The sequence below is a fragment of the Lissotriton vulgaris genome, unplaced genomic scaffold (genome assembly GCF_964263255.1).
Source record: "Lissotriton vulgaris unplaced genomic scaffold, aLisVul1.2 SCAFFOLD_1537, whole genome shotgun sequence".
NCBI classification, from domain to species: Eukaryota; Metazoa; Chordata; class Amphibia; order Caudata; family Salamandridae; genus Lissotriton; species Lissotriton vulgaris.
Window position 1 is genome coordinate 445986 of NW_028247824.1, and position 144179 is coordinate 590164.

Genomic DNA, 144179 nt, shown 5'->3' on the forward strand with positions numbered 1-144179 from the left:
CCTCTTGACTCGTCCCACTTTTCGTTACCACACTTTGAGTTCCAATTCATGGGTTCCCAGAGTAAAGTTTTTCCAATTCCAGCATTGCTGTAAGTATCACACAGGACAGTAACAAGACTGTTTCAAGTTTGACTCACATCTGCCCTGTGATTTCCCCCCAGTATGCAGAGCACCAGAAGCCCAGAAGAAATCAGCAGGAAGAGCATCAAAAAATGTCCAACCTGCAATTCTCCCATTACGCAGTATGCCAAGAAGATGGAAGATCAACATTTGCTGCACACAGAGATGAGCGAGCCAGGAGAGCCGAGCCAGGGGTCTGGCTTGGCTTTATGAGCCTGTGCACGCCGAGCCCTAGAATTGTTTGGCAAGTAAATCGTGCAAAAACACCATATTACAATATGGTAAAGTGTCTTAAAAATTTAAAGAAGTGTATTTATTTAACACTCAGGAGTTTTTCACCTTAATACATCAGAATATCAATGCATTGAGAAGGATTCATTAAAAGTGCTGGTTTTTAAAAATTAACTTGTAAGCATTCCTGTCCACCCCTTCCCCCACTGCAACATTATTATTAAATTAAGAAGCTAGTCCGTTGTGTGTATAACTTAAAATAGCCCAGATACTCAATATAAAGAGAGCAACTTTGTAATTTATTAAATCAAAAACAAGTGGTTTTTGTGCACTGCACATCCAGAGCTCAATTAATTGAATGTACTCTCATATGTAGTGATAAAGAAAAAAGAAGGCTCAGTGAAATAAAATACTTGCCTAGGATCTCATAATTGGCAAGCCTTGTAACTCGGATTAATCAGTATTTTTTGTTGTTGTTGCAATTTGAGCACTTCATACACTAGATGGGTAACTTTTTCTGCTAACTGTTAATGCTTTATCTTCAATTCTCAGGCATGGGGTTAGAGCATGATGGCCGGCAGAAGCCACATGAAAGCTTGGCTCAAGAGCCCACAAAGACCTCAAGTGAGCCAGAGTCAGCCACCTTGCTCGAGCTTTCAGTGGCTCGCCCACTTCTAGTTGCACACAATTTAAAGAGGTGAGCAGCCAGTACGTTGATCTTTTTGCTTCTGAGCCCATACATATGCCTTAACCACTATGCCCTTGCCTTCTATTGGAGCTGGATCACATGCTGCACATGGACAGAAAGTGGAAGAAAGAAGCCAGATGGAGATTGCTGGCAGAGAGGAGTCAGCTGTATCCTGGACATCTTTCCAGCTCTAGTGAAGTTCTACTACCTCAGCCAGAATTCACTCCATCCTACTGCAAAAAAAAATACTGCATCTTTCCGTTGGGCCCAATGTTGCCCCTGTGATGCTGCATCTGCCTGGATGCAGCCCACATTCAAGGAACTGTTTCTGACTCCTAGGCTATGCCCCAGGGTATCATTATGATCACCATGGCCTTCGCCTCGCTTTCAAATGCTCACTTCTTTTGGAATGGGCAAGATAACAAATTAACTGGGAGAGCCCATGCATTACTTGAGACATGAAACTGGCAAGTAATTCATGCAACAAAATATGCAAAGTCACTTCACAATTCAAAAAAGGCTATTTTGTTAAAATGTAGACATGTTTCACCATAGTATTTCAGATTCTATCACTGCATTGACAAGCATTTACTAAATTGATAGCTTGAATTTAGTGTGACCAGGGAAACTTTTCTCAGGATCAGTTTTCTCTGGTCAGGACGAAATTCAGTCACTTCTTACAAAACACGTTATTGAATGAATTGAGTTCGAACCCACAGGCTTCCTCAGTAGCATCTCTCTGGTGCAGAAAAAGAATAAAATGTTTCCCCCTGTAATCAACTCAAAACTTTTCAACAGCTTTATAGTGTATCGTCACTTCAAGATGGAAACTATTCTCCACCTCAGAGACATTCTGCTTCAGGACGATTGGCTGGTAAGACTGGATCTTCAGGACGCTTACCTGATGATTCTGGACACAGAAAATGCCTTCAGATTCAATGGGGTCCTTCTTTCTTCCGCATTCAAATCTCTTCCTTTCGGCCTCACTTGGTGTTTTACCGTGGTAGCCCTCCTAAGAACTCAGTGGATCGGACTAATCGTGTAGCTCGACGACTTTCTGATCATAGCCCAGGACAAAAATCTTCTTCTCTCTAACTTGCATCTTTTCCAGGACCCACTGCTACACCTAGGATTCCTTATCAATATCCAAAAATCTTCACTCATACCTTCTGAACGTCTATAGTTTCTAGGGATCCTCTTAGATACCTCTCGGTCTGTCCTCCAACTCCCTCAACACACGGTTTTCCTAATAAAAAAGTAGATTTGGCATTCCTTAACCCTTTCTCATTTCTCCCTAAGATCTCTAGCTTGCCACGTTGGTCTTCTGGCTTCTTCAATTCAAGCAATATTTCCTGGCCGCTTCATTATCGTGCCTTTCAAAGACTGAAAATACAACATCTCTGCAAAGACCTAGCCTAGTCAGATCCTATTTAGATCTAGGGTCCAGGGAAGAACTCCTCTGGTGACTGACTCACTTAGATGCTTGGAACAGGAGAACGATTTTCTCTGCCACCCCAGATCTTGTCTGAGAGTCCGATGCAAGTAAGACAGACTGGAAGCAAGATGTGGTTGATTCTTGACTGGAGGTACATGATCTCTTCTGGAGTCTTTCTTCCACATCAATTGTTTGGAGATGTTTGCAGGTTCTTTCGCCATCCAGATCTTTGCAAAAGACAGGGCAAAATGCACTATTCTCTTACGGACGGGCAATCTGTTAGTGGTGAGATATATTAGTCATTTTGGGGGTACAAGAGCCAAACCTCTTGCAGATTTCGGTAAAAGTCTTTAGGCATTCTGTCTTCAACAGAATTTCTCGATCAGAGCGGCATAACTTTAGAGAAATTTGAATGTCGTAGCAGATTGGTATTCCCAGCATATACAGGACTCAAGCACCTGACATCTGCATCCTTCAGTGTTCAGTCATCTTTCTTCCATCGACATGTCAATCAACCTTTTTGCCTCTGGACTCAATGCCCTACTCTCTTCCTTTTTCAGTGGGAGAACAGACCTCCTGGCACTGACCATGGATGTGTTTCTTCAAACGTATCCACAGTCTCTCCTCTATGCATCTCCTGCCACATTGAAGTTCTATAAGTCAGCCTGGTTGAGCTGGTGTAGCTGGTGGAAGGACAGGAATTCAGATCCTTTTTTAGAAGATGTAGCTTTAATGGGTAACTTCTTAGCCTCTTTGGCTCTTCAAGGGAAAGCCTTACGTACAATTGATACCTTCAGATCAGCTATCTCAGCTGCACCTCTCAAAGTGGATGTAAGACCCATTGGAGAACACTCCTTGGTCTGTTGTCTAATAAAGAAAGTAAGATATGTTAACCCTCCTTTTACCAAATATAATACCATGTGGGGTGTTAATTTGGAATTGAAAATGTTTATTTCATGGCAGAAGCATGCAAATCTTTCTCTCTAGCAGCTTTCAGAAAAGTTAACAATGCTTCTATGTTTAATTATTTTGAAACTTGTTTCCAAAGTCAAAGCTCTAGATGTGTCTTCTTTTCATTATTCACCTCTCTGTGTTTCTTTTCAGGTTCATAGGCACACCAAAACCAATGTAATGTCAATCCATTGTCTTTTTTTCCCTTCTCAACCAAAGTTATGTGTGGGAAATAGTTTAAAAGCATATGTTTCATGAACTGTAGATCTGAGATCACCCTCTTCTTCTCAATTGCTTATTTCTTTCCATAAACCCCCTAAACCTTTCTCAGCTCCCACTTTAGCCCGCTGGGTGACATGGATTGTCTCTCTAGCTCAGTGTTCTTCAATCTATGGGGCGCGCCCCCCAGGGGGGCCCGCCACCATCCCAGGGGGGCACGCACTCCACCCGAAAATCTTCCCTTTGTTTCTTGTTTTTCCTCTGTCCAACGCCATGTTCTCACCCATTTCAAATGGGGATTTTTGATTGGCTGCTGCTCCCACTTTCTCCAATCAGCACGCAGGGGAGGGGGGGAGGTGTTGGACTGATGATCGGCCATAACGGAGGTTTTGATCATTATGCGTGCCTTGTAAAAGCCTCCTCGCACACAGCCCTTTATCTGTGCATTGATGCACTGCAGGGAAGCAATTTAGTCTAGAGGTGACCTCGTTAGTATTTATACCACTCAATACATATGGCAATCACACCAAACGCAAACAAATCACCCGCACACACCTGTGTAAGGTTTTCAATATGCTTTTATTCTGGGTGGCGTGGCCTTCATTAGTGGAGCTTCCTGTTGCATTGCCATGATATGTTTCCATTTCTCTTTCTGAACGACGCGTAAGTAAATTACCGAGTGCTCACTCACGGAAGAATAGACTGCTTGGTAGAGACAATTGGGAGGTCATGGAGGATATTTACATGGCAAAACGGATCGGGTAATAGTTCGCCCTCCAAATGTAATTGCCTCAAGACGTAGCTCCGTAAGGCAGGTGGAGGTGGCGGGGGCTGGAACTTATGTCCTGGATACTACAGGGCCACCCTGCAACGTGGTTATCATTCACCCACTCTGGAACCCTTCAGTGCTGTCGGATTTCAGTGCTGGGCTGCACTGTTTCAGTCGTACATCAATTACTATTGCACGCTATGCAAAGGGATGGTGTGAAGCTGGCAATGATGTTGTTTTTTCCTTTCTATTAGCAGTAGCAACCACTGCTGGTGATTATCAGCTGTTGAACACAATTTTCAAAGCAGTTTTACGTGCCCATTTGAGATGAGGTGAAAATGTTTCTTTTGAATAGCTTCCAAGTAGCCTCCATGTCATTCATAACATATCGGCCATTCCTGCCATTTTAGTCAAGACAGTTTTGCATTCTTGGACTCGTAATTTCGATTTTAACATGGCAAGTATGGGATAAAACTAAAAAGTATATCCCGTAACTCCAATGCTTGCTGAAGAATCAGAGCTGGTTGAGAGTTTCATTTTAATAGTAAATTGTCAGTCTCACAGTGTACATGCTAACTAGAGACAGAATAACCATGAGAATTAGTGAAAAGTGGGAATCATCATTCGTGCAGAGTAGCCTTCATATTCAATGTAATATAGCGGTAATATTTAGTGTAGGGTCACTGTAATAATTCTAAAGGAAAATCAGAGCAAACTGGACTTCACCATCAGAGCCCTGTGTCTATTGAAATGAGTGCAGAGTGGGCAGCATGTGCAGTTTTAGGAGTATGGTCACCGTTCTCTGCCTCTCCCAGACTCAAAACAAAAAGTTGTTGTCCTTGATGAAAGTCAAAGCTGTGGGTTTCAACCCTGATTGTACAAGATTTTCTTTCTTCATTAGGCCAGGTACCCAAAAGGGTCTATGGGAAAAATAAAGTACTTTTTGCAGCATATACATCACGAAGGGGCTTGTGAAAATATATGGTGGGAAAGCACACATATCTATGCAACTCATTAATTGCAGGCTGTTCAAGAATCAAACAAACATTTGAAGTGTTTTTTTATTGTTTTATTTGGTAAGATTTTAGGACCACATCTAATTCTCAATGAAACATGTACCAAGTGCTATACCTAGTCATGAAGTATTGAGTCCTGTCGCACTCTTTAGTTCAGTGACTTCTTAAAAGTTTCTCGTTGCTCAACTGGGTTTCGAGTTCTGATATTTATGTTTCCCTCATTTTTCTTGCTTGATTTTGCTTGCGAGTAAGTGTCACTCATAGTTGTAGAAATGTTATTCATAAGACACTAACATTACAAAAATATCACACATAGTAATCTGAAACCGTGGCAGCCATGGAGCTTCTCAGGCGACCCGTTGACTTTAAGAGTCCCACACATGGAAATACCAAAATATTTTGGGGGCAATGGTGTGACGTGTACAATGTTGAATAAGGTGTTAGGGTATGCTTAAGTCAGAGTTCTTCAATCAAGGGGGGGAGTGCCACCATCCCAGGGGAATGTCTTCAGAGGTACCTTTAGGGCAGCAGCCCCAGGGTCTGCCCGCAGAAGCTAAATTACACAATTTCAAACCTGTTTGTAAATATTTGGGGAATGTTTAACTTTCTCTAAAATATTCCTGTACTAGAGTTCAACAATTACATAGGCCTCCCAGGCAAGTGTGTGGAATGTTGCACTTGGGCTGCATTTAGAAGAGCACAGCAGCCAAGTTGGAAAATACGTAGTTTCCTTTAAAATTATACAGGCAGGAAGCAATACCCACAGGGCTAGAAGGGCTTCCAGTTCAAGTCTCATTGGGAGAGTTTTGGCTGAAAATGTCTGCAGAATATTCAGCTTTGAAAGAAACTGCTATCAAAACTCTCTTGCCCTTCAGCTCGTCCTATTTATGTGAGATTGGGTTCTCAGCACTTGCGGTATTAAAGACTAAGTACCGTTCAAGACTGGATGTGGAGCACAACCTGAGGATGGCAGCAGCAAAAATCCACCCACAGATTGACCGTCACTGTGGCGAAAATCAGGCACACCCGTCACATTAATGTTGGCGGTGTTATTATCAATCTGTCATGTGTAAAACAAAGCATCCTAGTAAAAACTATTTTATCTTGGAAACTTTTGTTTTGAGCTGTGTAATATGCCTCTGTCCTTTCACCACACCCACTCACAAACCTACAGTTAACTAAACTCTTATTGCGTTGAACATTATTTGCCGGATATGGCCCGAGATATGCGGGTGGCGGTCAATTATGAGTGTACCAGATTCCAGAAATTTCTGTCAGGTGGAGGGGGCCCAACATTTCAAGAAATTCAGCTGGGGGGCTCAACCTACAAACGTTTGAAGACCTCTGCTCTAGCTGGTATTAATACTGATTCCTTTCCCATTCTGCCAGAGGGTCTATAGCCTTTAAAACGTTTTGGGTGGGTGCAAGTTTGCACAACATTCTCAAATCTACAGATTGGTCAAACGTCAATACATTCAGAAATGTTTTATTGTACACCAATTACCCATGTATCTGATTCTGCTATTGCAATGCTTTGAATAAGCATAATATAAGCCTCCGGTCTTGTACTAAAATTGAGATTTTCCTAGCCTTGGTGTCAGAAAGGGTAGATTTTATTAAAGACACAGAGGTGAATATTATCCTTCCACTGTTTCATTAACCCACTGTGGTCTGTTTTTCTGCAGTTTCAGTACCATCTTAAAATACTGCTGCTTCAACCTAACCCTGTTGGATTCTCCTCTGAGTTTAAACCCTCTTGGCTACTGCACCGTCCTCCTCCTTCCATTTGGAAGATAGTTCCTCACCTCTTTTTGGACTGCCTTTCAGATCTATTGACTGTCTGATTACTTTGTTCGGTGTTGCTGTTTCTTACCTTGCCTCCCCCTGATTAACTCGCTACACGAAAAGAGAATTTGTTGCTCTCAGACAAGATAATTATTGTGTTGCTCGACTTCTCATTGGCTATGGTATTATGATGTTATTGTTTGTAGTTCTTTCACCAGGTCTCCTGGGTAATATAGTTTTTCTCTTGCTTGACTTTTGTTAAACTCCCCTTTGTGTCTTTAATAAAATCTAGCCTTTTTGTCTCCAAGACTAGGAAAACTCATTTAGCATACAAATGGAGCTCCTCATGCTGATGATTGGCCAGACTGTAATGTATTTGGGCACCCCTCTAATATTGCTGCTGCACTGATTAGGTAAATGTGAGGCTATATGCAACCAATGCGACCTGCCTGCCTAAACTGTTGATAACACCACAAGAAAGCAGCCATGAAGGCAAAGTCCAAGCATGGAAACACGCTGGGCAGAGGGATGGAGCATCCTCCTGTCATCTCAAAGATGGCATCTGGAGGAACTACATTGAGAGACTTGACAATCGCTGCTGAACAGAGCAAATCAGTCCCAGCCCACTGCAAGTACTAATTAGGAGTCCGTCTATTAAACTCTGGTCCCGCACGGCAGCTACACACATTACATCAGAGATCACCTGGGACTGTGAAGGACCTGCTCCCTTACGTTGTCCCTCGACCACGCCAGTTCTGTCTTGTCACACTAGAGCGATGTCCAGTCGTTAATCTGTCCTGGTTCTCCAGGTATACAGATCAAAGCCACAGTAGTGTAGTTGTAAACTTTCGGATAGTTTGCAGTTGCCATATGCATAATTTGGATTGCAAAAGATATTTTTGAGTGCAAACACAGTGCAAGCTGTAGTTTTCTGTCGCTAGAGTAGATTTTTACTCAAGCGGCAGCTTTCTCAGGGCGGACTGGTGGTTTCTCATTGAGAGCGGTTGCGAGCATACGCGGCTGCTCGAGATGAGAAACCTGACCTCCCCGTGTTGAGAATCTCGCCAGGAGGTTTAATTTCCATGCTTGCGATCGGCAACTTGGTGTTGCTGGTCGCGAGCGAGGAGAAACTCTCGCCTGGATGTCATTTTGCTTGCTCGCGGTCGTTAACTTGACGTTGGGGACTGCGAGCAAGCAAAAAGTGACCTCTGCACTAGGCTTCGCTACGCGTGTTTGCACTGTGCTGCGTGGAATTCGTGTAGTGCAAAGTAGCAGAAACTTCGCAAACTGCGCAAGCGTAGCGTATTGCTTTGCCCAGGGTTAAATTGAAGTAGGGGTCATTGTAATGTCTAAAAAGCATTGGGGGAGCCGGTTGATTCATGTATGTAGGTACCAGAGGGTGGTAGAGGCTGTCTAATTTGGTTTTTGGTAAGGTTTTGAGGTTCTGTGAAATCCGATTTTGTCTCGTGAGGTTATGGTTCCGTCACGATTTTGGTGATGTAGTACCGTATTTAGTGAGTTCGGCTAATATGGAGTGAATTAGTCACGTTAGCTAGCGAGTTCATTACGTATTCAGAGACTTTGTCTCGAATATGGGTTCCATTTTGTTCGTGCCTCCATTTTGTGTTGCCATCACGTTAGTCCGATGAATGTGGTCGAACGAATGAAGCGACCTGGCCTTCACGTATTGGTACACATTAACTAGGTCCTTTCTTGACTTTAAGGTGAATTGTAAGGACCTGACTCCTTCACTTGAAACTGACCCTGCTAAGCCAATTTCCTTGGTTTGATCGTTGTCTGAGATTGCCAATCAATGTTCAGGACATCGTTAACTTTTAGTTTCCTTACACCTGCCTTATCTTGCTCGTTATCTGGCATTGTTTCCTTTTCTATGCTCCTTTATTACATGCATTGTGCTTTTAATTATGGGTTTGTCCGGCTTGTGGAGATTGAATTTGGGACATTTCCAATAATTAACTTTGAGTTGGGTTACTGTGGACTGAGCTTTTCGTCCTGTGATACTTTGTTTGAGAATGTACCTTATTGGTTAGAATTTTGCACAATGGGTTGTATCTAATGTGAATGTTGTGCATAAAAAGAGATGTCTTGCCTTACAAGATTGAGCAGTCTCCTGAGAATATACCATGCTGTATTTTTAGGATCACTGTTACTAGGTGCAGCTAATAAATTTGGTGTTTGACGCCACCCAGAAGTATTCCGTGTCTCTGTATACCAAGACAGGTGAATCCGAAGTCTTTGGGCGTGCCCCTGGCGCAGCTGGGTTTAAAAAGCCCAGTTCTTCAGTTGGCGCCCAACGTGTGGCGACTTCAGCGGTACCGGTCCAAGCTCGAAGCTTGTGAGGAGCTTCGTAAGGAAATTCTTGAAGAGGGACCCCACTTCATCGACCCCGGCATGTCGAATGTGGACTGAAGGTTTTTGCTGCGAGGCTTCCCCTTTCCGACGGCTACGAAGGACTGCTGCCCTGACTGTCGCCCTGTCTTGGACCCTTTTGTGATGATTTGTAAAGCGAGACATTAGACGGTCTTCTGGTGGCGTGACAGACATTTTGGTTAAGTATAAGTGGGTCGCTCCCACAACTTTGTTTTGTTTCTTGGATCTTTGATTTGGTTTTTGCAAATACCAAAGCCGAGGGGATCGTATATTTGCGAGTATATCATTTTTGATAACCCCTTGAGGTTTGAAGCTAGATTAGTGAGCTATAAGATGCCTGGTCTTAGCAAACTTAGGAAATGGTTTTGTTGTAGTTGTAACAGGGATTCCCGATTGGAGGACTCGTGTCCGATACCTCCGGTTGGAACTCCGACATATGAGCTCTATTCAAAGCATGGCGTAGGTCCCATTACGTTTAATGAAGTATGGGTCCGCTATACGAAGAAAGATGGTGTCTTACGATGGCCCCAACATGGTAGTTTCGAATCAGATGTTTTAGACAATTTAGAAGTTGCGTTATTTAGGAAGAAAGCCCGGCCGGCGATGTTTGACTCTTTCCGCCTCTGGCGTAAGGAAGCCAAACAGCGAGAAATTAAGCAAGCTAAGAGAGAGAGGAAAGGAAAGAATATATCAATAATGCAAGCTGCTAGGCAGTTTAAAGAAGACGAAGAAGATCGTGCGATTGAGGTGTCAGATAGACAACATTGCATGGCCATTGACAAATGTTATCTGGCTTTGCCACCTCTTCTTCCAAATGTGACTAAGGACCCTGAAAAGGATCCTTTGATGTCGCATTTGTTGAGATTACCACCCCCTTATGTGCAGAGTGCTATGGCACCTCTGCAACGCCCAGTTGTTAAACCCCCTGCTGTTGTTCAGCCACCCGTTCCTCCACAGTTGGTTCTTCCTCCTCAGGCGCAGCCCCCTCCAGGGCCGCCAGCTTTGCTAACAGTTCTGCCTCAAACTTCTTTGCCTTGCTCTCCTTTGCCTTCAACTTCCTTTGCTACTGATCCTATGTCTTTGTCGCCTCAAAACACTTTGTCTCCTGTCCTCATGTCGACTTCTTCTCCTTCTGCTCGACAACGAATGACTGAGACTGTTACTAGCCTTTTGTCTCCTCTCTTTGAGTCATTGAATATGACCCCTGTTTCTGTACGGAAACAAACGCGTAGTCAGCTCCCTAGTTCCGAGGAGCGGACAGTGTTAGATCTCCTTGATCATAGATGGGTTTCGAATGTCTCCAAGTATAATCTACAAACAGTTATGGATGTCTTCCTGCAGTGGGAGGCACCAACACAAAGGTATGTTTTTGATGTTATGTGTACTTTCCTCCATGAAGAATTGGAAGATAATGAATTGGGTCCAATTCCATTGGAATTAATTAATGTTCAGTCTGAATTTGCTAAAAGGACGATAGTGGGTCCCGATGTTGAGGAAGCGGTAGAGATGCTTCTTGCATTTAGGTGTAGACTTCCTTCCCAGTCGTTGTTTGAACCTGACCCTTCTGTTAGGAGAAAAGTGAAGCAGTATCCGATGAGAGAGGTTCCCATGTATGGAGAAAGGAAGTTTTGGCGGATGCCGCTAATGGTATTGCTGCAGTACCGGCTCATTTTCAGCGAGTGTGGGTACATGTTTCTTGGAAGAGAGCAGAGGTCCTGGCTCTTAAGCAGACTTTGCCTGACTCCCATAAAAATCCTGCTGGTTATTATAAGGGGTTGACCCAGACAGTTGATGCGTGTATTATGAATTTATCTGACATAGATATGTTCTTGGGTAATGTAGTCCCTCAACCTTTGTGGGCGAAGATCCGTCACGAGGATCATGTGGTAGAGTTGGGAGACACATGGGTTAATATTGTTGCTGCAGATGGTCAGCAGGTAGGAGGGGCCAAACCTGAGCCTTTAGTTGCAAATCTACCCAGTAGGATTATAATTTAATGAAAACCTTGATGCCTCCTATGCGAGTGGATTGGGACAAGTTAGCAGCATGCAAACAAAAGAAAGACGAGAGTGTGTCTGATTTCTTCACCAGGTTTGAGGAAACATTAATTGATCATAGTGGTCAGGACATGAGTACGGAAGGTGGTCAAAGGTTGTTTGTGGACAAGTTTGTTTTTAATTTGCTTCCTGAGCTTTCTAATAAGTTAAAGGACGCTGAGAGTTCATGGGCTGTTTCTTCTTCGGCCCAGATATTGGCTACTGCATAATATTATGAGTACAGAGATAAAGATGACAAAGATAAAATAGAGAAGAAGACTAAAGAATTGAAAATGAAGGTTCTTTTACAGCAGGCGTATTCGCCTCGCTCTAACCAGCGTCAGTTTCAGCAACCTTCCCAATTTCAGCAACCCCCACAGTTTCAGAGATTGTTGCAGAAACCTCAGCGACTCCCGCTAAGTCCTAATCAGTGCGCTTATTGTAGAGAGGAAGGTCACTTCAAGAATAGTTGCCCGATTCTGCTACAGAGTGCAAATGGTATGTCTGGTTTGAGAGGTGGTGGTGTCCAGCAAGTACCTAGGGGTAGGAGACGTGGTGCGTTTCCCCAGAATGGACGTTCCTTTCCCCCTCAGAATTCTATGAATTGTTTTGATCAACAGAATGTTCCGTCTGTTCAGTCTACTCAATATTACACTGATGATTATTGTGTTGAAAGCGAGAGGGCTGATTTTAACGATAGCTAGGACAGCCATGGACAAAGAGAGGGAGTAGTGTCAGTTCCAGTAGACCAGAGTGGACCTTATGATGAAGTAATTATATCAGGTGTGGCAGAACCCTTTCTTTTGGATACTGGTGTGGCAAAGAGTTCTATCATGCACTCTAAACTCCCTGGCGCACCATTGTCTGGCTTGACGAATGTTTCGGTAGGATTTTCTGGTGCCCCAGTTCGTAACCCGGTTCTTGTCCTTTGTCTCTTTCTATTGGGCCTTGTGAATTGGAAGCACCCCTTATTCTAACAACAGGTTGTGGTGAGAATTTGTTGGGTTTGGATTTGATGAAAAGAGTGCATGCAACATTACATTGTTCTCCTTCGGGAGTACATCTTACATTGGGTAAGAAAGTGATTTCTCCAATGTATTTGTCTAAAGATAGGCTTCCACTGGAATTGCGTTCTCTCCCTGATACTCTTTGGGCTACAGGTCCTAATGATGTTGGCCTTTTGCAGATTCCACCCTACGTTGTTACCCTCAAGTCGAATGCTAAGTTACCTCGCATTCCTCAATACCGAATCTCTAGTGATGGCGAAAGAGGTCTTATAGCGATTATCTATGATTTGGTTGAGAAAGGTATGATTGAAGAAACAAGAGGTAATGTGTGTAATAGTCCTGTTTTGCCTGTTCTTAAGCGTACTGACTCTTCTCAGCCACCTGTGTATCGGTTTGTGATCAACCTTCGAGAGGTCAATAAGATTGTTGTCCCGCAGTTTCCTGTTGTCCCGGACATTACTGCTTTACTGACTATGATCCCTGCTTCAGCTGCTTGGTTTTCTGCTATTGATCTGAAGAATGCTTTTTTTAGTATTCCAATTGCTGAAGAAAGTAGGGATATTTTTGGCTTCTCTTTAGGAGGCCGAAGTTTCCGGTTTAAGCGCGCTCCTCAAGGTTATTGTGAAAGTCCCTCCATCTATAGTCAGGCTTTGAAAACTCAACTTGATACTTTTGTCTTGCCTTCTGGTGCGACTCTTATCCAGTAAGTGGATGATTTGTTGGTCGCTGCTGATGATGAAGAGATTTGTAAAGAAGTTACTCTTTCTTTACTACAGCATTTGTCTGACCTTCATCATAAAGTGTCACCTTCGAAGTTGCAGTATTGCCGCCAAGAAGTGACCTACTTAGGTCATCTCTTGTCGAAGGAGGGAAGACGATTGACCCCAGAGCGTATACAAGCGATTGCTCAAATGACTGTACCATCCACACAGAGAGAAGTGCGTGCTTTCCTGGGTATCACCTCATATTGTAGACAGTGGATTCCGAATTTTTCTTTGTTGGCGAAACCTTTGTTGGCACTTACTCTTAAGGATACTCCAAATCCTCTTCTTTGGTCTGACGAATGTCAGAGAAGTTTTTCTGAATTGCGTGATGCGTTGTGTTCTGCTCCGGTGTTGGGTACCCCCGACTACAGTAAGCCTTTTACACTTTACGTACACGAGAGAGAAGGTTGTACGTTGTAAGTGTTGACACAACAGTTTGGAGACAAGCAGCGCCCATGTGCGTATTTTTCAGCTACTTTAGATCCGGTAGCTAAGGCGTTGCCTAGTTGTTTGAGAGCTACAGCGGCAGCGGCTGTTTCTATCCGACAGGCTGCTGGTTTGATATTGAATAATGCATTGATTGTGATGGTCCAAATTCAGTGGATTCCTTATTGAATAAAACGAAGACTCAACATCGCACTAGTGCACGTTTGTCAGGTTATGAGTTGACACTTTTGGCTAGTCATGTGCACATAAAGTGGTGCAACACATTGAATCCAGCTACATTGTTGCCGATTTCTGTAGAGACAGATGTTCAGGAACAGCATGATTGTTTTCTCCGGTCAGAGGAGGAAATGAAGGATAGAGTTGATCTGAAAGATACTCCTCTTTCGAATCCAGATGGTACCTTATGGGTAGATGATTCATGCTTTAAGCTTCCAAATGGCGATACGACTGCAGCGTATGCGGTTACGACTTTGCACACGTTTGTTGAAACTGCATGTATTGCACAGAATTCAGCTCAAGCAGCAGAGTTGATTGCACTGACGAGAGCGTGTGTGTTGTCGAAAGGAAAGAGAGTGAATGTGTATACTGATAGCCAATATGCATTTGGTGTGGCTCATAGTTTTGGACGTTTGTGGAGAGAGAGAGGATTTCTTACTTCTCATGGTACGAAGATTCAGCATGGACAATAAGTGAATTAACTTCTTGAGTCAATTACTTTGCCGACACAAGTTGCGATTGTGAAATGCAGTGCACATAGGAAGGTTACGGATGATGGTGGCCGTGGTAATGCGTTTGCGGATGAAATAGAGAGAGAAACAGCGAAAGATGTGACGAGTCGTATGTATGTTGCAGGCCCTGCTAGATGGGTTACGGAAGGAGGAATGTGTGAAGACACAATAGAAAGTGTGAAATCAATTCAGGCAGAAGCTACTGAGAAAGAATTGAGTGTGTGGAAAGAGACTATGGGAATGTTGGAATCGACTGGCTGTTGGATTGAGTTGTCAGAACACCAGCGATGGTTGTTGCCTGATGTGTATGTGCTTCCAGTGGTTACAATGGCGCATGGATTGGCTCATATCAGTTCAAAAGGGATATGTAAGTTGTTGGCTCCAGTATGGGCAGAATGCTGGAATTCTTAAATGTGCTGAGAATCTGGTGAAAAACTGCATGATTTGCTTGATGCATAATCCTGGCAAGGGAACCCCAACTCCAGCAGGTCATTTTGCTCCTCCAACGTATCCGTTCGAGGTGTTACAGTTGGACTTTATTCATATGGAGAGATGCAACAACCTGAAGTACGTCCTTGTGGTTGTTTGCGCCTTTTCAAGATGGATAGAGGCTTACCCCCTGTAATGGCAGAGTTTTTGGGCTCTATTTAGCAGTGATATAGACCTTAGTCTTGCTCACATCTAGTATAGGTATTCTTAGCCTGTGTTGGCCCTTTTAAGCCCTTTTTTCCAGACCTAGAAGAGGATAGCTGCTTAATATGATAATAGATCCTTTATTCTTGACTCTAACCTGTCTATTGCCTATTGGCTTTGACATATTAGACACATTGGTATGGTTTATGTAGGTATTCTGGCAGAGCTAAGGGGCATTTCATCCCTTTCAGGCCTACAGGCCTAGAGCTAGAGGGACTCCATCTTGATGAAGCTGAGAGGCTTTTCAGGGTAAAGGCAAAGTTTATAGTTAAGGCTGTTGTTCGCCCTAAGCGAACCGGAGAGAACCGGCCAGAGCTGAATCTAATCAGGAATTGTTCCCGGGCTCAGGTCTCTAGACGAAACAAGCAGACTGGTCACTGTGGGAGCGTCTAGCGCAAGGAGCCTGGTGCATGGGATTGGTGGGAGGAAGCTGCTGGCTGGAACTTTCCATGAGGAAACAGCATTCTATATCAGTGAAGTGCAGAGGCGGAGTCGAGTCGAGGAGAGTCGAGTGGAGGTGGCGGTGCCAGTCAGTCGTGTTGAGGTGGAGTGGAGTTGGCAGAGAGAGAGAGGGTTCAAGCTGGAGAGAGAGCTGAGTTGAATAGTGAGCTGGAACTGAAGGAAGCAGTCAGAAGCAGTTACTTATCAGGAGGAGGTGTGAATAGCTGGAGTCTGAAGTAATGCCTTTTAGAAGAGACGGAGGAGAGATCGTGGACTAACCTATGGGAGCAGATGGATTTATTTGGACATTGGTGCAGAGACAGAGTGAATAAGCTAGTGGAATGAACGGTGATCAGAGCGGCAGGAACCATTAAGATTGAAGCTGGAAGGTGGAGACAGTTCGTGGGGGAGAGGAGTCCAGTGCAAAGTGATCAGCGCAGAGGTGTACCCAAGAGTGCAGGAGAGAGAGAGAGTCTGAGATGAGCCAAGGCACAGACGAGAGAGGAACCCAGATGACAGCTAGAACAAGACTACACACTAATAAGGTGAACTCTATCCTTAATCTTGTCCTTATTCCCTAAGCTATTGCATGTCTAATCTTTTCTCTTTCAGCGGTGTGTTCTACCTATAGTCTTTGTCAGTTACAGATCTGTGTATTTTTATATTGTTCTAATAAAATAACCCCCAGTTTGTAGCAAACTGGCATGTGTCTCATACTTTTGTTCAATCTAGGTAAATGCATCTCCTAGGTGTTTACTAGGTACATAAATGGATGAGTAATCCCAATCAGGTAAGTGGTGATCACATAAATAGGGAGTGAGTGGACCTATGATGCCAAGAATAAGAGGTACATTATATTAATTGGCTAACTCCTAATATTGTAGTAGCAGACCCTTAGTGAAGAGACTTCCCAATATATATATATATATATATATATAAAGGTGTTCATAGGAATGTGGTCGTCGTTGATATGCGGCGTTAGTGAGAACGTTGGGTAGGAGACCAGCGTGGATACCCACAAGATTGTGGCTTGCGTAAGTGAGAGCGTCAGGTGGGAGACTGGCGTGTAGGTTTGCAGGATTGCGAACCGTTTGGAAAAGGGAGCATTGGGTTCTGCAGGCCCATGTGTAGACGCACCGGATTGTGTGTCATATCTGCCCTAGGGTAGATCAGTCTGGGTCTGAGTGGCCGCGAGACTAGCTGATGTATGAGTGTGGTGTAGGGTATGGATATCCTTAGTAATCAGTGAGTATTCTTAGTATCCCTATAGATTTAGTGGTGTTTTTAATAATATGGGCTTGTATATTGCGAGTTCCCCATCCTCAGGTAGGTACCCAGGTGCCTGGATAGTTGGTCCTGAGGAGGGATGTGATTACGTTCTGGCTGGGTTGGAGGGGCCCCTAGGGGCTGATCCCATCTAATCAGAAAATACAGCCATAACATCTGGCGTCTACGAACAGTTTACGAAGCCTGTGTGATCTGGCCATGTGCTTGGATAGTTTCCCATGTGTTGTGAGGGAGTGCCCTGAGCGCCGGTTCCATCTGGCGTAATGTTGCAGTTTATGTAGCCTGTGTGACCTATGGGCTTGAACAGTTGCAGCGTGAGGAGATTGCATTACATCATGGCATTTGGCTTATTCAGGGTGGAAGAAATGGTTTTCATCTTGGTGTTTGAACTGTCAGGGTTGAAGGATGGCATTACATGAGGGAGCCAGTTACATCTTTGTAATGGACCAATTGTATAAATGTGTGTAAAAAATGCTTTTAAATTGTCCATTAAATTGCTTGCTGCATCTGCTTATGCTGTGCAATGTGATATGTGTTCATTGTAATATGATTTGTGGAGTTCTTTGAATATAGCTCCTTGTAAATATGGCTTGTGAATAGCGCCATGTTATTGTGGCTTGTGAGGTGCATGTTCTTATGTTGATCTGCTGTGTTCCTTGTGCATTGCGCCTTGGATATATTGTTTGTGAAAAGCTTGTCTTGTAAATATGGCTTGTGAATAGCGCCATGTGGTCATGGCTTGGACAGGGCATGTTATCATTACGTTAGGCAGGAGAGGGCTGGATCTCTCTCGGGTGCTTGGGGATAACGTTTTGAAAATGTGTGTACGTGTTATCTGTAAACGTGAAGAGATGTGCTCATGACTTTCCCATGTATACATGGACATTGGGGAATGATTGTGCTTGAGCTGCCAAAGGGTTAATATCTTGAATTGAGATGGCAGTCTTTATTTTTGACATGCTGTTTTACCTCGCATGGTTATTTGAACTGACTATAAAAGTCAGTGTATTATTTTAAGGATTGATGGTTTGATTTTGACTTTTTTTTTGATTCCTTGGTCTGCCTACGTGCTTTGTCAGCTTCTTGACGGAAAGGTAACATCTTGTGCTTTGCGAAAGGTTCTGTTCATTTCACATTCTTTTTGAAATGCGTCTACGAATTTGTGTGGGTTTGCCTTGGAACTGATGTGGTTATAAATCAACCAGTTGGATTGAGATAAGGGTTTGCACGGAGAGAGCTGTGTTCTTTTAAATGAAATGTTAAAAAGATGGCCTTGTTAGAGTGCACGCTACGGGGCTGTTTTCATTAATTATTTCTTTGAGGGTTTTCCATCTAGAAAGGAATGTGCTGGTTGCAATGATCACAGGTTGAGAATAATCAATCTTGCCCGACAGTGCATGGTAACATGTGCTTTTAATTAGTGAAAGGCAACCGTGTGCTTTTGAAAAAAAAATATGTGTATTCTTATTATTATTTTCCCAAATGTAAACTGAAACTTTTTTATAAATGTGTCAGCAAAACCGGTATATGTAAGTTATTATACTCAGTTAGAAAATAAATAGCTGTTTCATAATATATGAATGTGGCCCTTTTATTAGGTTGGATTAAATAGTTTGCGCTATAAATTACACTGTAATGCATAGTTGCATGATGCCCCTGGTTGAACTAAACACAATGTTGAAATGTGTCTGCATTTTATGTTGTTTTAAAATTATTTCTCTTTCAACAGCTGACAATGGTCCATGTTAATTCGTTTTTTAAATGCAGACTGTATAATCTTGTGTGCAAAACTTAGTTGCCCCTTTCTAAATAAGTGCCCTTATTTTAATTATCTTGCCTTTAGCTGACTTAGTTAGACAAAAGTCTTTTTAGAAACTGGAGCTTTTAAGTAGCAGTACATTGTAACAGAATTGTTTTTTTTAAAATGCTGGCTTTCGTTAGTTAGTGCAATCAGGCCTGGGAACAAGCTTGCAAAAAATGTGTTTGTCGACCTTGGCAGACCAGCTGGTTTGTGAAGACGAGTTTTTTTTTCCTCTGCAGGCTCCGAACACGGCCCTGTCTCGTTATGATTGGCTATAATCCAATTTTGTTCCGCGGACGGCTTGTTTATGTAAGGGTGGGGGAACTCGCTCTTCCTGGCTGTTGACGCAGGCAGCTTCATTGCCTGCTGATAAGGGACTCTTGCACACTCCTGGCCCTTGGCAGTAGGCCTGGGCGGGCTTCTCTGATCAGGGAAACGGAGGCTTGCAGTGCCCTGCTCCTGCTGTGAGATCATCATTTGGCAGTGATTCAAATTACTTCATACTGTAGCCTGGCTCCTGCTCTGAAGGGAGGGGTGTCTCACAGAGGATTAGGGTATGTTAGGCCCTGCTAAATTTACTTAAAAGTTAGATTTTGAATGTTTTTAATTAATTAGGATATTTTCTTTTCAATAATGAAAGGCACCCGGGGTGCTTTTTAAATTAAAATTTTATTTTTCAAGAATAATGATACTTGTTTTCTTGTCCTAGGTTGCTGGGTTGTGGTGTTGGTGTGGGTCGCCCCCCCCCCCCACTTCCTTTTCTTATTTTAGTTTTTTACTTTCATGTTTTTATGTTAGTTTATTATTTTTGGAAGATGGAACCAAACCAGACCAGACCGGAAGGGTGGTGAATGGCCGCATCGGAGGAAGTGTCCGGATACCGAAGATGCAGGGTGGTGGCCTACACTGAGCAACAAAATGGACATTGGACTTTTTTTTTGAAGAACACAATTACACTTTTTTTTAATTTGTGACAGACTCCATCATCATGATTTTCCCAAAAGGATTTTCTTCTATAATCCCTTGGCCTGCATTATTCCCATGTTTTCAATCATTACAAGCAGGCCCCACTTTTAAAAGCAAATACATGTCACCTATTATAGTTTTCCTGTTTTCTTCAAAACAGTTTTTGCCAATGAAGGACTTTTTTTTTTGAATGGTGGTGCACACATGTGTTCCACAGTGTGAAGAAACTAAGTGATATATATATACACCAGCTATCTTGTAGAAATGGGGTTGTTTTTTACTGGTCTTACATTTTCACCTTGATTGATCAAAGGGTGGTTACCTTGGACTTTGGACTGTTCTGGGAGGTGTGTCTTTTAGTATGATTATGTATTGATGTTTGCCCAGACCTTGAGAACAATTTGTCATGTTTCAAATGTCAGTAGGCCTCATTTAGGCCCATTGTTATTTTTATTCCACAAACAAGCCCCTACACCATTAAATTTCATGAGTCATCATTAGCTTAAGTTGACTATAGTAGGTAGGCCTCATTTAGGCCCTTTGTTGTTTTCTCTTTAGAAGTTGAATCACATTTAGTTCTTAAGTTGTCCGAAGTAGGTAGGCCTCATTTAGGCTTAAGTTGTCCGAAGTAGGTAGGCCCCATTTAGGCCCCTTGCTGTTTTCATTCAATATATAAGTCCCTACATCACTAGATTTTACCAGTTATCACTAGAAGTTGAGGCACATTTAGTTTGAGGATGCTTTGGTTAGTTTCTGTTGTTATCAGATCCAATCCCAGATATGTTTCAGCATTCAAGTCAAGGGTGCTTTGATTTGTTTTCAGTTGGTTGTTAGGTTTGTATTCCCTACAATTGAGTTTCAGGTGGAATTTCCTTAAGTTGTCATTCTTTTTAGGGAGTTTTTTAGTTTTTGATTTGTTGATAGATTGTGTTGATGTTTGTCTATATGGATGTTATTGTTTATAAGATGTTCGCAAGATAAGGATCTAAGGGTGGATGGCAGAGTTTTTGGCTCTATTTAGCAGTGATATAGATCTTAGTCTTGCTCACATCTAGGATAGGTATTTTTAGCCTGTGTTGGATAGATTGTGTTGATGTTTGTTTATATGGATGTTGTTGTTTATTGATGTTCGCAAGATAAGGATCTAAGGGTGGAATGTAATGGCAGAGTTTTTGGGCTCTATTTAGCAGTGATATAGACCTTAGTCTTGCTCACATCTAGTATAGGTATTCTTAGCCTGTGTTGGCCCTTTTAAGCCCTTTTTTCCAGACCTAGAAGAGGATAGCTGCTTAATATGATAATAGATCCTTTATTCTTGACTCTAACCTGTCTATTGCCTATTGGCTTTGACATATTAGACACATTGGTATGGTTTATGTAGGTATTCTGGCAGAGCTAAGGGGCATTTCATCCCTTTCAGGCCTACAGGCCTAGAGCTAGAGGGACTCCATCTTGATGAAGCTGAGAGGCTTTTCAGGGTAAAGGCAAAGTTTATAGTTAAGGCTGTTGTTCGCCCTAAGCGAACCGGAGAGAACCGGCCAGAGCTGAATCTAATCAGGAATTGTTCCCGGGCTCAGGTCTCTAGACGAAACAAGCAGACTGGTCACTGTGGGAGCGTCTAGCGCAAGGAGCCTGGTGCATGGGATTGGTGGGAGGAAGCTGCTGGCTGGAACTTTCCATGAGGAAACAGCATTCTATATCAGTGAAGTGCAGAGGCGGAGTCGAGTCGAGGAGAGTCGAGTGGAGGTGGCGGTGCCAGTCAGTCGTGTTGAGGTGGAGTGGAGTTGGCAGAGAGAGAGAGGGTTCAAGCTGGAGAGAGAGCTGAGTTGAATAGTGAGCTGGAACTGAAGGAAGCAGTCAGAAGCAGTTACTTATCAGGAGGAGGTGTGAATAGCTGGAGTCTGAAGTAATGCCTTTTAGAAGAGACGGAGGAGAGATCGTGGACTAACCTATGGGAGCAGATGGAGTTATTTGGACATTGGTGCAGAGACAGAGTGAATAAGCTAGTGGAATGAACGGTGATCAGAGCGGCAGGAACCATTAAGATTGAAGCTGGAAGGTGGAGACAGTTCGTGGGGGAGAGGAGTCCAGTGCAAAGTGATCAGCGCAGAGGTGTACCCAAGAGTGCAGGAGAGAGAGAGAGTCTGAGATGAGCCAAGGCACAGACGAGAGAGGAACCCAGATGACAGCTAGAACAAGACTACACACTAATAAGGTGAACTCTATCCTTAATCTTGTCCTTATTCCCTAAGCTATTGCATGTCTAATCTTTTCTCTTTCAGCGGTGTGTTCTACCTGTAGTCTTTGTCAGTTACAGATCTGTGTATTTTTATATTGTTCTAATAAAATAACCCCCAGTTTGTAGCAAACTGGCATGTGTCTCATACTTTTGTTCAATCTAGGTAAATGCATCTCCTAGGTGTTTACTAGGTACATGAATGGATGAGTAATCCCAATCAGGTAAGTGGTGATCACATAAATAGGGAGTGAGTGAACCTATGATGCCAAGAATAAGAGGTACATTATATTAATTGGCTGACTCCTAATATTGTAGTAGCAGACCCTTAGTGAAGAGACTTCCCAATATATATATATATAAAGGTGTTCATAGGAATGTGGTCGTCGTTGATATGCGGCGTTAGTGAGAACGTTGGGTAGGAGACCAGCGTGGATACCCACAAGATTGTGGCTTGCGTAAGTGAGAGCGTCAGGTGGGAGACTGGCGTGTAGGTTTGCAGGATTGCGAACCGTTTGGAAAAGGGAGCATTGGGTTCTTTAAGACCCAGCGGTGCCAGGGCACAACACCTGAAACCTTCGTGGGTAACCTGCTCCGGCGTACGAATCACAGAGACACGGGACACTTCCTTCGGCGTCAAAGATTCAAGGTTTATTTGCTGCAGGGAACACAGAAGTCACGACAAGTACACCACGTGCAACTTGGGGAGACTGCTTCAAATTGGTTCTGTGGATCGCTCCTTTTATACAGTTTTTACCCATAAGACAACATGGTACACAAAGGTTTACAACCTGGTTCCCACCATCATCCCCCAGAGGGGTCGCTTTGGTCACTTTGAAACACATGAGGTCCGGAACATAAGTGCGGAAACATTTGGTGGTTCCCAACTGTAAAAACCCATCTTCCCACCATTAGCGAATTCCAATCAGCAGTAAAACAGATCGAAATAGGAACAAGGACAGGTGTAGAGGAAGACGGAGACAGTGGGGAGATCGGAAAGGGTGTAAAAGGGGAGGTATCGGGAAACACGAGATACAGGCATCAAAGGGACGTGCCTAATGAGATGCACGGCTGAGACAATAAGTCCATGCGGCAAGATGAGCCTCGAGCGGCGCCATCTGCTTTACAGTAGCATCCCCCTCGTCATAAAGACACTCACAAAGAACATGTGTCTTCCGCAAATATCTTGGGAGTCCCAGGGTCGCGAAGCGGACAACGTCCGTTCGCTGGCTACTTGAGGGCAAGAGACAAAATGGATGCCGTATCTAAGATGGAACCCGTGGGTACAGATGAAAAACCCACATAACAACCGAACGGTTTAAGTTAGCACAGCGAAACTGCGCACACTTACTAAACTCGTCATTTGCGGTTCATAGATACCAGACTCGACCATATTCGTGCGAGTCGAAAACACCACTTACAATTGTCACGGAACCTCAGACGCTCCTTTTGCCCTCATGTAGGCAAGCACTAGTCGGATTCGATATTCATCAAACCATCGAGATGTTGCTGTAGCATAGCTCTGTCCAACCGAGTCCCCTTGGTAACAGGTGGTTGTCTTATACACGTTGTAGCACAGAGGCCACATAAGGCAGGACCACACTGCGCACAAAGGCAACACGTGAACAGGAACACTACAACGACTCCGATGATCATCAGAATCTTCCAACCCCAAGTCGACATCAGGCCCCAAAACCACCCAAGTAGCGTCCAATCCCCTACATCCACGTGTATGGATTCGGAGATCTTATGCAACCTCGAGATGGCTTGATAGACAGTAGGAGCGTTATCCGGAATGAAAATGCAGCAGCTCGAATGGATCACCTTACATACCCCACCTCGATCTGCTAAGATGACATCTAAAACCATACGGTTTTGTAACGTCATAAGTCTATCCGCCTGAAGTTCTGTGGTGATATTACCAAGGGCACTGGCAGTAATATTAGCTGTCGATTCTACCACTCGAGTCAACTGTCTCAGGTTCCTACTATTAACTATAGGACCCCAAAACGGGAGGAAACCCTTGAAAAAGTCTCCTGCCTCTTGACCGGCAGTATCCTCTTCGCTAATTACGCCTCGTACAACTCTAGTCTTATGATAATCGGCATCTACAGTGAACGTCGGAGGCAACAAATTTGCAATGAAGCATGAGCCCATGAAGTCAGCGGGCAACCATGCATATGCACGATCATAGCAGATAAAGTATGTACCCTTGGCAGCCAGAAACACAGGGGACGAGAACATCGGCAGAATGTAATTTTCAGTGCAAGCACTTGCTCCAAGTCGGGCTTGCGATCTTCGGCCACGACCCATGAGACAAAAATTACCAGTGTGGGGTACGACCCATATCGGAGGCGAGCTTTTAAGCTGCTTTTCGCTAGTGAACGCACTATATTCACCTCTACTTAGGACCCTATAGGCCTGTACCTCTTCTTCGGGAATAAGCGAGGGATCATAGATATCACTATCTAAATCCTCTATTGCTATCGACAAAGGTTTTTGATACGAGGTAGGACCAGAGTAGGGGGAACGTGGTTCTCGAATGGGGTGGAAACCCAGTGCGCTTCGAAACATTGTTTGAAATGCTCGAGCTGACCCTTGGGAACTATACGGTAACACCAGATATGGAATTCCCTTATCCGTAGTATGTGGCATCAACCCACACACCCAACAATTAGTAGTGTTAACCACTAACTGATGCTGATGAAGGAGCTGAATAAAGGAATTGTTGCGGAATTCTACACGTCTAGCCTGCTCGTGTTCCGGTAACATATGGAAGGAATGGGGAGAAACAGTAGAGGTAAGTTTAGGGTCAGGAGTAGGAGTAGGTGTAGCAGAAGGCAAGAAGTAGGACGTCGTATAATACACCCCACCCGCCAATAATGCAGAAGCAGTCAAGAACAGTACAAACAGTTGGAATATAAAACATTTGGTACGACTGAGTTGCTGCAGCTTGAATCTGTGAACCTGAGCTCCCTCCAAATCATTCAGCTTCGAGAATGCCATTCCCTATGACCGTCCGCAACGTTTCTTGACGCACTTCGTTCTGTGCAGCAATAGTCAATCCCTAGGAGTTCCCAGGAACCGACGGCCTTTAACCTAGCGTCAAGACCTACTATCCAGAAGGAAGTACGCGCGCGGCCCTACGGCCTTTAATGCACAATATGTATGTATGCAAAAACAAAGTCTCTCAGCTGTAAAAGCAAAAGTATAAGGAATGAAGCTCAATATATGTACAAAATAATTACAGTAATATGAATGTTCAAAACTGATCACGGAAAGCGGGATAATGCAGTTGTCAATACAGAAAAACAGGATCTGTTTATTAGTCTTTAGTGCGAGATCGTAGAAAGTATCGGGTTTTCCCAGGACGTGTCTGCTCGTCAAACAAAGGATCCGTTGAAGAGACAGCGTCCTGCTGATCAGTTGAGTGTTCTGGTCTTGAGTCTTTTGATGCTAATTGTTCAACAGTGTCTTTCTGCTGCGCTGAGGATTCTCCAACAGGCTGTGCGTCGCTAAAAGGTACAAACGCCGGCAATGTTTCTGTTTCAGTTGATGCAATGCCTCTCCTTACCCACGGGTCTGCCGGCAAAGGGATGGGGACTCTTTTGGTGTGGGTGGCATGCACCCAATTCTTACGTCCCTCGAGACGAACGGCAGTCCTCGTGGCCAGGAGCACTTGATAGGGTCCGGTAAACCTCGGGTCCAGGTTATTCTTGCGTGAAAAATTTCTCGTCACCACCCAGTCTCCGGGCTGGAGCTGGTGGCCTGGACCCTCCGTCTGCGTCGGCAATGCGTCGTAAACCTGTTGGTGAATTAACCTCAGTTTAGCAGTCAAGTCATGTAGATAATCGATCAACATTGGGTACTCAAGATCAGAGAACATTCCTGGCCTAGGAACCCCCCACACATTCGCAGGACGGCCGAACACTATTTCATAGGGACTAAGCCCTACTCGGGAGTGTACAGTCGCCCTAGTTGACAGTAATGCTAAAGGTAAAGCGTCAGGCCACGAAAGACCAGTCGTTGCCTGAATCTTCGCTAGCTTTAGTTTAAGGGTGCCGTTGTACCCTTCAACCAATCCAGCTGACTGGGGATGATTGGCGCTGTGGAATTTCTGATTAATTCCAAGGCCCTTACACACACTCTTCATCACACTACCCACAAACTCACTTCCGTTATCTGACCACACGACTCTAGGCATTCCATACCGAGGAAAATATTCCTTCAGTAGGATTTTCGCAGTAGACAAAGCAGTATTGTCTTTGAGAGGATAGGCCTCGATCCATCGGGAGAATGCGCAAACCACAACTAAAACGTATTTCAGGTTATTGCATCGCTCCATATGGATGAAGTCCAATTGAATCACCTCAAAGGGACATGAAGGAGGAGCAAAACTGCCAGGAGGAGTTGGGGTTCCTTTGCCAGGATTGTACATCATACACACCATACAATTCTTCACCAGACGTTCAGCACATTTCGTAATGCCATCATTCTTCCACACCGGAGACAACAATTTACAAATACCTTTCACGCTAATATGTGCTAACCCATGCGCCATTGTCACAACGGCCAGCACATACGCATCCGGTAACATCCATCTTTTCTGATCCGACAAATCAATCCAACAACCATTCGCATCCAACTTTCCCGTACTTTCTTTCCACTTCGTTTTTTCAGTCTCGGTGGCCTCATTCTGAATTTCTTTCACACTTTCGATAGTGTCCTCACACATACTCGATTCTGTAGGCCACCTAACCGAACTCGTCACATACATCCGAGTGCTAAGGTTCCGGGCAGTCTCCTTAGCAATCTCATCCGCAAACGCATTACCACGACCAACATCATCCGTCACCTTACGATGCGCACTACATTTAACAATCGCAACTTGTTTAGGCAACGTCAATGCATCCAAAAGATCATTCACAAGCTGGCCATGCTGAATCTTCGTACCGTGCGACGTCAAGAAACCTCTCTCTCTCCACAATCGTCCAAAACTGTGAGCGACGCCAAATGCGTATTGGCTGTCGGTAAACACATTCACACGTTTCCCTTTCGCTAACACACATGCTCTAGTGAGAGCAATCAATTCTGCAGCTTGGGCAGAATTCTGATTCAACCTCGCAGTCTCAACAACAGTATTCAACGTTACGACAGCATAAGCAGTAGTCACATCACCATTCGGCAACTTAAAACAAGACCCATCCACATACAGTGTACCATCCGGATCTTCCAATGGGGTGTTTTTAAGGTCCACTCGACCTTTTGTTTCCTCTTCAGTCCTCAAATAGCAATCATGTTCTGCTACTTCATCTGACTCTGTGCTAATTGGTAACAAAGTTGCCGGGTTCAGAACGTTACAACGTTTTATTTGAATGTGGCTTGCCAACAGCGTCAACTCGTACCCAGACAACCTCGCACTCGTCAAGTGCTGAGTTTTCGTTCGATTCAAAAGAGTATCGACTGCATGCGGAACCATCACCGTAAGCATATTATCCATGACCAATCCTGCTGATTGTCGGATGGAGACCGCGGCTGCCGCCGTTGCTCGTAAACAACTCGGCAATGCTCTAGCTACCGGGTCCAAGGTCGAGGAAAAATATGCACATGGACGTTGCTTACCACCAAAAGGTTGCGTTAAGACACTCAAAGCACAACCTTCCCTCTCGTGAACATATAACGTAAACGGCTTACTGTAGTCAGGGGTACCTAACACAGGAGCCGAACACAATGAATCACGCAGTTCAGAAAAACTTTTCTGACATTCTTCCGTCCATGGTAAAGGAGTTGAAACATCCTTGCACGTAAGAGCCACCAATGGTTTCGCTAGCAATGAAAAATTAGGAATCCATTGCCTGCAGTACGACGTGATACCTAGAAAGGCACGCACATCTCTTTGGGTTTTTGGCACAGCCATTCGCGCAATTGCTGCAATTCTCTCTGGGGTCAACCTCCTTCCCTCCTTTGACAATAAGTGACCTAGATAGGTTACTTCTTGACAACAATATTGGAGTTTAGAAGGGGACACCTTATGATTCAACTCACAGAGATGTTGCAGCAACGACACTGTAGCAATTTTGCAAATGTCCTGAGTATCAGCAGCCACCAATAAGTCGTCGACGTATTGGATCAAGGCCGCACCGACCGGCAACCTAAACGCATCCAGTTGACCCTTCAAGGCTTGACTGTAAATCGATGGACTTTCACAGTAGCCCTGAGGAGCGCGTTTGAACCGGAAGCTGCGTCCACCAAGAGAGAAACCGAAAAGGTCCCTGCTCTCCTCGGCAATCGGGATGCTGAAAAACGCATTTTTCAAGTCAATCACCGAAAACCATGATGCAGAAGCTGGAATCAGAGTCAGTAGCGCCGTGATGTCAGGCACAACGGGAAATTGAGGAACCACAATTTTATTCACCTCCCGTAAATCGATAACAAAGCGATAAACAGGCGGTTTTGAAGGATCAGTACGTTTAAGAATGGGCAGCACAGGGCTGTTGCACACGTTTCCCCGAGTCTCTTCAATAACATCTTTCTCAATCAGATCATAGATGATCGCTAACAGTGCTCGTTCACCATCAAGGGAGATACGATATTGGGGAATACGTGGCAGTCGCACATTAGATTTCAACTGTACAACATAAGGGGAGATATCAAGCAGGCCCACGTCATTTGGACCCGTCGCCCACAAAGACGCAGGAAGAGAACTCAATTCCTGTGGAAGCTTATCGAGAGACAAATACATAGGAGAGACAACCCTCTCTCCTAACGTAAGCTTTACACCCGCAGGAGAACAATACAAAGTTGCGTACAAACGTTTAAGCAAATCCAGGCCCAAAAGATTTTCACCACAACCAGTAGTCAAAATCAACGGAGCTTCTAGCTCACGTGGCCCAATTTTAAGGGGCAAAGGGCGCGAAACAGGATTGCTAACAGGGGCGCCAGAGAATCCAACGGAAACATTTGTTAAGCCAGACAAAGGTGCGCCAGGGAGTTTCGAATGCATGATAGAACTTTTCGCTGCACCAGTGTCCAACAGAAAAGGCTCAACGACGCCCGATGTAGCAACTGCGACGTAAGGCCCTCTCTGATCAACCGGAACTGATACCACTCCCTCTCCTTGTCTTTGGCTGTCCTAGTAATTACTGTCGTCAGTTCCCTGATCGACGTAATAATCGTCTACATTGTACTGCGCAGATCGTCCTTGCGATGATCCACGTTGATAGAAACAATTATTAGAATTGGATGAGTTATCTGAGCGATCATTCTGAGCACCACGACCTCTACCACGTGATGCCTGCTGCGAACCACCACGACCTCCTCTAGATGAGTTACCATTGTTACGTTCATTCAAAACAGGGCAATTGAATTTAATGTGTCCCTCCTGTCTACAATAAGCACATTGATTGTACCCTAACGAGGATCTTTGGGAGGAGGAGTCATTACGAGTTTGGGATCTGTTCGATTGCGGCTGCGATCTATTCTGTTGTGAATTATTCTGATTCGAACGTGGAGGATACGCTTGCTGAAGCAACACTTTAGTTTTCAGTTCCTTCGTCTTTTTGTCAGCACGGTCGTTCTCTTCTTTCTCTCTGTTCTCATAATATTGTGCCGTAGCCAATATCTGAGCCGAAGTAGAAACGGCCCATGCACTTTCCGAATTCTTTAACTTATTGCTCAAATCGGGCAATAAATTCGAAACAAATTTGTCCACAAACAATCTTTGACCACCCTCGGTGCCCATATCCTGTCCACTATGGTCAATGAATGCTTCCACGAACCTCGTAAAGAAGTCGGAAACACTCTCATCTTTCTTCTGCTTACAAGCTGACAGTTTGTCCCAGTTTACTCTCATAGCTGGCATAAGCGTTTTCATTAATGTTATTATTCGTTGAGGAAGAGCAGTAATCAACTGGTCGGGTTTAGTAGCAGCCACTTGTCCGGCATCTGCCGCTACAATAATAATAATAATAATAAAGGGGCTTATAAAGCGCACTGGTGACGCCATCCCGGCGTGTCCCCGCGCTGTGAAGAGAGTGACGGAGCGGCAGAAAGCAAGGCTTACTGAATGAACAAGTGAGTTTTTAGCAGCTTCCTAAATACAGTTTCAGACTTGGCCTGCCTGATTTCGTAGGGCAGAGTGTTCCATTGGTTGGCTGCCAGCACTCGGAAGGAACGGCCACCCATTCTGGCCTTTTTAATGCGGGGAACTTTTAGAAGGCCCATGCCCATGGAGCGAAGAGCTCTGCTGGGTTGATAGGGGATAGCTAAGTCCTTCAAATATTCAGGAGCTATAGAAGCGGTAATCCTGTAGCAGATTAGGAGTGCCTTAAATAGGATCCTCTTTTTAATAGGAAGCCAGTGAAGGGCAGACAGAGTGGGTTTAGATGGCGTTCTTTTGGGTAGTCTGAGAACTAACCGGGCTGCAGTATTTTGCAGCACCTGGAGCTGGCAGCCCAATCACCGCCTAATTAATTCGGATGATTCTCCTGCCGAATCTTAGCCCATACCGGTTGCGGTACGACATTGCCAAACAACATATCGATATCGGCAAGATTCATTACCGTAGCATCTACGAGCTGCGATAATTCCTTATAATACCCTGTAGGATTTTTGCGTGGATCAGGCAAAGATTGCTTCACCTGTAGCACTTCCGATCGTTTCCATGGGAGATGTATCCACACTCTCTGGAAATGCGCCACTGTCGCAGGGTTAGCATTAGGATCAGCTGGTATCCAAACCGGTGGAACTTCTCGCATGGGAAATTGGCCGGACTCGTCTGGTTGTTTTTCAATATCTTCAACAAACAATGCATGAGGGATTGGAGCGGGACGAAAAGATAGCAATCGCTCAACAGCACGTCGAACGTTGGTATCCACTATCAGCCCATTTGCGAACTGAAGCTGAAGATCAGACAGAGCGGTGAGCACCTCGTCAGGCGCATCGGCCGCTATCTGATCATGAAGGAACTTACACATTTCGTTAAACACGTATCTCTGGGTTGGTATATTGAATTGACAAAATGTTTCGAGGACAACACGGGGTGGACTTCTAAGAGGATTTACCATCCAACCCATCGCCATATTATATAGCGCAACGCGTTCTCTGTTTCCAGGAAGCTGACTACGTCTCTGAGGACCATCGGAACCAGCGGACCCATGAACAGGTCCGAGCGAATGAAAGAAGCTAGCCGCAAGAGGAGAATTACGACTACGAGTAGAGGGAGAAGCATAGGACACAGGACTAACAAGAGAAGGGGTAGAAACAGTAGCAACAACAGGAGTTAACAAAACAGGAGCAGTAGCAGAAGCAGTAGCGGGAGCAGGAGTATGTGGAAGTGGAGGAGCAGTAGGGATAGCAACAGGCAAAGGAGCAGGAACAGTCGGAAGGGCAGGTGCAGGTTGAGGAACAGGCGGAGGAAGAATAGGCGGAAGGATAGGTACGGCAGGGACCACAGGAGCTGCGGTACCCTGTACATACGGAGGTGGTGACTTCATGAGATAAGACATTAAAGGATCCTCAACTGGCTCTTCCTTCTTTTCCGACTCCGTAGGCAAAGCAGGATAACATTTATCTACAGTCATACGCTGTAATCGGTCAAACACTTCCTTATCCTTAACCTCCTTATCACGCTGAAATTGCTCTGCTTTCTTCACTATGGTAGCAACATTATCTCGCTGAGTACGTTTATTCTGTCTGATTTCTTTCTGTCGGGCTTCTTTGCGCCACAACCGAAAGGCATCAAACATGGCCGGCCTTGACTTTCTCTCAAACAATTTAATCTCTAGATTATCTAGGATCGGGGCCTCGAAGCTACCATGAGGTGGCCAGCGAAGGTCGCCGTCCTTCTTTGTGTATTTAATCCAATAATCGTTAAAGGTAATTGGGCCTAGCCCATGCTTACTATAGAGCTCATAAGTGGGAGTTCCAACCGGAGGTATCGGACACGAGTCCTCCAGTCGGGAATCCGTACCACAAGGTCTGAAACAACTAAACAAAGTACTGCGACCAGGCATCTTGCACACTAGCCGAGTTTCACAAACTTCAAGGGTTACGGGATTTACCAAGTCCCAGCAAAGAACAAAACTCTCGGTTTTTGGCGGCTGCAGTCGTCAAACAACACAACAAAGTACGCTAGCAAAGTGTCACCGACAAAAACACTCACACAGCGTTAACAACAAAAACACTCGCTAAAGTGTCAACAACCAAGAACTCTGGGAGCGACCCACAAATACTTAACTCAAAGATCGATGGCGTCACCAGGAAGGCCCGTCAGTCGTCTCGCTATACCAAGGTCTACGCCAGGCGCCAAAACAGGTCTACAGTCAGGGCAGCAGTCCGTCGCAGCCGTCAGGAGGCGGGAATCTTCGCGGGAAAAGTCTTCGGGCCACTTGTTTCGACAACAGGATCGATGAAGCGGAGTGCACCTTCCCTCGGAGATTTCACACGAAGTTCCTCACGATCGTCGGGCTTGGACCGGTACCACTGATCGAGCCCCACGTTGGGCGCCAACTGAAGGACTGGGTTCTTTAAGACCCAGCGGTGCCAGGGCACAACACCTGAAACCTTCGTGGGTAACCTGCTCCGGCGTACGAATCACAGAGACACGGGACACTTCCTTCGGCGTCAAAGATTCAAGGTTTATTTGCTGCAGGGAACACAGAAGTCACGACAAGTACACCACGTGCAACTTGGGGAGACTGCTTCAAATTGGTTCTGTGGATCGCTCCTTTTATACAGTTTTTACCCATAAGACAACATGGTACACAAAGGTTTACAACCCGGTTCCCACCATCATCCCCCAGAGGGGTCGCTTTGGTCACTTTGAAACACATGAGGTCCGGAACATAAGTGCGGAAACATTTGGTGGTTCCCAACTGTAAAAACCCATCTTCCCACCATTAGCGAATTCCAATCAGCAGTAAAACAGATCGAAATAGGAACAAGGACAGGTGTAGAGGAAGACGGAGACAGTGGGGAGATCGGAAAGGGTGTAAAAGGGGAGGTATCGGGAAACACGAGATACAGGCATCAAAGGGACGTGCCTAATGAGATGCACGGCTGAGACAATAAGTCCATGCGGCAAGATGAGCCTCGAGCGGCGCCATCTGCTTTACAGTAGCATCCCCCTCGTCATAAAGACACTCACAAAGAACATGTGTCTTCCGCAAATATCTTGGGAGTCCCAGGGTCGCGAAGCGGACAACGTCCGTTCGCTGGCTACTTGAGGGCAAGAGACAAAATGGATGCCGTATCTAAGATGGAACCCGTGGGTACAGATGAAAAACCCACATAACAACCGAACGGTTTAAGTTAGCACAGCGAAACTGCGCACACTTACTAAACTCGTCATTTGCGGTTCATAGATACCAGACTCGACCATATTCGTGCGAGTCGAAAACACCACTTACAATTGTCACGGAACCTCAATGTGTAGACGCACCGGATTGTGTGTCATATCTGCCCTAGGGTAGATCAGTCTGGGTCTGAGTGGCCGCGAGACTAACTGATGTATGAGTGTGGTGTAGGGTATGGATATCCTTAGTAATCAGTGAGTATTCTTAGTATCCCTATAGATTTAGTGGTGTTTTTAATAATATGAGCTTGTATATTGCGAGTTCCCCATCCTCAGGTAGGTACCCAGGTGCCTGGATAGTTGGTCCTGAGGAGGGATGTGATTACGTTCTGGCTGGGTTGGAGGGGCCCCTAGGGGCTGATCCCATCTAATCAGAAAATCCGGTCATAACACCCCCTTAAGGATAATACTGCTCTATCTACAGCCAAGGTTTTGTTAAAGGAATTTTTCCCTAGGAATGGATTGCCAAGAATGGTATGGAGTGATAACCGAAGTGAATTTGTGGGTCAGATTGTGAAGAAAGTGTGTGCGGGTTTGGGAATCAGGCAGAAATTTCCTGCTGCGAATCACCCCCAGTGAGCTGGTTTGGTCGAATGTTACAATGGCACTCTTAAGCTTAAATTGGCCAAGATACAAGCGAGCTCTGGTCTTACATGGCCGGACGCTTTGCCACTGGCACTTTTGTCCACAAGAACTACAGTACATTCACGTGTGGGATTTAGCCCATACGAGATTGTTTTTGGTCGCCCAGCAAATTTTTGGGGCGTGCCGAGGCCAAATAAATACAGTAATATTGAGTACCCTATGTTGGTTGATTACTTACATGACTTGACTGCTAAATTGCGTGTTCTTCACCAACAGGTACATGATACTTTACCTTCAGATTCTGTGGATGCAGGTCACTCAATTCAACCTGGAGACTGGACCCTAGTGAGGAATTTTCAAAGGACCAAGAATCTTGAGTCGAAGTGGATTAGTCCTTATCAAGTCCTACTGGCAACTTGAACTGCTGTTAAAGTTTTCGGCAAGAAAAACTGGGTGCATGGCACCCACTGTAAAAAGGTTCTTTTACCCCTGCCATACGATCAGTGGGTCAAGGATGGTATTGCCGATTCTGAAAACAAAAGGGTTCTGGAATTCGTCCCTTTTAGTGATGCACATCTGAAATGGACTCAGTCGGAACGTGCGGATGACGAAGTTTTGCAAGAGACTGTGCCACCGCATTTGAGACTTGATACTACGGAACCAGAGACACTTTTCCAGGATCAGACTGTGTATGGTAAAGAACGCTATAATTTACGAACTAAAACAGACAAATAAAAATTGCATTTTTTTGTGAATTGCACTCTTTCAGACAAGAGACTTTTTTTGTCTTTTTCTTTTTCAAACCACCATCCGGGTTCAGCTGCAGGGTCACAGTATAAGTTCTTAATGGGTGACCCGCGTATTGACAGAAGGTCTGCGGTTCTAGGGACTTCTAGGATGCCTGGACTCACACTTAAGTGAAGAAGGAAAATTGCAGTGAGCAGCACGTTAGAGGATGGAGTCTTTTGTAACTGATAGAGTTGTTGAGAGAATAGATTTTAAGATAAGATTTTGCACACTGATCCGTAACAAATGTTTTATTATATTGTGTTCTTTTGTGTTTTTAAGAATCACATTAGCTTGTGTGGGTTGGATTGTTTATGCTACATCACTGATATCTGCACCCACTTCCCAACCTATGCTTTCTTCTACTACTGTTTCTTTGCACCAATTCTATACGTTGCCTGAACATGAACAGACAAGGAGGTCAGAATTTGTCAACAATTCATTTATACAGCTGTTGCATCAGCATCAGTTGGTAGTAAATACCACTAATTGTTGGGTTTGTGGTCTTATGCCTCATACGACAGATAGAGGTATGCCATATCTGGTTTTGCCTTTTTCTTTCAATGGGTCTGTATGGGCTTTTCAGACTATGTTCATCTACGCAAATGAGGTATATCCTTTGCGTTCCGTGAAAGACAATCCGAGCAATAGTGCCTTGATAAAGGGAATAGTGGATATGATCCGAGCTATTGACGCATATAATGCTATCCCTAAGGATGAGGCACAGGCCTATGTTGGTTGGAATGTCACAGGATATAGTACTAGTTTGGCAGAGAAGGAGAGATGAAAAAGGTCTTCTCCGATTTGGATTGTACCCCATCGAGGCCACTTCTGTTTACAAGGTAGTGGTCGAAATCCGAGACATCAGTTAGGTAAGAGTGTGTGTGCTCAAACCTATGTCTATTCATCTCAGACTTCTCCTCCGTTCCTACCAGCTAAAGGCTCATATTTTGTTTGTCACGATAGAGCCTACACATGGTTGCCACCTGATTTTTCAGGAACATGTTATGTGGCGTTTTTGCTTCCCCCTACATACATTGCTACTCCGGATTATCACAGAACAAGATATGTTAGAGGTGTCTTCGATCAGGAAGATACGGCAGCACAAGAAGTAGGAGACTTTTTCAAGGGTTTCCTACCCTTTTGGGGTCCTATGGCCAATAGCAGGAATATAAGACAACTTACGAGAGTGGTTGAGGCCACTATAAATGAAACTGCAGGCGCCCTTAGTAATATTACAGCTGAGCTTCAAGCGGATCGTCTTATGACGTTGCAGAACCGTATTGTGTTAGATGTCATACTTGCAGATCGAGGAGGAGTTTGTAAATTGATCCAATGCAGTTGCTGTGTTTACATACCAGATAATGCCCCTACAGTCTACCAAGCCTCTCTAGATTGCATAAGGTTTTGGAGTCCATCCATGTAGATGAAGGAGACTGGTCATTGACTGGATGGTTTTAGGGACTACTGTCCAAATGGGGATGGAAAATTCTGATGTTCCTTGGTATGGTTTTAGCTATTCTCTTTTCTTGTTGTCTTTGCATCCAGTGTGGTCCCGCCATTTGTAGTCTTTGTGCTACTATGTGTGTGAGGAGACCTGTCTCGAGAGAAGTAGAAAGTAACAGGATGATGCTCCAACAACATCTTGATGATCTAATGAATATTGATATAGACCTAGATTCAGATTAACGTGAGTTTGGGCTATTGCCTACGTAATGGCAAAAGGAGGGGCTGAAGTTCTGTGAAATTCGATCTTGTCTCATGAGGTTATGGTTCCGTCACGATTTTGGTGATGTAGTACCGTATTTAGTGAGTTCGGCTAATATGGAGTGAATTTGTCACGTTAGCTAGCGAGTTCATTACGTATTCATTGACTTTGTCTCGAATATGGGTTCCATTTTGTTTGTGCCTCCATTTTGTGTTTCCATCACGTTAGGCCGATGAATGTGGTCGAACGAATGAAGCGACCTGGCCTTCACGTATTGGTACACATTAACTAGGTCCTTTCTTGACTTTAAGGTGAATTTAAGGACCTGACTCCTTCACCTGAAACTGACCCTGCTAAGCCAATTTCCTTGGTTTGATCGTTGTCTGAGATTGCCAATCAATGTTCAGGACATCGTTAACTTTTAGTTTCCTTACACATGCCTTATCTTGCTCGTTATCTGTCATTGTTTCCTTTTCTATGCTCCTTTATTACATGCATTGTGCTTTCAATTATGGGTTTGTCCGGCTTGTGGAGATTGAATTTGGGACATTCCCAATAATTAACTTTGGGTTTGGTTACTGTGGACTGAACTTTTCATCATGTGATACTTTGTTTGAGAATGTACCTTATTGGTTAGAATTTTGCGCAATGGGTGTGTATCTAATGTGAATGTTGTGCATAAAAAGAGATGTCTTGCCTTACAAAATTGAGCAGTCTCCTGAGAATATACCAAGTATTCCGTGTCTCTGTATACCAAGACAGGTGAATCCGAAGACTTTGGGCGTGCCCCTGGCGCCGCAGGGTTTAAAAAGCCCAGTTCTTCCGTTTGAGAATTCCCCTTGAGAGAGAGATTGAGTTAGGAAAGGGTGAGAGGTGGTGTGCGAAGGTATCTTACAGTGAAATGGTGTGAACTGTGTGACATCAGAGGGATTGCATTGGGATTGATTGTGGGGAATATGTGGGAGTTGGATCAGTAGCATCTGGTGAGGTTGGCAGTTAATGTGTGTAGGTACTGGTAAGGAGTATGGAAAGGAAGGTTGAACAGGTGGGCTTTTGGTATGTGGGGAAATACTCCAGAAGCGGTGACTCGAATCAGGGAGGGGTGTAGTATGGGGAGAGCTATATATAGCATCTTCAGGAGGACTGATCTTTGTATTATGAATGGGAGTGTTCCAGTGAGGTCTGATTAGGAGGATGGCAAGCTATGGGAAACAGTAGGACAGGATATACAGGTCACTGGCTAGTCGGGATGGTCTGTTGAAACAGAGCACCCTGTTATGAACCTGACTCTTAATCCCAGAGTGTGGGTTAGTAAGGTTTGAGCAATGCGTGTGAAGTCGAGCAGCGAGTCGGGAGAAGCAATGGGGGAGACTGTAGGACGACAGTGGGTAGATGGTCAAATCAACATAGACCTAAATCAGTGGACAGACTCACTACCTTTCCATTGTTGTAGATGGAAATGGTGAATGATCCATTGAGTAGAGAGGAGGAAGCAATCAACCTATACTTCTCTCAATATATATTCTATTCCAACCTTCTGACTCATCTCAAACTTCTTTCTACTACTCTTTCCAATGCACTACCCTATCTTTCATCCTATACATTTATCAATATATCCTCTACATCCACTCTCTCATTTATCCCATACTACTACTATGATCCCCAAAGTAACGCTTTCTAGACTCTCTCCTACTCGACCCCTTCTTGCATCATCTGAAACATCTTTAACTATACTGATCCCATAAAACAAACCTTTCTAAACTATTCCCATTGACTCCTCTCCTTCAAAACTAATTTTTACTCATCCAAAAGCCTACTCCTACTGCTAAGACCTAAAAATAAAAACAAAAAAGAACACAAAAAAATTGTTCACTCTTTTATCCCTCCACTATCCTTTTCAATCATAATAACAGACTAACATGTTTACTTCTCGAATTCCATATTCAACTATACTAATTCACCACTAATCCTTTACGGGTTCTAGAATAGCGTGCTACTCGCCAATAAAGCATCTCAACACCCCATGAGGGTTACAAGTGCTATAAAAAAGCAAACCTTTTCCCTTTTCTACCCCTCCCCAACCCTTCTCAATCCAAATAATTGACTAGCATATCCACCACTAAAATTACTTTCATGTTTCACCATACTAATTCAACACTCATACTTATGGGTTCCAGAGTAGCGTGCTACTTGCGCTTCAAAACCCCAGCAGGGGTAGCAAGTGCTATATAAATACAAACCTTTTTCCCTCTTCTAGCCCACTACCTACCCTTCTGTACCCAAATAACGGAATAACATATCCACTACTCAAATTACTTCATATTTCACTATACTAATTGTCAACACTAATCCTTTATGGGTTCTGGAGTGGCGTGCTACTCGCCAGAAAAGCGCTTCAACACCCATCAGGGGTAACAAGTGCTAAATGAATGCAAACCTTTCTTCTCCTTTTATCCCTTCGCTGTCCTTCTCACTCCAAATTACTGACTAATATCCACCACTGAAATTACTTTCATATTTCACCATATTAATGCACCACTAATCCTTTATGGCAGAGGTCTTCAAACTTTTCCAGGTTGAGCCCCCCAGCTGAATTCCCCCAGATGTTGGGCCCCCCCCCACCACCCGACAGAAACCTCGGGAATCCGGCACACCACTCCCACGCGCACACCACGGGCCATATCCGGCAAGCAATGCTCAACACAACAAGAGTGCCTAGCAAACTGCAGGCCTGTGAGTGGGTGTGACGAAACAACAGAGGCATACCAGACAGCTCAAAACACAATCCTCCAAGACAAAATGTGCGCAAATTCTCCCCACTGGGATGCCCTGCCTTACTCAGGACACAGATCAACAACAACACCACCAACATGAATGTGACGGGTGTGCCGGTGCCCAGCCACACCTAGACTCTCAATCTGTGGGTGAATCCCTGCCACTGCCATCCTCAGGCTGTGCTCCACATCCAGTTCTAAACGGTACCTAGTCTTCAACACCGCAAGTGCTGAGAACCCAATCTCACAAACTCCCCAACAAATAAACAAATACATTGTAGGATGTAAAGCACCATGCACAAGTGAACCAAAGGGAAGACCGCCGTGATGAACCCACTATAGGGAACACACCATGGGTGCTTCACCAAGCGGAACCCAAAACATGGAACCCGACTTTGCCCATGGGGCCCCGCATTCAAGTAGCAGCTGGACGTCACGCAAAATGTCACAGGCATGATGCATAGATCCCACACATGAGCACACATAGAATACAGAACAGTAACACATAGGCAAGGGAGCAGCCAAACAATTCAAATACCTTCCACTCTGAACCACAGCTCTCATGGCACCAAGAAAGCAAAGGAAGTCATCACAACCCTCCCCATCCATCATGTACACCTTGTCATCCACCAACTCCCCCACCATTCATTCCGTCCCTCCATCTGAGCCCCATCCACATCCAAACCCCTTCAACCACTTGCAAACCCATCCACCTTCCATCCCTCCACCTATCATCTCACCTCTCCTTCCCTCCATCCACCCCCTCACCCATCCATCCATCATCCATCCATCCCTTCACCCAATCTATCCCCTCACCAATCCATCCACTCTTCCACCCATCCATCCACCCACTCATCCATCCACCCAGGCTATCCTCCCACTCATCCATCCACTCCTCCACTCATCCATCCACTCCTCCATCCACTCTTCCACCCATCCATCCACTCCTCCACCCATCCATCCATCCATCCACTCATCCATCCAACCATCCACCCTCTCACCCATCCAGCCATCCCCCCACCCACTCATCCATCCACCCAGTCACTCATCCGTCCACCCACTCAACCCCCCACTCATCCATCCCGCTCTCCACCCCCCCACTCATGCATGCACTCTCTGACCCATCCATCTCCATGCTCCTCTCCTCACCCATCCATGCACACACCTGCCCATCCACTCTGCCAATCATTCATCCATGTCATCACTCATCCATCCATCCATCCTCCCCCTCTCTCTCCATTCCCCCCTCACCCAGCCACCCATCCCTCCATCCACCCTTCACCCATCCACCCACTCATCCACTCATGAATCCATCCATTGACCACTCATCCACCCCTTCACTCCTCCATCCATCCCCCGGTCCATCCACCCTCCTAAATCACCCATCCATTCCCACATCCACCCCTTCACTCATCCATCCATTCATTCATCCCTTCACCCATCAATACCTCAATCCATCCATTACCTCTCTCATCCATCCACCCACCGACTCGTCCACCATCCACCCCCCCATCGATCCATCCACCATTTCACTGATCCATCCACCCCTCCACCCATCCATCTACCCTTCCAACCATACACACATCATCCACTCTCATCCATCCCTCCACTCATGCATCCATCCTCTCTCCCACCATCCATTCACCCCTTCACTCACCATCCATCCCCTCACTCATCCATCCACCCCCCACCCATACATCCACCACTCCACCCTCACACCTTTTATGATTCAAATTCAAACCTGCAGACCAACATCCCTGAACACCGGGTGCCCACACAAAGATCCTCATGAGTTGAGGACCGCAGACCAGAGCCCACTGTCCCGATTCATGGCCCAAACCCGGATTGCAACCTCTCCCTCCCTTCCCAAAATAACTGAAGGACTCCCGCCCCCCCAAATCCCCCTCACTCCCACCCCCCTTGAAAGGCTGGGGCCCTGGACCAGAGCCCACCCTGCCCGTGCCTCTAAACCTCTGTGAAACCTTCTCTCCCTTCTGGGAAGAGCTAACTCTCTCAGGAGGGGGTTAATTCACAGAGCTGACAGCTTCAGCTGCAGTGGGAGGGTGGGAGGCAAGGGGTCTCCTCTGCTAAAACTGAAAGCGTGTCTGTTTGTTTGTTTGCTTTCGTTTTCAGCAGAGGAGACCCCTGCCTCGCACTGCAGCCGAAGCTGTCGACTGTGAATTGGCCCCCTCCTGGGAGAATCACCCAGACAAAGAAAAGGGCACAAAGGGAAGATCGAAGTGGAGCCCGCGCCCCCCCTGGGATGGCGCCGCGCCCCCCCAGGGGGGCGCGCCCCACAGATTGAAGAACCCTGCTTTATGGGCTTCCGGAGTAGCATGCTTCAACACCCCATCAGGGGTAACAAGCGCTATATAAATACAAACCTTTTTTCCTCCTCTATCCTTCTGCTATCATTCCAAATCCAAATAACTGACTAACCTATCCACCACTTAAAATGTACTTGCATATTTCACTATACTAATTCAACAATAATCTTCTATGGGTACCGGAGTAGGGTGTTACTCGCCAAAAAAGCGCTTTGACGCCTCATCGGGGGTATTAAGCGCTATATAAATGCAATTACAACACAATACAATAAAAGTCTCAGTCCCTGCAAAATATGTTGAACTAACAATTGTCCCCTTCTCCACAATAAAAGCATTTGTTTTAATGTATTATTTCTCCAAAACTAAAAAACAAATAACAGGTAGTACTTGCTTTGACCTTTGAACACCTTTTGTTGGACTTTTTGCCCAGCACAATTTTTTTTTTTTTTACCTAGACTTCATGGTACATTGAAACTATTGGCACTTAATAAATTCAGTGGTCCTGGCTTTGTATCTAAACCCCAGGGCTTTAAGTGGGACTGCTGTCACTGCAGTCCGGTAAAAAACACAGACCGCCTGAGCCAGGGCAAAAAATCGAGCCCGATAGAGTCCCATTTCTTGACAGCAGGAACATCATCATGTGCGCGTGCTCACACTGTTCACTTCTCACTAGAGGATTAGTTAAGAATGACGTCATGCCGGGTGAGCGTTGTAGGGGAAGGGAAATCCTTTAAAGAGTCATTTCCACTCCGGATTTCCCTTCTCTTTTTTTTTTTTTTTAGGTCCTCATCAAGCAAATACCATTAGGGTAAGGAGTAGTCGAAAGCCCAAGTATCCATTCAGAGCTCTTGAGTGAGGGGCCCAGCTTTACCCTGAATGGACCACTGTTTAACCTTAACCTTTTGGGGCATTCTTTTGTCCAAACCAAGAGGGACACGATTTTCGGTGGGAGTTGAGGTAGTCATTATGACTTCTCGGTTCAAGAATTAACTTGAAATTGTTGTTTGTGTTGCCTTAATCATTGGACCCCCTGGTGTTCCTCAGATTGTACCGCTCCCACAGTTTCCAAAATTTATTTTTCTTAGTGTTTTTCCTTTGCTTCTCTAGATTATACACTCTTAATATGGAGTTTAACCAGTCTGTATGCTTTGGGGGTGCAGCCTTAACCCAGTTTATGCAGATCTCTCTTCTAGCCAGCAGGATTAAAATAAAGATAATATTTTCTTGATCTTTAAATAGTGGTGGAGATGTTACACTGCTTTGTATCCCAAAAATAATCATTTCTGTGCTTACCTTTATATGCTTGTCTACAACGTTAGAGATGGTCTTACCGATCTGGTCCCAGAAGTCTTTTAGTGAAGTACAGTCCGGTAACATATGTAGATCATCGGCTCTGTCTTCTCCACATTTAGGACACTTTTTTGGTTCGTAGCTGGTCATTTTAGATAGTGTTTTGGGGACCAGTAGGAACGGTGAATTGTGAAAAGGTGGTTTTTCCTTAAGGTGGCAGCTTTTACTGTTCGACCCATACTAGCGTTCGAAGCATGCCAGAGGTGTAGGTGTTCAAGGCCTGGCATGTCTTTTTCCCAGATGATCTGAGGAGTTTTGTACTCAAATTCTCCTGCTCTTATAAGAGCCCAGTACCAGTAGGAAACCTCTTTTTCGAAAGACTCTGGATTAGTGATTTTTGATTCTATGATCTCGTCCCCTTGAAGTTTTTCCTTTAGAGTGTTTACCCAGCTATTTAGTTGGTAAAATTTGAATCCGGATATCGACCCCTGCTTTTGCTCATACAAAATTTCCCATTTTACTAGCTGGTTTTTCTCAATCAGCTATCCCCAGTATTCTATCTTGTGCTTTATTAGCAGCGTCGATAATGTGTCTTTTAGACATTCTGGGGTGCCTGGTGAATCCCAGATTGGCGCATGTTTGCTATAGTATGGAATTTTTAGGGTTCTTCCTATTTCATGCCAAGATCTTGCTGCTGCTTTTATCACCTTTAGTTTGATTTTTTTGAAAAATTTCGGGTGACCAAATTTGTACAGGTACTGATCCTGTTCCTCAGGACATATAAGCGCTCTTAAATATGTGGGCCAGCTGCTCCATTTGTTCAGCAGTATCCTGATGTTTTTAAACTGGAAGGCCCTACAGTGTTCCTGTATATCCGGACTGGCGCTTCCTCCTTGTGCTTTGTTTCTTCTTAGTTTTTTCCACTCTATTCTGACCCCCTTGGCCGCCCAGATAAAACTTGATATTTCTCCCTGAAGTTTTTTAATTCGATCCATACTAAAACTCAGTGGGATGGAATTAAATAGGTAAGTACATTTTGGAATAATGGTCATCTTAATTAAGTTTGACCTACCTAGGAAGGATAATTGTAGACCTGACCAGGCCTTAAGAAGTTTCCTTTATTTCCTTGTGTATCCTAGAGAAGTTCAGATTTGCTATTTCATCTAGGTCTTTTGTATATTCTATTCCTAAATATTTGATTTTATCTTTGTTGAGAGGGTTTCCTGAGGCTGTGTTCCATTCAAGGATTTCTGTTTTGGACTGGTTTACCAGGTATCTTGAGACTACGCCAAACTGTGTTATTGTTTCCTCTATTTTGGGCAGGGAATATGCCAGGTTTCCAGTGAATATCATCAAATCGTCAGCGTATAATGCTACTTTTTTCTCCCAACCTTGGTGTTTGAAAGGCTTGATCTCTTCTTCCCCTCTTAATAATGCAGCTAAAGGTTCAATGTAAAAAATAAATAAAGAGGAGGACAGAGGGCATCCTTGTCATGTGCCTCGTTTTATTAGAACGTTATCAGTGAGAGCGTCATTTACTAATATTTTTGCAGTCGGACTTGCATAGATGTTTGATATTGCATTTTCGATTTTGTCTCCTAGATTAAATTTAGTAAGAATTTCATTCAGAAAGGGCCAGCTGAATCGATCGAACGCTTTTGCTGCGTCAAAGGTTATTACTGATAAGGGGACGTTATAATGAGTTGCAATGTCTATGGCGGAGATCCGTTCGTGAGACAGTTCATGAATTTGTCTGCCTTTGATGAAGCCTTTTTGGTCTGGGTTGATTAGGTACCCTGCCACAGCCCCCAATCTTTTTGCCAGAATCTGCGTATATAGTTTATAATCTGAATTCAAGAGGGAGATAGGCCTGTATGATTCACATTTAGTTGGATCTTTCACTGGTTTTAATATGATGGTAATGATTGCATCATTCCAAGATATCGGGATTTTTTGGTTTTCCAGGAACATACAATTAAAAAGATCTGTAAGTGGTGTTAGTAGAGTTTCTTGAAGTTGTATATACATTAGGTTTGGTATGGAGTCCGGGCCAGAGGCTTTTCCTCTCTTTAGGGTCTTAATTGCGATTCTGACTTCCTCCTTTGAGATCTCTTGGTTGAGAATGATCTTCTGTTCCTCAGATGCTGCCGGAATCGTGATTCTATTTAGAAAGTTATGTATTTGGTCCTCAGAGCTCAAAAAAGCGTTTGAATTCCTGCCCAATTATACTGCTGTCTGAGGAGTGACCTGGTTGCCTTCTGTATGTATATTTATGATTCTATTTTTAGTTCTTTCAATTTTTGTTTTCCAGGCCAGAATCCTCCCGCAATCTTCTCCATATTAATAATTTGAGAATTTACTGGCTTCCCATTTTTCTCTTACTCTAGCTTCCAAGAAATCATTCAGCTCTGCTTTCTTGTTTCTTATTTTTTCTTCTGTTTCCGAAATTGCTTTACTGGAATTAGCTGTTTTAAGGTCTAACTCTAGAGAATGTAATGTTTTTTCGGTCTGCTCTATGAAGTATTTCCTTTCTTTGTTCCTATATGAAGCCATACTGAGGATTTTCCCTCTGATAACCGCCTTGTAGGCGTCCCAGGCAATTTGTTTTGTAGTTTCAGCATTATTTATTTCAAAAAACTGTTTTGTTTCATTTGCCAGTTTTTCATTATAGTCATGATCTAGGAAAATTGTCCTATTGGCGGTCCACCTCTGGGGAGGAGCTAGTGTTTTTAAAGTCAGCGTGAGTTGGACCGCTGAATGGTCAGAGATGTGAGCTGGGATCGGTTCTACCTTTTCAGTTTGGTCTACCAAGCTCCTACTGATGAGGAAGAAGTCTATTCTAGAAGCATGTCCTAGTCTGTTATTTTTAAATGTGAATCTTTAAATTCTGTTTCCTTTTTCTTTCCATACTTCCACTATGCCTAGATCTTTCATACATCTTCCTACCTATTCTCTCATTTTTGGTAGGTTAGGGAGGTTCTTTGCAGGGTATCGATCTTCTGACGGGTTTAATATGATATTAAAATCTCCTCCCATTATTAGCGGATTGTTGGTTGATATGAGATTGGCATAGATCTTCTGCAGTTATTCAGGATCATCAGTATTTGGGCCGTAGTAACCCACTTTGTATATATATTGTTGTATATTCTTGCCGTGACGATTACCCATCTGCCCTTTCTGTCAACTTCCGTTTTTTCGATCACAGCATTCAGTGATTTTTTAAAAATGATTGCAACTCCCTTTATGTTGCAGTTCTGATTTGTGCAGATGCAATGGTCAATCCATACCTCAGTTTTACAAATCGGTGGCCACTCCTCTTTTGTTAGGTGTGATTCCGGATTAAGATTAATTCCCTATTGCAGTTTTCCAGATACTCAAGAATCTTCATTCTCCGTGGGTTGAGTCTTAAACCATTTGTGTTCCACGTTAGGATTTTCAGTTCTTTTTCCATTCTCTTACCAGTAGCCATCTTCTCTGGTATGGTCTGTGTGATTCCTAATTATACAATTGTCCTCCTTTTTCCTTTTTCCCCCATTTTGCTCCCCACCCTGTGAGTTGTTTTTTTTCTTTTCTTTTTTTTTGGTTTTTCTGGTGCTTTATTGTGAGCTGTCTCTGCTCCCTCCCTGGGGAAGCCTCCCGTAACTTCTTTTTTCTGGGGATTTGAAAGTTGCCCTTTTTGAGCTTCTTGCCTTTGGGTTACTTTGCGTTGCTTCAGTATCCTTTTCATTTCCCACTGGTGTTTTTTTGTCTCTTATTCGGAAGCGTATACTTTATTTCCTATTTTGAGAGAGATTGGTCTTCCTGTTGAGTCTTAATTTGTTCTATTAGTCTTTCTACTTCTTTTGGGTCCCTTATGTTGAACATCTTATTGTTCCACATGATTTTAATTAAAGCTGGGAAGCGCATCTGGACATTTGCACTGAGTGCCTTTAGTTGAGGCATAAATTGGCCCAGCTCCCATTGTCTAATTGTGTTAATTTAGATAGGTCTGATCTAATTTTACAGGACCAGTCATCCTTTGTGTATGATACCGCTTTTAAGCCTTCACTGAGTATTCGCTCTTTCAGAGAATATGTCAAGAAATTGATAAGATTTTCCTCGGGTTCTTTCTGAATTTCCCCATCCTGAAGGGGTCACAATGTTCCCTTTAGATATCTTCGTTTAGATTGACCGTTTTGGCCCAAGGAATCTTTTCTTCTAGTAACCAAATTATAAATCCTTTTATGTCATCTCCCTCGATTCCCTCCGGAATGTTCAGGATTTTAATATTGTTTCTCCTTGCGTGGTTCTCCAGGGACTCCATTCTTTCGCTGATTTCCGTTTCTCTAGTTTAGTTATTTCCTTGTGGTTTGCCTCGCTTTTTTTGTTTAAAACCTCAATTTTCCCTTACACATGTGTCACTCTGTCAATAAGAGTATTTATTTTCTGGTCAAGAACCTCACTTACTTCCTACATTTTGGTCTGATTTTTTTCCGAAATCGCGAATTTAGTTCTTAGCTCCTTCATCATCTCCTCAAGGGCATTTCCAGAGATGGTAATACTATTACTGTCTGTGGTGGTGGTATTGGGGATTTTGGGGGAGATTAGGGGAGCCGGCAATACTTGTTCTTGTCCCTGTGTACTTCTCGTGGATTCTTTTCTTTAACAATCCTCGTCATTCCTGTTTCGACTCCAGCTCCAGCTCCAGCTTCAGCTCCCGCTCCAGCTCCAGCTCCGTCTCTGGCTCCAAGTTGATGTTCAGTCTCTACTCCGGCTTCAGTATCTATGTCATCTGTGGATAGGGCCTGATATTTATTGCTAACAGTTAGATCCAGTATTCCTTCACTTTGCTTGAGCTGTTTCTGGCCATTCCGATTATCCATTGTTTTGGGTATTTGATCTCTACCTGAAAATGGAGGTTGTAGGCTTGAAATATCTCCCTCCCCAGTACTCTCAGATACAAGGTCTTTTTCCCTGTCCTGAACTTTGAAGTAGGACCTGAGTGTTGGGATAATCTTTAAGACTTTGCATCCAGTTGATTTTAGACTTGCTCCGGATTGGGGGGCTTGTGGTTGACCCGAGACGTACCTCTTGGTTTTCCTTTTCTCGCCTCTAGTAGAAGTACTGATCGGTGACTGGCCCTTTCCTTTGGTCGGAGTACTTGCTTTTATCTCTGCAGTCTTGCTTCTTAAGCTGTATCCTTTTCTCTCCAGAGTAATGTCTTCCTTGTTTCTACTTGTTGGCTGCTGACTTTGAGGGATTTTGATGGATTTTATGGGTTCCAGCTTATGTATTACTGACAGTGTTGTTGTTGACAAGGTCGACAAGGTTGCTGTCAGAGTACTCTCTAAGCTTTCGGGGACAGATTGATCTCCTATAGATTTGAGACCGGTAGAGAATAGTGAGTTGTATAGAGGAGGTCGTGAGCGCACTGAGTTGGATATACTTTTTTTCTGTGCTGCTTTTCTTGCCTCTTCCTCTTCCTCTAGCCCCTCTGCAGCTTTGTGAAAAGATTGTGCCGTTTGTGGTATGTCGCTCCTGCTTCTTTCAGTTCCTGCAGGCAACCCCTTACCACAGAAAGACAGCCTGCCCCCTGCTTTTCTGTTGGTGTGGCGCGCTTTTACTGCTTCTGCCCACACTCCAAGTGAGTGGGGAGTTGCTGAGGTGATGGGCTCCGTATTTCTTGGTTCTTAGTTTTCTGTTTTTCCTGTTTTTCCAAGGTACAGGGTTCAGGCACTGAGGTTGTCTCTTGCCAGAAGACAAAATCAAAACTCCCCCCCAAAAAAGGGAGAAAAAGGAGCCACTCAACGACTTGCCCTTCCTTTAGCCTCACTCCCCTCCTCTTGTCTCCTTCCTGTTGCGTTTTCCACTGTGCTATGGTACCTTGCTTTGTGCACTTTTTTTTTCTTTTCACTTTTTTACCATGTATTATGTACTTCTAAGCTTAGTATATGCTTTTGTACTACTTTGTGTTGTATGTGCTATCAAAGTCAAAGTCAATGTCCAATGTAAGAGGCTGAGGCTGAGATTTTCCTGCCTAACAGCCTAGCAACATCAGTATGCTAAATGCGGAATGAGTTTAATAGATGTAGTGCGGGGTTACTGTGTGTTCGTGGCCCACGGCCTTTGTTCTTGTTTTACCTTTGCTCTTGTTGCTCTATTCGCTCTATTCGCCGTTACTGTTGACACTGTTACTACGGCCCCTCCCTTGGCTCCGTCCCCGTCGATGCTGATGTATGGTATGCTCTGTGTCCCTTCTATGCTCTTCGTACACCGCACTGGTGGCCGGCTGGCACGTGTCTCGTTACCCTTATACCGCAGTCCGCGTTCCGCAGTCAGAGCCCAGAGCACCGAGCCCGGAGTGCAGAGCCTGAGCCTGGAAGTGCGAAACTGAAGCGGAGCGAAGGCAGGGAATGAGAGACCTCTCAGGATTTGGAACCCCCAATCAGCCCGATCAGCCCGCCTTTCACCTCCGACGTCCTCAGGTCAGTCTTCACGGTCCAAGTTGGTTACACAGAGTTTGGCATCAGACGGCATCAAATGGCATCCGATAATCAAAGGCAGATTTTTCCCCGTGATACACCATAACGTGGATATAAGTGGGTGGTGTAGTGTTTTTTCTAGAGGTAGCATTTGAGAGGCAGGGTTCAAGCTGGGTTTAGAGGCTGGATGATTATGCTGAGCTCTGGGGGCCCGAGTGCTGAGGTCTATGTGATCTATGTGCGGATAGTACGTTGCCTTCCGTGCCTCGAGGCAATGTCTAGCATCCGCAGTCTGCCCCTGCCGCCATCCTCTCTCACCCGAAAGTTTCTTTTCCGTGTTCTCTGTGGTCTCTTATCCTCTTATCCGCTTATCTCTAGAACAATCGCTAGTATCTAAACTGCAAACGCCATAACCTCATAGCGGGAAATGTCTAGTAAAGCATCTGCATTGGTGTCCCCTTAGGCAAGGAGCTCACGACTGAACTCCTCAGTCAGCCGCCATCTTCCCCCATTCCAGTGCAGTCCAAACTCAGGTGCAGCAACATTGTCATGGTGTCACCAGGGCTTTAAGTCGAAGCTTTTTCAATATTATATACAAGCCATAGTTGCTGCTTATTTATCTTATGCCACTAACAATCATTGACAAAGCCAATAGAGTCCTAACTTCTTGTAGGTATGATGTTGCTCTTTGTATCATATATCTGGATGCAATGACAGAAAAAGCAAAATACTAGTCGGTTGGACCACTATGCTAACCACAGATTGTTAGCATACATGTTTTTAAGCCACACCCTTAATTACATGGGCCACGCCCCTTTTAGACCCCCCAGTTTTTTCATCCCACTTAAAGCCCTGCTGACCTATGTAAAAGGGAAAACTACAAGTATTGGCTGAAAGTATCACATTTAAATGACGAAGACAGGGGGCTTTACTTGGCAGCGGGAGCCGCTTAACACAGTTTAACCTGCGTGAGGTAGTTGCAAGGTAAAAGTCAACTCCGTACAATGCAAAGTAGTAAGCTGCATGTCTCATAACAGAAGAATAAGCATTTCACACAGCAGCGGTGCGTCCATTGGGGCGTTGGGGCGTTGCCCTCCCAATGCACACCGCCGCCATCCGGACTGCCAATGTGTGCCTAAATCACACATTCAGGAACGAGTTTCTGGCTGGCCGGTTACTGTGCCGGACCAGAAACCATCAGGAAAAGGGGGAGGCGGGGCTGTGCAGACACGCTAGTGCCGTGTCCTCTTTCGGACAGGTCATTTTCTTGCCCGGCGCGGACATGCGCACTAGCCTCCCCCTTGGGAGACCGGAGGTTGCCTCATGCCGCAGCCCCCGGTCTCCTAATGGGGCGGGGATAGGATGCGCCCACACGACCAAGGCAATAACAACGACAGCAGCAAGTGCCCCCTGGCACAGAGGAAACACGAGCAGCTGTAAATCCCCCCCAACTACCCTTCAAAGAGCAGCTGTAAATGGGGATTGCTCATTTATCATTCTGTTTTCAAACACCAGCATGACAGATTCTCAAAATACACGTGCTCTATCCACTATGCACTTTCCATTTTTGGTGAACGCACAAAAAAAATCTTTCCTTTTTCTAAAGAAAAGTACATTTTTGTTTCAAAAATCCGATTTCATCTATTTTCCCCCAAATGTCAGCTTTCAATTTCCATAGACAATTAGCCCCGCGTGCTCATGCTCTGATGAGGATAGCCGTGCGACCCTTATGCTATGATTCACCCAAGGATGCCCTATATATGCCAAGATTGACCATTACTGTGCTAGTATGTCATCAGTGGACATAATTGTGCCAGAGTTGAACCCCTTGGGACATGAACCAGAGGGTGGCAGTGATGAACTAGAGGGTGCTGTGTTGAACCACTCGCTTTTCACATTTTTTCTCAAGGGTGTTCGGGCATGCGCGCTGCGCTTGTGAGCTACAGTGCAGAAATCATTTTCCGCCTCACCACGTTCAAATGTCACCAGCCGCCACTGATTTCACACGCATTACCGGTATTACACAACAACTGGGGTTAAATTCTGATGTTTATCTCATTACGTGGACATAAATGCTTTGTTGTATACGTAATAAAGGGTCACGCAGTGTCACACACATGGCAGTGGTATATCACACATACAAACACTGAAAATATGAAACGTTACAAATAATCAAAGTGGTTCTAGTCAATGAAAACGTGCCAGAGCACTCTTGACAGACACACATAGGCTATACGAATAACATCGGTCATGAGAAACTACATCACAACGATTCGATGTCTAATCGTCGGTTTTCATTTCTACCTATGAAGATTGGTGTGAGTGTCTTCTAATCAATACACTCTCTAGTGTAAGCTCTGTCAATTCAAGTGTCAGAATGGGAATGCCGTTGTATACAGAGTTCTGATTGGATTAATCTTCGGAGAGGTCTTCTGGATCTTTCTATTTCTCATAGGAGCCTTGCTTGGCCGTGTTTAGTTGACGTAGGAAAGGTGTCTGTTTGAAAGGTTTTAAGTGGCTCCGAGTGCTGATTGACAGCTTTGTCTCTCCAATAGAAATACGGTCTGCTGTGGAGTCAACCAATAGATGCGTTGTAAAGGAAGAGCTAAGGTTCAGACGAAGTTTGGGTTCAGTGTGAGTTATTGGCGGCGCGGTGACCCTTGAGGACTGTTGCCGATATCTCTTCCTCCTCGACGCCTGTGGCTGCCATGAGTGCCCCCGTATTCCGTACCCTCATGTCTCGCAGCGTGCCACTAAGACCGTGGATCTTTGGTGGTCTCCACCGCCGGTGGCTGGGCAGCGCAGGCTCCACCATGCCTCGGGAGGAGTTGGAGTCGCTGGTGAAGCAGCACAAGGTGGTGGTGTTCATCAAGGGCACACCTGCCCAGCCCATGTGTGGATTCAGTAATGCCGTTGTACAGATTCTGCGCATGCACGGTGTACAGGAGTATGGCGCTCACAATGTTCTGGAGAATCAGGACCTGCGCCAGGGTGAGTTTTGGACGTGGGTACAATGTTAGTGCAGAGTGTGCTAGTAGAGCTGTTGCTCTGTGGGTTTATGGCCTATTGTCCATTCGCAGTCTATTCTGCCATGCCTCCCCCTTATCGTTATTGCCCCAGTCCATGGGCTTTTCATCACTGTGTTCTCAGTTCCTTGTCACAGCCCCTTCGTATTTTTTTTGCAGTCCTCCGCTCATGCCATTGCCCCGCCTCTCTCACTCCCATATCTCATCACTGCCAACCAGATGGCATGTGACTGGCAATGATGACACGAAGTCAACCTCCCCTGTTACTGGCTGACTGTACACTAACAGTTCAGCCTTTAAGCGGCCCTGGGAAGGGGAGAGCACCAGCTCCTCCTGTTGTGCTTTTTTGTGCGTTCGCCAAAACTTAAACAACACAGGCTGGACTAGGCCGGTTTAGTCTGCCTCATCTCCCTTCAGTCCTTCTCAGGTTTTGCTCTGTAACCCTCATTGAGAGAAAGTAAGCAATTTTCGCAGAAAAACACTTTATATTACGCTTAGCAGGCACACTTGGTGTTTAATGTAACTAAGAGTCATTGTTTATTTTCCTTCTATATTACATTAGATATTTGGTGCTTTCCATAAACGCTCTGCTGACCTTGTGGCTGTCGCCAGCACGATTTAAAAATACCCACTAAGTAACTGACGTTGATATGTTCGCTTATGATCGAAAGGTTTTCTGCCATTTCTTGAACATGCTGCCATGTCCTCCTTCATAACTTCACATTGACATGCTGGAGTATGCTGCTCAGCCACGATGTGTGATGTGTAGAATGTTGAATGTTAGAATGTTGGTATGATTGGATCAGTTACTGAATGGGCTGAGCAGAGCACAGACTGCTCCTGGTGGGGCTCTCTTCTGGATACTAAAATAAATACAACATTGAATTTACAAAGAATGGACTACCCTCATTTATTGTCCATTACATTGGCGACCCTGCTACTTCTGGCTGTGAGGCTAAAGTTTTAGGTTGGCAAAAAGGTCCTGTATCATATACGAAACATCAGAATTGAGCCCCCCACGCAGCTCTCCTTGACCTTTCAAGAAAGGGAAAGTTCAAGACTGTACAGAATGTGTTCACATCATAGGGGTGTGACCTGATCTAGTTTTAAACAGTCCTTAACTGTACCTTTTTAATGTGGTGGCATTGCTCAGGTTCAGCAAGTAAGGTTTTACAGAATGGCTAGTCTCTTTGAGTGAGGATGGTAAAGGTTGTAGAAAATGAGAGGCCTGATTTTGGTAATTGTGCTAAATAATTATTTGTGTAATTTGGTATTCGATTACATATTGTGCAGCAGGGGGCTTACATTTTTTTTTCAATTTATCCTTGAAAAGATTGCAGGCACCCCATAATTTTTCTTTGGCAAAGTAGATGTTCACTTAAGGGGTTCACAAAACAAACGTAACTCTAGAGGGATGGATGTACATATATTTGTCTACAATAATACCTGAGTTATCGGATTCATATCATTATTTATTAGCACTTGTATCAAACTTATTAATCCATCCAAACACTTCCTTAAATGTTGCTATACATCAATTTTATTTGTGAATGCTTGTATTCAATCAAATTACACAACCTTAAATCCAAGTCGCTGTATGTATATTATATAATATATATCCAAAAAACAATTATATGGCATTCCAGAGGCTTCGGATTATGCTTCTCTCTCTTTACTGAATAATAACCGCAGCCAATAAACTTTAAACAGCAAAACTCCGGAAGGACAACCCCCTCCAATCACATAAGACCCACAGGTATAAACGTCTCTTCACGTCATACAACTTCCTCTTTCTTTGCTGTAGCAGCAGCGAGTTAGGTCCTTTTTTTATATTTCATTAACTGTGATTTATCGTTAGATTAAGCTGTAATTGCATTTATTGATGGTGATATTGTTGTGTGGATACACGTTAGTGTTTATTGATCGGCGCTCACTGTGGCATTGTTAGCGTGTGGAGCGGGACAGATGCTCGAGGTTTGGTGAGGTTCGCGCATGCACGAGCAGCCGGATCTGGTTTTTCATTCAGATCTGTACCCACGCATACGTGAGCTTTCCTGCCAGGTCCTTTGTCCCTTTGAACGCCCGGCGGGGCGAATAAACGTTCCAAGGCACTGCCTCAGGGGAGAGTAAGGGGTGGCTCCCTCCACAATAAATAAGACCTGAATTTGGCATTTTTTCCTACTTTGGGGAATTTCTCAAGTAAGTGATGGGGTGAGTGACTTATTTATTGAAGTTAAGAACGGACTAGTTAGGGCAACTTGTTGCATATTAATAATCATAAACTGGTGTTATTCAATTGGTCTCAGTGACACCCCTGGGACACCCCCTCCCTGTATTAACTCTGCACCTCCATTAACACAATGGCGTATTACGCTGAGGAGGTTGACCAGTGGGCAAAAATTCGATGATTATGCAGAATTTGAAGACCAGATGGAGGAGCAACAGGTGGAAGCCCTGGATACCCACGTCCAGGGTTCTGTGAACAGGGTGCTGATCAAGGCTCTACAGCCATTTACGAAGCCCCTGCAAAATTATGGAAAGCGCAAATTTAGGGCATCACTGGGTAAGTCCTTTTTACACTGCTCAGCGGAAGTCCTTTCAAAGGTGGCGTCCAATGTAATTAGGGACCATGGTTATGGCGGTTCCCTCCCTTCTGGAAATTCATCCCTTTTTTAGGGCTTGGGCCTCTCCGTCTCCACGAAGTGGGGGGCGGAGCTTCCCGAGCTCTTTTGTATTTAGAAAAAAAGAATTCTGAAAAGGAGTCTGGCTGCCACATTCTTTCGTGCGCGCCGGCGTTTTTTATGGCATCTACCTAGTGATTCGACTTCGCTGTGCTGTCTATGTAGTAGCCTTGACGTGATAGGGTATATTTACTTTTCGTCCGTCATTTATTGCAGTTGTATGGCATTTTCTGTACGCGAACGAGCACAGCAGAGTGATTAATCTTAATTAGGAGCTGTCCGAGTGCCCGTGTAATGCAATGCAGATGGTGCGGGCGCGTTCACCATTGCATTGCGCAGTCTTTCAAGATTTCTGAAAAGATATTTCACAGCCTCCGTAAACCGTCCGCTTGTTCTAAGTTTGTAACCTCCTATGAGGTTTGCCCCTTGTAGATGTGCTGTTACTCGTAATGTTATTCATTCGTTTCGTAGCTCTTTTTTCTTTTTGCTTGTTTAAGCTCAGGAACTGCACGCGCCCACTCTTACTCCATCTCCCCGGCTGCAACCAACTCCTCCTCCTCCCCGTTCGCACCCTATCTTCGGTTGCATCTGCCTCCTCCTCTCTCCTGCTGTCCAAATCACGTGTCCTGGCATTCCGGTCCCTGCCTTCCTATAGTTGCTTCCGCCTCTGTCTCAGAGCTGAATTAAGTTTGCAATATGTGGTTCTGGCGATACCAGCTTTCCTGTTAGCTAATAAGTAATTAAGTGTGGGCGCTAATACGCTTGCTGAGTTTTCTTTTGATACTCTTACGGCTGCCTAGGCAGCCGACATCAGGCGTGGGAGACATGCGTGGGAGAACGGGGTGGGTTTTCCAGCGCACACCGGCCAATCTCTGGTGCGCTGCTCTCTAAAAGAAACTCGCAAAAGTCTTCAGAAAGCATGTCCCGTCTCCTGTTGCACACCGGCCTCTCCCCTCTGCAGGGATTACGGACAGCAGCTCGCCTTACACGGCTCCAGATGAAAGTGCCTCGATCCAGGGGCCCTTCAGGTACTGCATGCTTGCAAAGTAGTACACTCTGTGCTGTGACGTTTATTTGGGCACTTTTTGCGTTTGCCCATGTAAATCATGCAGAGAAAATTATCACGTGCAGTGTTACTATTCCAATACATTATAAATGCACTACAGTCTACAGTGACGCACCATGCAGGGGTGAGCATGTTAGACGGGTGCCCGAGGTCTGTTCTGTATTCTCCGAATATGTACCCTGCAGAACTCTTGGGTTTGCTTTCTCTGCCCCAAATCAAATCCTGTTGATTTCAGTGCACAGCCATTAATGAAAAATGTCACCATGTCAGACGCATTCCTGCAGTTACATCTGTCAGAGGGCTGTAGCTCTCACCATAGGCACGGCCTGTCAAAAGGTTAAGAGGTTGAATGCCTTACTCTGCAGTGCATCGGTCAATCCTGTCTGTGCTTTTAGCGGGCGCATGCATACCAAGGCGCCTATTACTCTTATAGACACTTCAGCAATGGCTGTATTAAATGCTCCCGCCTAGAAGTCTGTCACTATATAAAAAATATTTTCTGAACTAGAGATGTAATGTTCTCTCGTAGGGAATTTCCATATATAGTCACTTGAATAGTCCCGCTCATTTGCAAGAACCCTGGAGCACTTCAATACATCTTCTAAAGTGAGATTTTTTGCCTTTCTTCATGAAGGCCTGCAAAGACACTTAGATGGAGAGACATAAGGCACCCTAAATAAATAGGCTACATTGGCCGCATCTTCGACTTGAAGTGAAAAAAGGGAGCCAGTATACTTCCTAATTTTAATTTTGAGCCGTGCACGACGAGTGCGAGTTGTGCAGCACGTTCTAAACATGGGTGTCCAAAGTAGGCCCAAGAGGCAAAACCGCTCCAGATTTGAAGGCAACAAAGGTAAAATGATTTTATATGCAATTGATCAGAATCAAACTCTTTTACCTGGTTAGCAGTTAAAGTAACAAACTTCCATTAATCCGGCTTATGGACAAATGCTGGACTCCACTGCTGCACATATTTGACCCACTGTTAAAATCAGTTTTTGATCTTTATTTGGGGTAGGAGGGCTTTTGACAGTGAGTGCAGAGTTATAGCAAGTGACAATGAGTGCAAAGTGACAGCAAGTGACAGTGAATGCAGAGTAACAGCAAGTGACAGTGAGTGCAGAGTTACAACAAGTGACAATGAGTGCAGAGTTACAGCAAGTGACAATGAGTGCAAAGTGACAGTGAATGCAGAGTGACAGCAAGTGACAGTGAGTGCAGAGTGACAGTGAGTGCAGAGTGACAGTGACTGCAAACTGAGTGCAGAGTGACAGTGAGTGCAGACTGAGGGCAGAGTGACAGTGAGGGCAGAGTGACAGTGAGGGCAGAGTGACAGTGAGGGCAGAGTGACAGTGAGGGCGAGAGTGACAGTGAGTGCGAGAGTGACAGTGAGTGCGAGAGTGACAGTGAGTGCGAGAGTGACAGTGAGTGCGAGAGTGACAGTGAGTGCGAGAGTGACAGTGAGTGCGAGAGTGACAGTGAGTGCGAGAGTGACAGTGAGTGCGAGAGTGACAGTGAGTGCGAGAGTGACAGTGAGTGCGAGAGTGACAGTGAGTGCGAGAGTGACAGTGAGTGCGAGAGTGACAGTGAGTGCGAGAGTGACAGTGAGTGCGAGAGTGACAGTGAGTGCGAGAGTGACAGTGAGCGCAGAGTGACTGCAGAGACAGTGTGTAAGGGTGCAGGGTGCACATTGTGTGAGTGTGCAGAATGAGTGTGCAGGATAAACAGTGTGTGACTATGCAGGGTGACATTGGGAGTGTGCGAGTGAGCAGTGTGTGAATGTGTAGGGGCAGTGTGTAAGTGTGCAGAAAACACCACACACACATACACCACACACACATACACCACATACACACATACACCACACACACATACACCACATACACCACACACACATACACCACACACACACACCACACACCTCAGTCTCTCAACACCACACACTTGTCACCACTCAACACAACTCACTCACCACCACACTCACTCCCCAGGCTCACCCCCACAGACTCACCACCACACACTCACCAGTACACAGAAAACACACACAACAACACACCCCCAGCCGTCAATGAATGCTTTCACCATGCACAAACACCAACAACCATCATCCATCTGTGCACGCTTTTACCAAGCACACACCCACCAGCCGTCAGTGCACCCTTCCACCAGGCACACACACCTCCAGCCGGCAGTGCACTTTTCCACCAAGCACACACACCACCAGTCATCAGTGCATGCATCAATTGTTAACGCATCCACAATTAACTATTGTAGCAATCGCAGTATGGTACACTTTACTTTTACGGTTGCTGCTAGTGAATCACACTAGAAAAATCATCATTTTCAATTACATTTCAATTCTTTCACAATCCTTTTCAACATAACCAAATTCACAATTCTCCTTTGAAAGTGTGATATTTAATCATAAATTCTTTTGCAGTGAATTCAAACATATATTCATAAAACAACAGTTCATAATTTCACTGTATCAGCAGAATACAATCTTTTCTTTGCAACTTATACTTGGTGTAGCCCGATGCATTTCGAGTTCTAGATGGACTCTTCCTCAGGGGCCTAAAAATATGAAAATCTTATGTCAGCAAATGGAATAATATCCGGTTTTAACAGATTCAAGTTTCAAAAACCCACAGATGCTCACTGCAACGTAATATCATGTACAAAAAGTAATCATGGCTGCATCATGCACTTTAACATTTTTTTAAAAAAAGAAGACAAAAGAACCACCACCATTGCACCTAAAACGTGACTGTGTTGAAGAAATATATACTCACAACCGAACCACGGGGTTGTGAAACCTGTAAACGAGAATACTGACTATGAATACTTTCTGAAACCATTCAACCGAAGCACTGAATCTAAAAACTGACTCGTCAAGCCTCCGCTTACCTCGAGTCTCTGAGTTTGAAAACACCACGTTTCCGTCTTATTTCAAAATCGCCACCTACAACGAAAGTGTTGCAATCCTTAGCTACGTGTTACGCACTACAGTGATGATTTCCGCCAACTCCCGGACACCCATTCTTACCTTAACGCTAGACACCAACTCCCGACTCCTCTCGTTACCAGTTCTAAATTGTAATTCCAAAAGTGTGATTTATTTCATCAAATGTCCATGCGGCAAATTGTACGTGGGGAAAACGGAAAGAAAACTAAAAACAAGAATATCGGAACACAAAAGTACGATCAGGAATGTTAACATCAAGAGCAATTTAGCTAAACACTGGACAGAAAACAGGCACAACATATCCCAGCTACAGTTTTCAGTATTGGAGAAAACTGAACTACGAGAAGGAGTGGATCTGACTAGATCCCTCCTACAAAGAGAGATATTTTGGATTCGGTACCTAGGGACCCAGGAACCAAAAGGTTTAAATGAAAAGATAGATTACACATGTTTCTTGTAAAACAAATACTGCATGCCAGGTTAGATACATGTAGAGGTTTTGGCCAAGCCTCTCTTTAGCATATGAATGTTTTTGATTTTATTCGCTATACATGTACTTTTGAATGGTTGAATTGCACTAGATTGCACTGTATTTTATTGTAAATAACCTCTATGTGATGTTAATTTCTTGAGCACTTATTATTTTTCTCGTTTATTTATTTTTCACCGGTTTTTATTATTTTCCAATGATGTCGCCCCGATAATAAGTGTAGAGCTTGGACCTGCGAGGTCAATATGTCAGGGTTTCCATGTAGCCCGAGGTGTTGAGTACTTTTCCCCGAGCGTTGATGGCTTCGTTTTCGGTAGACTTTACTAAAATGGCGCGTCCGAGAGTTTGGAATAAGTCCGTTTTTAGTGTTGATGGAGGAAGAGCGTGTTTTTAACCCGGCGAGTCCGGTGTTGGGTTTAGAACTGGTAACGAGAGGAGTCGGGAGTTGGTGTCTAGCGTTAAGGTAAGAATGGGTGTCCGGGAGTTGGCGGAAATCATCACTGTAGTGCGTAACACGTAGCTAAGGATTGCAACACTTTCGTTGTAGGTGGCGATTTTGAAATAAGACGGAAACGTGGTGTTTTCAAACTCAGAGACTCGAGGTAAGCGGAGGCTTGACGAGTCAGTTTTTAGATTCAGTGCTTCGGTTGAATGGTTTCAGAAAGTATTCATAGTCAGTATAAGTATAAGACGGAAACGTGGTGTTTTCAAACTCAGAGACTCGAGGTAAGCGGAGGCTTGACGAGTCAGTTTTTAGATTCAGTGCTTCGGTTGAATGGTTTCAGAAAGTATTCATAGTCAGTATTCTCGTTTACAGGTTTCACAACCCCGTGGTTCGGTTGTGAGTATATATTTCTTCAACACAGTCACGTTTTAGGTGCAATGGTGGTGGTTCTTTTGTCTTCTTTTTTTAAAAAAATGTTAAAGTGCATGATGCAGCCATGATTACTTTTTGTACATGATATTACGTTGCAGTGAGCATCTGTGGGTTTTTGAAACTTGAATCTGTTAAAACCGGATATTATTCCATTTGCTGACATAAGATTTTCATATTTTTAGGCCCCTGAGGAAGAGTCCATCTAGGACTCGAAATGCATCGGGCTACACCAAGTATAAGTTGCAAAGAAAAGATTGTATTCTGCTGATACAGTGAAATTATGAACTGTTGTTTTATGAATATATGTTTGAATTCACTGCAAAAGAATTTATGATTAAATATCACACTTTCAAAGGAGAATTGTGAATTTGGTTATGTTGAAAAGGATTGTGAAAGAATTGAAATGTAATTGAAAATGATGATTTTTCTAGTGTGATTCACTAGCAGCAACAGTGCGCAGAGGGAGAGAGGTTGATCCTCTCAAGTTAGGTTGGTAGTTGAGCAGGCACGTAAGTAGGACAAACGTGCCACCACTGCAGCACGCATGTGAAAAATAAGAGATAAAATAAGTAAATATTATTAAAGAAAGGAGTGCCTTCCTTCCATTAAACTCATAAACACACTTTACTTTTAATCATATTCATCTAAAGCACAGCATACCACCATTGGTAAAATTACAATCCAACCCACATAATTCCACTACACACCACATGCACACACTCCATAACACATGGCGAAAAGACATTGGCATTTACAATGCCATTAGCTCAAACTCAAATAAATCCGAGCCCGATTGCATTTCTAATGCTTGTTATTCTAGGGGAGGAAGAGGAGTCTTCTCCGGACACCTCCGATTCTGAGCAGGATACAGAAGAGCCTAAAAAGGCGACTAAAACGCATAATGTCAGTAGTGTATCAACTAATAGAAACCTGCGCTTTGACTCCAGAAATATCGCACACTCGAGGTCCACTGAATAGGTGCCATGTGTTGAGGTTGCACACTATGTACAGGAGTATCTCCGGAAAAAGCTTTGAGTGCGAGGTTCATGCTATGTTGCAGTCTGAATTCCCTAGACCAGCCTTATTGGGCAAAGTGGCTGACACGCCAGAGTTGGACCCTAATATGGCCAAGCTTCTGAAAGTGTTCCAAGGACCCAAAAAAGGGGTTAGACAAGGCATGGAGAGGGTGCCAGGACAAATTACTTGATATCTCGGGACCTCTCACAAAAATCCTCGATGCAGCCGTGCAAGCCAAAGATTCCAACACCCCTTTAGACGCGACGGAGATATTGGAATGGGCGCAGAGGGCACTCTGTTTTCTGGGCAAATCAAAATTTGCTCTCTATCAACAGACAGGAGACTATCATTTCTAATGAGGATTGATTCGCAACTTGCGGACATGGCCACAATAGAACCGGGAACCCTGGCGAGCGGGTTATTGTTGGATGATAAATGTGTACAGGAGTTGGGGAAATATGTGGCGACTTTCTCGGCACTGGACAAGTCTCAAAGTAAAATGAAGCGGGGTTTCCACACTCGCCTTTGTACCAGGGCCGGACGCTTCAGGGATCGAGCGACCGGCTGTGTATTTAACCAGACCTCCAGAGGCTTTGACCAGAGAGGATGTGGGGCCGCCCAGCAGTTCTATTTCTAGCCCACCAAAACAGAGGTGGTAGAGGCAGACATCAGAAGGGAGGCTATCAAGGACAGAGTAATGACAGAGACTCCTCCTATTCAGGTAAACCTGATTCAGTGTGGAGATGGGGGGGGGGGGGGGGGGGGGAGGTTGTCGGAGTGCCTGGTTTATACACAAGTGGGAGAACCTGACACGCGACCCTTGGGTAATTAGGACAGTACTGGGTTTTCCAATAGATTTTTATGCAACTTCAAAACAGACTCCCAGACCCCATCCACTACATTTTTTCCCATGTAGAGAGGTCTTTTATAGACAACGAAGTGGCATCACTGGTGCAAAAAGGAGCAATTGTAGAGACAGAGCCTCACAATCACGGTTTTAGCAGCACTATGTTTCCAGTTCCAAAAAAAGATCACAGCTTTCGACTAGTGTTAAATCTCAGTGAGTTCAGCTCTTGGGTAGTGTATAGCCATCTCAAGATGGAAGGCATACATTTACTTTAAGATTTCATCTTAAAAAGGATTGGATGGTGCATTTCGATTTAAAAGATGCCTATCTAGTGGTACCTATTTTTCGAGAGAGGGGGATGTATCCTGGCACAGAGTGTGAGTACAGTCCTTCGACATCTAGTGTGGACGACTCAACTTCCACTAGAGTTGGGGGTTGTCATCAATTTAGAAAATCTATACTGACTCCAGCACAGTCGATGGAGTTTTTAGGGTTCCAGGTGAACTCGATTGTGGCACATTTCTTACTTCCACTGAAGAAACGAATTGCGATCAAGAAGGAATTGAGAGCGCTTGCCTCTCAGACGATATCCTTACGGACGCTGGCCAGGTTAGTTGGCCTTCTAGCCGCCTCGATTTAGGCCATCCCACCCTAGAAACTGCATTATATAATATGAGGTTTGAATTGTTCATATTGACCATGTTGATTTTATACAAAGTTATGTATAATGATATTGGGTTTCTTCCCGCCAGTAATATTGTTGGAAATACATTCAGTGAGTGGTATTTTACGACCTATGTACTCTTCTCAGGTGAGCAGAGATAAAACGGCTTGAGGAATCAAGAGGGTATCCAAATCGGATCAAGAGAGGATGTTCCTGTGGTTAAAGTTGGGATTAAGTTGAGGAAAGAATCGGCAAGGTTTAATGGTCAAGTTTAAGGACTGTGTTTAAAGGTTTTCGCAAAGAAAGAGGAAGTTGTATGACGTGAAGAGACATTTATACCTGTGGGTCCTATGTGATTGATGCACACAATGGAGGGGTTTGTCCTTCCGGGGATAAACTGTTTAAAGTTTATTGGCTGCTATTATTCAGTAAAGAGAGAGAAGCATAATCCGAAGCCTCCGTGTCCTTAATAGAATTGAAAATTCTTGAAGCGTCTGCTAGAATTTTTTAAATTCCTAGTTTGGTCTGTTACTCACCATCTAATATGATTAGGCTGGTATTCCTTGCATCAATCTTCCTTTTCTGTCCATGATGTGGACTCCTCTTGAGTAATATTATAGCCATTTCGGCCTATCAATTTCTGGCCCTTCAGGATTATACAAGGGAGTGTGACCTGCTTATTTAAAAGATTCATAAAATGGATAACCCCAACTCAGTATTGGTCATTATCTTAAGCATCATACAGATAATTTACATATAAACAAACCTCTTCTAACATAGAAGATTACAGCGATGAGGGGTGTATAATGTCTCTGTAAAAAAAAAAAAAAAGGATATATGTGGCCTGGTGTAACAAGTCACCAGGACTTTAACACGCACTACTGAAGAAACAAATTCTCCTGTGGTTCATTTAGTTGAATTTTTATCAACATTTCAAAGAATGTAAACATCACAATTACTTCTTATACTCAAACATGATTGCTTGCAAAGTCAGCAATTATTTCATCATTGTAACATTTTAAATACAAACAAATTCACATTTCCAAAGAAATAAAAACCCAATGCATTTCGGGGCTTTGGCCCCTTCGTCGGGGGTCTGTTTTGAAAGAAAAGAACAAGGAAACTTTGTTACTTTTGGTGCTTGCGGAGGTTTCTGAATTTCTATACTATATTAGTTTAAACAGTTCTTACCACGGAAATGGGTAAACACAAAGTCCTTTACTGACTTGTTTTAGTCTGTTGCCAGTAGTATATCTGGAGAAAAATATTATGAGATTAAGAAAAAGGAAGGGGAAGTTTATTTTGTTCAAATAGAAACTACAGGGTTGTTGTGGTAAAATAAGGTTACCGGAGTCTTTTTGCGTACTGCAATGTCTGCAAAAAAAGGGGGGTTCGGGGTTATTTTAAAGGTGAACCAAACAAAATATTTTATGAATTCGCACGCATATATATGGTCACCTGTGGGTTTCTTAGACGCGCATGCGTGAAAAGACCTAAATGGCACAGGAATTACAGTTGCCCATAAGTATAGTATTTTATTTTTTTAAAGAACATAAGATTTGTGGGTTTTCAGAAGTTGCAAGAAACACTTTTACCTGCGAGCCTTGTGAATCTAACGTCGGTCTCGGTCTCGCTATGCCTTGATTCACGATACACTGTGAATACAAAGAGTACAAAAGAACAGGCCTGCTACTCCAACCCCCCCCCCCCCCTCCCCCTCCCCCCCCCACCCCCTTGTGGCTCTGTCCCTCAGTTTCCCGACAGCACCAGTTCCGCCTCCTCAGGAGAAGGCTTCGTTACCCACTGGTTCCACCCGCCTTTCTGGACAGGTCGGGAGTCGGACGCTCTTCTCTCCGCCGGCCTCTGGGGGTGTTCGACGAAGCTTCCGCGGCTCTCCTCCGGCTTGTTTCACACACGCGTAGAGCTCCGCCCGGCCAATTCCAGTGTCTCCCCGCCTCTTCCGACGCCGCTGCAGATCCGCCTTCAGTGCTCGCCTCCGCTTCCGTCGACATCACGATGCGCCTGCCGAGCTCTGCTTCGTCTTTACCGCAGGATGCACCCACACAAAAAGAGCCAACAGCTGACACCGGAACCTCCCCACAGTGAGTGCGACTTTTATGGCTAGATCCTCGCTTTTTCTCTCCCAGCAAGTCCTGCGTGTTCTAGGCTCCAAGCCGGCGAGATGAGGGCCCACAGTACTGCCGGTTAGCATTCTTCCAGCTGTACGAGGAAAATGTCCAGTATCTCCACAAGGTGATATGTCCCTCCGGGACCAGACGTCACTTCTCTAGGAATCTCAGGCCAGTTTCCTTCTGCTCTCCAGGATAGCCCACGATCAGTTCACCAAGAACATTTAAAGCGAAAAGGGGGTTAAGGAGCAAATGGTCACATCATCAGGGCAAGGCTTGGTCAACAGGTGGGGGGTACGTCATGACAGAAGAGCAGCCGGCCCATAAGTCGATCTTGCCCCTCTCAGTGCGCCTTCCTCCCCACAAGGTTGCCTTACTCCTCACCAGAACACTCCCAAGCTCCCTGGTCACCTCCAAATGGCCACCTTGGTTTTGGCCTTTTATAGTCTGGGCTCTGGCTACCAGAACCAGCCAGAAGGTTCTAGAATTTCCCCATAGAATCCAATGGCCTCAGATACTGAGGTAAACAATTATGGCAGTTATAAGCCACCATTTTGTGACTCTGGATTCACCATTTTGTGAGGGCACTAGCGCCGCAAAAAGATATAGGGGCAAGATAGCGCCTAACCCCAAGGACAACACCACACAAAAAAAACTAGTGAACATAAAAATTAAAGGGGTTGGGAGGCAGAAAGGGGACAAAAATAAATAATTAAATAGGAGGGACCACTCAAAAGGCTGACGGGTCTAACAATTACTTTAGAGCAGGGTTCTGCAAAGTCGCCCCTGCCCTGCCAGATTTTTAAGTTAAGTTAACTACTTTTATCTAAATGGAGATATGCTGAAAATGTGGCATGTGGCATGGATTCGACCTCCAGGACAGATTTTGGAGAACCCTGTTTAACAGAAAACAAGGGGATGAGGAAGTGGCCTAGCCAGGTTTGGTGTCCGTCGTAAGTGTTCCTACTGTAGGGCTGATGATGATGTCTAGAATGTAGAGTCAAAAATTGGTTATTTTGCAGGGAGGAGAAAATCTGCAATATTTCTTTTTCCTCTCTATTTCTCTAATGTAAATTGATTTCTTCTAGGGAGATATTGTTATCCCAACTTTCCATTCAGTTACTTAACCTAATGGTACCACAAAAGTAAATATGCCACCGAGTGTATGATAACAAGTTTAACATTTGTATAGCGCACTACTCACCCAGTGGGTCTCAAGGCGCTTGAGGGAGGGGGTACTTTACTTATCGAATATCCAAGTTTTTAGTTGTTTTCTGAAGGAGAGGTGGTTCTGCGTAAGGCGGAGGTGGGTGGGGAGAGAGTTCCAGGTTTTGGCCGCTAAGTAGGAGAAGGATCTCCCCCTCCCCATGGTGGACCTATGGATGCGTGGAATTGCGGCGAGGGCTAGATTGGACGATCGTAGTTGGCGGGTGGGGGTGTAAAAGGACAGGCACGTGTTGAGGCATTCGGGTCCTAGGTCGTAGAGGGCTTTGTGTGCGTGGGTGAGGAGACGGAACGTTATTCTCTTGTTGACGGGGAGCCAGTGGAGGTCTTTCAGGTGACAGGAAATGTGAGCTTGGCGGAGGATGTCTAGTATGAGTCTGGCTGAGGCGTTTTGGATGCGTTGGAGTTTTTTCTGTAGTTTGGCTGTGGTTCTGGCGTAAAGGGTGTTTTCGTAGTCCAGTCGGCTTGTGACCAGTGCGTGGGTGACCGTCTTTCTTATTTCGGTGGGGATCCAACGGAAGATTTTTTTGAGCATACGTAGGATGTTGAAGCATGATGATGAGACGGCGATGACTTGTCTGGTCATCGAGAGGGAGGAGTCCAGGATGAAGCCCAGGTTATGTGCGTGGTACGTAGGTATGGGTGCGTTTCCCAGGGCCGGTGGCCACCATGAGTTGTCCCAGGCGGAAGATGAGGACTTCCGTTTTGTCCGAGTTCAGTTTTAAACGGCTGTTCTTCATCCACTCGGCTACTTCTTTCATCCCTTCGTGTAGGTTGGTTTTGGCGGTCTTTGGGTCTTTGGTGAGGGAGAGGATCAGCTGGGTGTCGTCTGCGTAGGAGATGATGTTGAGGTTGTGTTGGCGCGCGATGGATGCGAGGGGACTCTTGTATACGTTGAAGAGGGTGGGACTGAGTGATGATCCTTGTGGTACACCGCAGATGACTTAGGTGGCCTCTGATCTAAAAGGGGGGAGGCGGACTCTCTGGGTTCTTCCGGCGAGGAACGAGATATCCAGTCCAATGCTTTTCCTTGTATTCCGACGTTGCTGAGGCTTTGTAAAAGGGTGCTATGACAGGCTGTGTCGAAGGCTGCGGAGAGGTCAAGGAGGATGAGGGCAGCTGTTTCTCCGTTGTCCAGTAGTGTTCGAATGTCATTTGTTGCTGCGATGAGGGCGGTCTCGGTGCTGTGTTTGGCTCGGAAGCCGGACTGTGAAGGGTCGAGGGATTTGTTGGATTCGAGGAAGGCGGCGAGCTAACTGTTGACGGCTTTCTCAATGACTTTGGCAGGGAATGGGAGGAGCGAGATGGGGCGGTAGTTCTTAAGTTCAATGGGGTCTGCTGTGGGTTTCTTCAGAAGGGCGCTTAGTTCGGCATGTTTCCAGCTTTCCGGGAAGGTAGCGGAGTTGAGGGAGCAGTTGATGACGTCTTGGAGATGGGGTGCGATAATGGAGTCTGCTTTGTTGAAAATGTGGTGGGGACATGGGTCGGTCGGCGATCCTGAGTGGATGGAGTTCATCAGGCGGATGGTGTCCTCAGTGGTGATTGGGTTCCAGGCGCAAAGGTTGTTGGAGGGGGATTTTAGTTCGGAGGTGGGTGGGGTGGACTGGTCTCCGGACTGGTTATCAAAGCTGTTATGTATGTCAGTGATTTTGTTGTGGAAGAATGAGGCTAGGGAGTCGCAGAGGTATTGGGAGGGAGTGATGTCGTTGGTGACGGCGGTGGGGTTGGTAAATTCTTTGACGATGTTGAATAGTTCCTTGCTGTTGTGGGCGTTGTTGTCGAGTCGATCCTTGAATGCTTATTTCTTGGTGGATCGGATCAGTTGGTGGTGTTTGCGGGTGGCGTTCTTGAAGGTGGCCAGGTTGTCAGTGGTTGGGTTTTTTCTCCAGTCTTTCTCGAGGGTGCGACAGAACTTCTTGGATTTCTTAAGGTCATCGTTGAACCAGAGGGCTTTTTTGCTACCTTGCTTAATTTGATGTTTTTTCAAGGGTGCTAATTCGTCAGCGCTGTGGCTGATCCATTGTGTGAGGTTGGTGGCTGCAAGGTTTGGGTCCAATGATTTTGCAGGAGGGTTTTGGTGAAGCGATGTGAAGAGTTGGTCGGTGGTAATTTTGTTCCAGTTTCTGCAGGGAATTGGTTGTGGGTGGTTGTGGGTCGTAGTCTTTTTGTAGTTGAAGTGAACGCAGCTGTGGTCTGTCCAATGGAGAGCTGTGGTGTGATTGAAGGAGATGTGCTTGCTGGAGGTGAAGATTGGGTCGAGCGTGTGCCCGGCATAGTGGGTGGGGGTGTCAACAAGTTGTTTGAGTCAGAGATTGGCGAGGTTGTCCAGAAGAGTAGTGGTGTTGCTGTCGTTGTTCTTTTCCAGGTGGATGTTGAGGTCTCCCAGTAGAATGTAGTCCTCGGAGGGGAGGGCGTGTGGGCTGATGAAGTCGGTGATGTCTTAGCTGAATTGTGTGTGGGGTCCTGGTGGCCTGTAGATGAGGGTGCCTCTGAGTGTGGTCTTGGGGTCGGTGTGGATCTGGAAGTGAAGGTGTTCGGCGGCTGCGAGGTGATCGTCGGAACTGGTCGTGATGCGGATGGTGTTCTTATGAACAATGGCGATGCCTCCTCCTGTTTGGTTGATGCGGCCCTTTGGGATGATCTTGTAGCCGTCCGGGATGGCTATGGCGATGTTGGGCGCTGAGGAGGCGTTCATCCAGGTTTCTGTAAGAAAGGCGACATCCGGTGATGTGGTGTTGAGTAGGTTCCAAAGTTCAATGGCGTGTGTGTGGACCGAGCGGGTGTTGAGCAGGATGCACTTCAGGTGGTTAGTGTCGGAGCTCTGTTTGGAGTTTGTGGATTTGGTGTGGGTCTTGATGCAGTCGAACTTGCAGGAGTGGTAGGTGAAGGGTCCATGGGTGTGTCGGGGGCGGCTTGGTGGCAATCAGGAAGTCGGCCGGGGTTGAGTGCTAAGAGGGTTGCGGCGTCGTACGTTATGCGGGAAGAGTGGATTTTGCGGGGGCCAGGGGGTCTGGCGCTGGGCGCGGACGGGCGTCGACGGGCTTACCTTTGGCACGCATGGGGCGCGTCCGCTGCGCGTCAGCTGTTCTGACATAAGTGGAGGGGGCGGAGCGAGGGAGGAGCAGCTGGGAGGCGGGAGCAGGGTGGAGAGGACGGGCTTCGAGGCACAACAACAAAATGGATGGCAGCAAAAGCAAAACTGAAACAAGTTGAGGCACAAAGTGCGATTACGCTGTGTGCAGTGGCACCGGCACAATCGGGCACTAATAATGATTTTCTGTAATGCAATGCGAGCGCTACGATAATGCACCGATGAGCAATAGAGCGCTATGAGATTACAATGCACAAATAAGCAATAGAGCTCTATGAGATTACAATGCACAAATGAGCAATAGAGCGCTATGAAATCTAAGCAGGCAGCAATTCTTTAAAGCAACAAGCAATGCGAGCGAAGCCCAACGATACCCAAGGGTGACCAGGGAGCGTGGGGAGCGACCGCTTCTGATAGTCAGGACGGTCACAGCGCTACTGGAGACGGGGCGAGCATTAGCAGTCAGTGGGAGGGAGGAGCAGCTGGAAGGCGGGAGCGGGGTGGAGAGGACGGACTCCGAGGCACAACAACAAAATGGATGGCAGCAAAAGCAAAACCGAAACAGGTTGGGGCACAAAGTGGGATTAGTGTCAGTAGAAAGATATTCATCATGTGAAATTACTGGAAAAGTTCCAATAGGCATTGATTTTCTGGATGGTTTCATACTGACTCCACTGATGAGTGATATCCAGGCCAAAGAGCTCCTACGGAGCATCTCCTTTGAATACCATCTTAGATATTCTTATTTGGTTGTCTACCAGCAGCCAAGCATATGTCTTATCTTGACCTCTCCTATATAAAGGGTTTCTTTTTTGGGACAGTAAATCCTGAAGCATGGTGCATACCGGGAATTTGGGTAGAAATTGAGGAGGTTGCTCTCCCTACTAACCTTTACACCCAATTCAGTTTCTTGGCTCACTGACTCTAGCTATTGGACTGCTCCCTGTGTTGCAAGATGAGCACTGACCCAAAGGTATGTGTTCTGCAAACTACTTTCTAAATATCAGTATAAACATATTATGCAGGTGTGGTGGTTTTTTTTATTTTTTAACATTTTTGCAATATGTTTTGCAGATCAGATACCCTATGCATAACCACAACTGTATTCTTTAGGTAGGCCATAATCCTATACAACACAGCAAAGTTATGCCATTTAGTAGTGTATGGCCATGTTTATAACATCATTGCCCACCAAGAAATGGCACACTTGCATCTTACAGCAGCACACACTAAGGCAGAACTCTAAATGTATCTGGTACACAGTCCAGATCTGCAATTGATTTGGTCTTAGGGCATCTAAAAGCCTATTTTACTGTTGGCTGCTTGCTATGCATATATTTACCAAACATTGGGCATCTGTTCTAACAGAGTAAATAGGTAAGCAATTTGGTACAACCCCGTGGTCCCACTAGCCAAAAACCCTCTGCTCGTTTAAACTGGCATAGTCAATCAACTGGTGGCTACCTCCGTAGCAAATGTGACTCGAGTCTGCAGTGGAAACCTTTGGAAAGCCCTGGACGATACAAACACGATTCAGTGTCATCCTAATGTGAGAGTATGTGCTCTGCAGATGCAAATTAATAACAGAAATAGCCAAAGTCGTTAATTTGAGCAGTTGCTTAATCATTTCCAATTGCCATTTTAAGTGCATAAGTGAGTGAAGATTTGATTTACTGTGCTAGTTGCTTCCAGCCTTGGAGAGCAGCATAATTTATACAAGGACAGTTATCTACTGTTACTTTTCTTTTACAACAGGTCGAGATCCTGGTTGCCACAGAGCTCAGAAGTCAACCAGCTCCAAGCTCTGTCCACACCCTGTCGGGAGTATCTGACTCTAATCTTTCTTTCACTCTTCCAATAAAACCAAGAGTGAGACTGTTTATCACCACATAGTCTGCTGCAACAGTCGCTATACCACGCTGACTAGCAGATCTGTAAAACGCAGCAATGGCTCCTAGCTTAATCACCTCACTCCCTGTCTCTCACCACTACAAGCTTTTATCGGTAGCCTGTTTCCAACTGCTCTTTCCTAATTAGTTTCAACTGAATTCTCAAAAAATTTGAGCAAAATAACGTATGACCAAAACATTCTAATCCAAACTGCTGGCTCACTTTTACTCATTCGGGCTCTGAAATGAATGCTCACGTTTACTCATTAGGGTTCCAAAATGAAGGCTTGCACTACCCATTAGATTTCGGAATCGGACACCACCGGTATACCTTCACTTGCTAAATACACATGGTAATTATTGTGAGCTGTGGCACTGTACTTGTCAAGTGTTTTAACACACTTGGTGAGTAGTAAAAACTTTAACATGTGTTTACCCTGTCCCACGGACTCCCATTTCTCAAATACATTGTTACCATAGTGTATTTGATGGTTCTGTTTTATTTGTTAGAACTTTCTGCCCTCTCGCGGCAGAATGGTCTAATAGCCTTAAAGCCTTTCATAGCAGGGCTATACCGGCAATTAAAGTCCCGCTGCTTTGTGAGTCTCTCACCTTCAGATCGGGCCATTAACGCTGCAGCGGGCCTTTAATAGCCGGTATAGCCCACTACGGTGGGCTATAAGGCTATAACACCTGTTCACTTTCACTTTTTATTGCGGGCTATACCAGCGATCAAAGGCCTGCTGCAGCGTTTGGAGAGGGACTTTAATAAGGCAGCTGGACTTTAATAGCCGGTATAGCTCTGCTACGAAGGGCTATATCAATCAATCAATAGAATTTGTATAGCACGCTACTCACCCGTTAGATTCTCAAGGCGCTGAGGGGTGGGGGTCGCTACTGCTCGAACAGCCAAGTCTTGAGTTGTTTCCTGAAGTAGAGATGGTCCAGGGTCAGCCGTAGGTGGGTGGGGAGGGAGTTCCATGTCTTGGCTGCCAGGTAGGAGAAGGATCTTCCTCCTCCGGTGGATTTGCGGATTCGTGGGACGGAGGCGAGGGTGAGGCTGGCGGAACGGAGCTGGCGGTTGGGTGTGTAGAATGTGAGTCGACTGTTGAGGTACTTCGGGCCCGTGTCGTGGAGAGCCTTGTGTGCGTGGCTGAGGAGTCTGAACATGATCCTCTTGTTGACGGGGAGCCAGTGCAGGTCTTTCAGGTGGGCGGAGATGTGGCTGCGGCGAGGAATGTCCAGGATGAATCGTGCTGAGGCGTTCTGAATGTGCTGGAGTCTTTTCTGGAGTTTGGTAGTGGTTCCAGCGTAGAGGGTGTTCCCGTAGTCCAGACGGCTGGTGGCGAGGGCCTGGGTAACCGTCTTCCTGGTTTCGGTGGGGATCCATCGGAAGATCTTTCGGAGCATGCGCAGGGTGTTGAAGCAGGATGATGAGACGGCATTGACTTGCTTGGTCATCGTGAGGGATGAGTCCAGGATGAGTCCAGGTTGCATGCGTGGTCCGTTGGTTTGGGTACGGTGCCTAGGGCATGGGGCCACCAGGAGTCGTCCCAAGCGGAGGGAGATGGTCCTAGTATGAGGACTTCCGTCTTCAGTTTCAGACGGCTGATCTTCATCCATTCCGCGACGTCTTTCATTCCTTCCTGGAGGTTGGCTTTGGCGGGGTCATTGTTGAGGGAGGCTTTGGCGATGGCGGGGTCATTGAAGAGGGAGAGGATCAACTGGGTGTCGTCTGCATAGGAGATGATGTTGAGGTTGTGTTGGCGTGCGATGGCTGCGAGAGGGCTCATGTAGACGTTGAAGAGGGTGGGGCTGAGTGAGGATCCTTGCGGAACGCCGCAGATGACTTCGGTGTCCGAGGAGCTGAACGGGGGAAGGAGGACTCTCTGGGTTCTTCCGTCGAGGAACGAGATGATCCACTCCAGGGCTGCTCCTTGGATTCCGGTGTTGCTGAGGCGCTGTATCAGGGTGCGGTGGCGTATGGTGTCAAAGGCTGCTGAGAGGTCCAGGAGGATGAGGGCAGCAGTTTCTCCGTTGTCGAGCAGTGACCTGATGTCATTGGTGGCTGCGATGAGGGCGGTCTCGGTGCTGTGGTTTGCTCGGAACCCGGACTGTGAGGGGTCGAGGGATCCGTTGGTCTCGAGGAAGGCGGAGAGTTGTCTGACGGTCTTCTCAATGACTTTGGCTGGAAAGGGGAGGAGCGAGATGGGACGGAAGTTCTTGAGGTCCACGGTGGGTTCTTCAGGAGGGCGCTCAGCTCGGCATGTTTCCAGCTCTCCGGGAAGGTGGCGGATGCGAAGGAGCTGTTGATGATGTTCTGGAGTTGGGGTGCGATGATGGAGTCGGCTTTGTTGAAGATGTGGTGTGGGCAAGGGTCTGTAGGGGAGCCGGAGTGGATGGTGTTCATCAGGCGGGTGGTGTCTTCAGTGCTGACCGGGGTCCAGGTGCAGAGGGTGGTGGTAGGGGGCGTTGGTTCGGTGGTTGGGTCCGTGGTCTGTGCGCCAAAGCTGTTGTGTATATCGGCGATCTTGCGGTGGAAGAATGAGGCGAGTGAGTCGCAGAGGTCTTGCGAGGGTGTGATGTCGTTGTTGCAGGCGCTGGGGTTGGGGAGCTCTTTGACGATGCTAAAGAGTTCCTTGCTGTTGTGGGTTTTGTTGTCCAGTCGTTCTTTGAATGTTGTCCTTTTGGTGGTGCGGATCAGCTGGTGGTGTTTTCGGGTGGCGTTCTTGAGGGCGGTTATGTGTTCTGCTGTCTGGTCGTGGCGCCAGGCTTTCTCGAGGGTGCGGCAGGTTTTCTTGGAGTTTTTGAGTTTGTTGATAAACCACAAGGCTTTTCTGCTACCGAGTCTGCTGGGAGGATTTTTCAGTGGTGCGAGTTCGTCGGCGCAGTTGATGAGCCACTGTGTGAGGTTGCGGGCTGCTTCGTTGGGGTCCGTCGTGTTGGTGGGCGGGTTCTGGCTGAGGGCGGTGGAGAGCTGGTCGGTGGTGATCTTGCTCCAACTTCTGCTATTAGAACATTTTGCCACTAGAGGGCAGAATGTTCTAACAAATAAAATAACGCCTTCAGGGAGAGCAAGGGGATTGAAATTCCCTCAGGCTCCTTGAAGCCTTTGTTCACAGCCAGAGCTGTGAACAAAGAAACATTGGAATGTTGGAGCTCCGGGCTTATAACTCCCATTATAAGCCCGAAGCACTCCATTGTTTTCTATCGAGCTACCAACATTCCAATCTTCTAATTTTTATTAATTCTTTGAAATCAAAGCAAAAGAGCAATACAGCTATTATGGCACTTGCCATGTGTCGGAATTAAACCTCATGCTGACCATCACAGGTGAGATTCAGAAGAATGGATGGATGGTGCCAAACTGTTACATGCAAAGGCACACGAAAAAGAAGTGGTATTTAGATATTCTCACCAATGTTCACCCGCTGTAAGATGGTCAAAAGGAATCGCACACTGAGCTGAAAAACAAAGTTTGTTATTGGCTAACACAGAATACAAATTTTTCTAACACCCATTATGGGGATATTCTGTTCTTAAGGCCGGTAGGCTGGGTTGGTCCATCGGCAAAGTCTCTTGATGGAGGCTGTATTGTTATAAACTGCAGATCTCCATCTATGGCAGCACATCTGGTTGGTAGGGGTGAAGAAATCAAGAAACCTTTTTAGGGGGTCCCACTGATACCTGGTCCTTTTTAAACCAACTAAAAAGAAATTGGCACAGAAGCTGAAATATAATAAGAACATCTTTATTAACCTCAAATGAGGCAGACTACGTCGCACAGAAGCCTTAGCAACTGAATGAGGCAGTCTGAGGAGTACAGAAAACAGAGGCCTTACATATACTTAGGGTTACATAGTCCGCATAAGACCAAGGGGCAGTCCTGGCTCATGTAAGCATGCAAAATGACTAATATTGACATGCAAGATCTGCTTGCTCAACAAAGTGGGAGGAGCTAACAGTGGCTGTTTTTGGCAAACACATTCTGACATTTACATACTAGGAACAGTTGCAAGGATAGCTACAATCTTAACTGAGCATGTGCGAAAGGGAAAGATGCTGAATATAGTTTGTTTCTAGGCAGATTACAAGAGCAGTCAACACTGAGGGAGGACAGAGCACGTGGTGAGCACGTGGTGAGCACGTGGCAAACTAAAATGGCTGCCAGAAATACAAAATGGCTTTCAGCTCATACTAACAAATCCGTCCAATATTTAACAGGGGGACACAATCAGCAAGCCAGAGGCTGGGCCTGCGAATTAAAATTCTACCTCTTGAGTTCTTTTACAGACATCTTCATTACAGAGGAGTGGGTATCCTAGCTAGCAGGCACACCACACAGATGACTGCCACACATAGGGAGGCCCCCTTTTTAGAACTTAGCAGTAGATATCGAGCATTGTCTGATTTAGATTCCCAAGATTGACCATTAGTAGCATTGATTAAATCACCAATAACTTCTGAGGAGCCACATGCCACGCAGTTAGAGGCAACCCCAGACTATTTTAGTAATAATACTTCTCCACCAGGGGACCCAATCCGAAAGAATAGACCTCATCAACAACAAACTGATTCCATGGAACAAATCAACAGGGTTCAAGTGTAGGCACTCTTTTAATCCCCAAGATATGAAAATCCTATCATGGCATGTGGCAGGTATAAAAACAAAGTTAATTGACCCTGACTGGTGCAATCTAGTAGACTTCCTTTTGCAGCGTGAATCTTTCTGGATTCACTATGCTGTGCATTATTCCGCAATCTGGTGGTTGGGTCCGGAATCGTAGTCCTTCCTCTCTTCTTTTTTTTTTCTGTAGCCCATGTGGGCGTCGACGTCCCACCATTTGGTGTACCTTCCGTGACGTCTGCATACTTCCTGCGGAAGCTCCCACCCTTTGGCGCCATCTTCAGATTCTTTTTTCCGCCGTTGGGTCTGGATCATCGTGTGATGCTCCCAGAAGTTTTGGAGGAGAAAAGGAGAAAATACAGCAACTTTTCGACAGAAAAGACCTGAGAAGATTGGGAGAAGAAGAAATGTCCATATATGCCTTCTGCAAGAGACTTGGGCTGTAGTGCAAGTGCAGAGGGTGGGGTTTACCACATATAGTATCCAAGCTAAACAGTCAACAGTTGGTCGCCCTGCTGGCGGCCTTCTGATATGGGTAAAAAACACATTGGCATGTAAAATTAAGATGTTAAACATCTGTTCAGATGAAATACTCGGGCTTGAAGTGTGCTCGCTGAAAGGGAGCACTCAAATTAGGTTATTTAATATATATAACCGCTTTGGTAGTGCCCATAAGCTTTCCAGGACTATAACTACACTCTTTAATTATCTTGACACCCTCCAGGGGAACCATTGACTGATAATGACAGGTGATTTTAATGAACCTGTTGACTATATACAGGACTTTCTAGCAGAAGGAGATGAAGCTAGAGGGATCGCTAAGCTCCAGATACCGTCAGGCAAAAAGCGTACTAGGGTTGGAGAAAACAGATTCTTTCATTTACCATTGGCTATGGGGTCGGTGCCTACAATGGCAGGACACGCTCTGACAAAAAAGCACGTCACACCTTTAAGAGGGGTGACAGAAAAAGCAGAATCGATTAAATCCTTGTTGATCTCCAATTATGGGCAAATGTTAATGACCTGGTCATTCTAAACCAGGAAGACACTGACCATAACACTTTGGCACTTACACTGTCTGGCTTATCACTACTACAAGTCCATCCACAGTACAAGAGCACCCCAGTTATTACTAGTAATAATGATAAAAGGGTCAAATGGCCAATGATACTCGCCAATCAAACTGCTCTGCCAAAAATATACTTCGAAATAGAGCAGGTCTTCCCTAGCTTGAGTTATAGTGATAATAGTGAAGATGACATTCTGGCCATATTCTTACAACTAAATGCCACACTTAGACCCTTCTTTTATAGACCGTGTAGTAGAGCCCAACCAGCTCGCAGAACCCCCCCCCCATAGTTCAACGAGACTTGTAAAATAGCAAAGAATGATCTCTTCACAGCAGTGAAGTTAAGACTCCATTCAGCCATTAGTGATTGTAGGAAGCTCTATAAAATTGCCCAAAACAAGGCCAAACAAGACTGGGAATCTGAAAATTGAAGAAAGCTTGTGGAGTCATCAAGACAAAAGAGTAGCCAACTGTTCTGGCATCTTCTGTCAAAGGGGTCACCTAGATTAGAAGCAGCAAACGATTTCCACATACAGGCCCATGTGTGGGAAGAGTACTTATAACACTTATATGCAGGACAGGGTGAGGCCTCTAATCTGGGTCTACAACATAGATCGTTAAACCCGTCATCAATGGAGGAGACTGCCATTACTCTAGAGGAAAGTATAATGGCAATAAAGCCACTACAGCAAGGGAAAGCCCAGGGACTGGACAAGCTTCCGGGAGGCTTGTATAGGGCTGAGCCGGTAATATGGTGACCTCATAAAACATGTGGTTTTTAATGCCATTTTGAGTGGAGGAGAGATACTGGCGTCGTGGAGAGGAGTCAAAATCATCCCCATTTACAAAACGGGGGACAAATGTGCTCCTGAAAACTACAGGCCAGTTAGCCTAATTGATGTCTCCCAAAAGCTTTTCTGTAAAATCGTACTGAATAGGTTTATAATGGCTGGTATAAGCCCAGAGCTCCAACATTCCAATGCTTCTTTGTGGCTGTGAACGAAGGCTTCAGGGAGTATGAGGGGATTTCAATCCCCTCGCGCTGTCCAATGTGGCAGGATGTTCTAATAGCCTTATAGCCCTTCGTAGCAGGGCTATACCGGCTATTAAAGTCCTGCTGCCTTGTTAAAGTCCCTCGCCTTCGGCTCGGGCCTTTAACGCTGCAGCAGGGCTTCAATATAGCCTTTTAGCCCGCCGTAGAGGGCTATACCGGCTATTAAAGGCCCTCTCCAGCGTTAAAGGCCCCGAGCCGAAGGCCTTTAACAAGGGAGAGGGACTTTAATAGCGGTATAGCCCATCTACGAAGGGCTATAAGGCTATTGGAATATTCTGTCACTAGAGGACAGAATGTTCTAACAAAAAAAACAAAGCCTTTTGGGAGCGTGAGGGAATTGGAATCCCCTCCGGCTCCCTGAAGCCTTTGTTCACAGCCAGAGCTGTGAACAAAGAAACATTGGAATGTTGGAGCTCCAGGCTTATACCAGCCATTATAAACCCGGAGCACTCCATTGTTTTCAATGGAGCTCCCAACATTCCAATGTTCTAATAGCCGGTATAGCCCGGTATTGCGAGCTATAAGGCTATATTAACAGCCTTTGCTTGAAAGTTGGGCCAGTGATGGACAGCAAAGAATGCGATCAGAGGATCCTGTTGGGAGGAAAAGGATGTGATCGATGTGAATAAAATTAGGAACCATTTTTTGATATCTTGAATAGATTTGTAGATAAGAGCAACATTCGTCATGAGGTTGCTACTCCAAAGAGTGGAAAAAAATGAAGCGATTCACCAGAAGTGGAAACTTATCTAAGAGATCCCTGCTCATGTACAATCCATGTAAAGCCTTGCTCTGAAATCAGAAATTGTAAGTGGCAGTATATAGTGTGAGAGGAGGCAGTTCATTCATAAAAGCATTTTGTAAAACACTGATTATCATAGAGAAAGCTAAAAGGAGAAAGCAAAATAAACTAGATGAGCAAAAGCTGTTGGTCTGGCTGAACTAGGTCGGAACAGTTGTTTACCAGTCTTCGGGCTAGGCCCAGGGAAAAGGTCTTTAGTGAAATTATCTTCACAGTAATATAGCTTTAAAATAATTCATGAATCACAAGCAGTTGGCTCGTCTTCAAGTTTTGAATGGGAATCCAAGGCATTCCAAAGTTTAGAACAATACACTGCCAAGGAGTGGCTGTCAATTAAACAGTTACCAAGACATCCAGATGCAAAGATGCTGATCGAAGACTGTTTGTGGGGATGTAATAGGGGAGAGGGGTGGATCCTTTGTAGGTATGCATGGCCTTTGTTCCCTTACCTAGGTAATGCAGGACATATTGAATTTCATCCTGGACTCCACCGCCTTTATTTTGTGACAACACTCTACATTTTAGGTCTTGCCTATTATACAGCACATGCTCTGTCTGAGACACTTATTGTTTGTTTACAGTTTAGAGTCCACCCATTGCTTAGCATTGGTTGGCTGCATTGTCGCTCTAGTATGCTTACATCTTATTTGTTAGATTGAGTGGGCTTTTCTTCCACTTCTTGAGTTTTTCCTTCCTCTGGAGCATGGATGCATTACTTGTGTGCTTCCTTACTCAGTTCTTTTTCCGGTGCTACTTTTTTCTTTTTGTAAGTACTCCATAGGAGTGCATGTATTTTCTAGCTTTTTCTCTTCGTGTTGCACTCTGTTAGCCATATGCTTTGCCAGTGCGTTCCCGTTTCCCTCCCAACACCTCCATTTTACTTCCCTCCAACCCCTGACCCCTCTGTTGGATGACCCTGCCCTGCTATTGCTACTTCCACCCCTTCCGTCTGTAATTCACCCTCTGCCTTCCTTATTACTTCAGTTTCAATCCCTCTGCTTTCAATGTTGATGTCTCCTGTTTGTGTTCCTCCCTTTGACTTGACCCTGAGAAGCTGAGCAGATTTGCTTGTGCTTCCCCATCGAGCAAATTGCCTACTCGTTTCCTGCAGAGCCCATTTGGAGCCAGCAATTCACGCACGGAAGGTCGTCCGTCTCTTTTTTTTTTTTTTTTTTTTTTTTGAAACGTTGAAGGGAAACCTCTTCCAAGCAGACCAGAGGGGCAGCCTCCATCTGTATCAGACAATATTTGGTGGCCATCATAAATCGGTCACGTTAGAAACGTCTACGATTTAGACCATCAAGTTCGACCTCTTTCAGTCTCCCGATTTTTCCTTGTTGTACACCTCGAAATCTGGCTCCTTCATCATATTAAAGCTCTCACTAGAAGAGCGCCTTATATTCTCATCTGTACCGCGTATATATATATATGGGCCTGCTGCTTGTTCTTTAAAAACCAACAATAGAAGAGTCAATTTGATATAAATCTACGAATAATATCTTCATACATCTCTACAGAGCTCCATCACATTTATCTTGAATTGTTACCGGAGTAGAAACCACATTATATCTGAGTGTTTCATCGCTACTGTGAATAGTGGATGGTTACCTGATGAAGGCATGTATGCCGAAACGCGCGTTGTAAGACATCTGCCGCACTGCCTAAGTCAACGTTCTCGTCTATCGCATGAATTACACATATCTTTTTATGGTGTATGAATTTATTCACGTTATGTATTTTTTGGTTTTCAAATGCACTATTATGTCATTGTTCTATTTACCTATATATACATTCTGTATGAATCAAAACAAAGTAAAATTAATCTCAATAAACTAATCAAAATAAGGATATTTAATAATTTTTCTTTTTTATATTGGGATGTTATAGAGTGTCCATCTCACACATGTCTATATTTGAGACCTAAAAAGGTATTCTTTTTGTTAAATCATCGTTTAGTACCTGTTCTAGCTATAACTTCCTTCCACTTGCCGCAAATTGCCAGAAAATACATACTGCAGTACCACTTTCAAAGGGGTGTAGTGGCACTGAGAGCCCTGGACCCACAATCATTGCCTGGGCTTTACCAGTGGTGGTTCGTAATGTGCAGTAGTGGTGGCATGGTACATGCATGCACATTTTCTTCCACAAAACACACACATACTCTTCCACATTCACTCACACTCATCCCTTCACAAGCACATGCACACACATTCACCCATTTAGAGCACGTATGTGCAAATGCACATACATTCATACACGGTGCTGGAATTAGAAAAACTTTACTCTGGGAACCCATAAATAGGGAGTCGAGGTGTGGCAACAAAAGGGAGTGGAGTTACGAGGGGCAGAGCCATGAAAACTTGACTGATAGTCAACTTGAACCTTTTATTTTATTTTTAATATTGCACTAAGAAACTGGCAACAGGAGAAATATGAAAATTTGGAGAAGTGTGGCTCAATGATTAGAGCGGCAGACCCTGATGCAGAGGTCTAGCCCGGGACCAGGGTTCAATTCCCCGCCTCGGCGGGTCTTGGGCTCAAAAATTCCACGGACCTGATCATTCTCGCCTCGGCGCCTATTCCAATCATGGAGTCCCACTCTGCAATTCTGGGCAATAGCTTGCTTAATCTCCACAACGGCCCCCACAACGCTAAGGATGCCTGGCCTCCACCTTGGGGGTGCCCAGGAGTGAACGCCTCACAGGGAAAGCCAGGATGGGTTCCACAGCGGTATTCGTACAAGCGCCTTGAGACACTTGCGGGTGAGTAGTGCGCTATACAAGTATCAATTTCTGGCTTTATCGGTTCCAAAGGCTTTGTGTTAAAATATCTTAAGGTGCCTGCTGCAGAGTGCCCTGTAAATCTCAGTGAATAATATGAACGGTAGGATAATTCTAGTGGTTAATGCAGTTGCTGGAGGGATCTGTTTTGTCTAGTCACATTTTGACTCCTAAAGTAGCATAGAGAATTTTGTCCTTTTCAAAGAACATTTTGTAACATGCAGATGACAGATTTTTATTTTAGGTAGATGGGTAAGTGGGTTACTGCTTTTGCCACAGTGGTCCTTTTATTTCTTGTAGTTCATAAATTGCAATCCTTCTAATATACTGCAGTGAGGTATGAACAGGCATCAAGGACCTGCATGTAAACTGCAAGGAATACGTTTAGAACTTCGTTTTTTCATTTCTCAGTTTGTTGTTATAAGGCTACAAAAAAGGTTTCTTTTGTTTGGATAGCAATAAAGTCTTATTAGTAGATCTTCCAGTAAAGACTGTTTGTGACTCCCATGTGTGACTTCCTAGAAACCCTCGCTGTGTTATGTAAAATCATGTACATTGATGTACACCAATCCATTATTTATTTTCAATGTATAATGTATGCGTGTGATGTGAATCGCTCTTAGACCTGGGATCCCTGGTTGGCTGAGGTAGGTACCGTAGACCAAGTTGGGACGGGTGTTCCAACATCAGGGAAAGGAAGGTCACCTTCTTAGATAGCCCGGCTCACTCCCCCGGTAGCTTGGCACGAGCAGCCAGGCTTCTCTTCAAGGTAAATGTGTAAAGTATTCGCAGCCACGCTCACAATAATCCAGTGATGACCCCACAAATAGACTCCACACGAGTTTTATAAAACAAGTATAAACTTTATGTAAAAAAGATACACGGTAAAACCGCACAATATAAAACCAACATATGAGGTTGTGTAATATTTCTCCTGGCCGGTTATTAGGCCAGCCAGCCCTTGTAAGTTCTAGCCATGTCAATGAGCACTTCTAAACATTCTCCTGTACTCCTAATATCATGTCATTTAATTTGTAATGCTAGAATCATACACTTTTGTAATGTAAAAATACTGTAATGCGTAACGTAGCAATAAGACACTCTGCGATGAAAAGAATGTAATGCGTAATGCAACAATCGGGCACTTTGCAAGGTAGAATAATGCAATGCGTAATAAAACCACCAGATATGTCGTTCTGCAAAAATAAGGCAATGCGTATACACTAATCAGGTAATTCATTATGCAGGAATAATGCAAAGCACAATACGCTAATCAAGTAGTTCGTTTTACAGAAATGGAATACTACGTAGTACACTCGGGCCCCGATCACCGGGCCTTAGACGCTCTCTCCGCCTCTTCTTCTGACCTGCAGTCAGCCTCTCACAGTTGCCCCCAACACAGTACGATGTAATCCCAAAGTGCAGCCCTTGGCAAAACGGGCCACTATACTAGCCGAAGCAGAGGCTCGCGCTGCCAACACGAGAGGGAGGCGGAGAGCGTCTCCCTCCAAGTCCGTCCCCCGCCCCAGGAGTTGACACACGTTACCTGGGGGGGCGCAAACCCACTCTCCTCTTCCAACGGCTGTGCCTCCGATGCAGCTTTGTGAAATGGCAACGGCAGCTCGGCCCGCCAACTCCGCTCCTCCGGGACTGCCGCTCCAGGCCGCTTCACTTGCAAAGATCTCAGGCTGCCACAAAGCACACGTACACAGCGTCGCTGATACTTCTACCAATACGGGTGCGTGATCACTGGGCACCCCACACACTTGTCTCAGGCTGCACGAAGATCACACGTACAGCATCGCCAAGACTCCCTTTACTCTGGTGCTCCCGATTACACTGCAAATCCTCACGAAAGTCTCCCGGTGCACAACGCAACCGCACACAGCGCCGATGAGACTCGCTTGGATTCCGGTGCACATGATAACAAGGCATATCCTCATGAACGTCTCCTGGTTCACAACACACCCGCACACAGCGCCGATGAGACTCACTTAGGTTCCGGTGCACACAATCACTGGACAATCCTCACAAAGGGGTTCAGGCTGCACAAAGCACACACACAGCGTCGCTGAGATTCACTTGGACTCCAGGCGCCCACAATCACAGGGCCGTTCTTACGAGGGTCTCAAACTGCAACAGGCACGCTCACACAGTGCCGCTGAGTCTCTCCTGGAAACTTTTGTGTTCCTGTGTTTTCGAACAGAGAGCCAGCTCACCTCAGGCCCTTGGGGATAGGTTACTTCAGGACACAGCACACAGCAAAGTCCCTTTAGCCTTTCCTTGGTTAAAATAGCAATCTACAGGCCAGTCCCAGAACACACAGTAAGGGTCAGTCATATCCTTCAGTCATCTTCAGTTGTTTCTTCCTTGGCAAAGGTCCTCTTGACCACAAAGTAGCTGTATCTTGTTCACCTTGATCAAGCCATTCTCCAAGGTTCAGGGGCTTCAGCTCTTAATTCTATCCCCTCAATGGCTTTGAAGTCTTTGTGTTTCAGGGTGCACTGGCCCCTGGTTAAACTAGTTCTGGGTGCCTCCCTGCCAGTGACCCCTTTCCTCCTGTGATTTAGAGGGGGTCTGGAATCTCAATCACTCAGTAAGAGATGAGCCAACTGTTTTATAGCAGCAACCCAGGGCTCTTCACCTCCAGGGGCTTCTCCTCCCCCCTACACTCCGGATGCAGGTCAGCCTTTTGCTGTCTCACCTCCTTCCCTGGGACAAGACATTCCCCAGATCCTATTGCTTTCAAATCCAGACAGTCAATCCACAGACAGGCAGAGACACAGAAATATTCGAGCACAAAAACTCAGCCACTTCAAAAAGAGTGGCTTGTGAACACACAATGCAAAAACCACCGTCATAAAAAGATGTAATATTACATTGTGAGTTCAGGACAGTCTTCCCATTTTGTCCTGTGGGCAAGATGGCCTTTCAACAGTGAAAAAGGAAATGGAGATTATTTCACTGTCTGGACATGGCACACACCTTAGTACATGTCCTACTTTCACATGTGCTACACCCTGTCCAGGGGGTACCCTAAACCTACCACAAGGGTGTCTGAGGTACATATAAAGGGAATGGGAAGGGTAAGGTCTGGCAAGTGAGTGCGCTTGAAGAACAACATGGCATTTTAACAATCTGCGCGCAGGCCCTGCAATGGCAGGCCTGAGTTCCCCTTTTAAGGCTACTTGTGTGGGTGGCACAATCAATGCTGCAGGCCCACTAGTAGCAGTTTCATTACCAGCCCTGGCGCACATAGTGCACTTTACTAGAGACTTTACATAGTACGGCACACATACCAATCATGGACAACCAATTACCATTACACTTTATACAGGGAACACTTGCACTTTGACACTGTTTAGCAGTGGCAAAGTGTCCAAAGCATCGAAGTCAGTCAAAAATAGTGGAGATAGAGGCTAAAAGTCTGGGGTAATCACGCCAAGACGTGCCAGGTCTAACAAAGCGCCCGGACATCCTACATTGGGTAATGAGTGCTTCTACAAGCATTTTCACAAATGATTTTAAAACACATATGCCTAACTTTCTTACTGTGCATGCATATCTCCTATATATAGAGGTTGAATAAGGTCAAAACCTTGCTTCCATATTGTAGTGTCTATTAAGTACTTGTGAAGTGATAATAAACTGTGTGCCTTGTGTTCCTCCATTACATTCGCATCAGGGTCTGTGTTGCTCCAGATACCTCCCAGCCAGGATCATACTTAAACAAAAGGAGGGCTCCTGGCCCGTTGTTTTAGGGCTTGCCTGGAATCTATAATAAGGAAGCCATATTGTGGCTCGCAACAGAAAGCAGATAACATGGGCGCAACTGAATTGTGTCCTATTGTCTGAATATTACTCCAGGATAATTTCAGCATATTTCACTGGGGCCGGATGAGTTCCCAATCTGGCCCAGTAACTCTCAATTGTGCCCCATTATCAACCCTCTCAGCTGGACACCTAAATGCGACGCAGCTCAAATGTACTTTTCAGGCATTGAAATGCCAAATAGCTCAGCCAACACCTCTTGGATTTGCCAATACTTAGTAAAGTGAATTCCAGTTCAAAGGCTTTAGTTGCGCAAAATATGCAGTGTATATACATACAGAAACACATTGTGAAACCGTTGGCAAAGCCAATCTGCCTTAAAGCGAGGCCGGTTGTCTTTGCCAGTGTTCTTTAGTATTTTATTCTTGGCTTGGTTCCTAGGACATTGCTGCTTCTGTACATGTGCTTGCATGCTTTTAAGGTCATGCATGCGCTTGCATGCTTTTAAGGTCATGCATGCTTTATGAACTACAGCTTGGAGGGAATAAGTAACTACGCTCGTTTGCCGTAAGCCCACTTCTTTTCACTGCCAGTGCTTTTCAATGACATTTAGTGAGCTTATCTTTCACTTGATGTCGACAGCAAAAATAATGCTGTGTCCGCCATCAGACGGTTGGCTCCAGCGAAAAAGTGATAAGTCTCTACAATTTTGTTTGGTTTGAAAATAAATTTCCATATCGCAGTGATTAAACTGAAGCAGGAAACATTAGTGCTTCTTAGTTAACAGCCTCCAAATAGCTGGATGCTTTCAGGGAAGGATAACATATCCGATGGATACTAAAATGTGTGGCACCACCAGGAAAACCAGTGACTGCACATTTTGCTACCTGAATAGAATTAACACTTAGTGACATGCACTTGGTACTGGTTGAACCCATCCTCCACAAATGTATGAGTGCAACTTTGAATTTTAGTGGCCAGTTTGCAGGAACCCCAACTGCAAATGTTTCTGCGCAAAACCTATCTAGTCATCCAGGTGTGCAAGTTCAGCTGTTAACTTAAAAAGGTCTGTGTACCGGAACAAATGGATGGCATGGTTCTTAGTTGTCTTTCTCCGAAGGCGAAGACCGGTTCTTATTGAGACCTGAAGTAGAAAGGCTTGGTATGCTTTGTCTGATGAAAACCCCTTTATTTAAAGCCAGTATTGTAGGATCTGGTGCTTCACTTGCTACTGAGAAAAATATCTGCCTTTTTGAAGCTAACCAAGATGGAGACTAACCCTCTAGATCGTGATTGAGCAGAGCTTTCCCAAACATTACATTCTCCTCAAGGTAGGATAATTGGGCAACCCAGCTGCCAGGTTACCGAGTAAGAACCCTAAAACCTTTGGGATGGTACTCTGATGAAAACGTGTGCTTCCTAAGGTACTTCTCTTCTCCGCTCCTCTGTGACTGGCTTTTCTCCCTTGTGTTACGCTAAAGGAGCACAGGTCTTTACTTGCTTTCTCTCCCATGTGGTGTCTGCTGCTTCTAATCCATGGTGATTCTTGCCTGATGGTTCAACCTTTATTGTGGCGCGGATCAACTTGTGTGTCTGTGCTTGCTGAAGGATATTCTGCCTGAAAAACACACCGTTGTAACTACTATTGTCTTCTTGGACAACAACTCGGTGACCGAACATTAAACTGAATGGGCTGCCCTGCTACGCAAGCCAGACCATACACTTAAGCTGCGACACATACATAAAGCTGCTGCCCCAACATTAATGTGTGGAGTCTTGAGTGTTTCATGTGCCTTGTTCTATTTTTAAATTTGGCCCAATAAATGTAAGATTATATAGCATTATTAATACACAATTCAATTTAAGGAGAAGTCTCCACTCTTTGCTACAAGAAATAATATTCTCTGGACAATACAATTTATATTGTGTTTACCTCTGCTACTAGCTCTATCTAGTGTTCTAGCCAACACCACCCTTAAAGTTTTACCTAGCTAAGAAAGTAAAAGCCTAAAAATGAGGAACTTGGCAATTCACTGAGCTCGCATTAGCATCCGATTCCTGTGGTCCAACGAACAGTAGACCATACTTGCTGCCTGCACTTCCCAGTTGCAGTTTAGTTCCATAGGCCCCGGAGAACTGTCCGAACTCCATACATTTCCAGGTTCATATAACTTGTAATCTTTCTTGAGATTAGCCACTTCATCGTCCAAGGGTTTAGCTATGCTGCTTCAGAGGCACTTTGTGTTCGATCACTTGTGACAAAATCCACCTGCCCATAACGTGAGCTCACTTTTGCAGCAGGTACCTCACGTTGAGGAGCTTGCCAGGCCTCTCTATCAGTTTGTCAAGAATTCAGAAGATTTCGTTTTATATTTCTCATTAAAACCGTGTCTATGATATCTGGACGGTGAGAGGGATGCCCAGAAAATATGATGTGTGACCAAGTATTACATTTCTGAAAAACCTTGAGGTAATAGGGACAAATGAGGTGTGTATCCCACTCATGTAATTCCCAGATTAAGTTGTGTTCAAGTAATTGTAATTAGTCCTTCTCTTAGAATGGTTGAGGAATGGGGGCACACAGGTGTTCCATGCACTGGTATGCTCTTGTCACTTTTCTGGTGGATCACTGCACTGGTGCACATGAATTCAGGTCCACCTTCATCACCATGGAACCTGTGTTTATCACTAAAATTTCCTTCTCTGGGAAGGGCCAAAGGGGGAGGGGGTTACTGCAAGTCCTCTGTACAGTACTGACCTGCTGCAGGGTGTGTGGCAGACTGTACCTGTGTCTGCGTGGATTGAATTACTTATCCTGATTGCTTTCCACTTGGTGGGAGACTGGGTCAGTAGGAAACCCTGACATTTCCTAAAATCTGGAATAAAGTATGGTAGGCTAACAGGCTACTTCTGTTCAGAAGTAGGGGTGGGCGGAACCTGCGGAGTTTCATTCCACGGAATTCTGCAGTTACATAAAAACTTGGCGCCATTTCATGGAGTTCCGCCGACAGCCAAAAATGATGCATATTGTGCTCCAATTTAGCGCCAGTGGTGCGACCAGCACCATGCGGTGCCCAAGTCTGTCCGGCCATTAGAGTTGCTTTGGCTGCTGCTTGAGTAGAAAATCTACTTGAGCAGCAGCAGATCTAATTGTGAAGCAGCCTTCTGACAGAACATCCACATAAGAATATGGCATTTGTGGACACCAAACCTTGCTCACATTTCTGGAGCCTCGCGGGGGAAAAAATCCAGCGATTGGCAGGAACTCTACCTTACAAGTGTAATGTACAATTGCCAAATTGTGCCAAATCCGCAGGTGGAATGAAACCTTCCTCCCACCCCTATTCAGAAGACCTTTTCAATGGCCACTTCCTAGCCGCTTTCCTATTATCTGAAATGACAGGAACTTGGTGGAATTCCCACTACTTGAAATGCTGAATCTAGCACAATTTGTAATTGGCAGTCCCTTGTCAAGTGGCAGGATCTTAGTGGCGACATGCACCACGCTTACACAGGAGCCTAATTGATACTGTTAAAAATCGGGTTTCTTGCTGGCAAAGGTGTGCACCCAGTTCAAGCAGAAGCCACAATCTTATTCAGGGTAAACTAGATATACACTAAAACATAACCCTGTGCTCACCCTCTTTTAGTTTACCTCTTTAGATAATCCTGACTGCTCTATGCCAATGTGTAAAGTGTTTGTGCAACACACACAGTAACACAATGAATACACCACAAAAGAGACTCCACACTGGTTCATAAAAGTAGGTTATTATATTATAAACAAAACCAGACCAAAACAACAAAAATCCAATCTATAGATGTTGAGATATTGAATTTTTAAAAGAATAAATGCAGTAACGCACTTGGAAGCAAGTAGTGCTGAAAAGGTTTCCTTAGGTTCCGCTGGATCGGGACAAAATCAACGTTTGGGCAGACCTTGTGGAAGCGCAGGCCAGCTACAGGACCCAAGCAGGGCCCAGTGAACAAAGTTTTTTTCTTGGTCGCAGACAGCGAGATGCATCTATCTTCTCCATGCAGTGACGGTGATGCATCAGTTCTGAAGATGGAAACCAAAGTCAGGAGGCATCAAGCAATATACAGATTTTACTCCTGCAACCGGGTCGATGCACCAGTTCTGTTACACCCAGACAGGAGATTTGTCTGAATCTGTGTAGCAAGTATATGGACCACTTTTATTGAGCCAGGCACAGGAGCAGGAGTAGAGACTTTGATTTCCCGGAGTCTCAAGCAATAGGAGGCAAGCCAACAAGCCCCTGGAGATCACGTGGAGTGTAAAGCAGAGTCCAGCTCTCTTTCAGCAGAATCGGAGAGCAGCAGGACAGCGCAAGAGAAAAGCAGGCCTTCCAAGTCTGCAGTCCAATGATCAGTCAGTTAAGCAGCACAGCAGTCCTTCTGACAGGGATTCAGTTCAAGATCTAGACGTGTCTGGTTTTAAGGGGGGGGGGCAGAGACCCAGTACTTGTACCCAAAAGTGCCTTTGATGTGGGGGGTGACTTCAAAGCAGCTCTCTGAAGTGCAGGGGTTCCCCTTTAAACCCAGTCATATCTCCCAGGCTATCTATGGGGGTAAATCAGTGCTTTGTGTAGTGACAGGACACTACCTATTCAAGTGAAATGTTAGCCCCTCCCTTCCTTCCTGCTCAGGCAGGGCCATCAGAATGAAGCTGTATGTAGATGGGTACTCAGACACACCTATCCTTCCAGTGTTGTGGCTGTCTAGAGGGAATGCACAAAGCGTAGGTGTCATACACCCCGGATGTGTATTGAAGAGAGGCTGTGAGGCACACAGAGCAGTAGGTGCAGAGAGATGTCCACGTTTTAAAAGTGGCAATTCTAAAATAATGATGTTAAATTCAACTTCACCAGTAAGTGGAATTTATCAAAATCATTCCAAATATATGAAACACAGCTTAATAGTGTATCAAGGAATGCCCAATGCAAACCTATGAGAGGAGAAGGCCCATGACAGTGAAAAACGAAATTAGCTGTTTGTCACTATCATGACATGCAAAACATAAAGTACATGTCTTACCTTTTCCTTGCATAGTACCGTGCCCTTATGGCAACCTAGGGCATCCCGTAGCGGTTACTTGTATGTAAGAAAAGAAGAGTTTAAGGCTTGTCAAGCCGTTTTAAATATCATGTCGAGGTGACGGTGATCTGCACACACAAGCACTGCAGTGGCAGGCCTGGGATAGGTTTAAATGGCTACTTCTGCGGGTGGTACAATCTGTGCTACAGACCCACAAGTAGCATTAAATTCACAGGCCCTGGGTAAATAGTGTACCATCTTACAAGGGACTTGCAAGTAAATGAAATTTGTCAGTCGGGTATACACCAATAGCACTCCTGTTTAGGGAAGAAACGAATGCACTTTACACTGATAAGCAGTGGTAAAGTGCTCAGAGTCTTAAGACCAACAATAGATTCAGCAAAACGTGGAGGAAAAATGCTTAGGGTAAGACCACCCTCAGGCTGACCGGTCTAACCGATACAATTCTATAGTCTCAAAATGTAATCCTAAGCATATCCATGAGGTGGAAATGTGGGTTTCCCTCTCCTTCACTCCTCACAAAAAAAGTTACTATTTCTCCTAAAGGAAGTATTATCATGTTGCTTTGAAGTTCCAACTTAGATTGGCACACTTTTAAAGAATGTGTGAAAGCAATGTTGTAATGGCAGTAAAAAGGCCCAATTCCAAAGTTGAATTGATACTGAAGATGACAACTGGTTACATTATAAGATGGGCTGAAGACGCCACAGAAAAGCTGCTTGGTCGGAGGTCCCCTGTTCCTACGAGAAAATTAAGAGTATGATACTGTAAAATTGCAGTTACAGCTTAAAGATTAAAGAATGAAAGGAGGGAAAAAGGGAAAGAAAGAGAGCGAAGAGAAACGAAGAATACAAGAAGAAACCGTTCACCTTGTACTGCTGTAGCGGATGTGGCGTTTCTCCCGAGGACGGCTAGCTAGGGTGGCTGTTGCTGACAGCCCGATTTCCGATCCCGCAGCTGCTTGGTGGGTCGGGTCTTGGTTGGTCGGGTCTAGCGCTGCGGTCTGCTCCGGAAGCTCCGGGGGCTCTTGCGGGCAAGCTGCTGTTTCCCGACTCGTCAACTACAAGACAGTGACTTGTGCTGGTATGGCACCTAAGAATGTCCCTAGGGTGACATGCGCCGGTGAAATATCGTCACCGAACCAGCTTCTGTTAATGAGAGAGCGGACATTACGGCTTCAATGGTCGTTGCGGCTGCAATCGAACCGTCATCATCTTCATCTGAGAAAGCAGCCCAACAACTGGGTAAGCAGCTGATACGTGCCCCGCAATTTGTTGTTTCAGACCCCCCTTCAGATTTCCCTTCAGCTGTTAATGGGAGGATGTTGAATGTTGGAAAAAATGTTGAGGCTAACAAGAACTGTAGTAACCTTAGTAACTGTCTGAGGGCACCTACTACTCCAGCTATCATCCCGACCGAAACTTGCAACAATGTTGCCAACTTGACTAAGCCTATTGGTAGCTGCTCTAATTCTAACTCTCCTTTAAGTATGTCACTTGATGCGCCTGGCACTATGAAGCAGCCTGTGGCAGATAAAATAATTATGGATCATGATGTTAACTTGAGTGGGCAGAAGGATTTAGAGAACCCCGGGATAGTGAATATTAGCTGCTCTGGAACTATTGAATGTGTAGAGACGTCAGATAAGACTGACACAAATTGGTGCCTGAGCTCTCTCAGGGGGCAGATTGGGCAGAGACCTCTAAAGTACCACGCTTAGGACACCATCCTATAGTTTCTCCTCCCGATTTAGAGGTGAACAAGCTGGCGGTAGAGTCAGTAGCTGAAAAGGCACCCCCAGGCGTAGCGGAGTTGATCGCTGTCACTGGAGAAGGGGGCGAGGAAAGCTTCAACGACTATTATGAGGAATGTGCTGAAGACGTTTAAGACTCATTCGGCTCCCCCGTAGATGCAGCTAAACTCTTGGGCTGCAGAAGGGGGAAGACTAAAGCCAAAAATAAATTAAAGAAAGGGAAGAATTCTAACATCGTTAACACTTCCACCGTAACCTCTGTCTCATGAGGGAAACCTATTATTGATAAAAGTCCCCTCCGAAAATGGATTCAGGCAAGGGGGGGGGGGGGCTGGGTTAAGAGCATGGCAATGCGTTTATCAGGTACTAGCCCAACAGAGGTCGACAATCTGAAAGATTGCTCCCTATCCGATAGCAGTACTATATCTCCATCCTCCCTGTCTATAGCACCTATAGAACCTGTAGTCCATGCAGGCTCAAAATCAATTCTATCAGACGAGACCCAATCTCTGTCTGAGCGTAGTAACACTACATCAGTAACTGTATCAGGATCTGCCGTAGTGGCTGCTTCAGGGGAGAGCGACTATCTCTTATGCTCTGAGCTAACTCATGGCCACCTCTCCTACAACCTCGCCTGTAACTAATATAACTAACGTATCCTCTGCAATAGCTCCAGAAGATTCAGAGGTCACTCTTTCCCCCCCCCCCCCCCCCCATCCCCCCTCAATTTGATACTACAGACCCTAACTGATCACCGACAGGATGTTCAGCAACACTTCCTGCAGCTGAGGGAGGATAATAGTAAAATGCAAAACTCCCTACAGGAGATGACCAGCAAACTCTGTCAGTTTAATAAATATCACAGATCTCCTTTAACCCCACTCTCCTTATGGAGTTGGAGACAGAGAGTGGCTCAATCCTGGTCATATTAGGGATTCCAGATTACTTCCTGATTGTGCCATTCATTGTGTATAGTTCGCGCTCTAGTCTGGTTTGCTGTCCACCATTTCGTGCACTCGCGTTCTACACGCGGCGCACTTCAACTGACATTTTCTGGTGATACGACGAGCTTCCTGTGAGCGCTTCAGTTTCAACGCTCAAGGAGGATTTTGTCTATCATTTCTTTGAGAACTGTTCAGGAATTAGCTTCGAGTTCAGTTTGGTCCTTGAGAGCCATTCTCGAGGTATTTCTGGGTCCAGTTTGTGGAAGCCCCGCTTCATGTTTCCAGTATTGCAGTCTACAAGGTAGCCGAGCCAGAGGTTTGTTGGCGCAATTTTCAGTACCCGTTTGAGAGCTTTTTTAGCGGGTAAGAATTCTTCTTTCCAATCTCGGATATTCAAGTGTTCAGCAGCCTTGAAACCAGCTCCTGTGAAAGACTATAGAACTGTTCTGTATCATAATTAGCTGTCTGCAAGTCTCCTGCTGTTCAGTCAAGTTTTCCGGAGAATCCAGGTCAAGTCGCTAAAGTGTATATACAAGAGACATTCTGCAGCATGTATGTGGGGGTATTTTCAATATATGCTTATGTTAAATACTGCTAGATACCAACCTTAAGACTTCAAGTCTGCCTTATTACTACTACGCAGGAACAGCTCAGCCTTGAGCCAACCTCTGTGGAACCAAATTATAAAACCCTTCTTAATCTGACCCCAATAGAGAGGCTCAATTCCACACTGAGAAAGGTATGGTTAGAGACTGGTAGTAATGATTTAATGTTCAGCCTAGTCAAAGGGAACTGTATTAATCATCTGTTAAATGTTCTAGGTGTTACTCAGCTAAAGACTAGTTGAAGAAGACACCTGTGTGGCAGTCTCTTGTTTTTTTCATCCACTTCTTCTTTCCCCCTCATTCCTGGACTTAGAGTTCTCTGGGTCCAGGGGTTTAGGGGAGTTGGGAAATATTCTACTAGAAGCTTCGTCCCATCCAGTCATCTGCCTCCACGGAATCATAGGAATTCAGGTACACTTCTTGACAGTAGCAGCTGCCCTCTAAGTGCTGAGCAGCTGTGAAGACAACACTGGGGCCACCATTGGAGCCTCGCAGGCTCTGCACAAATGACTGGGCCCCCTTGAGCCTCTCTGGGCTCTCTGCAAACAACTGTGGCGCTTTGGAGCCTCTCGTGGGCTCTAAAGAATGGTGCCTGGTGTGGGGGGGGGGGGGGGGGGGAGCGGCCCGCTGCCTGCCGGGTCCGCTCTACCACCTCCAAATGCACCTCAGAGCCTCGCGGGCTCTAAAGATATAATGCGACCTTAAACCTCTCGGGGCTCAAAAACATAGTAATGCCTCTGGAGCCTCTCTGGCTCTTTAACAAATATGCCACCTTGATAAAATCCCCCCTTCCCCCCCCACCCCCCCCTCCTCTGGGGACTCGCAAATGCACCGCTTCTTCCTGAGCCTCTCGGGGCTCTGCCACGCACTTTGCCCCCTGAGCCCTTCTGGGCTCTCTGCCAGAAAGGTGCGGCTTGAGCCTCTCTTAGGCTCGAAAACAAAGAATGCGGCCCGAGCCTCTCCGGGCTCAAAATGCAGCAATGGAGGGGGGGGGCAGGCACTGGCAATGTGCCCCGACACCCCCTCTCTTTCTCCCTACCTCCCGTGACGTGTGAGCCTCCTAGGCTCAAAGAAGGAATGCTCCCGGGGCCCCACTCACCGGTTTCCTGTGGCGGGAGTGGCTCCTCAACCAAAGTTTCACTATGGGCCTTAGTACGCCTCGAGCGTACGCTGCGAATGGCCTGGTGCGCTCTTGGTACGCTTCTAGCGTACGGAGCGTACTCCTGTGTACACTTGGGTGCTGGTGCGAGGCGTACTGCCACAGTGCGATATCGTATGCTTCTAGCGTACGGTGGTACGGTGCAGGTTTGTACGCATTTAGCGTACGGGTCATCCCTTGCTGGCCGCTTCCCAGTTGTGGCGGCGTTCAGCGGTGCGGCTCCGGCCTCGGGGAGGTCAAAGGTGAGGCGGATGCGGGGCAATGCCGGGTGTTCACCGACCTTAGCAAAATAAAGCGCTCCCAGCGCTAGATGGCCATCCCAGCGCTCCCAGGCGCTTTAGAGGAAAAGGAAGCGCTCTCCCGCGCTAGAAGCACAAAGAAGGTGATAAGCGCTCCCAAGCGCTAGCGGTGCACCAGTCCAGCCAAAGTCCTTCTAAGTATGCAGCAGGGCAGGGGGTGGCAAGGCTGGGCCCAGGGGCCAGCTCACTGGGCCCTGCAAGCAAGAAGGGGGTCCCAAGTGGCGGTTCCTCCTGGTGCCCAGCAGCAGCAGCCCCCCTCAGCAAAGTCAGGAAAAAGAACCTTTTCTAAGGGGACACTGCCCCTTTTTATACCATGAAACCCTTTGTCTTGGGGCAGGGTGGGGGCAGAACCAGTTGCAGCTGGTCTGAGAGCACCCTGGATGTGCTCAGCTCCTCACTCCATTCACTGGCAGGGCTAGGGTCATCAGTCGCATCACAGGGGGCGGAGCCAGCATTTTCAGGAAAGCCCTGGGCAAACCGGCAGAAATACATTCGGCTTCAATGGGAAACGCTTGCTCCGAGGAGTGTTGTGTATCTCCTCCGAGCAAGCGTTTCCCATTGAAGCCGAATCGGGTGCAGTCACGCATGCGCGGTAAACGGACCAACTCCGCGCATGCGTACTTTGTAAAAAGGAAGACGCCTCGAATCGCGCAGGTACAGAATCATGACCAGAATGTATTTCTGCCGGTTTGCCCTTGTTTGGGCACACTTCCGCCCCTCATTACTCAATTAACTTACCAATTACGAGGGACAGAAGGGGTATAAATAGATGCAGTCCGCACAGAACTCCACTTTCAGTCGCGTCGAGGGGAAGGAGACTTACCCAGCCTGAGTAATTGTGAGTAACCGAACAGCAAAAAACGATGAAGGTAACTGAGGGAATTTATGAGTAGGAACTCTAAGCAAGCCTCCTTCTCACCTACAGGTTGCAAATTGGCACGATTGACCCCCAATACGCTATGAGGCTCATGAAGTAAATAAACCACTAATACAGAGTAAGAAACAAAATAAGATATCACACCACTTGTTTTTTCCTTAAAACACAGGAATTCATGGAACAAAGACAATATAGAAGCGTATGTTTTTTGTTTTATGTGTGTTTGTCCTGTCCTTGTCATTTTTTTTACAGGGTGCACGATCACTTATAGAATGACATAATTGTCTAGATATCGGCTACCCATCACTTTTTTCTAGGGTCACCTCGCCTGGAATAATTTCAAAATACCCTTGTAAATAGAGTTCACATTGTGTTATTTTCTTTCCTAGGTCTTTCATAATAAACGCCTATTGGGCGAAAAGATAACGAGCAACTTCACACTGTGAATTAGGTACATAGATCCTATAGTTCACTTTTTTGTATTATACACGTTTATACATATGCAAGTAAGGTGGGGATTTGTGCTACCCTGTCCTGAAGGAGTTTTAGACTCCGAAACATGTTCATGTAGACGCACACACGAGGTTAATGTACATAATTATACACGAAAAACCACACACTGCACCATTTTAACAATACCAGCCCGGGAGCATGATAAATAGTTTTTTTTACCCCACAAGCCAGGTTTTTTTTAACTATCACCTATCACTTTTTCAAACCTCACCACTCACGAACAATCGTTACCCTACACACACCACACATAGTCTTATTTAGTGCTCCCGCGTAATCGTTGGTTGCAGCACGCCGCATCCCGTAGAGGGGTGCGAAGACCCCAATGATGAAGCATGACACCAAGGGGCCTGTTGGTGTGTGAGGGGTATTTTAAAAACACTAAGTGCTCCACACCACAGTAGGGATCACTTCAAACTTCGTAGTGGATTCTATTTTGTCTATCGCTCAACTAGTCTTGGAAAATTGTCTATGTATTTTGTGTTATATATGGACCAAATATTGATGATCCTTCTACTTTCGACCGGTTAAATATTGAACTATGAGAATGAGAGCGTATAATCATGGGAGATTTTAATTGTATAATGAACTATGATGTAGACACTACTAGACGGGGAGCTTTTCAACGGATGCGCAGGTCACGAGCTTCTATTATAGAAGTAGGGCGTACACATAATATAAAGGACGCCTGGCGAACAATATATCTTAATGTAGCAGGGTATACTTATTATTCTGCGCCACATAAGCTATGCTCACGCATAGATATGGCTTGGGTCTCAGATAGGATTTTAGAAACTAGCACCATGGAGATATGCCTAAGGGTCACATCCGACCAGAACTCAAATCTTCTTGTTTTCAATATTTCACAAAGAATACAGGGCCCTAGGCTATTCTCGTTTCCTAGGTATTTATTATCAGATACAGAGTTTATCTTACAACTCAAGAGCAACCTCATAGAGTTCATTAAAATAAATCTTAATTCTACCCTAGCCATTGTAGTTTAGGATGCCTGTAAGGCCAGTATAAGGGGGTTCACGCAACAGTTTGTCTGGAGACAGAATTCAGAGCGTAGGAAAGCGATCAAAATGATGGTTATCGACATATTGTCATTGGAAAATCAACTGGCAGAGGCTTTGTCGTGGCTCCCAAAATACTACTGAACTGGGCTACAAGTTAGTGAATCTTAAGTCCGCCGTGAAAACTACGTTTAGAGGAAAAAGTAGTGCTAAATTGCATAAATATCAACTGTCTCAATATGAGAGCGGGGCCAAAATTGGGAAAATTCTGGCATATAAAGTTGCTGACGATAATGCCAAAAAATGTATTAAGACAATAAAGGGACCTAATAACAAGGCTTATACCCAGCCTGTACAGATACTGGAGTAATTTGTTAATAATTACAGAACCCTGTATACTCCAGAAAATCATGCTACCATAAATGACATACAAATGTATTTGGATGCTAATATAACGAAGAATAGAGAAATAGAAGGATTGGATCAACTGACAGAGAATATTACTATGGCAGAGATCAGACTCTCAATTGCTGCCCTGCCATCGGGTAAGGCCACTGGGGAGGATACATTACCACTAGAATTATACAAAGTTTGCACTGATGAACTACTCCCCCTCTTCTGTAATCAATTCAATTGATGAAGGCGGAAAGGCCCCTAACTCTTGGAATATCGCAAAGATCGTTTTTTTGCTGACGAGTGTGGGTCACATAGACCCATCTCACTCATCAACATGGATTCAAAAGTTTTAGCCACACAACTTGCTCCATTTATTCTGAAACTGGTAAACCCACAACAGCATGGATTTGTCATGGGCAGAGACACAACAGCCCTTGCAAACATGGCTATAACAGCATTTGATGTAGCAGAGACTACTTCTGCCCCACTTGGTATGGTACTGTTGGACGCTGAAAAAGCTTTTGACCGAGTGGGGTGTCCATGTGGCAAGTTGCTTCATTAATCTACTTGTCCTTTAACAAAATCCACTTGTCCCTTTGGTGCCATGTGGTTCGGCGACAAATTATGGCAGCAATCTCATGATATAAGAGCTTGTATAGCCTCTCTGATTATGCCAGTGCTCATACCATAGTGGTTCTTGAATGCTGATAATCCCTTTATGTTTCCACGTTTCTGCAGATCTACATACTGGGACTAAAGGTAGTGGTAAGCAATAGTTCCAGGGTTGGAATGCCCTTTAAGTCTGTGCAAATCTACTAACTTGCATGTTTTAAGGGTTTTCAACAAATCCTCTCTAATCTTTTCCAATACTGAGAAATGTTGGAAATGTACTCCCGACAATGGCAGACGTAAACCTTCTTCCAGAGTTGGGAAAAAAGTGGTTGATGGGAAAATGACCTTGCAAACACTCGGGTTTTCGAATCAGCAAATCTACACATGCATATTTGCTCATGATAAACTGTAGTTCACAAATATTTTCCAGGAGTACATTTCTTGCCCTACTTCTATAACTTCTTGTAAATTCACGAAAGCCATATAGCTGCACTTAATGCAAGGACATATACCAAAGGTGCACTTTGAGACTTTCTTTAATAATAGGGCCCCTAATTTGGTCTGGCGTTAACCACAACCTTTTGTGTCTATTAAAATTCTCTCTCCCTCTCTCTATCGGCTGGCTTCACTGTGACTGACGGCATTAAGCTCTTTCACACGGAGTATATTGGCACACAAAGTAGTTTTGTTCAGTGGCAGTAACTAATGTGGCAGTGTGTCCTTTTTTAGACCAATTTTTTTTGCTTTTGCCAATGTTTGTTATAATGGTGAGGGCCCGGCAGCTCACATCAAGAAGGCTTTACAAAAACCATGCCAAAACAAGTCACGAATTGGCAATATTAAAAAGCTGACACTAATTTCAGACCTACTGGCTTTGCCAATGTTAGTTTATTTTTGTTTCTCATAATCTTATTGAAACTGGTTTCACTAATTTTCCAATATGAATATTTTTGCGAAATACTAGCATGCATCAACACATTTTACTAAATGATGCTGCAAAGAAACAGTACCTGAAATTTCACAGTAGTTTAGCAAAATGTATTTTTTTCCTACTTTCATTTTTTTGGGAACATTTTATATTAAAAACAAAGAGTCCTTAATCTTGCTCTCAAGCTTCTGCAAATATTTGCATCTAATCGGAGAGCATTCTGGGAGCATTATGCATGGCCTCATTTGCTAAACTTTGAAACCATGAGTACACATTTTTATACTGTAACCACTGTCAGCAGTGCAGTCAGAACTTACATTTACTTAGAGCGCTCACCCTAATAATAAAGGCTTTCAATTTATGAACCATAAAAACAAGTTTGAACAGCATTAACATAGGCACACAAATAATAACTTTACTTCAGGCTGTGCCCTTCCCTGGCCCTTAATGTGCTACTGCAAACTGGCAGCCAAAGGGTTTGTGCTCCAGGGGGTTGGGCCTACTTGTCCCAATGAGAAAATGCACATTAAAACTTGTTGCCCTTGACCCCAAACAATATGTCCTGGGCGTCGGGCTATAGGAATTCCACATCTCTGAGGTAGGATTATCTCTGGGCAGTAATGACAACTTTTGGCTTTAAAGGCCAATACTTAAGGTGGTTACAGGCCCTTTATGATCACCCAACTGCAAAAATCAGCTATGCTGGTATGATGTCCTCTAATTTCATAATATCTCGGGGTACTCGGCAAGGGTGCCCTCTGTCACCCTTGCTGTTCGCACTCTCTATGGAACCTTTTCTTCACGCTTTACAGACCCAATCCTGAATAGTTCCTTTTGATTTTGGCTTGAACTCTTTTTAAAAATGACAGCTTACGCTGATGATATTGGATATTGTGATATATTCAACAGATGTTGCAGAAGCTATACATGGGATAATTGAGGACGCCAATTGGTTTGGGGCAGTCTCCGGATATAAATTAAACACAAACAAAACACAGATAATAATGAATTCTAAACCTCAGGCTTCGGTACAAGGGATATGCAAAGCAGCTACATATCTGGGTGTCAAAATCTCATCTAAAGCAAGCGAAATAATCACACTTAATTATGAGGCTCTAATAAAGGAAGTGTCTGTCACACTAAAAAAAAATGGCACAAGGTCCCGCTTAGTATTATAGGCCGGATTAATCTAATTAAAAGGAAGGTATTACCTAAATGTATTTATTTAGGTCCATTACGTGTTAATAATTTCTTTTTCAAAAGGCTAGACGGGATTCTGAGCAGTTTTATTGGGGGGTATAAAAAAAGCACGTCATTCAATTGCTCTACTTAAGCTTCCATTCAACAAAGGCTGGCTTAGATATTTTTTGGAAGCTTTTCTTGGTCGCCTCTGTAATTTATTTAACCCAAATAACCAATATTACTTTCATCAATTTATGCTGGGAGCAGACTCTAATGTGTTCTTAGCGAGAGTGAATGACCCCAATTATTTCAAAAGGGTAAAGTTTAAGACTGCAAGAGAGAATGCTAAAATTGGTTTATGATTCTTACTATATGTAAAACTTCCTTTTTCGACTCTAAACTCCTTTTTGTGGGACAACCTGGGACTTCCTGGAATTTTTCATGATGGAGCGGGTTATACATGGGCTAGTCTCGGAATAAAAACTCTAGGGGACCTGTACGGTAATGGTGGCTTTATGGACTTTGAAACACGTTAAGTTTTATATAACCTGACTGAAGCTATGCGGTTTAAGCACCTTCAAATCCGTGACTTTTTTATACGGAAGCTGAATCTGAGGGGAACCTCAGATTCAGATATCTAGAACTGCTTCTACTCAGTCCAGTCTAAATCATCAATCAGTGAGGGCTGTGAATGCCTTAATTCTTATAAGCCACGATGATGATTGTGTGAAACTGGCTGAGAAATGGAGTACAAGATTGGGTATTAATATAACTGCTAATAAGATCTCTGCGTCTTTTTGTAGTATCAATAATTTAGTACAGTCCTCTAGTTTAAGGCTACAACAATATAAAACATGCTCTTTGTACTACACAACAGAAAGAATATCAAAGTGGTCCCTAAACAGCCCAATCAGTGACCGGTCTAAATGCCCCAAATGTGATTTAATAGCTGCCGATCTAGAACATATGTTGTTTTCATGCCCAGCACTGGCTGAGTTTTGGTTAGGAGTTGATAATGTTTTGACTCAAAAACATGTTAGACCTTCTCCCCTTACTGCATCGAGGGTATTATTAGATGTACAGACGTTGAATAGCCCACAGAAAGACTTAATAACTATCTTACTATTGTGTGCTAGACTAACCATTGCCCGAGCATGGATATCTCCGAAACCACCTCATATCATGGAATGGTGGTCCTTGGTTAAAAACTTATGGAGTCCGCATTCGCCAAAATAAGAGGAGTGCGATCATCAATGAAATTGGATAAAATTTGGGGTATCTTCGTTTTAGGATCTTATTTGTACTATGAATGTAAATGCTTGTTTTTCATTGCTCTTTATTGCTTTACAACTTGTTGCTTTTACCTGCCTGGATAAACTAATTATTTGTACTGATTTTTTAACTAGTTTCTCCCGTATTCCAGTCTTGGTTTTTTCCTTCTTTATCCCTATGAGATATATATATATATATATATATATATATATATATATTATGAATGTACTTTCTCGTGTAAATAAAAAAGATAACTGGTTACATTATTTCCTGTTAACTCTGCTCTGAAAGGGGTGGTTTTTCGACTCTGCGCTTTATTCACATTTAAAACGTGTGTGTTTTGGAAAAACTACTCTTGGCCTTGTTCATTGTGCACGAGTTAATAGTGTTTTAAGCAGCATTTCAGAGTTGTGAATTAAATCTTTTTTTAATGATCTGTGCGGGCTATTGTTTGCTTTGTTGTTGGCATGCATTTTTATTAGGATCTTTCATCCTAAGTCCAAACAGGCCTTTAGATCTCGCCTACGCAACGCACATGTGCTGTATAGGAGGAGACCTCTTGGAATCGATTCACTTTTCTCGCCCAAAAACGTGCACGTTTTGCATTGCTTTCAATGGCAACGCGTGCATGTTTGGCAATTCCCTTGCGGGAGCGAGCTTTAGCGACATCTGTTTGTAATGAACTTTCAAACAGATGGTGCCCCTGCTCGATCCCGCAAGGAAAACGCTTTGTGCTTCTGTGTTTTTGTTTTTTTTTGGCTCATTATTTATTTCCTTGGACTTATTGCCTCGCTGCGTTCCACTGCGTACTGCGGTTTTAGTTTTTCTTGTAGCCAATCTTTGGTCGCCGTTCTTTGAACTCCGCATTTCCGTAGCTCGTTCGGCGTCTTTACAATGCATGCTGCCGCTATTCGAACACATTACTGCCTGGCTGCTCGCTTGTTTTATAATGATTCCGCTATGTGCACGGATTGGCCTTTAAGTCATGACTGACAGCGTGTAGTTGGTTAGCAGAAGGCTTCCATTTGTTCTATATGTAAAATTCAACAAAAATGGCATACGGAAAGCCTTTATTATAACACAAGGTGAGCACAAGAATAAGTTGTGTGCAGAGGCCCTGCATCAGGCTTTGAGTCTGGTTTGAATCAGTTTCCGGGATTGTGATTGTGCCTTTGGGGCCTGGCCTTCCACAACCTTAACCGTACGCAGATCCCCGCACTTGGCCAGATCCGGCAAAATCTGTGTCAGAGTGCACTTGAATTTCTCTCTGTGCTTTCAGAGTTTGTTTCTTTTCTTATGATATTAGTGTAGTTGGGCATGCAACCCAAAAGAGAAGAGGGCCTTTTTAACGACTACTAAAAATAAAGGCAGATGTTGGCACACGTGTGAATGTGTTGAAAGTTTATTTTTCCTATGTACTTCACGGGGTTTACATCTGGGTGCCGTATTTTCTGACGCTTTATTATTATTATTTTTTTTAGTGTTTGTGAATTATGGCTTTTCCATTTGCTTCTCTGCACCTGGACTGTAGTGTCCAATAGCTGGGGGGATCATTTTGGGTCTGCCCCAGCTGTTTGCCTTGAGGTACAAGTTTAAGTCCATAGAATTCCTGCTTTCTGATTGTTCCTTTTGCCAGTTACTGAGAATTTCTCACTCTTGGCGTATCATGGTCTACTTTGGGTAGAAAAAACACAGCAAAAAAACAGTCAATTACATGTCGTGCCATCACCCATACATGGCCTTCTCTCCACATTGGCATGGACAGGAATCTGTATACCAATATGATGCCTTCATAGACCGCTGATGGCAGTGCCATCTGTATGCCTTTTCATCCTCCTATGAAAGTTTCCAGAATCTTCCACAGACAAAGACGCCCCCACATTCGTACTCTTGGTATCGTGGTCTCAGCCTGAGCACACTGGTAATGGTTTTCCGAGCACCAGCAGCCTCACCAATATTTTTCTCACTTAACAAATCTCCTGTTTGGGAAAGAGGTTCAGTACTCCACTTCTCCCACTTCTGAAGAACACAGAAGGAATTCACAAAAAAGATTGGTCCAACCAGGTTTTCACAATGGAAGTCATACTGTCTTCAGTGGAAGGTGATTATATCTTTTTGGTAGATGCTTAGCTAAGATCAGCATCCAGGTGAAGAACCTCAACCTTGAATCATGTGATCCCCAGAACAAGCATTGGCATAGCCAATAGGTCTCGCCTTTGGGACCTTATAAGTGTTTAGTTATCCAGCACAATATCTTTGGTGCAACATCATCAACTATTGCATGGCTAAACACTTATAAGGTCCCAAAGGCGAGACTTATTGGCTATGTCAATGCTTGTTTGTTTGTTTGTGTGTGTGTGTGTGTTGTGTGTGTGAGAGCTAGAGCCCAGTTCTGTTTCGCTCGGCACTGGTAAGACTGTATCTTAGTTAACATTGGTAACACTATTCTCATAGTCAAAACTTTCGTTACTAAATAAAAACACACCAACTGTGTCGGTATGAAACTATTGTAACTTTGTCACATTCATCATGATAAAAGGGATCTGCTGTGTCAATATCGGTTTCATTTCTCCAGCATTTTTTCTGTGTAAATAACATATGTAAAAAGGAACGAACAGCCTGTAATTGACTTCTGGGTTGGCGAGTACACTCGTCCTTGTTTTTGACATCAGAAGGTTTTGTTCAGCATACTGGCAACGTAGTTTTTCCAGGAAGGGCTTGGTCTGTGCAGAGGAGATAAGTTTTGCACGGATGTTCCTCCTTTAAAGCTGATAGCGCGATTTCATGTGCATCGGAGAAAACTACTGCAAGGCGGGAAGAAAATGGTTATTTTGATAGTAATTGCAGAACGCACAGCAGTTTACAGACAGTTCTTTTTCAACGTAAGCATAATTGCTGACGTAATTTTAGTTCTTCGTTAAATTTCAAACTTCTATTTTCAGCTTTAATTGTTTGTGGCTCCAAATGTTGCCCATTTTTTTTCCATATAAACCTTTTCTCTATAAAATGAAAGCAAGTATTGTTTTTTTAATTTAAAATACCGACATGAATTTTAGGATCCATTTTGTGTGTGAAAACCACTCTTTTTTTCCCTGTGGCGGGTTTTGGGCTTGGCATGATGTCAGCCACGTAACTTAGATCTTCTATGACGTGATCATTTTAGGCAATTTATCTAGATTGCCTTTTCCTGCAAACTTCCTCTGGCGTCCTCGGTGATTCCCCCGCCCTAGTGTCATTTTACCTGTTTAAGTCCCGCTTAACAGCACACCTATCTGGAAATATTTGTATTCGTTGTTTAAACTGTACATAGAGTGGACTTAAGCTCTGTTCACAGAAGTATTTATCTCTCGCATCATGGTGTTTGCTGCTGGGCGCAAAATTCTATTTAACAACTGAAAAATCCACCTAACCATCACACGGTCGCATTCAGCTAGTAAGCTCCTATATGCATTTTGGCAGAAAGCTACTTGTTTCCTCTATTTGCAACATCAGCGATTCTTGCTTTCTTCTGTAAACAACTTTGTGCATGTAATTCATGTAAATAGCCTTCGGGATACCTATATTGGCATGCGGTAGCAAATTAAAGCCAGGCTTATTGGCTTTGCCGTAGCAATTATTTTTGTTGCCTATTGAAAAAAGCAATGTGCCACTGAAAGAACACCCACAGTGGTTCAGACTGCTTATGGTCAAGTCACTGAATAATAAATACTAGTATTCAACTAGCGTAACTGACCACCCATTGCCAAAATATTGATAAACAACTCACTAATTAAGAGATCTGCGTCATCGAACTCTCTGCCCAATGGGCCCTGTTATGTCCCTAATTGCAGTACCTGATCTCGGTCTTGTCCTTTATCAATCATAACCACACCTACTCAGATAAGGAATAATAACTAAAAAGCAGTCCATCCTGGCAGATGTCCTTTCTTTTCCACTTCCTCCATTCATACCTGCCTCCTCCTCTCCAGGATTTACAAGATGTTTCAGAGTTAGCAACCCACTGCTGGGGTTAGCAAGGGAAAATAACTGAATACTACATTGAAAACCTAAATACACCACTGGACCTGCATCAAGTGATGCAAATTTAGATTAACTTAAGCTGCATGCTCTACCACAAGGTTGATCACCCCTTGACAACATACATATATCTTACTAGTTCACTGTTAAGTCTGATTCCTTTCTTCCAGTTTTACCTGCAACATTAATGTTACCTTAGCATTTTTGCATCCTCGAGTTGTGAAGTTTTGGACTTTGTACATTTTCACCTGCAAGCAAAAGGTTTATTTTAATCAGGACGCCTCTCCTGCTAAAAAGAAGATTGTGAAGAGGGTTTACTTCCTCATACTAAAATGACGAGTTTTAAAGTTAGTAAAAATCTATTCTTAATGGGACATAGGTGAAGTTGTAGAACTAAATTCACTCCTGTGAACAGGGCTTCCTTTGCACGTAGTCAAGGAAGTCACATTTTTAAATTATAAAACCCTAGCTATGATTGAATTGCATAATTGCGGGTATGCTGTTTTATGGACTCTGGTAGCAGCGTCACTCTTGCATCATCAGCACTGAACGCAAGTTCAAAATTAAGTAGCCGGAATTCCACTAATTAAGCACTTCATATGGTTAAGTATGAAACTTAAGAAAGCATCAAATTAAGGTGATTTCACCCACAAAGAGGTTGAATACGTGTTGAGCAATTAGTAGATGGTACTAAACTGGTCTTAAACGTATGTTTATTGCACAGTAGGCATTCAGCTGCTTTTGTTGTTTCCAAGAAGACTTCTTTCGAGACATTGATAACATTGTCCAGGCAATTTTTTATAATGTGAGAGGGCATTCTACCGGATGAAGTTTTAGGTAACTAAATGAATGGTGAGATGTAATACCACTGGTCCCTTTGCAGTATAGCTGCAAGGTAATCTGGTGATCTTTCATGTTGGGTTAATAGAGGTGAAGGCTCCGTAAGTGTGGTCTTGGTGGTTAGTAGCACTGAGGAGATCTGAATATGTCTTGCTGGGTTACCTACACACCATGGTAGTCTAGATATTGATATGAATTCTGCGTTTTCCATGAGTGTAGTGAACTAGCTATTAGGAAATGTGCACCATAGAACAACAAAGACTTTTACAAAGAGTGGTAAAGCCAAGTACTGTAACATCTTCCGTTCTTATCACTTGTTTCCCTTTGAGGCTTGGTAGTGAATTGCAAGTTAATCTGTGTGTAAAATATGGAATGGATTGAGCCAACAGTTGGTATATCCTCGTCATTTCCCTCTTTTTGACCACTTCCACTTTGGTGCTAGATTCCGGAATGAAACCTTTTATATGGGCTCCGAAACTTGTTCAGAACCGCAGGTTTTATTCATAATGCTACAGTAGTAATCTTCCTTTAGCAACGTCTTTATTTAGTTGATGAAGCGATTTGTTTTAACTGGTGGTTAAAATTTCACTACTTGTCAGCTAAATGTTTTGGAATTCAGTTTTATTAACAAATACATGTTCATGTGTAGAATTGTTTTTGTTCTCCCAAATGTTAATTGCTGGAGTGAGTTTGTTGACTTAATACTTCGTGGCCATGCAAATAACATTTTATTTTTAGTCTTTATGTAAAGTCCTGGATCCAGCCTCTGTGGAGAAATCTAGAGACCTTTTTGTACATGAGTTTAAATCTATAATTTTAAAATAAGTTAACCCCTGTCTTTGACTACTAACATTGAATCAGTGAAGGCAAAATATATTTGTTGCATGTTAGAATTTAAAGTTATATTACCTAACTGGTGTTTCCTTTTCCTGCAGGAATTAAAGACTATTCTAATTGGCCCACCATCCCTCAAGTATATATGAATGGTGAATTTGTCGGTGGTTGTGACATACTTCTCCAGATGCATCAGAACGGAGACCTGGTGGAAGAACTAAAGAAACTAGGACTACGCTCTGTTCTTGAAGATGCGAAGCAGAGCCAAGAAGAAAAGTGAACACCAGATGATTCAGAACGTGGACTGTACTTAGTTTGTGATAAATCCTATTGAAGAACCCTATTGCCAGCAAAGCCTTACCAGTGTTTTACCCACTTAAAAGAAAGTATTCAATAGACACTAAGATGTGCAATTTCCAGTGGGTAATCAATGGACAATTCCATTGTTGGCTTTACTTTGTAGACTACAGCTGTCTTGTTCAACCCTGACAATATATTGTTTGACTAATTAACCAAAGGCTTATTTTCATTTTTCTTTTTGTAATGGACAGCATTTTTGCCTATTACACTTAACATGATAGACTATTTGTCACTACTACTTTTCTTTCTGGTCTGATTGATCTCTTCCACTAAAACACAGATTAGGTTAGTAGGGTCCCAAAGAGCCTTGGATATTTAAACTAATGTTTTATTTTTCTTTGCATTTCTTTTTCTCTGCATCCTATTTTTTTGTTCTTTGTTTTGGTAACTATCATTTTGCAATGATCTGGCCTTTAGTATTTCTAAGGACGTTTAGAGCACGTGATCCAATAGACTCTCTGAAAAGGTGGTTACTGGAATGAGCACTGCAGATGGACTATCCCCTGTGACCTGGACTTGTCCATAATCATTGACATAATTGTGCACAATGAGGTGTGTTTTTAAAATGTTTTAAGTAGATAATTACATTTTAATCCGGACATTGTTGCTGAAAGAATCTCGAATAGGCACTAACAAATACTGCAATTATAGACTCAGTTGGACTGTGCTTTGTGTTGTGCCTGAATAATGTACAAACTAGTAAGGGCAGCACTCTGACTGGGAACACATCCGTGAAGTTGCATGATGAGGCAGAAATTCAAAGTCAAGCTGTTACATTGCAAGAATTTAAGCAGCATTCTACCTAGTAACCCACACCAATAATCCGAAGCAACTCTAGCGTTTCTACACTTGTTAACCTGCCTTTATTTGTCACGCAGATGTAGTGAAAACAAAGACCGGAAGAATAGGTTCAGAGAAGTGTGTCCTGCAGGATGTTAACTTTATTGTTAATCTTGCTTTCTTTGACCATAGCTCATTATGCTGTTCTAAATCCAATACATTTTTAAAACCTGTATGCTCCTAGGTTCACACTTTTGCAGCAACCCCCAAAAACTGTGATGTCTGCATTTGGATAGAGGCAATCTTGATCTAGAACTTAGTGAACTAGTGTAGGGGTTCCTGGAGGGCCAGACATTAAAAATAATTTTCATAGAATACACTTGAGTGCAATAAATGTGAACGGAAGGCTTTACTTTTTGGTTCTCACAAAAATCTGACACGGATCTGGCAGTCCTACACGTGTATCACACACCCATGGACTAGTGAATGCCTATGATCGCCATATGTCTACCTTCCTTCCCAAATGAAAAGAAATTGAGGTAACATATAGCACTAGCTAGACTCCACTCGTTTGTTTCTGCTTGTTAAAATAACTCACAGAAAATAAATGTAGTACCCTAGTTCATGATCCAAATGCTTGTTGTCAGTATGATGTCCATTCACATCTGTATCTGTTGATGTTGCTGCTTTTTTTTGTTTTTAAAACAAAGCTGCTTCTTGGTGGTTTGGTAGTTAACTCTAAATATGTCTAATAGAGCATTTTATTGACCTTTGGATCCCAGTGTTCCATAAGTGCAGCATCGTAGCACCTTTCGTAGTCTGGTGTGACTGTCCTAAGATTTTAATCCGAGACAGATTGGCCACTGAGAGGTTTATTATCCAAATTGAGGTGCATTACCATAATGTTGCTCTTAAATTGCAGTCTATATTTAACATCTTGGTGTTCTGCCACAGAACAGTCTACCAGAAGAAGGTGGGCGGTATTTAAGTGTGACGTCAATTACATACGTCTTTGTTCAATTGCGCTTGTAATAGGAAAACAATCTTGCAGCAGCAGTCTACTTGTGTCAAATCTTACTTGCCTAGTTGAGCCCGTCTGTCACTGTCACTGTTATTGTGTACCTTCGCTTTAATTGCAAAGTAATTCTTTGCACATTAAATACTACAGCTTAAAATAGGATGCATTACGATATAATGCACCTCTGACAGCGCTCCATAGCAGTCTTTGTGAGAATATGTGGGAGTGTATTGTGATTGTGGGGTGAGTAACTTATTGAACACTTGATTCATTTGACACAATGAATGTAGATAAGATGATGGTTTATATTCGGTGATTTGTCAAATTAATGTATTGTTGTTAGAGCCCCAAGTATAAATAGAGACTAACCATATTGGTCTATTCTATAATAAAATACATATTTAATTCACTCTTATTTCTATTTGATTTATAGACTTCAACAAAATTCGTTGTTTTTTGCTGTGAAAGTTATAGCTTATTTGGTTTGTACTTTAATGTGAACTTCTGTTTTCTAACTAAGCCTATTGAGTAAGACCACAAGCATCTTTAGAAAAGCACATTTTGTAATGGCCTTGCTGCAAGTAATTGTGGCTGCTAAAGCTAGCGTAATCAATTGGTCTGTGAAAACCACTCTGCTTACCATATAAGCTCTGTGGAAAGTAAGCACTGAAAGGTAATAAAAGTTACCTTCAGTTATTGAAATTTCCTCGTGTGCCTCCTTCTCTCCTGTGCATAGTGGTAGTTTGATGTTAGAATAATTCCATATTGTAGAAGAACTAGCACAATACCTGACACTTTGACCTCAAAGGTTTGCGGAAGGAAAGCTGGTAGCTGGATTTCCTGACTCATACAGTTGGTCGGTATAACACAGAAACCACCAACCCGCTACTGTTTACTGCACTATCCAGTAAGTTGGAGGTGGGAGGTGCTGGAGTGTAAGCCAGGTGAAATATAGACGCCTTATCCTCAGGACTATTGTCTCCAGGCAAGCTTGAACTGCCAAGAATCGCAGCCCAGTGGCTCCCTTTGGCCCAACGCTGTTCCTTTAAAAGCGGTTGGATGATTTTTAAATCTCTCCATCGCAAAAGCCCCAAAGTCATAGATAATCTCATCATTAGACATACTCCCTCCTGCAATTTGCGCTCTGCCCATCTAGCCCTCCTCCAAATACCTGCTTTCAAACGCAAGCACTCTGGAGGCAGCAGATTTGCTGTTCTTGCAACCCGCCTATGGAACACTTTCCCCTTTAAGATCAGGTCCTGCCCGGACCTCATGTCATTTAGGAAAGCTTTAAAAACATGGCTCTTCAGACAAACATATCACTAATCCCACATATTCACGACTTCAGGTTCCGTCTTCTGTTTATTATAGCGCCAGGAAACCAATCGGTGGCAGTGCGCTTAACAAATATTTTTTAACATAACATAACCAGTAGCAGTCACTTTTGTAAAAGGTTGAGAGATTGCCACGCAAGTCAGAGCTCACTGTTCTGGAAATGCCAGGAAGAAACGAGGCACCACGTTGATAAGCAGCAGACACTCTGGGACCTAAGCAATTTGAAGATTCAGCCAGGTGCCAAAGAGAAGCTTAGTGTGATAATGCCACGGACCATGATAAAAGATGGTGAAATGCATTGTTCGAATGTAGCAGGCTGAGCACTTTGCCGGGGGATAGCTATGCATTATTAAAGTGACTGATAAGTGAGGTACCCGCCCCCCTGGCCCGGTTAGTATTCTGGTGAAGTGTAGATATATGTGCACTGTGGTAAGGGGAACACTAATTTGCTCAAGTTAGGTTATTAATGTTGGAGAGAAATGCACATCATATATTTGGGAGGCGGGTAGTTCAAACTCTGTCGCACGAGGCAGTAGGAGGAAGGATGTTTTTTTTTTGTTTATAATTTACCAAAGGTATGTTTATACAAAGAATGGTGTCAATCGGTAAACAAAAAATAACATAGATATGCTGCATTCGTAGGATTTCCTTAAAGAATGTGAATGGACTGAGCCACACAATTATAATGCGAGTGGCACTTCATCTTATCCCTAGTCCTAAACTGGATGTAGTAATGTTACAAGAAACCCACCGGAACAGGAGTAAATGCAAACTCCTAGGAGGACCCAAATAGGACCTGGTACATGCAAGGTTCATGACCTTATCAATGGGGATGATTATTCTCTTAAGGATAACAACCATTTACACCACCATAACATGAATTGAGCAATGTGCAGTGCGACGTTAACTGTGGGTTGAGGTGGGGGAGAGAATCTCACTTGATATTATTTTACCTACTCCCTAAATTGTAGTCTCAAAGATTGGACCTGGTGGTGGTGGTGGTGATGATGATCAAGCCAGACAGGCTATTTAATCCACTGGGAACTTATCCGGTGGACTAGAGTCCGTGGAGGGGACTGAGGCTGGAACATCTGTCACTTTCACTAGCTCCCCGAGGTTAATTACAGCAGGTATGGAAGGCTTCAGGGGAGAAAGAGGAAGGAAGGTAGGTAGAAGGTTTAGAGAGCATCACAGAGAGAGAAAGGAGAGAAAATGGGTGGATGGAAAAGACTGAGATTGCATAAGGAGATAATGGGAGTGGGGCTGGTTTTTAGCATTTTTACAAAGGCCACTTTTTGGTTCCCCATTCCAGCCCTGCTAATGATACTGAAAACACCAACTACTAGCCTAATCTACTTTCTTTTTTTTGCGGGGGAGGGTGTGCTTGCTCCAACTGAATACAGGTCACCCTACACTACAAAACTTAGGGAATTCACGGAGGCTGTGGGACTCCGGGACATATGGAGAGATGGGTAACCAAACCCCTCAAAGTGCTTCTACTGAGGAGCTCATAATATCTTCTAAAGACGGGGTTATCTATTTTGCACAAGCCATACAGTGCACAAGGTTCAGGGATGTGTCCTACCTCGCAGTGGGAATATTTGACCCTTACCCGTTAATATGAATGTTTCAATCCAGAATGTTAAGTATGCAAAAAAATGGAGACTAGAAATGTGAAGACTACAGTACTGAGCCTCTGAAACTGACTATTGCTTTATGGAAAATGTGGATTGGGTCCAGTAGGCCAGGTCTGGTTGGGAGTCATGTAAGACAGTTCTGGTGTTGGTATTGGGCAGGGTGACCACTTAAAGTGAAAAAAAGTGAAATTGAGAGATTGTATCAATAGAGGAAGAACTAGGGGAAACGGAAAAAGATATCTAAGTGAAATGAGTCGTTTGTATGTCTGATACAGACTATAAAAGAAGAATACAGGACACTAGTGGAGAGAGGAGCCAAAGCTTAATACTTAAACAGACCTCATTGACAGTACAAGGTTAGCAATAAGGCGGACATATTGTTGCATGGCTCGTTAGCAGAGAGGGCGGTTGAAACTGGGTGCAGAACATACAAGATAAGACTAGCCATGTGCAGTATCTTTCTTTTTTTTTTTTGGAGGACCCTTTAGAAGTGGAGCTTGAGGTGCTTCATAAAAATGTGATGATTGAACAAGTAACGGACACTAAAGCTGAATTGAGGGTAAACCATGGGACCTAATGGGTTCCCGGCAGATGTGATCAAACGTTCAATAACAAGGGCACAAACACATATAAAATGTTGTAGAAGGGAGGGAAGCTTACTGAACCATGGCTCTGTAGTGATGAGATGCGAATCTGGAAAACAGCCTGAAGAATGTGCATCAATTGGGCACATATCCTTTTTAAATAGGGAGATTAAATGTTTGCACAAGCTCTAGCTAATCGGCTATATCTGGTGGTACACTCTGTAATCTAGCCAGACTAGTCTGTATTTATGCTGGGTAGGTCAACAAGAAATAATCTGTGACACAGCTCAGATGCATGTTCTGTGCCTCAACTTTACCGAAGCTGGCTTTTCTATAGTTGGACTCCAAAAAACACATTTTTTTTCTGTTCTGCTCATCATTGTAAAAAACAAACTGTCTGTGGATCAGCATTTATATCATAGGTATCATTGCTTTATACTCTCCCCATGGTGAAGAGTGCGGCGCCAGGGCCATTTGTACTGGGCATAGGTTAACAAAACAAGTATGCCCCCTGGCCCAACTCCTCTTTGCCCTGGTCTAGTCATAAATCTTTTGGCTTGATTGGTCAGGTGGGATGCGTTGGTAAGTTGGTTGAGATAGAATCATAACGGGGAGGATGTTGGTTCGTTACATATGCTTATAATTCACTCCTGTAACTGGCAGATCCTGTGGCTTCAATCAGCAGCATCCTAGACCTAGTAAGTGCGTGCAGCAGTTTACTCTGGCCTCTGTGTAAACTGGGCCGAATCAATAATGTTTCCTCTCCTAGTGTGACTCAGCTGGAAGATTGGCTCTCCCCCTATAAAATGGAAATGGACGCCTTTCAATATCTGGGGATTTGTGTAACCCCTAATGGAGAGAGGTTTCTGGAATAAAAGCTATCAAAAGTCTTCCAAAAATGTATTTGATGATGCGTCTTACTGGAGAAACTCCCAATCTCACTCATGGGAAGGACCGCCTATAAAATTATCACTCCTCCCCCACCCCCCCGACACACACACACCCCTGACACACACACACCCCCCCGACACACACACACACACACCACCCCTCCCCATATCCCCCCCCCCCCCCCCCAATCCCCCCCCCCATAGATACTACTGGGCTTCACAGCTGGTGGTAGTTACTGACTGAGCGTTGCAACGCCCATCTGCTTCAGAGAGTAAGTCTGTGATTTATATAGAGGAGGGATTTTATGCTGGACCAAATGTGAACTGTGGTGAAGGTTTGGAAAGTGGTCTCTTATTGAATTGTGCGTGAGATCGCCCTAGCCTTGAAAAGGCTATTAAGGGACTCATTGTTACTCCACCCAAATAAAGGAGTTTGAAAAATGGGATACTGTAGTAATATTGAAGTTTTTGAGATCTATCTGGGTCAAGTAGCCTCAAGTCATTTGTAGACTTGACCGGGGAATTTGACCTTCCACAATGGCAATTCTTTAAATACATACAGGTTAATCATGTCCCCTGCAAGGACCTGTTGTCGAATGTGCAGGGAGAAGTCTCCCATGTGCAGGTAGAAGTCTCCCGGCAGTAAAGAGTCTGTCTCCCCCCAATGTCTGACCCCTTGTGCAACGCTTTATGTGGGCATAGAAGGAACCTATTTATTATCCTAGACCAATATGTTTTGGACTCGTCAAATGTCAGTCACATAAAGACAGATCTGCATGTGAGAATTAATTCAAAAGTACAAAACTCAAAAATGTTGTTGACTAATCCTTCTTTCTTCTGTCCATTTATCGTAACACACCCGTCCCCACTCCGCCCGTTTAAATATCTACCTCTCTAGCTCATATTCCTGCTTCTTTGTTTATCCACCCATTCCTCCTCCCATTCTTATTCCTTAACCCCACCTATTCATTGAATTTCTTCCTTTCATCCTCACACCCCTACATATCACGCATCACACATTCACCTATGAACAAACCGAATCGGTAAGAAAAGCCTTAAACTAAATACTCTTGTTCAGTTTTTCATTCTTCCCAACTCGTTTGAAGTTGGCTGGCCAACAGACCATCACAGGAAAAATGTAGATTGGGAGAAAAACACCTGGAAAACCTAATAAATATGGTGATCAGAGGCAGGACGAGTTTCTTGTACTTGTTTGCTGGCACCACATCACGCCTAAAGCGTGCCACCCAACCTCTTGGAACAGTTCAAGGACACTCGGAAAGAAGCCTCTCCCATGTTGTCCTGTGCTGTGCTGCTGTTACTTTTGCCCGCCCCCCACTAAACACACACACTTCCTTTCCTCGAAGTTCTCGTTTCAACCTTTTAATTTCTTATTGGATTATAGAAGAAAGAAAATTATGGCCAACGACGCATGTATCGACCTGCTTCTACACAGCCACAATATTTAATTCATTTTAACACTGTCAAACCCTATCTGATTTCTTGTACAAGAGACTGATATCACCAGTTTCCTGGTAAGGGATGCACACATTGCAGTGTGCTGCTTGACGAGTGCAAGATTCTGGTGGGTTATTAGGGTCCCACTACCTTTAATCTCCCTTGTGACACTAGTAACAGTTGTTGGCAGCCATTTATTGTTGGGGAGAGGGGTACAGGTGTTATTTGCCCGACATCCTGTTGGGAATTTCTACAATAGTAAATGTAACTTATCCAGTATTGGGGTATCTTTCATAGATTCACATGCCTGAATCATTCCCCGTCGTCGAGGCGGGAGTCCCACGGTAAATTATATATATATAGCAGTGCCTAAAAACCATTAGTAGTAGGCTAAAAAGGATATAGGCCCAACTAGGCCCAAAACTTAGCAGCCTATCTACCTCATTATGTAAAAAGAACTGAAAATGTAGCCTCAGCCAATCAGCTAACCTCACCCTCTAGAACCTTCCCAGCCCAGGCAGTTCTCCTCAGATTTTCACCGCACTTCGTGTGTAAGGGAGTCTCCCTAGTGCCTACTCAGTTTTCTTCAGAAATTTCTTCAATTCTTTCAAGATGTCGGAAAAGAAGGCTTTATTCAAGGCCTGTGCTTCATGCTTCAAGAAGAGAGTTCATGTGGACGACGAGCACTCGGACTGTATTTATTGTTTGCATCCTTCACATGTTGTGAAGGATTGCAGGATATGTCGAACCTTCCCTCCTAAGACCAAAAGGGATAGAGAGGCGAGAGTTCTTTTGTGGCTGAAGTCGTCTGTCAGAGATGACGAGGACAGAGCCTCTACTTCAAGTAAGAGAGCCAGTTCCAAAGAGAGGTGTTCCCCTGAGAGATTGAAAAAACCTAAGTTCTCTCATAAACCCTCTGAATCCACAAGGAGTGCTGCGTCAACAGAGTCTTCTACTGTGAGTACAGTCCGCACTAAAGCTGTCACTTTAGTGTCTTCTCTCACTGTTACCACTTATTCTAAGTCTTCTACTTCTTCAAATACTGTTACCACCTCAGCAATTACTTCTCCTGTGATGTCCGTCATGGCTTCTTCTTCTGAGACAAGATCGTCAAAGAAAAGCGCATCGTCGACGAGTCTACCGTCGACGACCAAATCACCATCTTTGAAGCGTTCGTCATCGCTTCCGTCGACGCTCTCGTCGACGGCTCCCCCGTCGACGAAGACTTCCACTATCCCGTCGACGAAGACCCAGTCGACGAAGACCCAGTCGACGAAGATTCCGTCGACGAAGATTCCGTCGACGAAGATTCCGTCGACGAAGATTCCGTCGACGAAGACCCCATCGACGAAGACTCCGTCGACGAAGACCCCGTCGACGAAGACCCCGTCGACGAAGACCCCGTCGACGAAGACCCCGTCGACGGAGGGCCCGTCGACGGAGGGCCCGTCGACGGAGGGCCCGTCGACGGAGGGCCCGTCGACGGAGGGCCCGTCGACGGAGGGCCCGTCGACGGAGGGCTCGTCGACGACTGGCCCGTCGACGACAAACACGTCGACGAAGGTTACAGCTTCGTCGACGACTAGCTCGACGACGAGGAGTCCGTCGACCGATCCGTCTACTAGGATGCCTTCCAAGAAGTCTTCATCCATGATTACAATACCTGTGACGATACCGTCGACGACAATATCGGCAACTCACACATCTGTCTCACTTTTGCCATCGACAGCAGCGCTGGCATCTTTGAATGTGCCGTCTACGCATTTATTGCCCACATCTCCGGTTAGGGTGCAGTATACCCATTTTCAGAAGAAATCTTTTCAGAGACAGAGTTACTCTCATTTGTCTCCCCTCTTGCCTTCGCATATCTTGGAAAATTACGTGGAGGCAGATTCGGATAATGAAGAGGATGATGATGATGATCCTTTTGGAGTGGCCCATCACCCTTCCCAGTTGCACATAAAATATCAAGAGGATGAGGATGATGATGAGTGTCATTACTATCAGGAAAATTTAGCTACTCCTTATCATCAGGAGCAACAACACACAGAAGACACGACTCATCTTCCGTCTGTTCTAGTACAGGATTTGCAGGCCATGCTGGCCGATTATCGTCAGAGGTTTCCACCAACTCTGCCTACTCCAAATACTGTGCCAGAGGACATGCCAGTAAATCCCCCGCCACATCCTTCACACTCTCCAAGGCAGGATGTTGACCCCGGGACTGGAGGTCAGGATGTTGACATCTCATCTCCAGATGAGGATGAAAGGGAGGATGGGGAACTTCCGGATTCCACGCCTACGGAACCATGGAATGATTAAGTCATTCCTATGCCCTCTCCTAATCTGCCAAAACCTTCAGATTCTCCGCCAGAAGACATAGGAGGTTTTCATAACATCATGCACCGGGCAGCTGCTCGATTTGCAATCACAGTTTCGGTTGAACAATCCGACTGTTTTCTTCATGATTTCAAAGAAGGGTATAGAAGGGTGTCCAGATCTATCCCTATCATTGACTATATCTGGAAAGAAGGGATTGATATTATGAAGACGCCAGCTTCCATCCCGGCGGTTCTTCCAAGAGTCGACAAGAAGTACCGAGCACCACCGGACACTCCTTCATGTTTGATTGGTCATCCGCGTCCTGACTCAGTGATTTCACAAGCGGCTCAACAACGATCCAAAAATCCGGTTGCACCACTTTCAACGCCTCCAGACAAAGAGGGCAGGAGATTGGATGCAATTGGGAAGAAGTTCTCGGCTAATGCCGCTGCTACTGTCAAGATTGCTAATTCTTTGGCAATTTTAGCACGGTACGACAGACAAATGTGGTCAGATCTGTCGGAGTTCATCAATTTGGTTCCCGATGACCGTGTTGAAGAGGTCAGGAAGGTTGTCTTGGAAGGCGAGCGGGCAGCTTCTGAGATTATCGATTGCGCCCTCGATGTATCTAATACAGCCTTTAGACAATTGGCCGGAGCGGCAGTTCTCAGACGGCAAGGATGGCTCAAGGCGACTTCTTTCAGACCTGAGGTCCAGACCAAAATACTGGACATGGCCTATAATGGCGAGTTATTGTTTGGGAAGCACATAGATGAAGCATTGCTTGCGATAAAAACAGATACTGATACGGCCAAATCGCTTGGTGCACTACAGTATAAGCGAGGTTTTTTCAGAGGAGCAAGAGGCCGTGGGTTTTCATCAAGAGGACATTATCAAAATCAACAAAACCGCCAGTATCAACCTCAAAATAAGCCGTACTACCAGCAGTCCTATCGGCAGTCTTCGTCAGCGGGTTTCTCTCGTCAAGGAGGGAAACGACGTTCTAACTACCAGGGACGAGATTCAAATAAACGCCAGTGAGTTTTGCCGGACACCATCCTCCCTTCCCTCCCTCCCCGTGGGCGCCAAGATTTCCGCCTTTTATCAACAATGGCGGAAGATAACTTCAGATCAGTGGGTTCTGGACATAGTCAAACACGGACACACTCTGGAGTTCTTGCAGAAACCTCCAACATTACCGCCCAGGGGTCCCTCCCCTCCTCGTCTTCATTTGTTATACATGGAAGCCATGAAAATGCTGCACAAAAATGCGATAGAGAAAGTCCCAACATCCCAGAAAAATCAGGGGTTTTATTCTCGCTTCTTCCTTGTGGAAAAGGTTTCAGGAGAGTGGCGTCCAATTCTGGATCTACGAAACTTAAACAAATATCTGAAAAAGCAGAGTTTCCGCATGGTGACACTCACGGATGTCCTCAATTGCCTCATGGAGGGAGATTTCATGGCTTCCCTGGATATGGAAGACGCTTACTTCCACATTCCAATTCATCCAAACCACCGCAAGTATCTGAGATTCACAGTGGCTGGTGTCCATTTTCAATTCAAGGTGCTCCCTTTCGGCCTGAAGTCTGCACCAAGAATCTTTACCAAGACTCTAGTCCCAGTTGCAGCTGCGTTGAGGTCACAGGGAATCCAAGTGTTCCCGTACCTCGACGATTGGTTAATAAAGAGTCCGACGAGAACTTCAACAAGGCAATCGGTCAAGAGTGCTCTGTCAATGTTCTCGAATCTGGGTTTGACCCTCAACGCCAAAAAATCTCAACTTCAACCCAAACAAATTCTGACGTTCCTGGGAGCAGTACTAGACACTTCTCAGTGCAAGGCCTTCTTAACCCAAATTCGTCAGGACAAGATCACAAAGCTGGCAAGTCAAATACGGTCAAAAAAGTCTCTTTCGGTCCGACAGTTTGTTTCCCTGCTAGGGATGTGTTCCTCCGCACTCCATCTGGTTCCACTGGCTCGACTCAGAATGAGGCCTCTCCAGGAGGAATTGCATCGACAGTGGCGGCAGATAGACGGATCTTTCGAGGACCGTATCAAGGTCACACCCAAGATAAAACAAGCTCTTCTGTGGTGGGCGACAAAGAACAATTTGTCTCCGGGGCTCTCTTTTCTACAGACTCTACCGGAATTTACTCTAACGACAGATGCCTCCATGGAGGGTTGGGGAGGTCATCTCCAGGACCTTCAGGTACAGGGACGGTGGTCCCATCAGTACAAGCACAAACACATCAACTGCCTCGAGTTGAGGGCAATTTTCCTGTCCTTGCGAGCCTTCCTGCCAAGAATTGCAGGCTCTGCAGTACTGGTGCGCACGGACAACACCACCAGCATGTTTTACGTAAACAAGCAAGGGGGCACAAAATCTCTGGCCCTGTCTCTTCAAGCGCAGGAAATGTGGGAATGGTTGCTCCACCACAAAATTTCCCTCAGAGCGGAACATGTTCAGGAAATTCAGAATTCTCTGGCCGACGATCTCAGCAGATCGTTCACAGGATGTCACGAGTGGGAACTCGAACAACGCCAAGTGGAAACAATTTTCCAGCTCTGGGGCACACCAACGCTGGACCTGTTTGCCACGCAACAGAACAGCAAATGCATATACTTTGCCAGCAGGTTCCACCAGCAAGGATCGAGAGGAAATGCCCTGTTGATGAGGTGGACCGGAATCTTTGCATATGCCTTCCCACCGATTCCTCTCATCCCAAAGGTTCTACAGAAAATGAAGAGAGAGCGTTGCTCTCTAATCCTAATTGCTCCTCGCTGGCCGAGACAGTATTGGTTCCAGGAGCTTCTGATACTCTCCCATCACCCTCCACTGCGCCTCAAGCCGACGCTTTCAATGCTAACAAGAGAGGAAGGACAAATACTTCATCCAGATCCTCAGTCGCTACACTTGCACGCCTGGCTCCTGATTTCTTAGAGTTTAAGGACTTAGAGATTTCTCCGGACTGTAGAGCTGTTCTATCTCAGGCTCGTGCACAGTCTACCATCAGAACCTATCGCTTCAAATGGAAGAGATTCTGTTTATGGTGCGGAGAGCATGACGTCCATCCACTGCAGGCTCCTCCAGAGCAGATTCTGCCTTATCTGCTGTCTCTAGCCAGATCAGGTCTCGCTTTTTCTTCTATCAAAGTTCACCTTGCTGCCATATCCAGATTCAGGAAGAGTTACAACAAACCATCTTTGTGTTCTTCTTCTTTAATTAAACAGTTCCTTAAAGGATTGTTTCGAGTTTTCCCTCCAGTGCGGCCTCCTCCTCCTGAGTGGGATCTCAATATTGTGTTATCTCAGTTGCTGAAAAGGCCTTTTGAACCAATTCATAAATCGGAACTTAAATTCTTGACTTGGAAAGTGGCTATTCTGTTAGCCCTCACTTCAACCCGGAGAGTAAGTGAGATACAAGCGTTCACTATGTCAGAACCTTTCCTACATTTTTCAAAAGATTGTGTGACACTTAGAACTCATCCTAAGTTTATTCCAAAAGTTCCGACCCAGTTTCACATCAACCAACGGGTGAAACTCAAGACTTTCTTTCCAGACCCCAAGACTCCAGCTGAAAGGATGCTGCATTCCTTGGATGTCCAAAGATGCCTCAAATTCTATTTACAAAAGACAAAAGATTTACGCAAATCTACCCAACTGTTTGTGGCTTATGGACAAGCTACACGTGGTCAGGCAGTGACGAAGGCAACTATAGCCAGATGGCTTTCCTCTGTCATCGTCTTCTGTCATGAGAAAGCGAACAAGCCCCTGACAAGAACGGTTAAGGCGCATTCCACCAGGATGATGTCAGCGTCTACAGCCCTATTTGCAGGGGTGTCCCTGGAAAACATCTGCCGTGCTGCTACATGGAAAAGTGTGCATACTTTTACGAAGCACTATTGCCTGCAGCCGGTACTACATGGAGATACGTCAGTGGCAGAAGCAGTGTTGCAGCATCTTCTTCACTGAGGTCAGACTGTTATGGTTTTCTTTTTTCTATTGCTACATGTTTACTAATATACTGTTTTAATGTTCTATATATAGATACATGTTATATGAAGGTATTGTCATGATTTTGCATATGTATTGAGATATGTTATTGCTCTAGTACCTTCCAGGTTGTGTGGGGATATATGGTTTGGATTGTCTCCCACCTTCCTCTACCGACAGTTATGGTTGTTACTGCTTGCTACTCTGATTCAGGCATGTGAATCTATGAAAGATACCCCAATACTGGATAAGAAAACAAGTTACTTACCTGTAACTACAGTTATCCAGTATTGGTATCTTTCATAGATTCACATGCACCCACCCTCCTCCCCGGCTAGGCAGTTCTTATATAGGATACTACTTCTCACTTGTGCTGGGAAAATCTGAGGAGAACTGCCTGGGCTGGGAAGGTTCTAGAGGGTGAGGTTAGCTGATTGGCTGAGGCTACATTTTCAGTTCTTTTTACATAATGAGGTAGATAGGCTGCTAAGTTTTGGGCCTAGTTGGGCCTATATCCTTTTTAGCCTACTACTAATGGTTTTTAGGCACTGCTATATATATATAATTTACCGTGGGACTCCCGCCTCGACGACTGGGAATGATTCAGGCATGTGAATCTATGAAAGATACCAATACTGGATAACTGTAGTTACAGGTAAGTAACTTGTTTTCATACATCATAGTGCCTGGGAACATGTGAAGTGAGTTACCTGTGGTGGGACCTCCACCACCCCCTCTGTATATATGGGCCTTGTATGGTTTTTGGGTGCTTCATAGGAATAGTGGTAGTCAAAGTGTACTTTCTCCCCTCGGTGGATGCCCTTAGTCCTCATGCGCTTCTCCTTTCAGACTCCTCTCTCTCCCACCAGAAAGATTGCTAAAGCCAAGTGCACATTCCAACTTTAAGAAGCTGCCACCTGGCTTTGGAAAAATACATTTCCAAAAGGTAAAGGTAGTGTACACACCTCTTGCAGTGACAGAGCCCCACCTGTCCCACCCCAGCACCATATGCGTTGTGCTGTTGGCATTTTCTATGTTGAACTACATTGAAACTGCCATGGAGATTTAAAAAATTGAGAGAATATCCACTTTGAGTTTATTGATTCTTCCAAAAGCTTGGAGTGTACTCTGAATCGGATTGTTAGATTGGGCTTACAGGGGTCTCCAACCTTTTCTGGAAGAAGAATGACTTGTGTTCAATGAAAATGATCCTACTAATAGCATTGTAATAGTGACCACATCAGTTAAAATTACATTAGAGAACACATATGCAAGATTACCAGCTGTGATCACGCGGTGTGTCTTGGGGGTTACAAACAGTAAAGTAAAAGACTTTGTCGATGGTCAATGCCTGTACATGGATAATAAGTACTAGGCAAAGCTGTAATGCCCGTGGCTCCAAGGTAATATTATTAGCAATAGGTCTTGCCAACACTACATGATTTATAATTGAAATATTAGCTTCAAATATATTTTGGATATTCAACCATTTTTCTCCAAACCTCGTAAGAGTTCTGAAAGTACACACATTGTCATCTCGTATACAAGCTTCAACCAACCAGTAATGTCTAATTTAGTAGGCTGGGCTGCACATAGATGAGGTACTTTTAGCTTTCTAGAGAGCTACTGGTAGCTCTAGAGATACTCGTTAGAGAAGCCTGGGCTAAATGCTATCAGGACTGGAGTTATGTCTTCCACCATATCCACTATAAACATTATACTCTAGCACTTTTGCACACACATGTAGACTAACATGAGGAACCGAGACTGGAACCTTGGTTTGCTTCTCAGGAGTGAAGACCATAGCCCAATGATTGAGTAAAAAGGACACGCTTTACTTTATCTGAGGTCAAAGTGGTGACCCTGTCAATGACTTCCGAGCACTCACATTTGCAGGTACTAAGTAGCGAGAGAGTACCAGATTGCAAGATGTTTGTGGTACCAGAGGACGTATTAAACTATGACAAGGTGTTTAACGTACCACTAAAAAGAGTGCCACTGCTTTGCTGCAGTGCTAAAGCGGCACTTGGCATGCTGCAATTGTTCAAGCTCCCAAAGATAAAACTCCCCCCAAACATCCAGTCACTGTAACCGGTCTTGTTTTTCATTTTGCTAACTTAACAGTTTAGCCAGACAGAGAGGATTTAATGATCACAATAGAGAATCACATGATTATCGTTGCAGCCCACCGCTTTTGAACAGGCATTTCACTTTGACACAAGCACTCCATGACTTTGTGTATGGTTCTGAGACTTCACAATTACCAAAGAGCACCCAACCCCAATAAATGTAAACGGTGTAGTGTAGAAATGCTTGTGCCAGAACATTTCATACTGTGATACTATTTTAGACATGGGGACAATTTTGTTCAATGTTCTCCATCAGTTGCAGTCCAGCTGCTCCACTCCCTGTGCTTTGTTTGAAATCTATAGTAAAACCTGTGTTCTGGTTTGGTTTTCAATAAACCTTCCATTACCCCCTCCCCTGTTTGCATGGGAGCAGGGACAGCTTGTTCCCATAAAACTAAAAGCTGGTAACAAGAGCACACTGCATTCTATGAATCCACTTCAGCTAGTTCTACTAAAGAAAATAGTTTTTGTCTCTTTCTTGTAGTCCTCCCCTCCCAATTCTCACTCCCAGGTCTGCCTAGCCCTTCTGACTATACGCAGACTTTGCATTTTTTTTGGTGCAATGATCTAGAATGTATATTTATTTTATTTGCTCCCCCTCCACGCCTCTTATTGCAAATGTTTCTAGAATCTGTTCTTATGGAGAGGATCCTCCCTTTCTGTTGGTGAATTCCCGTTTAATTTTTGTTTGCTTACTGGATTGTAGCATGTTGGTGTTGGCCAGTGAGTTGTACGAGTCTGTTTGTGCTGTAGAGGGTGGGTCCTAACTTTGTCTTGTCAAGTGCTCGGCATGGCTAATACCCCCAATTCCTTAATTAGTTGCTTCTCATAGTACAGTGTGCTTAGAGTTTGGAGCGAAGGATGTTTTTCTTATAGTGTTGCCATCTGGTGCCAGTATAATGTGGACTAGAAGGTATGAATTCACTTGTGAGGCTCACCAGAGATGTCTTCTCATTTTGGTCTTTGAATTTGGTCAGTGATGGCACCTTGTGCTGATTACTCTTCAATGTACAATATATCTCCAGAGTCTGGAGTGCTGTTGCCTGCCACAGTCCCCTAATATTGTCAGTGGAACTCTTCGCATGGTCCCTTCAGCCAAGTTGTGCTGCTCAGCCATCTAATTTCGGATTTTAGGGTAGTGTCTGTCACTTCCGAGCCTGGCTCTCTGAGCAGTGGAGTCCAGTAGGTCCATGTCAATCAACGTGCTAGATACTTTTGTCTCCTTTACTGCCTCCAATCATTACCGGAATCCCTGAGGTTGCCAAATCTGAGGGGGGCCCAGCTGACTGTTATCCACTGCCACCTGTAAGATCAGCGTGGAGTAGATTCTGCTTCAACTGGCCTTGCCCGTCTACTTCGGTCATGCTTTGTGGTTACTGAACAGGTGGGCTACTTTGTGATGTATTTTCACAAATCTTGGCTGCAGATCTCTCTTGATCAAGCATCTTCATGAATTTGACATAAACAGGATATCCTGGGTTGAAAATAGTTTAGGAGAGAGGTGCAGTTCTTTTCTCCATTTTCTCCTCTAATTTCAGGGTGCTGCCTGAATGTTGAAATCCATTAATGCTTTGTGATGGTACCTTTGGGGGGGAGAGGCCTATTGGCTAATGAGATGAGCACAGTCCAGATTTGCCAAGCTTCATCCCTCCACTAGTTCTGGAAAGAGCTATTATGCTTCAATGAATATCTTATGGCGGATTGTTTCTCCCACTCTAAAGAAACCTCCCTCCCATCTACACCTATCTCCACCCATAGCACTACCCTTCTCTGTATTGTCAACTGTTCCCTGTCCTTGTAACCTGCCCTCTGCTCCATCTACATTCCTCCCTTACCCCCAGACTCTAGCATTAATGTCCCTAATAAATCGTTTGAGCAAACCCTCCCCTGTATACCCAGCTGTGCCTCCTTTGTCCTCTTGTGTACAGATCCTCGTTGCTTTATACCTAGGTTTCTAAATTGCAAATCACATTCATACATAGCTAAGAATAGTGGTTTAAATCTGACCCCCCTCAGTACAGATTTTGGGGATCAAGACCTCTATGTGACCATACCTCACCTGCAAATAATAATTTCTTTTTCTTTTTTTTTTATAATTCTTTATTGTTCAGTTCATTGCACCAAAACTTTAACTCTTGATTTGTAAGTATACACATGCAAACATAATTTCTACAACAAAAAGAGAAAACATAAGATATATATATATATATATATATATATATATATATATATATATAGATATATATATTACCTACTGGCGTCTCGCCAGTAGGTATATATAGTTAGGATTTTTTGTCTATGGGACTTTTGAAAATTCTATGTCTAATAACTTTGGCGTTTGTGGACGGAATCGGCTGAAATTTTCACGAAACTTGGCAAAATTGTTGGGACTGTTAGTCCGATGTGCCTTTGCTAGGTCTCAATATATGTGCTCCAGTGGATTTTGAGAAATTAACGTTCAAAACAAGATATATATCTGTAACAGCGCTCCGGGCTGCGCTCCGGTCCGCTTACTTTTTGCGAAACGGAACTTTGCGATGCGAAGCTGATTGGCTCCCCGGTGTCTGTCAACATTCTAAACAGTCCGGAGCGGCCGCCATCTTATCTCTCGGTAGGATCGAGAGAGAAGAAGAGGTGAAAAACGAAGGGGGAATTTAATGAAAGGGGGCAAGGTATACCCCTCTTGATCCCCTAGGAATGTTGTTGGGGTTATTAAAGGGTCCCGTGGGGAAAATAAAAAAAAAATTATTTTTCACGGTAGAAGCGCTTCACGGGCCGCGAACTGGGCCACAAACTGGTAGCGAAACGGGAATTCGCCATTTTGTGATTCGTTTTAATTAAATTACTAGGTATAAGGGGGTGCGGGAGACGTATCCTAATCCCTTATGTTTTCTGAGGGTGGCTGAGGAGGCTCATATATGTTGATACATGTCTTCCAGCGGCTGTGCGTGAGCTTTTTTTTTTTTTGCTGCGTGACGTCTGTTAACGTTCGATTCGATGGAAATCAGGAAGTGTTGACCGCCAATTTGTCAGTGCGATAAAATATTTTGTTATAAATGAATCCTTATTGATAAACATTGTCTGCGCCATCTTGCCTTTTTTCCAATGCCACAATTTTGTCGTGCACGGCAGCCATTTTAGATGCCAGGCCGGTCCCAGGCTATCACCTAGCCCTGCGGATGTAGTTTATGGCCCCAGCTGTAGAGAATCCAGACATGCCAACCCTCCCGATTCAGGCGTGAGACTACTGATTTCAGTGCTAGTCTCCCGCCTCCCGATTTCTGCAAGCAAAAACCCGGGGGCATATTACCAACAACTAGCGATAATTTTTGTCTCTAACTTGTTTAGAGACAAAAATTATCGCCACACATCGGCGATTTTTATCGCAGATAAACCTTGCTATTAGCAAGGTTTATCGCAAATGCGATAAAAAACGGCCGCAATGCATGAATATCGCTGAAAAGTCAGCGATATTCATGCATTATCGAGCAAATGCTCTTAGCCATGTTATCCACCTCCCATTGGATAACATGGCTAAGAACTGCTCAGGGCAGGTGTTAGCTTTTTGAGATATTCGCGCTTAGCGCGAATATCTCCAAAAGTTGGTAATAGGAGATAGCGATGTTAGGGACTGTTTCCAGTCGCTAACATCTTGGCACGCCCACTTTGCATGTCATTAGTGATAAATATCACTGACATGCAAAGCGGGGCCCAAGATGGTCGCTATCTCCTTTTAGCTGTCACTAACTGGTGTTAGCGACAGCTTGGTAATAGGGAGATAATTTTATCTCCGCTTTCTTGGCTTTTAAAGCCAAAAAAGCGGAGATAAACCCCCTTGATAATATGCCCCACGATTCCTCGGGGGTTTCAGCTGACAAGGCTTGGTATTGTTACGTGGTAATTCTTCCAGGAAACGTCAGAGGGTCGATGCAGGGGTTCTAGAAGGGGTGATAAAGCATTTAAGCCTCATGAACAAGCGCATGGTCTTTTAAAGATCTGTGAAGTACTCGGGGCGGCGGTGTGTGTGTGTCCTCTTTCAGGAGCGGGCGGGGGGGGGGGGGGCACTGCCAGCAACTTGCCAGGCCAGGCAGTGTTCAACACTTGCATCACCCTTTCTCTGCCTGCTATTGCGCTCCATGCTTCGGAAAGGTAAGAAAAAGAACGTGCATTTGAGTTTGAAATGTCCGATCCTGTAGCAGTACACTTGCAAAGCCCACACATGACAATAACCCGATTCAAGGCCCCATTCACCCGATTTTTTTAAAAATATATAGCACTCCAACAAAGTAGGATTATAAAACTTTATTAACTTTTAAATATAACTAACGGAACAAAAACTGTAACAAACATTTAAACATTTTTGACAAAAAAAAGCAACAATGGTCAGAAGCTGTCTTTTGTGCGAATAGTCCCAAGGCAGCACAACGTGCTGAGTTCTGGACGGCACCCAGGTGATGTCACCTGGGTGCCGCACTGGTTTTTGGGATCCTACAATGCAGCTCAGAAAAACAGCGTGGGGCGTCCCGGGTGGTGCGGGGGGAGGCCTCGTCAGTAGCGGTCTGTTGTGCGAATAGTCCCAAGGCAGCAGAACGCGCTGAGATGTGAATGGCACCCAGGTGATGTCCAGTAAACTGCCGCACTGGTTTTGGTATCCTACAATGCTGCTCCGAAAATTGGCGTGGGGCGGGCCGGGGGGGGGGGGGGGGGGCGTGGGGGAGGCGGCGTGAACGGGCCTCCCCAGGTGGCGGCCATCCAGCTGAGTTGCGCCCGCTCTTGCGGCTACAGCGTCTCGCTCACCATGTAGTTGAGTTGCTCCCACTCTTGCAGTGCAGCGATAGGCGGCTGCCACAGGACTCTTAAAATGGCGGCCGGCTCTTCGGTTTTGGGCCTGGTCCACTAAAATGGCCCTGGGACACCTTGGAACTCGGACGCTTGCCTGCTAGGGCTTGGGCTCCATTCTCGAAAGCGTCCCCTCAGCCGTGAAGATTCTACAAAAGTCTTGGGGGCCCTCGACTCCTGCAGGCTTCCGGTGGAGAGCGGCTGCCATGATTGCTCGCGGAATGACCACGACGGAGCAACGAGATGGTGGTGCTCTCATGGTGACGCCAGCTTCAGTCTGAATCATCCAGAAACAAGGTGAGGCTTTCATCGTTTGGGGAAAAAAAAAGTTCTAAACCAATGAAAAGTGTTATTTTTAGGTCATATGACCAAGCCTTCCATCTTTAGGAAACCAAAAGTAAAATGAACCAATGAAAAGTTTTATAAACCAGTCACATGACCTGTTATGCGGCATAGGGCTACAAAAAGCGTAGAAAATCCGTTGGCACGTGAGGCGGCGTCAGTAGCGGACCGGTGTGCGAATAGGCCGAAGGCAGCACAACGAGCCGAGATCTGGATGGCACCGAGTTAGTGTCCAGCAAGTTGCTGCACTGGTGTGGCTATCCTACAATGCTGTGCCGAAAGACGGCGTGTCCAGCTGAGTTCCGGTCACTTTTGCGGTACAGTGACTCGAACGCACCGAGATCCAGATGGCACCGAGGTGGTGTCCAGCAAGTTGCCGCACTGGTGTGGCCATCCTACAATGCTGCGCCGAAAGTCAGCGTGGGGTGCCCCGTTGGCTTATGAGGTGATGTCAGTAGTGGACCGATGTGTGAATAGGTCGGAACCAGCACAAGGCGCCCTGCACTGTTGAGCCTTTTTCAATGCCTGTTTTTTGTTGTTTCCCCTCCATCAAAAACAAAAAAAATATATAAAACTGTGCAAAAATACAAAAAAAATCAAAAAATGTTTAGAAAAGCAGTGCTTGTAAGACTGTCTGAAGCTTATTTGCACCTGCTGCAGCTTCACTATTGCACTGGTGTGGCCAAAGATCGCCCATGACATAGGCGGCCGGCTCCCGAGGTCCGGTGGAACTTTTTTCCTTTTCCTTTCTGCTTCTTGTCCCACAATCCGTTTCACCTGAAGACACGACCAGGTTCCTGAATGTGTGCAGGGGGACGCTATTGATTGAATGAAAATGGCGGCTTGACACAAAGCTGACTCAAGCGTTGCTGTTGATGCTATACAGACAAAAATTGGTTTTCAGTTTGTACATTCTTCAGGATTTTTTTTTCCATCCAAGGCTGATTGAGAGTTTGTAGAAAAATGGCTTCAGATTTTCCACATATTACTCTTCAACATTCTTCCTAAATGTAACAATGTGAGACTCACTAGGAAAACGGCTGTTTATCTTTCCTTTCAAAATGCTGCCAACAATATTTTCTGAATGGAAGACACCATCTTGTAGCATAAAGGGCCGAAAGGGGTTCTGGTCTGGCCGATTGTTGGTGGAGACATTTTGACTATATCTTGGACCTGCCCGGCCTCGCCCAAAATGGCGCCGGTATAAATGGGACTCGTAACTCCTTGTTGTGTACTGGTTGAACAACCTTGATATCACGAGATATGAATGCAGTTTTGATGCTCATGGCGGGCGGGGACGAGAATTGATTGAATATTTCTACATCCCTATTGATATTAAGTTCTGATGTGTTATTTATTACTGTACTGTTGAAAGTTCGAATTAACGTCACCCATGGTACTTGCACGCAAATGTATATCTAGATAACTTTTTTGTAAGTGGCCCTGTCGTATTTTAATTACAAAATGTACGTCCACCGATTCCGCAACTGTTAGACATCTTAGTTCTTGCAACCTAATAGCTTGCTCGTTACGTTCCTCTATAATGTAAATGTCTCCTCATCATATACGATTTCAGTTTGCTCCGTGGCCGGCCCACGTGGTTATAGGCCCGTATTTGTATACTGACATTTTCACAATAAAGGTTTTTAAAACAAAACATGGTAGTAGTATTTACACTGGTAAAGTTTTTACTTTTAGTCACTGTTTTCGAATCAGTAAAAGGCAAGTGAAATAAAGCAGTCCAATTACATGACGGATAAAAGGTATAATATGTAGGAACGCAGTAAAGATAAATGGTCAAGGGCAGTTGTGTTTTCCACTCCTGCAACATAAAGTGATCGATAAGAATCTGATAATCAGGCGTATCGGCGACTAAGACAGCAGGCCGAGTCTCTTTTACTGAACGGCTCCGTCATGGAACGAAGAAACGCCCTTTTTCTCGAAAAAGGAATATATTTTACTTGCAGGACAGTTGTAAATTTTCCGGGAAAGTACATTAGCCTGGAATATTATAACATATATGTTTAAAAAAAAATAATGTTCGAAACCAATAAAAAGCGTAATTTTTAGGTCATATGACCAAGCTTTTCATCATTAAAATAACAAAAGTAAAATGAACCAATGAAAAGTTTTAATAACAAGTCACATGACCTGTTATGCTTACGTTACGCGCTGCGCGCCGCGCCCCGGATCACTTCCGGGTGCGCTAACGCGGCGTGTCATATAACGCATTACGCGACAACGTAGGTCAAGAATATAGTCAAAATGTCTCCACCAACCAGCGTTCGGAACACAACCCCTTTCAGCAGTCCAAAAAGTTCTGTTAAATGACAACAGAGGGGACAGGCAACAAGAACCATCAGTCAAAGAGGGGAGGGCAAGTTCTTCTCTACCGGGTCATGTTGGGGCGCTACCGGAACTGATCGAATTGGTAGTCTACAGTGTTTCTGGATGTTTCAGACTAAAGCTGGCGTCCGCATGAGAGTACTACCATCTCGTAGCTCCGTCGTGGCCATTCCACGAGCAGACATGGCAGCCGCTCCCCACCAGAAGCCTGCGGGAGTCGGGGGGCCCCCAAGACTTTTGTAGAATCTTCACGGCTGAGGGGACGCTTTCGAGAATGGGACCCAAGCCCTATCAGGGAAGCGTCCGAGTTCCAAGGTGTCCCAGGGCCATTTTAGTGGACCAGGCCCAAAACCGAAGAGCCGGCCGCCATTTTGAGAGTCCTGTGGCAGTCGCCTATCGCTGCACCGCAAGAGCGGGAGCAACTCAACTACATGGTGAGCGAGACGCTGTAGTCGCAAGAGCGGGCGGTAAACAGCTGAATGGCGGAAGAGGCACAGTGTAGCAAAAGCGGGCGGAATGGCAACTAAAACGGTAAAGGGGCGCCCCACTACAGCGTGTCTTCAGGTCAAACGGATTGTGGGACAAAGTCCAGAATAGAAAAGTCATCAAAAGGCAAAAAGTTCCGCCGGACCCCGGGAGCCGGCCGCCTATGTCGGGGGCGATCTCAGGCTACACCAGTGCTATAAGACTTGGGGAGGGGGTCGGAGCCAAGCGTCTTCTCCGAGTCCGTGCCATCACACCGCCCCTCGGGGGCCTCCGTCAAGCGGTTTAGGGAGGTACCATATAACATTGTTTTCAAATGCAGTCAGGTCCACAAACGACCCTCACTTACTTTGAGAATAGTGAAGCTGCAGTAGGTGGAAATAAGCTTCAGACAGTCTTACAAGCACTGCTTTTCTAAACATTTTTTGATTTTTTTTTTGTATTTTTGCACAGTTTTATATATTTTTTTGTTTTTGATGGAGGGGAAACAACAAAGCACAGGCATTGAAAAAGGCTCAAACTCAGAACTCTGAACTATGGCACCCAACATCCAGGACTTGCCATCCGGATCTTGGCGCCTTGTGCTGCTTCCGACCTATTCACACATCGGTCCACTACTGACATCATCTCATAAACCAACGTAATGTAAATAGTTATTTAATAAAATGTTTTACCCTGTTACTTTGCTGGTGTGTTGTCTATATTTTTAATATTTGCATAGGGTTTGTCGGTATTTTGGGCGGGGTGGGTGACGGAGCCGAGCTGTCTTGCAGCCCTCATGGTGTGGAGCTCAGTTCATCTCACTATTTTCGTATTTCCCATGAAGGGTTGTTCCTAATGTTTCTATTTTAGCGAGGTCAAAAAGAGATCCAATTAGTGGCCTACTGATTTTGCTCGATTACTTTTATTTTTTTACACGATTTTTCACGATTTTTCACTATCTGCAAAGACTAAACAGAGTATTGCGACTTTGTGCTTGTTTGTAAATAGAGAATGAACCAAAGAGAATCAATTGTAAAACAGTAAATGCTTGGATAACAATCAATCAAATGGAGAGACAAGCAGGCACGACGGATTACAACGGGGGTAAAGGCCTGCGTTAACTACTCTTCACTATCTGCAAAGAGAGAGTACTACTAAGAGAAAAGAGGGGAGGGGGGCAGCGTTCAAAGCACATCAGCGTGCATAAACACAAAAAAGTTTTTACCTATCACGTACTTGACATTTTACAGCTTTTGATATTTGCTATTAAAAAACCAATTAAATTCACTGAAAAAACCATAGGTTATAGGCCATATATAGTTAGGAATTTGCATTTACAAAACCTTGAAAATTCACTGAAAAAAACATTGGTTATAGACCATATATAGATAGGGATTAGCCTTTTCAAAACCTTATTTTAGTCACACAAAACCATTGAAATTTCATATATAGTTAGTTCCACTAACTATATATCGCGCACCCGCAATCCACTGCTGATGATGTCACATATTACATCATTCATGACATGGTTAGTGACATCACTGATGACATCACTGATGACATCTCAAATGACATCACTGATGACATCTCAAATGTCATCACTGATGACATCTCAAATGACATCACTGATAAAATCACTGATAACATCTCATTTGACATGACTGATCACATCACTGATGATATCATTCATGTGATAATACCATGAACCTCTTCAGACTCTAATATAACCTTAGATACAATCAGTGTAAACAGACAGTCACAGACTGTCACTCATCCATGGAGTTACTCACACACCTAGTCAGTTATGCAAAAAATCAATCACACCTCCATTTTCTCAACTATACAGTTATACACACCTTACTTATTCAAACATATACTAACACATATTTACTTTACTCTCTTATACAATCCCTGATACATGTTCACAATGATCCATACAGCCACTCACACATTCACTGGCTCTTATGCACAGTTATTTATATATGTCAACTCTCACATGTACTGTGTTTTACATATGTACTTACTTTGACATGTAGCACTGAGATATCCATTCACTCACTAATACACTCATGCACAGTCAACCGCCCATACAGCTGTTTCCACATGCACTTTTGAACCCATACATATAGTGAATCAACTACTCACACATCTATGTACAGAGTCACACACCTCCCAGCCACCCATACACACACACTCAGTTTCCCATACAAATACTCGGACAACCAATGAATAACCCATACAGTTACTCATATAGCTACTGATCAACATATGCAGCAGTTTGTAGAACAACAGATATAATGATGCACGAATTAAAACAGTTTAGTCACTAACCCATGCACTCAGTGAGACACATTTAATCACTCACTCATACAGTCAGTCATGCACCTACTAAATCCTTCATCCAGACACTTATACATCCACTCATTCTTCAATATGTAAGACATATTTTAACTTTACAGAAACATACAGTCACTGGATGTTGTCATCAGTGATGTCATCAGTGATGTCATTTGAGATGTCATCAGTGATGTCACTAACCATGTCATGAATGATGTAATATGTGACATCATCAGCAGTGGATTGCGGGTGCGCGATATATAGTTAGTGGAACTAACTATATATGAAATGTCAATGGTTTTGTGTGAGTAAAATAAGGTTTTGAAAAGGCTAATCCCTAACTATATATGGTCTATAACCAATGGTTTTTTCAGTGAATTTTCAAGGTTTTGTAAATGCAAATTCCTAACTATATATGGCCTATAACCTATGGTTTTTTCAGTGAATATATATATAGGAGATTGTTGTTTTTCACAGTGATATGTCCATATGTTGCAACATAGGCCCCCAAATTTGAACTCCCAGCTTTTTTTTCTTCTCAGATTTAATGCTATACAACCTATATTCCAAATTAAATACATTATAAAACGTTGCACACCACATTTCAAACGATGCTGCTTCAGGTTGAAGCCACACAGAAGCAACGCACAGTCGAGCAACTGCAGCTGCCATAAAGATAAGATTTCTGAATGGATAACATGCCTGAGCAGGCTGACTACCTTCACCCACTCCCGTTAACATCACCTCTCTAGAGATAGACACATTGACCCCAGTAATATGAGTCAAAAACTGCGATATCCTCTCGAAACTAATTTAACCCTATACAATCAAAAATATGTACAATATCCGCATTCTCCATCTGACATCTATAGCATTTCCCATCATGGGGTCTCCCCACTTCTTCATTTTAACAGGGGTGTGGTATAAATTATACAAAGTTTTAGAATGTTGAGTGCGCAAATTAGCTGTCAACATAACTTTAGCTGCAATGTCAATTGATTGTTGCACATATTTCCCTGTAGTTCCAAATCTTCCACTCCACATGGCATCATGTCTCTCAATATCATTACTTAAAGTCTGTCAATATTCCATATAACATTCCGATCCCAGCTCTTTTCTTCACCGCGTCTATTTACATATTGAATATTACTGCTGGGTGTTTACAATGTTTAGTTAAGTAGACATGAATTTGTAAAAATGTAAAGGAGTCCTGCTTAAATAAATTATACTGTTCAACTAATTATGTAAAAGAGACTATTATCCCACCGCTATACAGATCTCCTAAATGCCGAATCCCCTTGTCATGCCATCTACCCATCCTTGCATCCCAGAATATAGCAGGGAATAATTCTATAGCGTTTAAAGGTGTATAGTAATTTATAAGACCAATCAATACCAATTTGAGTATTATCTTCCAGGTTTTATATGCTGTACTAAAGATTTTAAACCACGTCCTCTTAAAGTAACTAGATTCATAGAACTTTAAAGCCTCACTGACCTGAGTCCCCATCCGCATTTGGTATATATTTGGCGCTACTGAATGTTGTACTTCCGCTCCGGTCACAAGATATTGCATGTTTTGCAGGAGGCACGCTAAATAATAAAATGTAAAATTCGGTACTGCCCATCTCCCACGCTCTTATGGTAACGTCATAAAATTCAAAGCCCGATTAGGTTTCTTCTGACCCCAAATAAACCTATCCGCAAGGGATTGCAGCTGTAACAGTTGAAGGTTTTAACTCAAGTGGGACAGTCCTAAACTAGTACATTGCCTTAGGGAGTATACACATTTTAAGCACATTGCATCTCCCTACCATTGACAAATGCAAGCACTCAACTTGCTCCAATTGTCGCCGTGCCGAAGATACTTTATCTGCCCAATTTACATCCACACACTTTTGAAGTGACATCCTAATTTTTATGTCCAAATATCTAGCTTCCTGCGTGACCCATGCTTCTCCTGGACAAAGTCATTCAGTACAAACAATCTGGGTTTTAGATACATTCAACTTATACCCTGCAACTTCACCATATCTCTGAGTTAGGTACTCTATTTCTCTTACCGCTTGCTCTGGGTCAGACGTCACTACCGCTATATACGCACTTGATATTGCCCAAGTGTCAGTATTTCATTGGTTGTCTCCAGCAGTATTAACAGTGGATTAATGTAAATAGCAAAAAGTAGGGGCGTGCACGGACACCTCTGCCTTGAACCCCTGGTGATATTTACAAAGGATGACTCTCTGCCCATAGTGCATAACTTAGCCCATGGTCTTTTATACATAGTTTGTATAGATGTGTTATAGCGGGGTCCAAACCCCATCTTGCGCCTAACAGCCCGAAGAAACGGCCATGATACGCGATCAAACGCTTTTTCGGCATCTAATAGAATTATGCCCATTTGCTTTTGCTGTACACTGGCATAATCTATAGTTGCAATCACCCTATGTATATGATTGACCGTGCTCCGACCCGGTATAAAGCCATGTTGATACCTGGAGACTAACGGAGATATAACTTGAGCCATTCTAGTTGCTAGAATTTTTTAATAGAGCTTGCCGTCTGCATTTATTAAAGATATGGGTCAGTACGACCCAGGGAGTCTTGCAGATTTATCTTTCTTTTGAAGACCATAATATTGGCATCATCCCAAGACGGTGATGGATTCTCCACCTGAGCCTCTAAAAATGTAGCCAACATGTCTTCTTTTATAATAGAAAAGAGTGTCTGGTATATCACCAACGAGAGTTTATCTGGTACTGCCGCTTTCCCCCAAGATAGTAAACCCAATGCCTCATCCAGTTCTAACATTGTTAATGGGGTTTCCAACTCATCTCGTTCTTCTTGCCCGAGCCCAATCCATTCTAATGTCTGCAAAAACTGCGCTATATTGGCCTGCTGCACTGTGTCTTGCGTATAGAGTTCTTTGTAATAAGAGTGGAGCACCCCCAATATTCCTTTTATAGTTTCTGCTGCGCCCACTTTCCCATCTTCTAATATTGAAATTCTCTGGGCAGCTTGCCTACCTCGCAGCCTTTCAGCTAAGCAGCGACCAGTTGTTTCCCCATATTCATACCTTCCACTTTATACATTTCGAATTGAGCCGCTATTTCCTGACACCATATCCCATTAATCCTAGCCTTATAGCATGCCGTCTTCGTTTGTGCTTCCTTGGGATCTGCATGGACTCTAACCACTTGTATGAGTTCCTGCTCTGCTACCTTTAGCTCTTCTAACAGACCCAGCATTTACTCCTTCTGTTGCCTTTGCTTAGCCCACCCATAGCCAAATGTTCCCCCCTCAACCCAGCTTTCAGTGCATCCCTGACCATTGGTTGAGTAGCCGTGCCTCTGTTATTCTCAAGAAATAATTTATCCCAGGTCTTAATATGTCTAATGTAATCAACATCACATAATAACTTGTTAAAAGTAAAAGATCTATATTCCCTTGCAAGGCTGAGGCCAGTAAGATCTACTAACACTGATCCATGATCCGATGTAATTCTTGGCCATACTTGCATCCTTGCATAGACCGGGAGTGGCTGGGGCAAAAACACATAGTCTAGCCGAACAAATTTATTATATGGGTATGAATAAAACATATACCCTGGATCGCCCTGATTCACAACAGCCCACCCATCTACAAGCCCATGATTCTGCAATAGTTGTTTTAGGGCCCTATATACTTTAGGTTTACGCCCACTATACTTCACATGTTTGGGGTCCCACATCTGGCCTTCCCCATGTATATTGAAATCCCCAGGCAGTATCAATGGGGTTCCCCATAGCGCCAATTCAACATTGAAACATTCTGGGGTCTCAGCCTCATCCAGATTAGAGCCATATACTGTGCAAAAAACGAACTTCGTATCCCTTATAAACGCACTCCGTAATGACCCACCTCCCCAGATTGTCAACCTTCTCCTTCCCCGTACCAGAGATTCCACGTCGTGCTAAAATCACCACTCCCCTGTTCATAATAGACTGTCTGAATGCTGTAATTACCTTATACCCCAACTCAGATAGTATCCTCCTATTAGACCAAGGAACATGTGTCTCTTGCAAACACAAAATATCTGGATTTATCAACTTTAAAACTGCATCAACACGCTTCCTTTTAAGAGCATTATTTAGTACAAATACATTAAATGAGCATATTCGCAGCCACCGATCATCCCTCCTATCTGCTATTAGTGCCATCATATCTCACTGACCTGAATCTGTCTACATAAGTCTCATCATACCAACACATGCTATGAACTGAGTTTTCCCCCTTTACCTGCCACCCCCTTCCACTTACTACCAAGTGACCCCCTACACTTCCCCACCACCTACCCCAAAGAGCCCCCACCTCCTGTGACCCTCCCCCCATGATTGAGGCCTTGGGGCCAATCGCCCTTGTGATGCTCGGTGAATAGCCCACATGGTGCTCACCCTTCCCAAAATATCATTATATATGCAGATGAACTGTCACACTATCACACCATAATATATTCCATCTTCCATCCTATTTTACAACTACAGTAATGTCAAACAAATATATTCTAAGCGTCATTCCTAGTCACCCCAAAGAGTGTAAATATTCTTTAGTAATAACCTCCGAGGGAAAAAAGCGCATCTGGCCCTTAACAACTTTTAAAGTAGCTGGCTGTAATAGACACACTTGTACGCCTTTTGCTTGGATTGGATTTATCAATTGGCGCATCTGCCATCTTTTTCCCACTGTAGAGTGGCAATAATCCGGTCTAACAAAGAATTGTGTCCCTTTCCCAGTTCTCTTCTTATCAGGTCGCGTCCGGTCGTATATTGCCTGCCTGGCAAGGAAGTTATTTAACCCGTCGCGTGCTAATGACGAGCTCAGCTCGTCATGAGGCATGGTTGAGCTGCACTCATGACGAGCTGAGCTCGTCACGGCCGTTGGAATGTTCGCACGTGGGGATAATTTCCCCACTGTGCTGAACTTTCCAAAACGGGTGTGGCCGTGACGAGCTCAGCTTGTCATGAGTGCAGCTCTACTGCGCCTCATAACGAGCTGAGCTCGTCATGAGCATGGCGGCGCTGTGCGCTGCCCCTCTCCCCCCGCACAGCAGGAAAAAAACGTCCCGCAGGGAAGGGGTTAAAGAAATCAAAATTGTACGTGGTTGCTGCGCCGACTGTCCATTTCTTGCCACCCGTTGCCGAAAGGGGAATCTGTGCGCGCATTGTATTTCCTGAGTCCATTTCCATTTTCAGGGAGCGCTTCCTCAAACATTTCAATAACAAATTGCCGGACATCCTGCCCTCCAGTCCTTCCGGTACGCCCAGTATATGAAAATTATGACTCAGTCGATTTTCCACATTGACCAGCTTATTATGCACATCCTCTTTGTTATCCTTCATATCTACGACTAGATCCTTTTGTACTACTATCTGGTCTTCTAACAATGTAATACGGGTCGCAGCCTCAGCCATTCGCTCAGTGAAGTCGTTACACATTTTTGCAAGTCTTCTTACAGTATTCTGTAACTTCCTCCAGGTGGTGTGTGTCTTGGAATTCTCTGCCAGTGTTTCCTTCCTGTGGTCAGAAATGCATTTATAAATTGCTTCAAGTGATATTTGGCCTTGTATTTCCTCTGGCAAGCCCCCAGTTGCCTCATCAAACAGATCCAGTTCCTCAGGCATCTTTTCTCCTATGGAGAGGTCCCATTCCGGTGCCTCCACCATTTCAATAGCAGCCCCCCCCCCCGCCTTGGCCGCCTTCCGTACAGTAAGCGGTTTCATTGTTACAGCTCGAGGAATTTTCTCTAAGACATTGCCCATATTTATGGGGGAGCTGCTAGAATACCCATCACCCTGTAATTGAATATAGTCATCTTCGCCTTCCAACACATCTGAGGGTTCAGACATAGAATAAAATTCACTTTCCTTGCTAATAGTAGCTTTGTTACCTTCATCAGTTATTGCAACGTCTCCCTCTGTTAAAGAGGGTTCGCTAGAAACTGTAGCATTAATCTGAACCTGCTCAATAGCTTCTGACACCAAATGGATTCCTCCAGAGGTCACGGCAAATGACTCTCCTCCGCCAGCACTGCCGCTTTCAACTGCAGAAGCTGGGGGTGTTTTCAGGAGAGCTGATGATGACACTGCTAGTTTCTTGCCAACAGCCACTTGAAAAATCAATGGGACCTTGGGGGCGCCCCTGGTTAGAGCCCTTTCCTTGTATAATGATCTCCTGCTGCATTTCCCCTATATGTTCCTTTGGGCCTTTCCCAGCGAGCGCTGCCCGGGTACCTGCTGGAGCTTCCACATTGCCCCTTGTCTTGCCACCACAAGCCGTTTTTGGCAGCATGCTTTATTACTGCACACCACACAGCTGCCAATAATTTACGCCGCTCCCCTACACCCAGGTAATTGCTCATGTACTCGCAGTTCTAAATAAGTCTTATTCTCTCAAAGTGAGGGAATACAGAGAGAGAGTAAAGAGTCGTCGCCTGCTATCGCTCTTTCTTACACCAGTCTTTAAGCAAACAGTGCACCTTGCCCAAACAGCGTAGTATCTCTTTTGCAGTTTGGCGGCCCCACGCACTCGCCGGAATCTTATCCTGTCTTCATTGTTTGTATTGCAGTGCCAGTATAATTGCCAAAAAGAAAAGGGAGAACAAATCCAGGAGCAGTCAGTTCGTCGGCATCTGCCTCATCCGCTGAACACTGGGAATAATTCCTCTCCAAGTGTCTCCGGAGCCTGCCGCGAGCACTGTAGCGCGAACGCCGTCCGCAGATCCAGCTCAGGTGTGCCACAATTCAGCACCGCTTACTGCCGCTGTTGCCGTTCACTGCCGTTTGCCTCTACTCAGTGCGACTCTATCAGCTGGGTTTTTACCGGAGTACAGAGTCCTGCACGATTTTGGGAAATGGCATTACGAAAAGTTCAAAAAGCCATAAGAAGTTTGTCGTTCGTTGTTGCTATTATGCTGTCCACTCGCCACTGTTAGATCAACGGGAAAGGTGAGCTACTCAGGAGCCACTCACACTCTCGTCCACCCCGCGGACGCCATCTTGCCTCTTGCAAATAATAATTTCTAATGCTTTGATATGTAATGTCACACTTCAAAAGATGAACTTGCTGTAGCCATGTTCATTTGGGCGTAGTTGCAGCTGAGTGAAGTGGGATATGAGAAGTGTCTGACCCCACTTTTTCCTGCTTTGGACAATGTTCAAAGAAAATAGTGTTCCAAAATGCTGCCCTTTCCTTGAGATACCTCAATGCAGCCGCTGTTTTATTCCGTTCTGGCACCCTCCTTCCCATGCATCCGAAGACATTTTGACTTTGAGTGGAAAGAAACAGCTACGAAGTATCTGCAGATTGACATGTTGAGCAACACAGCTGGAGCAGTGAATGCTTATCTGCATATGCAGGCATGCTTCGATACGCACATTCTCAGTTCTCACTGACATTTAGGTTGAGTAATGGACCTGCCATGCGATGGCAAAACTTTTAAACCTTCTACTGATTGAAGTCTAAAGTATTCGAGGAAATTGCAAATTCTGTGAGTTCCATGTATGCTCCTTTCAGCAAACTGCACATACCATGCCTTACAGCTATACAAAAAGAGAAAGCTACAAAGGCAATCATCATTTTCAAATAAGAAGCCCAGATTTCAGCCATCTACTAATTAAGACTTTGTGAGAGATGGAGCTTACTATGTTTGCAAGTTGCAGTTCCTGTGTTCCTTCGCCATGAAGGAGGATCCATCAATGATGAATGGGATAAATCCTTACATTTTTCAGAGTAATAGTGTTGCTCAGGATCGGAGTTTTGACCACAGTCAATAAAGAACAGCGCAGGGATTGCACTGTATTGGTGAGCGAGTCTGGCATTTATTAAGCTAAGCTGTTTTCTGCAAGCATCCTAGTGCTAACCTCAAAGAAAGAGCATCTCCCATACCTATCATTACCCTAGAAATGCAAACTTTGTTAATACAGGTACCTTCCCGTTGACATAAATGTGACGTTGTTCACATAGGTGCTCATTCTAGTGATCTCTCAATCTTTGTTAATAGGACCACACTAATACCCTGTGGTGATCTCGCTCCTTTTCAGAGACTGACATTCATAGGAGCTCTACCAGATGCATCTAAAAGAGTGGCATTTCCCTCCACCAAACAAAGACTCCCAAGCAAATACTCAATTCTTTCAAAGCAGGACCATTAATCTGGATTTGATAATTTAAGAAGTTACTTGGCCTCATCGCAACTTGGTCTTAAGATGTGTACTTCCTTAAGATGCACTGTCTAGACATTTTTGGGATTTACGGAATCACTGTTGAAAATAATCTGTGTGCAAACATTTCTGGGCTTCCTTTTTGTGCACGAGAGGCCAATTTACAAGAGTTTCCAGTTTTAAGCAACCTGTACTCTGAGTACAAAATTCCTTGAACCTCTCAGCTCACTATCCAAAACATCCTATCTGTTGCCTCCTATATGATGGGAAAGAAGAACCTAGAAATGGATGAGTAAGCACACCTCATGCTGACACAAGTTGATGATGGACTGAGCGCTGATCCTTTTCAGACCCCCCCGTCATAGATCTGGGTTGAATCCATCATTGTTCTTTAGCTCACTCCACCACCTTAGTTAGGACCCAGCTATATGCAAATCAGTCTTCCCTGTGCCTCATGGGAACAGTCCAACCAGAGCTGCCAAGCCAGGTCTTCCCTGGACTGGAAACAAGCATCCTCCTCATGCTGTACATAAACGTAGGATGAACTAATTGAGCTACTTCTCAAGGTGTCTGAAGAATCAAATGTCTTTACAACAGAGAAGACATCTGTTTTCTGGTAACCTTTTTGTTTATTTATTTACGTCATTTATAAAGCGCCTGAATCACCCCAGATGGGGTATATCCGTGCTGAGGACAACTAAGGACAGCAACCAGATTAAAAGAGTAGTGTTTTGAGCTTCTTTCTGAATTCTAAGTAGTTGGTAGTTAGGCGGATCTCTGGAGGTAGCTGATTCCATAGTTTAGGGGCGAGATATGAGAAGGACTTTTCTCCCAATCTGGCATATCTTATTCGCGGGACCTTGAGCAGGCCCTTCCCTTCGGAGCGGAGGTAGCGGGGAGGGATATATTTCACTAACTTATCTGCAAGATACGTCGGGCCCATCTGGTTTATGCCTTTGAAAACGATACAGCAGATTTTGAATTGTATTCTTGCTCACTTTGCCACTGGATTCAGGCAAGCCGGGCTGAAGACGGCTGGAATGCCAGAAACCGGTCCTCGGAAGCTTGTTTGCAGTCCAGGGAAGACATGGCTTGGCAGTTCGGGCTGGACTGTTCCCATGAGGCACAGGGTCAGACTGATTTGCATATAGCCATGTCTAAACTGGGGTGGCAGAGTGGGCTAAAGAACGGTGATGGATTAAACCCAGATCTTTTGACTGGGTGTGAGAGTTTGATTGATTCAGGTGCTCCATCCATCGCTACCCCCTTTTGTACCACTTTTGGCCGCCATAAGTGTGGCAGGGTATGCTCAGACGTGAGTCCCTTGCTCACTTTGCCACTGGATTCAGGCAAGCCGGGCTGAAGACGGCTGGAATGCCAGAAACCGGTCCTCGGAAGCTTGTTTCCGGTCCAGGGAAGACATGGCTTGGCAGTTCAGGCTGGACTGTTCACATGAGGCACA

The 144179-nt window shown here is 44.5% G+C and overlaps 1 protein-coding gene across 1 annotated transcript; it reads left to right on the forward strand.

Annotated features, from left to right (window-relative positions):
* The first annotated feature begins 51876 nt into the window (after positions 1-51876).
* Positions 51877-110251, forward strand: LOC147665030 (glutaredoxin-related protein 5, mitochondrial-like). Its single transcript, XM_086949804.1, has 2 exons — positions 51877-52286; positions 107786-110251. The coding sequence occupies exons 1-2, from the start codon at positions 52004-52006 to the stop codon at positions 107962-107964; spliced, it is 462 nt and encodes a 153-aa protein (XP_086805930.1). The 5' UTR covers positions 51877-52003; the 3' UTR covers positions 107965-110251.
* The last annotated feature ends 33928 nt before the right edge of the window (positions 110252-144179 follow it).

What these genes read in the sequence shown, in the direction of transcription:
- LOC147665030 (XM_086949804.1), top strand. Translation starts at nt 52,004, where the DNA reads ATGAGTGCCCCCGTATTCCGTACCCTCATGTCTCGCAGCGTGCCACTA. An exon ending in GAATCAGGACCTGCGCCAGG is followed by an intron (nt 52,287 to 107,785) that starts GTGAGTTTTGGA and finishes CTTTTCCTGCAG; the next exon opens with GAATTAAAGACTATTCTAAT.